Source organism: Pogoniulus pusillus, chromosome Z (assembly GCF_015220805.1).
Source record: "Pogoniulus pusillus isolate bPogPus1 chromosome Z, bPogPus1.pri, whole genome shotgun sequence".
NCBI classification, from domain to species: Eukaryota; Metazoa; Chordata; class Aves; order Piciformes; family Lybiidae; genus Pogoniulus; species Pogoniulus pusillus.
In genome coordinates, this window is record NC_087309.1 from 96,877,565 (window position 1) to 97,021,743 (window position 144,179).

The following is a 144,179-nucleotide window of genomic DNA, read 5'->3' on the forward strand; positions in this document are numbered from 1 at the left end:
TGTGACCTTCTGTGAGAAGCCTTGAGAAGCCTACTCACTTTACCAGTGACATAGCCAGGGTGGGAACAGTTTACTTGAAAGCACAGTCCACTTTTCAAAAAATAATTCCTATATTAAAGAATTTAGAGATATTAAGATATTTTTGTTCCCAATTAATCAGTGCACTGACTAACAAAGCTGTGTGTGTTTGCAGTTTGAGTGATGCTTGTGAGAATTCTTTTGGTTTTAGCATGTGAAAAATGTGATTTTAAAAGCAAAAGCAGAATAAGTAACTGTAAGCTTTTAAACGTCTATCACACTTGGACTTATCCTCTTACTTAACTCTTCCAAGATGCTTTCACAAAACATCTTCTCCTCACTTATTTCATACCCAGCTTTTCTTCCAGCATTCTACTGAATTCCCATTTGATTGCTTTTAGAAGTAAGAGAGTCCTTTTTTTTTCCCCCCTTCCTTTTTTTCCCCCCTCCCCAGTTAGCCCCATATTCTGTTACAAACTGGCTACCTGGCAACCCTGGCTACACGCTCTGCACCCACAGTTGTTGTATACCCGCATGACCTCTGTCCTGCTAGTAGTATCAAGAAAGCTGTTGGAAATGACCTGTTTTACATCAACACCTACACACCTGTCATGCTGTCGACTATTGCCCTCTGGAGTCCAAAACTGGGATGATTGTTTTCTCAACATAAAATGTCTTTTCCTGGTCTGGCAGAAAACTTGACGCTACATGCGTCTTCTCCTCCTCCTTTTGAGTGGGTTTACAGCTAAGTAGGAATTTTTCTGACTTTCACTCTGCTTGGCCTACCTGTACAGAGAGCGCTATCAGGTTTTAGAGCCAACCCAGCCCTGAAGCTCATCTTGTTTCATTACATCAATAATGCTTATCTTAACTTTAGAACTATTTCAAAGAAGTTTAGAAATCTTTGGCATTTTTGAGCATCAGTGGTTTCTTGTTCCCACACATTGCCATTAATTAAGGGAATTACTGTTCCAGCCCTAATGGCTGGTGAAAGCTAACACCGGAGGGAGGGGAAGATAAGAACCTAAACTTTTGCAGCATGCTTTATAAGAAAAAGTACAGGAAATCAAATTGGATTTTTCTTTTTTTAAGTAGAAGTCCTTTTGGTATACTGTGGGAATTTGTTCAGAGCCAAAGATTTGTGGGTTTGTTCACAAAATTTACTTATAAATGCTCTGGTCTATAAAAACAAATATGAGAAAGGATGGCCAGTGAAGGAGTGGGGGGAAAAGCATAAAGTGTAAGGAAAGGAAAATACAGGTAGCAGAGTTTATTCCAGTGCTTGTGCTCAATATTGCAGATTGCTTCTGTGGTTTGCAGGGACTACCTGGGGTCACTACAGGCTAGAGGATGAACTGCCACCCACAGTAGATGTGCTGGTGAATTCAACGGAATGCTAACTCCTGCACACATTTCTCAGTGAGGTATGGGTGTCTGTGCATTATTCAAATCAACAGTGAAGTAATGAAATGGCACATTTTCCTGCCATATTTTGCTTCTGCTGAATTTAGTGTGAAATAAGGAGAGCACAGATGTAGAAGACCGTTAAGTCAAACGTTCATCAAGGCAAATCAGGAGTCTGAAAACATTAAAACTTTGTGATGAAAAATACATACTGGTGGACTCTGATATGTCATATTTTCCTTTGGGTTATGGAATCGCACTCTGTAAGTATGTGTAATGCTTAATAACTGTGTATTCCCTTAAAACAACATTTGAATGCTTGATTGCATAGACTGACAGGAGATGCAGAGAAAATGATCTGAAGGAGAGTTAACTTTGTAAGATTTCATGAAAACAAGTGCTAACACAGGATGCAAAGGCCTATAAACAGTCTGACAGAAGAAACAGTTGTGCCTTTTTGAATGACTAAGTAAATAAACCAGGAGAAGCAAATTCATAAGAAATCAGACTCACAAAGTTCTATTCATCCCCAGATTACCTATTTTTTAAGTAACAGTTCTGTAACAAAGTGCCACTCCTAGGACGTTTAGAAATATGCTCAGAGTATTCACACTATGCTTACCAGATTTTCCTACAGGCTGCTCTCCCAAAACCAGAGACACATTTTGGTTTTGGTAGGGTTGCCTGGTGGTACAACTAGGTAACATAGATGATGGTAGAGCAGTGGATGTGGTTTGTCTTGATTTCAGTAAGGCATTTGACACTGTCTCCCACAGCATCCTTCTGGCTAAACTGAGGCAGTGTGGTCTGGATGATCAGGTAGTGAGGTGGGTTGGAAACTGGTTGAAGGAAAGAAGTCAGAGTGTAGAGTCTTGTGCCTGGGTAAGAGCAACCCCAGGTATCAGTGTATGTTGGGGACTGACCTGCTTGAAGGCAGTGAATGGGAAAAGGATCTGGGGGTCCTAGTAGATGGGAAGTTGACCATAAGCCATCAGTATGGTCTCGCTGCCAGGAGGGCCAGTGCCATTCTGGGGTGTGTTAGAAGGGCGGTGGTTAGCAGATCGAGAGAAGTGCTCCTCCTCCTCTATTCTGCCCTTGTGAGGATGCATCTGGAGTACTGTGCCCAGTTCTGGGACCCTCAGTTCAAGAGGGACATAGAACTGCTTGAGAAAGTCCAGTGCAGAGCCACCAAGATGATTAAGGGAATAGAATGTCTCTTTTAAGGGAGTCTGAGGGAGCTGGGGCTCTTTATCTTGGGAAAGAGTAGACAGAGAGGTGACCTCATTAATGTTTACAAATATGTAAGAGGTGAGTGCCAAGAGCACGGAGTCAGGCTCTCCTTGGTGATGCCCAATGATGGGACAAGGGAAAATGGGTGGAAGTTGAGGCATAGGAAGTTCCATGTAAACATGGGGAGCATTTTTTTTTCACTATGAGGGTGACAGAACAGTGGAACAGGCAGCCCAGGGGGTTATGGAGTCTCCCTCTATGGAAATATTCCAAACCCATCTGAACACATTCCTGTGTGATCTGCTATAGGTGATCCTGCTCTGCAGGGAGGCTGGACTGGATGATCTTCTGAGGTCCCTTCCAGTCTCTTAAATTCTGTGATTCTGTGAACATAAATCCTGTGTTATGCTGAGTCTGTGGGAGTGCAGGCACAAGTGAGGTAAAATCTCTCATGGCATTCCTTCGAGGTAGCAACTTAGGCAGCATTCCTGCTGCCACTGGCACATTGAGGATGCTCCACTGAACCAAATGAGGCCATTCGCAAACAGGAAAACCAGGAGGATGTAGATGTCTGAATAGCATTGGAAAATCCATCCCTTAATGTCATGGACAAGGAATATTTCACTTGACAAGAGCAACATAAAATAATCTTTGCTTTACCATGGCATTTGAATAAAATTGCAGGCAGCCAGTGGATGTTAGTACAGTTCCTAATGAAGATATACAGAGCTCTATTTTTGGACTCTATAACAGGCCTTGTGACAGCTCATGGAGATTTATACTGTAAGATGTTCTCAGATATCTACTGGTTTCCCTCCCACAAAGGTATTCCACAGTCCTACAGACTTCATTCTGATGCATCTGAGGAGAGAAGGCTGCTTATTAACTGGTCTAGTGTGGAGCATTAACTGATGGCTTTGCATTATGTTTTGTCATGCATTAAGCTTTATAGGGTCACTTTAAAGTGAAAAAAAAAAATCCAATCCATGCCCTTTTATTCTGAATTCTAAATAGTTATTCTAACAATAATAACAGGAACATTTCTTGCCTTAACACACACAAGCACACACACACACATAGAAAAAAAGAGAGAGACACACATAAAAAAAAAAAAGAGAGAGATTTTAAAGAAGCTGAAATACTAATCAATGATTCTTGTAGGTTGGCCTGGTTTTTTACTATATTTAAAAAGTTCTGCAAATGCTTGAATCCCCCAAAGTCTGTTGAAAAAAAAATGAAATCTTCTTCTCCCAGACCACAGTCTGGTGAAATAAATTAGTATAATGATTTATGTTTACGGTTTTAGTCAATTCTGATAGAGATTATAGAGACAAAATGACAAACTGCCTTAGAGGTAAACTTAAATCATGTCAGCCAATCTTTAGTTTTTCCTTACTCTAATTGCTCCTCTTGTTCATTTATCTTCCCAGGCAATCTTTAGAAGAAATACTAGTTCAATCAGTGCATGTGCAAACCACTAGAGATAAAAAGTTTAGCCTAATTTGTCTCACTAAATTGTAATGCCTCTAGTAAACAAATCTTAGTTTGAAAGGACAACAAGAAAATCTAAATAAAAACCCTTCACAAAATGTTTCCTCTTTGCTACACAGTATGGCTGATGTTTCATAAACTTATCTTTTGATGCAAGTGAAACAAAAGTATATGCACAACATTTTTTTGCAGTTACCCGGGGTATTTACTTTTAACTATTCATGATAGCTTTTAGGCATAAGTAATTTGATATTATTACAGAAAAGTAATGAAAAAAGATAAACAGTAGATTAAAAACATAGGATCATAGAATCATAGAATATCAGAGGCTGGAAGGGACCTCGAAAGATCATCTGGTCCAGCCCCCCTGCCAGAGCAGTATCAGAAGAGTTACGCAGTGTGCAACAAAAAGAGATTAATTTTTATTTAGCTTTCCATGGTTTTGAAGCCAATACAGTTTTGCTGTTCAAAATGTGCAAACGTCTCAACTTGGTATAGCTTTGTTGCTGTTAATTCTACCTTACTCTCACTCAGGTGGAAATTTTATCACTCACTTTGAGAGAACTGGTTTCAATCCAGTCAGACCTGCTTCCACACAAGTATATATTTTTTTCAGCAGAACTACTTGGCATGAACAAATGCGTAAGTGTGTGAATCTTTTCAGAGTAAGACAATGAGCAATCACTGTAATGAAACCACGCCTGATATCACTTAATTCAAAACATTAATTTGCTTTCTAGAAAGTTTAGGTCCCTGAATACAAACTGCATTTTCTTAAAAAATCCACATCCCTAATTCTCCAGCATCATGCAGTGGCTCATTTCTACAACTATTCCAAAGGCTATCCTTACATTGTCATTCTAAAGCAAAAGTCCTATCAATTGCAGAAATCTTATTAATGGGAATTTTGCCCTTATAAGGCTTTCAGAATCGTAACTTTCGGGGTAGTTCAGGTTAGAAGCTGATCTCAATAGCTAGGTTTTCAAAATACATATGTATGTCATTACTCATATAACCAATCCCAGCAACTTGAATCAGACCGTATATATGAGAAAATAAGCATATTTTCTTCAAAAGCTTGATGGATTAGGCCCTAATTCTTCTTTATTTGCAAGTCATTGGGGTTGAATCAAATTTTATCTACAGCATTTTTTTTTAAATATGTCCTGAGTTTGGACCTATGGCTCTTGCTCTACAGGGAGGAAAGACATTTGTAAACAAAAAATTACAGCTGCATCTGTAATAAAGTCATTGTCTGAGACATCTTGTTATTAGACAGCATGCTTGCCAAATACATATACACTGTGTGGAAAATATTCTTTCTTTCTAATTAAGAAATTAGAGAGTAAAGATAAAAGTAGAACATCTCCATTTCTGGACAACAGAGACATAACTCATGTCAGATGCTGCAATTCTTATCACTTTCTCATTATGCACATTTATCATGATCATTCCTCTACTTATCAGGCTTGCATGATGGTACAAACATCAAAAAAGCACAAACAGCCATAAGACCTCTAAAGGAGCATGACTTTGGGCCTGACCCTTGAAAATATACTAAAATACATCATGTTCTGTCTTGTAGACAGTGAAAGATTAAAACTTTAAAGATTAAAGACAAGCCTGCTGTATATATGTGTATATAAATAATCACTATTATCAACACATTTTTAATGATCTGTGTCTCTTTTTGCCTTTCCTATGTTTCTCATTGCTCTGACAGAGGATCCAGCCTCTCAAATGTTTTAAATTCTCTACTAAAGCAAGTTGTAGGTGTGCCAGAGTTGGTCTGCACCTGGTTGTTCCAAGGCTTAATTTTAAAGCATCTGACTATATCCTTATGGATGGGTTCTGCACCTCTGGGAACACAACAACTACACCACTGAGAAATCAAGAGGTTCTCTTCACACTGGTTCAACACTAGTGGAAGCACAACAGACCATTTTGTGTGCATGTCTTACTGAGTCTTTATACAGAGGCATATAGCCAGGCTACATGGATGACCTAGCAAAAATAAAGGTTTCTGTTTGATAACTTTGCCAAGTGACCAGCAAGTTCAATAAATCAAAATAACATCCTCTAAGAAAACTTAGCTTCACTCCCAGAGCACATGGACAGGCTGAATTTTGTAGATGTTCTTTGTAAGGATGGCTGTCAGAAGAACTACACTTGGAGTATATTTATAAGACATGCTGATCGTTGCTACTGCAGCCTGGTAGAAAGTGGAGCACGTGGTTGAGCTCCAGCAAGCTGGTGTCCTTGCATCCCTCTCTTAGAGCCTTTGACCAGTCCTTTGGGGATATTAAAGCAGCCTGCCTCCTTGCCCTGTAAGACACAGAGAAACTACGCTGCCCAATAGAAATGACTGTAGCAGCTAACTGCCCACACTCTCTAGAGATGCTACTCAGATCTACCCAGCATCTAGTCTTGGGAACTGTCAGCCAAATGATCCATTAGAGGTGGTTCACATGGCCAATCAGGAACTTCTTGGTGTATTGCTTTTAAGTACCTTTGTACAAAGTTACCTGAATAAGAAAGAATAGTCAGAATACTGCCCCAAGATTCCTCTTCCCATGAAATCAAACTAGTATGCTCAACACACTTGACATGTAGCCCAGTCTCTGTTTTCAGTACAAACAAGGACACACAGTGGTTGTGAGAAGTTTTTGTAAGATGCCTAAGAACAGGTCACTATTTTACAAAATCATGAACAGAGTGAATGATGAATAGGTGGGTCAATACATTAAAACAAACAAAAAAAAAAAGAGTCTGCCTACTTAAAGCTTTTGTTGTAAATGTCTTATCACTTGACATGCTGTGTCACACCTTCACTGATTGGCTTCAGCATTGTACTTGTAATATGCATTCAAAAAACCATATGAATCTGGGAGATAATCAGACAAGGGAGACAAAATCCCGACCTTAAGCACTGCTTTAAGTCACTGGGAACTCCACCTTAGATTTGTGTCACTTTAATGGGGTCACCTGAAGACGCACTGTGACACCAGGCATTTCTCAGCAGCTCTTCAACACCCTCAGTGAGAGCCACTATGTATTATGGGATGTCTAACCCAAAATGGAGAGATGAAGATGAAATAATAAACACAGGGCACCATTGATAGTCTTAGCATAAGACTATCAATGGTGAGAGAAGGCACACCATGAAAAAAAAAAGCTACAAAAGAAAATCTGTTTCTCTTACTGATCCCTTAAGCCCACACAATCCATTGTTCCTGTTCTCAGTCAACTGTTGCTGAAGCTCTGCAAGGATTTAAAACTTTAGCACAAGATAACTAATTTGAATGCTGAAGCACAGCTCTGAAATTCTAAACAAAACCAAGAGTCACAAAGAGATAGAGTGAGTGTTTGAAAGCTGTACATTGAAAAGTCACCAGAACTAGAGAGAGCGGTGGCATTGCATCACCAAGACAGAGTTAAAGTGCATGGTCAGAAATCGTGTTACTGATCCACACAGCAGGAGCAAATTAAAACTGAAAGATGACAAGGCTAACCATCACTGTTTTATGAACTGAAGGCTGGGCAGATGATTAAAGATGTTGATTCCTTTATGCTACTTCACGTATTTGTATGACAAGCCTGAAGCCTAGAGGAAAAACAGAAAACACTCCTACACTGCTGAAATTATTGCAGAAAGTTTCCATCTCTGCCCATGTTCAGTGGGGTTTTGGTTATATTGGCAGAGCATATAGTGATCTTACTGCATTTTACAGAAAACACTGAACAGGTTAACCTAAAGCTCCAATAAATTATACACAGTGTATTCTGAGGAGTTTTAATAAAGAAAAGCATGCTTTAAAGTTTAATTCACAGCATTTTTTTTAAAGCAAGGCTAACAGTCCCAATGCCTTTAAGTTATTCTTTCAAGCCTCAGAATGGGAGACGCAATGCAATATAATGGCATAATATGACTTCAGCAATTGTAAGAAGACCAGTTGGTATTAAACATAAAACCTTTTGTGAACCTCAAACCCAGTTTTTGGGATTCTTTTACCACTGTATTTGCACTACTGTAAGGTGTAGACTGAATTTCTTAGTTTCCTGCTCCTAAAAGATTTACTTTCTGGGAAAGTTATCTCTCAGAATAATCTAAGTTGTAATTAAGATGACTTTCTTATAAGAAATAAATTTTAAAAGGAAGGAACCTAAACCTGTGTTGTAACACACTTGTTCCACAGATATGCAAAACTAAACAACTTAGGTAAACTAGCAGCTCCTGCAGCTTTGCACAGCAATTAAGCTAACTGCAAGAAGATGCACGTACTGGGAGAAGATTCACAATTGTATCAGAAAGATCACTGGCAACTTTTAATATATCAGAACAAGTTCTGTTTGAGTATGAAATTTTAAACACCTAAAATTAACACCTAGAGATCACTATAGGTGTATATATAAAACAGAATTTAAAAATAAATGCTATCTTGGTCAGTGACAGAAGTCCTCAGTTGTTGTGGGATGCGAAATGGCATAAGCAGTATAGACAAAGCATGATGGGGCAATAGATCACAGTAATAACATTTGCAATAAACAATAACAGAACAAAGCAGACATCTATAAAAACCCCATGAGGAATTTGCCTTACCCATAATTTTTCTTTACATTTGAGAAACTGTGTCAGGGAAGGCCATTACAGTCAATGGCAGCAATTAATTTCTGCAACTTTTAATGACATCTTTCTGGGTAAAAACCTCAGATAATACCCCAGGCTCATGATTGATAGAAGCCTGTGTTTGATTTGTACCAGACTGTTGATTTTTTTAGTATTTTTAAAGAGTCCCAGTGCAGCCAATCAAGCAATCAACATGAAATACTCAGATCTTCTCTTGTAAAGTACAAGAAAACAGAAAGACAATGAGACTTTCTTGATAGTGTTGACAGAGTGTTGGTGATTTTATTTCAGTAGCTCTCCAGATGATGGATTACCAGAATTTTTATTCCAGAAGAAAATGATAGCAAAAAAGAACTCTTTGATACTCATGCCATTCTGGATATTACTTTACCCTTAAAATGACTGTTGAAATGCAGAGGAGATAAAAATAATTGATTCTGAGGGGTGAAACATAAGAAGAAATTGATTTCATGTTTGATTTTCTGGTCACCAGCTAACCAACAGGTTTCAAGCTCGTGACAAAATCCAGCCTGGGATTCTCTCACAGGTATATATTTGGAGAATTTAGATAGCACAACCACAATTCCCACCCACCCCCTCCTTTTTTTTTTTTTTAATTTTTGTTTTGTTTTGCTTTGTTTTCCAGAAGAATTTTGCAGCATCATTCTCTAATACTTTTGAGATCAATTGTAGAATTAAACAGAGGCTGAAAACAGAATGAAGTAGTGCTTTGCTGTCTACAATCACCTGAATAAATCCGGATATCCCCACATCTGTAGCATATAAGACATGATATGAATAAATAAAAAATATATCGATAAAAACAGGGGAAAATAATACATTTCTGGATTCATTCTGCATCGTGGCTAAGCATGGAGGAACAGAGTTCATTCACATACCTCTGTGTGTGTGTGTGTGTGTGTGTGTGTGTGAGCGCTGAGGGGTGATGCCCGGATATCACAGCTTTTAGCAAGAACAAAAACACATCAGGGAAAGTGACAGGGGCTGGTTTTCTTAGCTACCTGCTTAGCATCTGAGTGTGGTAATCGCTTTGCACTGTTCTCATGGATAGCCTGCCAGGCCTACAAGTAGCAAAAAGATACGGTAGACAGTCCTGTGAACTCTGGTTTATTACATTGGCATAATTATGTAAGCCTGGTAAAGGGACATGGAGAGAAGCAGTCACACAACTACTATCTCACACGCTTCTCAGTATCCAAGCTTTCTGATGTAGGCTTGGATGCGTGTACTGCACAACTGACTGCCCACGGACTTCCCTAGTTCTCTTCGATGGTCTGCATTCATTGGTGCCTGCTTCCAAATGCCTTTTTCATTACAGTAGATGGGATACGTGTTCTCGTGGAGACTACGCCACAGGATGATTTCCCTGAGCTTAGCTCTCAGGGCAGCCTAACTATAAACTTTTCTGTTACGAACTCAGAACAATTTCTGATACCTGTGGCTTTGACATTTTATGCAAATAAACTATGTGAGAACAGATCTCATATGAGAAACTACCTTGAAGGGTTCTAGTAACATATATAGTTGACTTATTTGCAATATTTTCTAAAGGATAGAAAGTTTTGAAATGCTACAAATAAGAAAACAGATACTATCTTAAGTTGATCTTATAAGGAGCAGCAAATAACAGATTACAGTAATGATCCTTGGTGCATTGTATTTCTTGAGATTAATACTATTGCCTTGTAAAGTAATATTTTATTCCTCCTCATTGACCATTAAGAACCCAAACTGCTGGTGGAAATGATAATAAGCTGTTTTGCTAAGGTCTATCACTTGAACTGCTAGCAAGAATCACAACAGCCAGAGAAACAAGCTCATCCTTGACAATTTAATACGGTGGTGAGGAGTTCAGAACTGTGAATCCTATGAAGCTGATACCTCATTCTCTTTAAGCTTTGTATACACAATATTAGAATGTTTTTCATACCTCTTTGTTGCCTTTTTACTTATTTTAATCAGTACTCCGAAGGTCTTGGAAACAAAAATGGATCTTCCCAAAACCTGATTTTCTTTTATTGTTTTGGTTCACAAAAAAAAAAAAAAAAAAAAAAAAAAAAAAAGTTTCCTTGGGCAAAATAATTTTCCATGACAGTTTTATAGTTAATACTTCTTTCATCACAGAAAATCCTTGTTATGTTATCTATTATAGGGGGCACATCTGATATCATAACCTACCATACAGCTATCATGGAACTATAATTACACTAGAGGTTAAATTTTTACTTCTATAATATGTATTCTGCAATAATATTCAAGTTCTTCTTTTCCCAAGCATTGCCTCTCTCAATTCCTTTGGGCCATCTCTTTGAAGAATCATTATCTACCATAGAAAAATAATGTCTGCTCTCATTTATATCAGATAGGACAAATTCAAATATTAGGACTATAAACAAATAATAATATTTACTTTTATTGGCAGGACTACTCAAAAGAATAGTTTCACAACTGCAGTGCAGATATTAAATCACTGCATAATGATCGAGGAAGAGGTTTTTGGGGAAAGTACTGCTGGACTTTGGATATAAGCATTTTATTTTTCTCTCTTGCCGCCTTTTATGAACTACTGGGAATACTCAAACTAAAAAGTGAAATATGTCACAGATGACACAAGTAAACATGCATTTGTTTTGTGAAAAGACAAGTGTTTCAGATGAGTGTTTCATCCCAAAGCCTAATTCAGTAGATTTATCTGCTACAATTACAGTGCTTTGATCACTCCAGAATAGGTGGTGTAGTGCAGGGTGTAGCTGTCCTCTTCCAATTCACTCTCCTTATCAGGATACATGTCTGCTGATTTGTGGGAAGCTGGCTGTTTTTCGTTCCTGACAAACTCCAGTGATTAAAATGTAGTGGCTTGCTCTTGTTCCCCTGATAAAGGTGACAGCTGCAGAGTTTCCAGTGTTAGTGGATATGGTCCATGCAGATTGCTTTTTAATGAAAGCAATATATTATCTTACCTAGAGACCCTGTAGCCTTACCTTGTTAATGTATTCTGGCTTGGCACCACATTCATCTATAAATTAGTTGTATTAAACATGCTTCTTACTATTTATCCGGTCTCTAAAGACTTGGTTGGGTTTTTTTTTCCAGTTTATTTTGTTTGTAACTTTGCTTCATACCTACTTCAGCAGCAGCATCACATACACAACAAAGATTTTTTAATACAAATATCTTGCATTAAATAATACAGTCACAGACACTTCTGTACTTGAGTTGATAATCCTTCACATTTAGCTATTTAAAATATGGGCTAACTAATGCAAAGTAAACAACATTGATTATACAGATATTATCTGCAAAGAATTTCCCCTTCACTACAATTTTTCTATCAAAATGATAGAAATAATTTAGAAAATAAAACAAAACAAAACAACACTCCAATATTGAGCTAAACAAAGTTGTGCTTCAGTTTCATAGCCACATCTCTTTCAAATTGTCTGAAATGAGGCAGATTAAAAACTACCATTGCATTGTGTCTTTCGTCAAAATCTTGCAGGTCTCTGTACCACTTAAATGCTAAATTTGTTATTTCCAGAAATAATTTGCTCTCAGGTTTGAGCAGTGCATGCACTCTTAATAATTTAAATTATTTCCACCAACCTTTATCTTGAACTAAATTTCAGAAAAGGACTGGAATATCACTTTGGGACCAACTTCTGTTCTACTAGAAATATATTTCTAGCAAAAGAAATATATTATAAATCTCAATTTCTCTTATAAAACACACATTGAAATATAGGAGTTTAATTACATTATTGTTATCTATTCCAAAATTATAGTGAAAATTGAGCATATTGTTATAATCCAAAGGTAATTACTACATTGTCTTGTAAAATCTCCTCTACATAATAACAAAACAAAAAAGGCAACAATGCAGAAATATGCATCTCTGAGCTATTAACTAGTGTGAAAATGTTTTATAAATCTTAAAAGTTAGCTATATTATGGATCAGTACAAAGACTTTTCAGTAGAGAGTATTCTGTGTTTTGTACTTGAAATACTGGAATTTAACTCCTTTAGAGTGCCTGGATGTCTCTGCTCCGTCTGTATCTTTGTTAACAATGCACGTACAGTAGGAGAGATAAGTGAGGGATTAGTAAAGGATTAAGGGAAAGCCTTTGGTTTATACACACTCTGAACACTGCCTCCACAGTTAATTTTTTGAATTTTTACATTTTGTCAGGAAGATAACAAAATACCATACCTGTTTATTTCCTCTAAGCCAGCAGCCTGCTTGTCTTGGTTCCTTAGAAAATACTCTTCAAGTGTCTAGGCATCTCATAAAAATAAGGATACCCTTGAATTTCTCATAGCAGCAACTTTGATGTTAATGTTAGTTTCTTTCCTGTCTTGCTTCTGTTTGCACTGTAAATTTTAAAGTTGTGATGGATTCTGCAAAATTAATAGTCTACATTAATTTTGATATCCAGGAGATGATTGCTAATAACTATGAAAACTGTTTAACATTGAAACTCACTAGAAAACTTGTTCACAAGGTTCAAAACACACAGTTTGGAATTTTATACACGCAGGGAACAGGCAAAACTAGATCACTTATTTCTTAAAGTAGCAAATGCAAACATCATACTGGAAGAGAAGTTTCTTGCAGTTGATTATACTATGGGCAGTTAATTATATTGCTTATCCCCTAGAGGACACAGGAAGATCCTTTCTGCTTGCAGCAGAAGGCAATCAATGAATTGGAAGAGGCCATAAGTATTTACTTACAAAATATTAGTAGACAGTACTCAAAGCACGTGGAGAGGTTGCTGTCAGAGTTTCCCAGGCTCTTTTGTCAGGAAGCTGGGAGTCTATAGCATAATCTCTGACTTGGTTCCTCTTGATTCCTGACTCAGCAGAAGCCTTTCAGAGGGGCAGGCAGGATACAATGAGGCACCAGCAGCACACCGTGCTACCTGCTCATCCCTTTTTATCAATATCCACTCGAGACTAATGGGGCTTTGGACATAGATTAGCCAATCAGAATGGCACTTTGCCAAGCTTGATCATGTGAAACCAGGGCATTCGTTTTTCATTCCTGTGGTTGCTCCCCCCAGCATAGAAGGAAGGGGAGCAGGGCAACATGACTGGACAAGCCAGAGTCCTTAGATTAAATGGCTCCAGGTTCTTTTGTTCTCTTTCCCATGGTTGCTTCTCCCCAGCACAGAAGGAGGGGGAACACGGAGACATGCCTGGGCAAGCCAGTGCATGGATAAGCCCATTTTTGGCCTATCAGGCCTACCACAACAAAAGTCACTTAGACCTTTGAAATTTTTTTGCTTTAAGGGAAGAAATTGTCATGTTTTGATTAAATGCTTAGTATTCACTGAGCTTGTAAACACAGAGATAATGATGGAGAAAGAATGCACATAAAACTAATTCTGAGTCAAGCCTTCTGGTTGTTTAATCCAGAAATACCAATTCACAGCTTGGGTGGGAACTGCACTGTCTCATGCTCCCTTTTCTCTGGCAAAGTTTGTTTCTAAAAATAGATTCACTTTTTCTCCCTGACAAAAGTACATGAGGTGTATTGAAGGTATAACCACACCTTATATAACATTGTACTACGTATTTTACATTCCCTCCAAAGCTCACTGAAACCAACAAGAAGTTATTTCAGACACAAATATTTGTTCCTTGTCAATAGAGTAATTTTATTTTTTGTTTTCTTTCTTTTCCTTATAACCATCTACAGTCCTGATTATGTCATGCTGATATCTAAATCAAAAGTACAGTAAATAACTGAGGTTATAATCAGAAATTTAATGGTTTAGCTGATAAATTACTATCATGGGTGAACTGGAAATTCCACAGAAACCAATTTTATTTCTGTTAATTTTGCCAGAAAAAAAGACCATGAAATCATACAGTTTGGAGTCTAGGTGACACCAACTAAACGCTGCATTTATGCCCTCTGCCATGATCTAAGAGTGCTACTTGTGTGTATTATACATCATTGTTCAAAAGCTTGGGACTCAAGCTGATTGTCTGAATGTCATAACAGAGCTGATTCTAATAAAATGGACATTTAATATGACAAAGTCTTGTATGTATTTCTTATATGTATTATCTTCACTTTCTGTAACAGTATTTGCACCACTGCCACTGCATTGTTTTGTTCCATGAAGACTCTGCATCAAGCCATGTGTTTCTCAGGTCTAAAATATATTTTATTTCATTTCAGTAAAATCTTGCTTTTTAGTGGTTTTGTTAAACAAATATCCAGTAGAGTGACCACTGAAAGAGCCAGTAAAAGTATTTACCAAGAAATGCAAAATTTGTTATTTGTGTGGAAAAGAGCTCAAACACAGTGCCTGCATTCTCATCTCATTATGAGGTGTTAAGGACCATAGTTCAATTGTTTTTGTTTTTGTTTTTCCTAGATTTTGCCTTTGACATGCGTACATAGTCTCTCTTGAACACCCAGCCTTGAACACTTAGGATGTACTCCATCCCCTTTTCTTTCATCAGTTGTGACTCAGGAGCACAAAGCTGCCAAATCAGATAAAATCCTCTAAACCTCCCTAGCCTGTAACAGTACCCTGCATAGCATGGGACGGCACTAGCTAGTTCCTCTGCCATTTCTGTTCTTGGTCCTAGATAATGGTAGAAAGGTGAGGAGGAAATGTGATGCAGCAAAGATAGAGGATATGACTCCACCATCAGGAGAGAGAAAGGAAAAGTACAAAGGCTCACAAGGAAAATAAAGAATTTTCATGTTGTCCCCATTAATCATTTAGACAACTGTGCAGATCCACAGAACATATGCAAGCAGACTCACAGAGTGCTGATTGCAGCATTTGTTCTTTACATAAAACCAACCATTATTTCACAAATTGGTTCCTCCGATGCATCTCCCTATAAATAATCTGTTTAAAGCAAACATTAGATACACTCTACGGGCTGTTCTCCACTATCTTTTTTTGTATTTTGCTGTTGCACAAAGAGATTTTGATTGACAAAATAACATGCTGGTATAAAACAAGCAGAAATGCTGTCTCATAAATCACACCAGAAAGAAAAGAGATTATCAAACAACTAAATAATGAAACCCACAGAAAAACATACCAGTAAATCATACAAACCAGGGTAAATTAGATAACACTGTCCATATACAATTACACCAGTTGGTTCCCATGACAGCCTTTAAATGTGACATGTTATTTGACATGTATGCAATTAGGGCTTAAAATCAATTTTTCCTATTCCATTTAAAATAAAAAATGTACTGTTTCCAAATCAAATGCTACCTTTTTAGTCAAAATGGACAAAAAGTAGTATCAGTTCAGCAACAGCATCTCAGCAGCACAATGCAAGCTAGCAAAGGATGGCTTTCCTGGATATAGCGAAAGATCAGGTCATTACTGCACACTATTTATGCTGAACCCAATATTTTTTTTTCCCCCACAGGCCCTATTGCAAAAACAGGAACCATGAAGAACTCTAAGGTACAATTATATTGATATGCTAAGTATCTAAGAGAGTTTAGCTCTTCTCAGGTAGGTGTAGCATCTCCAGCTCATGGTCCCATAGGAAAGTGATTGAAGGGGTGCTCTGGTGCAGCTCTGAGCACAGGTCTGGGAGAAGAAACATGGCCAATGTGATGTTTCAAAGCCATGTCACTCTCTTTCTTTAGGAAACTGAGCAGCACAGCTCACCCAAGTAAGAGAAGCATTAGGAGTGCTGACCAGTTTCAGTGAAAGTTTGAGTACTAAGGTCACTAGAAACATATCTGGTATTAAAATGTCACTTGGTGATAATTGCCAGTCCAGGACCCACACCTTGTACTTTTTGGCTGCACTGACTCATGGGCATATCAAATGACTCCAAGGCTCTAGGCTTACAAACGGGGTGACATGAAGTAGACACACAAGTGAGAACAATCTAGATTTCTGTCTTTTCCTTACTTCCACTTTTTATTTTTCTCCACTCCTTCTCTTTGCCCCCAGGTTGACAGCCTGTTTATTAAACACAAATGGAGTAAGTGTAACTTGTACATTATTTTATTTCTGTAGAAAACTTGATAGCTCAGGAAACAATACCTACTAAAACGAACTCTTCTGCAGTGATAGTTGTCACACTGATGGTACTTTACTACAGAGTCTTGCAAAAAGGTTGTCATTATTGTTGTGCTATTGAGTCATGCCCAGAGGTAAGGTGAATCCTGACGCTGAGTGCTAAATCAGCTCTTCACTACCTATCCTTTAATTCCGTGTGAATTGAAAAATCCTGCTTTGTTTGTGAAAACACGTTCTACAGTTTTTACTAGTTTCATCCAACACACTTAAAACACAAAAGTTCATATACTCAGGAAAGTTCTCATTTCGTGTTCCTGACTCATGATGATGCAACCATGCTGCTCCATGTTACTCGCCTGGACAATCAGACAGGATTGAGAGCACAACATCTTTTGTGGACGAATCTCCTAGTTATAGAGGAAGCAATTAAATCTCACTGGATTACTCTTCTCTTCTCTTCTTGTTGACACCTGCCTGTTTCAAAACCATGCAAGTCCAGACATCTGCTGTGCCTGTACCAGTCAGCGAGTGTGGTGCAAGAAAGCATTGCCTCAAACTGCATGTTGCGGGGAAGGAGGGTTGGTGCAGGGAACGAGAGGGAGTCTCAGCTGCCCACAGCAATGCCCCTTAACTTTAATTTCAGTGCCGCAAAGGGCAGCGCAGACGAGTCCGGCGGCCACCATCTCCCGTGCCACGGAAACGTTTCAGCGCATCTTTTACTTAGACAAGTTTTATTTCTTTCCTCCACTCCACAACCTGCCCACACGCAGACGCCAGAAGCAAGCCGGCTAGCGGGAAGGACGCCCGACGGAAGTTGCCAGTGCCTCCGCGCCCATGCTAGACGTGAGGGGTAGGGAAAGGTTTCCTCCGGCTCCTGGTTCTTGCTGCCGCCAGGGCTCACCGCTCTATCCCGCCCCCGCGGAGGAGCGGCTGGGGCGGCAGAACTCCAGAGAGCGTGGTCGGTGCCGCTGTACGGAGCAAGAGCCCCCTCTGCTGCCCTCTTCGAGAAAACGAGTTTCCAGAGCAAAGCGGCGCTTGTGGGCGCAGCGATGTTTTAAAGGCGCTAGAGGGACTCGGGAAGGAAGGGTTGGTGTCTCTTCTTTTCAGCAAAGCTGAAAGAAGTTATTCCAAAAAATTCCTTAAAATACTCACACATTAGCGACTTGTTCCCATCTCACCCCAACAGACAAGGTCAGATATGCAGGGATGTGCTGTTAGGGGACGTGGTTAAGCACCAGACACAGCTAAGGTTGGACTCAATGATCTTACAAAGATGTTTTCCAGTTGCAACTATTCTGTGATTCTATAGGTCACTTCACAGTTTTGTTTATTTTGTTTGTTTTTCCATTTGTACCCGTTGCTAGCTAGGCATGGCAAAATCTCAAGTTACATCACATTTATCTCCTCTCTCCTGTTGCTACCACTACCAACACCTGCATGGGAAAACATGTAGAGTATTCATCACCTGTAGACAGTTGCTTATCTTAGCTAGTGCTGTGAAAAGTAGACAGGTATACAGACCTAATTTTTATGTTAGCAGTGAGCCAATATAGCATGCAATCAATAGACAGTCAATTTTCATATCTGGTGGCAAACAAAAAGGCAAAACTCAGCAGCCATCTTCCCAGCCCTACAGTGAGAAATTACACTGTGGCAGCTCTGTTTATAAAACACTCATGATGGATCACGTAAAAGGTTTGATCGCCTGCTTCATGCCCTACGACAGTAAGGAAATTCTGGGCCAGTCTGTCTCCCACACTGTGATGGCAGCTGCGTTTACTTACAGAGTACCACAACTTCTTTCTGAACATGCTCACTTTGCTGTTGCCCTTTGACAACCTTATATGCTTCTAGTCTCTACCTGGGCATCTTGTCACTTGTTGTTACAGTCAACAAATGTGAAGGAAATTATGCAGAGCTCTCGTCAGCTCTTACCAAGTATGGGAAATGCATGCACACCTCACTATTTGTCGTGGAGGGTCCATGGGCCCAAACCTGGGCTTATTCATGCTTTGCTTTGCCTGGACATGTTTTTCTGTCCACACCAGAGGTAAACACATGAGTAAACACAATAGACCTGGTCTGGCCTGCCCAGGACCCCTGGTTGTGTAACGTAGTTGTATAAGCCCATGTGCCTAGCTTATGGCCCACGGGGTCACGGGGTGCAAGGCCTATGTGTGAGAGTCTAAATCCTCTCTCTTGGTCATCAACAAAGATAAAGATGGCATCGTCTCTCCTTAATCAACAAAGATAAAGAAGATTGCATCATCTCTCCTTAATCTTGTTACTTCTGGGACTCAGACTCGGTGCTTAGCCCAAAAGCTCAGGGATGCAAATCAACAGACAACACCTTCGAAACTTCTGGACCTCACCCTGGCTGGAATGCCCAGGAGGCCTACATCTTATCTCAGCTATGCTACCCCCAAGGGAAAAGGTTTATGTGCATTCAGGGTGTGGACAGGTGCAGCCCGGGAGGGGGCGGAGGCTCTCTCCCCGGTGGTGCCGGACCCCTGCGAATGCCTGAGAATGCACAGGAAGATGCCGTGGGGAGCTGCAGCCAGACACTGAGCAGAAAACTGTATAAACAGGCAGGAGAAATGCCTGCCAAAGTGTGGCATCTCCATCGGACCACCAGTGGCACGTCTACCGGACCACCAGAGCTGCACACCACCCGAAGAAACCCTGACAAACTCCACAGAAGATCATCCCTGAGCCACGCACCCGTCTCTCTCTCTCCCATCTGCGACTGAGGGTAATGTGATCACAGCCTTTTTCCTCCCCTGCTCCTTCTTCTCTTCTCCATCATTCTCTTTATCTTTCTCTCTCCCCCTTCTCCTCTCTCTCCCTCTGTTCTGATCTTTCTCTCTTTCCCTTCTCCCCTCTCTCCCTCTGTTTTGCCCAAGCTTATCCTTTAATAAATAGTTTCATGGTGATATATGGTCTCGTTTGCACCTTAATTTCACAACACAGAATCCATAAGAACTGGTCTTGCTCCTGTGGACAGAGATACTGTTAATCTCTGCTCCTCCGGACCTTGACACCATGTGATTCCCATATTTGGGAGGTCCAGGCTTGGTATGGTATGGTTTGGCTTGGCTAACTGCCAAGCTGATTGGTCATTCTGGTGGCTAAGGGGCCATTAATCTCGGCCCACATTTGATAAATAGAGATACACAGGTAAACAAAGCGCTTTTGTCTGCCTTCCTGCCTGCCAGCCTGCTCACTCACAGTGCATCTATTTTTCTCTATGGCGACAGAGTCTCCCATGGGCTCCCAGCCAGCTGTACACACCTGCATGCTACTGCGGTGAGTTACCAGGACTAGAACCTGTGTTGCCTGCCTTTATCTACGGAACTCAGTCTCCCGTGCAGCTGTACATCCTATTGCATGCCTACTGCCTTATCAGTGCCTGGTAAGCTCCATTGCCATGAGCTACCCAGAGCAGAATCCCTGGATTGCCTGCATGTGATCGGCCTGTATGGCCAGCGTGACACCATGCTGAGACTCCATGACATCCTGCATCTGCACCTGAGGTCCTGCCTAAGAATCCCTGGATAGAGTGTCCAGAAGAAGCCAGGTGAACAAGATCAGAGACTGTCCTTTCCCCTGAAGCTGGGAGGATTCCAGCCTCAATGTCCACAATCAGAATTCCCTGAAGATTGGACACTTGTATAGGCTGTGATGTAGCCCCAGAAGGTGATTGAATAATTAATAAGAATTTATGAGTAAATGCTTTCATGCCTCTGTAACCCTCTACTGCCTTCTGCCATAAGCAGAAAGAGCTTGGGCCCATCTAGTGGGCAAGCAGCATATTGACCCCAAGTGGGGCATTTGGCCGAGGGGAAATTCCTCTCTCTGTTTATAGTTTGAATGTTTGCTAGTTATTAACAAGTTACTGTTTGGTATTACTCCTAGAATGTCTTCCAAAACTGTGTAAGAACAAATATTAATACTAAAATTCAGTGGTTGGGGGTGGTGAGAGTTCAAAATATTAGAATTAATAAATTATATATTTTTATAGAATATCATCTCACACCAATTAATTTCTCCCCTCTACCACAATTGGTGTACGCTGCAGAATCCCCTCCATGACACTATTGCTCTTTGATTTTACCAGGTGAGCAGCTAAAGGCAGCCTCTGATGCAGAAAGGGTTGGGCTCAGAGACTGATAAGAAACAGAGGTCCATAATGCTAAATATCAAAAGAGAAAAACAGGAACAAACCCAAAGATAAAGTAAAAATCATCACTTTGCAGGTTACCCCCACCTTTCTGCCTCCTTGGATCTGATAGAGATGGTCACTGGCTTTTCCCAAGTGTTTCATTTCAGCTTGGTGCATTTATAAAACTAAATTGTTAAGTGGAACTGGATGGGCAACTTCATCTGAATAGCTAAGCCAAGCAGGCTTACGATCAGAGCACACAAAGTACCAGAGCTGAGGTGTTGATGTGAGAGAAATTGACACTGTTGCTCTGTCTCTTTTTAGTAGTAATGAAAGAGAAATAGTATTTTAAATTCAGTTAGTTGTGGTAAATGTTTGGATTATCGTATGTCAGTGTAAAAACTAGCCTTAAGAATACCATGCTTTTCCAAGTGGATTCTTCTGCAATAAGTGAATATGCACGGATTATTCTGGCTAGCAGCAGAAACCAAATCAAGAGACCACCTTTTCCTTTGCCTAACTAAAACAAGCTGCAGTACTGTCTGAAAAGGGAATGGGTTTTCTCTGACATAAAGTCAGTCTGCTCCTACTGAGATGCTTTGTGGTTGTCACTTTGTAAGAGTTTTGGGTTTATGTTTAAAAGTGCTCTGATGACAAATTTAGGTGACATTTGTCACTGAAAAAACTTCGGTCTTTCATCAGGAGAGCAATTGCATCTCCAGCAGAGACCAGCTGCTCAAAATATGTGTCACATATTATTTCAGAGATCTACATAGGCTTGTTTCTAGAAGTGCTCTCAGCATCATTGTCTGCATCATTTCGCAGTCCTCTCTGTCTGATCCTTTTCCTGCAGTTCTGCTTTGCACTTTCTTTTCTGACTCCAAGTTTTGTATTTGTCAGCACATAAATAGAACAGGGATTGTAAAAATATTCTGCTTGGCAGCCAGGCTTGACAGTTCCAATCAATTAGAACCATTAGTCATGATGGGGTGGAGAAGGCAGCCCAGGCCCAGAGCATATAGATGTTCTCAGGGCCCAAAAATTCTCTTGGCAGCCCAAGCTGCAGGTGACTCAGTCTGCTTAAATTACTTAGTTTTCCAGTGTTCCTATGCTAGTCTAATGTGTTTTGCTGTGGACTGAGTGGGATCTCAAGAATTGTTTGTGTGGTGCTGACTTGCTGACTAGGATCCTACTTACCCTGGGTCCTAAGGTGAGCAGCAAGGACACAGAAGGTGACTGACAAGTCTCTGGCAAACAATCTCTGTGTATGTGGATGGGAACTGCAGTAGTGCTGAACTTCCTTTATCCATGCTGTGGTTATGGTAAGTCTTCAAACTTGTAGCTCAACTTCATTTGCAGCCTTTACAATCCATCCCAATCAAGCCATGGAGGAAAGCCCTATAGGAAATATATTAAAACAAAGAAACAGTTCCAAGCACAGACATTAGGGACATGTAGTGTGCCAGTGCAATGTGAAACACACTATTAGATGTTCCTCAGAACTATGCCATTATTTGCCACACAAGTAAATGACAACTGAGGTAATTTTACTACATGTATACTTATATGTCTTTCACAGATTCAATCACAAGGAAAGGTGTTTTGTGACCTCATTGATGTCTACAACTACCTGAAAGGAGGTCGTAGGCAGGTGGGAGTCAGCCTCTCTCCCGGGCAACCAACGGAACAAGAGGACACAGTTTCAAGTTGCATTGGATGTTAGGAGGAAGTTCTTTACATAGAGTGATTTGCCACTAGAATGAACTGCCCAAGAAGGTGGTGGAGTCACCATCCCTGGGGGTGTTCAAGAAAAGCCTGGATGAGGCACTTAGTGCCATGGTCTAGTTGATTGGTTAGGGCTGGGTGCTAGGTTGGACTGGATGATCTTGGAGGTCTCTTCCAAGCTGGTTGATTCTATGATTCTATGATTCCAACAACTGCCTGCCTGCCCACAGCTCTGCAGCAAGTACATGCATTGCAACACTATGCTATGTTAGTTATGTCAGCTGATGCAAAGAGTGCAGGGAGAGACCAGGACCAAAAAGAGCTACATTACCTCTTTGGTTTCACTTGGAAGCAGATGCATCTTGTGAAATAGAGGTTCATTTTCTTCCATGTGGGCTGCTGCCTGGCCTGATAGCAGCTCTAGAACACAGCTTTCAGAAATAATTCTGGGTACAGGAGATGTGGTAGCAATTAAGACAGGGACAGAAGAGCCCAAATTCAACATATGGCTTAACATAGGATATAGCTTTTAACTTAACACAGACTATGGTCAATGAAAAAAAGAAAGATGCTTTTGTCCTGCCTCTGCAGTCAGTGGGTACCCATGTGCAGCACAGACCGTATACTGTACACACAGAGCTCTGTGTATGACATGCATGTAATAGTAACTGATCCTCATTATCTTAAATTGTTAGTTTTGGAAAAGCATTCTGCTGGAAACAACGCTCTGGTTCCAACAGCAGTCTTATTTTGCTGAATTGGTAATTCAGATGCTGTTCTTTGGGGCAGATGTCTCAAGCTATGAGGACAGCCAGATACGACCATATCCTGATCTTTTGTGCTCTCTTTCTCAATCTGGTCATTTTGGGCAGCTGTTATCCAGTTCTGAATGCAGTTCCTAGAGATTCCATGTTCTAACAAGATAAAATTATAATAACTGGATCCAGGCAACTCATTAAGATCACCTCTCAGGTTAACCTAGATGAGGATTCATCTACTTTGTTGCTAACTTCAGGCTACCTTACAGGCATCTTCTGTTAAAATATTTAACAAATGTATTCACTGAAGTGAAATATTTCCTTGGTTTTGCTTCTTGCTCCAATAAAACATGCTTTAAATGAACGCTTTTTTTCCTCTGTCACTCTAAGACCTATCTGACCTACTATGCTTCTTTCCTCCTCTTAAGAAATTACATTTTGTGTCCCTGCAATAGAAGTATTGGTATTCCTTTCTAGACCCTGCTTAAATTGAGCTAAACCCTGAATTGCTTACATGCCTGACTGATATTATGGGTCTCATTTACCTCTTACAGTAATCAAAACTAAAATTACTGGTAACCTGTTTCCTTCAGGACATGCTGTTAATCTGCTTCACTTCCAAAACAGAGAAACTACACACAGCAGAAAATTCCCATGAAAATGTAAAAAGGTCAGTGGTGCATTTGATGACATGAGTGCTTATGAAGCCACATAATTCATCATTTGTTGCAAAGAACTTGTTCCTATGGGAATTAACATTTGCCAATAAATATGCCATATGCTGGATTCTGTATGGAAATTTTTTAAGCTACCTTACTAAGTCATTGAGGATCTCCCATGGCAACTATGACTAAAATGGGCCAAACCCACCAGGGTTCCATAGACCAAGTGAAGCATGTGGGTTAAAGGATGAAGTCATGTCTCATTCGTGTACCAATTCTTCAGTGAGACGTTTACCATTAAATAGTTTGCTTGTGACTTGTCTTCTGGGAAGAACTATTACTCCTCTGTTAGGATGTGGGCTTAACTCTTCCTTCCCTGCAGGAGAGAAAAGGAGAAGAATTTGAGTAGCTGTTAGTGGCTGATGCAGTATAGATTCCAGCAATCAATGTGGAAATCCAAGAAGGGTTATTAACAGTTTCCAAAAACTTTTGAATTGTTTTGCTTGTTTGTTTTTAATCACAAGACCAAACAAAAGGAATAATACTTTCAGAAGCTGGCCTCTCATACAAAGGGCTTGTATGTTCCACTTTCATGCTGTCACAGTTTCTTCTTTGCAAAGTTGCCTGAAACTGCAAAGAGAGAAAATGGGCTTTCCAGCAACTGCAGCAGGAAGTTCTGTGAGACAAACACAGGCATGAGCTCACTCACAGACCAGAGCAGCCTATACCAACCAGCTGAGAAAATCTTTTTGCAGATGGTGAGAAAACATCGAATTACATCTTTGGATCTCAGATATCTTCCTGACTCCCAGGCCAAAACAGTTAATTATCTTCATAGCCTCCTGTCAGCCTCTCCCGTGTTATTCTGTGCCAGTAAATGAAACAATGGGTCTTTAAAATACACAGCCTGATTTTGTGCATCTACAGATGCAGGCGCTGACACAAAACCGTGTTTGGTTTTGCTATAAAAACATTACATGTACACACCCGAGTATTACATGTACATTACATGTACACACCCAAGACTGCATGAGCTGAACTGAATCTTAAATCCCATCATTGGAGACAAATACTTTGAAGAGCTAAGAATGACTGGAGGCAGGTCCATAGATTGTGAGAAATTCTGAGGATCTCTGGAGATGACATACACTACTTAATTGTAAATTCTGGGAAAAATTCCCAGTATAGCTGAAAATTAATGGCAAAATTCCCAAAGAACTTCATTAAAAGGAACGTTTGGCTCATGCAATGCTGTACAGATGGCAAAATTTTATCATGATGGATACAGTGTAAATGACTAAATAAAATTTAAAAAGGCAACAAAAATAGTAGTATGTATTCTCTAAAGTGATCTTAAAATGCTCAGAACAGCATTAGGCTTTTTTGTGCTGTTCCACTTTCTGTTTGCAGTAACAGAGCAATTTCTTGAAGCAAATCATGCTATGCTATCATGGAAACTTCCAGTTCAGATCATACTCAGATGCAATTGTCTACTACTTGTAAAGATATATCAAAAAAGTCTCTTTTTCATTACATACTGTGTAGAAGACATGTGAAAAATGGCAGAAATTTGACAAATCTGAGAAGAAAGAGAGTAAGAGAAGAACAGTATGTATCTGTTGATGCATTTAAGGTTATCCTTAAATGTGAAAAAAATTTAGTACAGCCAAATCCAAGAAATTAACAACCAGATAGTCCTGTTTGCCTGAAGAATCCAGAAATGGCATTAGTTCAGTGCTATGAATGAAATGGATCTTAAAACTAGCATATGGGACACTTATTCCAAACTAGATCTAAAACAAGTGCAATAGACAAAATGAAGCAAGGCCAGAGACATACATGATCAGGTTACCTGCCTGGTGAATGTGGGGAAGGTTGTGGATGTAGTCTACTTGGACTTCAGCAAAGCCTTTGACACTGTCTGCCACAAGAAGCTCCTAGCCAAGCTGGCAGCTCATGGTTTGGGCAGATTCACTCTGTGCTGGATCAAGAACTGGCTGGATGGCAGAGCTCAGAGAGTGGTGCTGAATGGTGCCACATCCAGTTGTCAGCCAGTCACTAGTGGTGTTCCCCAGGGATCAGTGCTGGGCCCAGTCCTGTTCAATATCTTTATTGATGATCTGGACGAGGGCATTGAGTCCAGCATCAGTAAGTTTGCAGATGACACCAAGCTGGTAGCAGGTGTTGATCTGTTGGAAGGTAGGAGAGCCCTGCAGAGGGACCTGGACAGGCTGGATAGGTGGACAGAGGCCAATGGGATGAGATTTAACAAGGCCAAGTGCAGGGTTCTGCACTTTGGCCACAACAACCCCAAGCAGCGCTACAGGCTGGGGACTGAGTGGCTGGAGAGCAGCCAGGAGGAAAGGGACCTGGGGGTACTGATAGATAGTAAGCTGAAGATGAGCCAGCAGTGTGCCCAGGTGGCCAAGAGAGCCAATGGCATCCTGGCCTGCATCAGGAACAGTGTGGCCAGTAGGACAAGGGAGGTTATTCTGCCCCTGTACTCAGCACTGGTCAGGCCACACCTTGAGTACTGTGTCCAGTTCTGGGCCACTCAATTCAAGAAAGATGTTGAGGTGCTGGAACATGTCCAGAGAAGGGCAACAAAGCTGGTGAGGGGCCTGGAGCACAAATCCTATGTGGAGAGGCTGAGGGAGCTGGGCCTGTTTAGCCTGGAGAAGAGGAGGCTCAGGGGTGACCTTATTACTGTCTACAACTACCTGAAGGGGCATTGTAGCCAGGTGGGGGGTGGCCTCTTCTCCCAGGTAATCAGCAATAGAACAAGGGGACACAGTCTCAAGTTGTGCCAGGGTAGGTATAGGCTGGATGTTAGGAAGAAGTTCGTCACAGAGAGAGTGATTTGCCATTGGAATGAACTGCCCAGGGAGGTGGTGGAGGCACCGTCCCTGGAGGTCTTGAAGAAAAGCCTGGATGAGGCACTTAGTGCCATGATCTAGTTGATTGGTTAGGGCTGGGTGATAGGTTGGACTGGATGATCTTGGAGATCTCTTCCAACCTGGTTGATTCTATGATTCTATGATTCTAAGGCACTGTTCTGAACAGAACAAAATGAGCTATCTGATTAACAATTTATTTTTGCTTTTCCATGCTGTGGGAGCTACTGTGTCTTTATTTTCTTTCCTCTCCTTTAGTTTAAAGAACTCTTTATGTTACTGCATTTGACTAGATGGGAAGTTGCAGTGTACTCAGTAATTTAAAATGAGTGCTGTGTAAACGATCCACTCCTCCTGTGATTATAAATGGTATACAGAGAAATGGTAGATTTTCCCTGTGTGTTTTGGAAGGCAGAGCACTTGAGAGTCTGTAGTATCCTAACCATTACAGAACAGTTCTTTCGCGAGACATTTCAAGAGAAATTATGCTGAATGGGTTTTCAATGAAAAACAGCATCTGACAGCTCAACTATTTGCAAATCATTAAGTTGCCATTTTTTCTTTGTATCAATAAGGTAAGATAGGAAGCAAAATGAGGATATTTAACTGTATAGGCAGTTAGCAAATGCAACTTCTTGAGAGCAGAGAACTTTGATTACTTGTGGTAGCTGTGAGAAGTCATCTCATCCAGGTAATTATAATGCCTCTGGGATCTGCAGGTCTGCCTGGAGATCTGCCTGAAGCAGTACCATGAATTCTGGCTGCCAAATATTTTTTCCAGCAGTCATCTCTACAGCCACTGTAGACTTCTAAATCATTATTTTGGCTGATGAAACAGGGAATGCTTGAGTTCATCACCCACAAGCTGATCTCACTCCTCTGCAGGTGTTAGACCTCAGCACTCAGACAGAGATGTTCTCTGCTGTCTTTTCAGCCATGTTGTAGCTCAGGCTAGTTACAAGCCTGGGGTTATAAATTCGAGTATTCTCAACATCAACATTTATATTACTATTAGCAAGTTTTGAAACTAGTATCAGTGTAGATGTGCCCTTTTTAATAACAACAATTTCCTCTGGTTTGAGGAAGCAGTCTCAAGCAGCCTTTTAGTTCTGTCTCAACAAGGCTACACCCTAACAAAGCACATACACATATGCTTCTGCCAGTTTGGTCAACCCACTTGTCTGCATAAATTGCTGTGGTTTAAACCCAGCTGATAGCTAATCCCCACAATGTCACTCACACACTCCCCTGCAATGGGATGGGGAAGAGAATTAGAAGAGTAAAAGTGAGGTGACTCATGGGTTGAGATAAAGACAGTTTAAAAGGTAATGAGAAAGTCACACACACATGCAAACCAAAGCAAGGAATCCATCCACTGTTTCCCATTGGCAGGCAGGTGTCCAGCCCTTTCCAGGAAGCAAGGCTCTGTCATGTGTAATGGCCATTAGGGAAGGCAACTCTGAACATCCCTCCCATCCTCACAGTTTTATTGCTGAACATGTCATCATGTGGTCTGGAATATCTCTTTTGTCAGTTGGGATGTCCCTTCTGAACTTCTTGTGCATCCGCAGCCTATTTGCTGTTGGAGTGGTATGAGGATCAGAAAGGGACTTGACTGTGGAAGCACTGCTCAGCAATAACTAAAACATTCCTATACTGTGAACAATGTTCTCAGCACAAATCCAAAACACAGCCCCATGCTAGCTGCTGTGAAGAAAATTAACTCTATCCTAGCCAAAACCAGCACAGCACTGCTTTAATTGCTTGAGAGAGTCCAGCACAAAGCCACAAAGAGCAGAACATCTCTCTTACGAGGAGAGAGCAAGTGAGCCAGGGCTCTTTAGCTTGGAGAAGAGGAGATTGAGAGGTCACCTCACTAGTGTTTAAAATGTGTGAAGGGTGAATGTCAAGAGCGTGGAGCCAGGCTCTGTTTGCTCATGCCCTATGCCAGGACAAGGGGCAATAGGTGAATGGTGAGGCATAGGAAGTTTCATGTAAACATGAGGACGAATTTTTTCACTGGGAGGGTGACAGAACAGTGGAACAGGCTGCCCAGGGGGGTTGTGAAGTCTCCCTCTACGGAGATATTTCAGACCTGCCTGGATGAGTTCCTGTGTGATCTGGTATAGGTGTGTTGTGGAGGGCCTGTAGGCCCGAAAGCAGGCTTATTTATGCCTGCTCTGCCTGGCCATGTCTCTCTGCCTGCACCAGGGGTAAAGGAGCACAAAGGAGCACAACAGACCGGGGCCATAAAGTCAGCTGCCCAGGACACCTGATTGTGTAAGTCCCCACACACCCAGCTTGTGCCTGCCTGGTGCTGGGCCCACGTGATTCCCATATTTGGAGTCCAGACCTGTGGGTTTTGCCTAGTATGGTAAGGTTTGGCTGACTGCCAACTGATTGATCACTTGAGTGGCCAATGAGACCATTAACTCTCAGCCCACATTTAATAAATAGGGGTGCACAGGCTCACGTGCAGCCTTCCCCACATTACTTGCAGCTCCGCCACATTGCTTGCCTGCCTGTGTACTTCCTGCAGCTGTATGCCTGCCTTTAGTCAGCGTTAGACCCCGTGCTCAGACTGCATGGAATCCTGCCTCTGCACCTGGAGATCCTGCCTGCGTACCCCTGGAGAGAGCAGCCAGCAGGAGCCAGCAGCAGTAAGGTCAGAGACTGCCACTTCCCCTGAAACTGGAGGATTCCAGCCTCAAAGTCCACAGGCAGAGACCCTGAAGCATTGGACACTAGGTACAGGCTGACGCAGCCCCGGAGGGTGATTAATAAGTGATAAGAATTGTGAGTAGATGCCTCTGTAATTTCATAGAATCATAGAATCAATCAGGTTGGAAGAGATCTCCAAGATCATCCAGTCCAACCTATCACCCAGCCCCAGCCAGTCAGCTAGACCATGGCACTAAGTGCCTCATCCAGTCTTTTCTTGAACACCTCCAGGGATGGTGACTCCACCACCTCCCTGGGCAGCCCATTCCAATGCCAATCACTCTCTCTGTGACGAACTTCCTCCTAACATCCAGCCTATGCTTTCCCTGGCACAATTTGAGACTGTGACCCCTTGTTCTATTGCTGGTTGCCTGGGAGAAGAGGCCACCCCCACCTGGCTACAATGTCCCTTCAGGTAGTTGTAGACAGCAATGAGGTCACCCTATTACCTCTGCCGTAAAGCAGAGAGTGGCTTTCAGCTCAGCTTTGCTGGGCAAATAGTATAAGACCCCAAACAGCGTTTAGCCCTAGATAAAACTCTCTCTCTGTATACAGTTTGAAATGTTTGCTAGTTATTAATAAGTCACTATATATATATATATATATTCCCATAATGTCTTCATAACTGTGTAAAAATCCTTTTAATATTAAAATTCAGTGGTTGGGGGTGGCGAGAGTTGGAATATTGGAAATAAATAAATAAATAATTTTTAATAAATATTCTCTCACATTAATTAATTTCTCCCCTCCACCAAATTGGCACAGGTGGCAGTATACCCCTCTGCAACAAGGTGACCCTGCTCTGCAGGGGGGTTGGACTGGATGATCTTTTGAGATCCCTTCCAGCCCCTATCATCCTGTGATTCTGTGGATTTAGGATAAAAATGACTACTAGAAACTCTGCCCTTATTTGGGCCCATTTTTTTTCTCAGCTGAGAGGAAGTTACTCTTCTATCTCATGTCATAGGCATATCTGTCATAAAGAGGAGAGAGCAAAGCAGTGGGCAGAGCAGTTTGCTTATCTATCACTGTTTTGGAAACTCGCATAAAGTGCTGCCTTCACCCTGAGCACCACTGGCCACTTTGGGTGCTGTTCTGGAATGTTACACACTCTGTCTCCCTCTGGTGATCAACAAGGCCACACAGCAGCAAGTATCTCCGTTGCTCTCCTGCCACTGTTGCTTCTCTGTCGCTCATGTTTCACAGAGATACCGTTCATCTGCCGCTCGAACTCCAAGTGATTGCATCAAGCTATGTCTGCTTCTTCCCTGCAAACCTTATTTTTTGACAGTTTGTTCCCTGCAGTAATAACTTTGTCAGCGTTCTGAAAAACGTTTCTGAAATACTTCAGTGCCAGCAGTTGGGGACTGCACTAAAGAGATACATTCTAAAGCCTGAAGCATGTCATACTTGAAGTGGTACGAAGAAGCACAGAATATAGAAGCCGATAGCATAGTTTCTCATTTGGTGGTGCTACTGTTGACTTACTATTGTGCAGGTAATGGATTTCAAATATAATTCCAATGATCAAAGGCTAATCTTGCTTTCTGTAATTACTTGAACGGAGGTTGTAGTGAGGTGAGGGTCAGTCTCTTCTCTAGTATCGAGTGACAGAATGAGAGGAAATGTCCCAGCAGAGGTTCACACTGGATAGCAGGCAAAATTTCTTTACTGAAAGAGTGATCAGGCCATTGGAATAGATTTGCCTAGGGTGGTGGTGAATTTACTGTCCCTGATGGCACTCAAGAAACATGTGGACATGCCACTTTGGGACATGCCTTAATGATCATGGTGGTGTTAGGCCAATAGTAGGACTCAATGATCTTAGAGGCTTTTTCCAACCAAAACAATTATGTGATTCTATCTTTCCAAACTTATGCTTAGTCAAATCTAAATAAATCATTAATAAATTTTGGCTCCTAAAAAAGCTTTTCTGTGAAATATTTCTTAAACAGCTCCCTGGTGCTTTACACAACATACTTTCACTGCTTTGAAGATACCATTACTCTGAACATTTGACTGGCACGTTTTACTACATAAATGTATACATGGAGCACAAAATCTGTTCAACCGGTAGCTGCCAAGCTGTATCTTATACCTCTGTGACATCTTAAATTCTTCTCATATACATATATTTACATATAGAAGAATAATAATTCTCTGTTAGAAATGGTTTTCTCTTCTTTCTAAACCTCTGTACTCTCTTTACTTTGAGAATAAATTCATTTCGATACAACACCTGACTTAGCAGGCTGAGGTGGCTACTTCCATCAGCTTTGAAAGCTGCAGAACTATGAAGTAGCCTCTTGGCAGACAAGCACTTCCCTGAGACAGGAGTGCAGATCCCCAAGTGTCTTAACCTCTCTGGTTTTAATCAACGCCAGACTCTCTTCCCCTTAGCTTCCACTGGATGTGGGCCGGTTCATGTTTTAAAGCCTATTCAGAACAGATAACAGACTTGTTAAGCACACCCAGACTTTGGTCATAAATTTTTTTGTTGAAGTACAAATATCTCCTTTCTATTGGAAAAAAAAAATGGAAAGGATATGGAAAAGATGGGAAGAATAACAACTACCTATTGTGGCAAATCTATTTGTTTGGGGAAACAAGAAATTAAAAAAGAGCAAGTGCCACTATGTTTGCAATAACAAACCTTTATAAATAAAACCTCTAAATAATTTGGAACATACAGAAACATATGATCCTGATGGATCTTTTGTCTAATGAACTACATGCACATTTTATGTTAGCTGTAAGAGTATAATAAATACTAGAGAAGAATGAATGCTTGCGTTTGATTTTTGTTTGTTTAATAATAATTATTATTACTTCAGCCTAGAAAAGATTTTCTTCTAGTGTGGATTCTGTTACAGCATTTGCTTAGCTCATTCAAATGAAGACAGAAAAAGCTTCCAGCTTGGATACTTACATTGAAATTTCTTTATGAATGTTCTTTGTAGAGTATATTGTAATACTTTCAAGTACTCTTTAAATCACTTACCTTCAGCACTGTCCTGTTTGTGAAGACACAGCCCAATTCTCATTGCTAGCTACAACTACCCGAAGGGAGGCCTTAGCCAGGTGGGACTTGGTCTCTTCTGCCAGGAAATCAGCAACAGAACAAGGGGTCACAGTCTCAAGTTGTGCCAGGGGAGGTCTAGGCTGGATATTAGGAGGAAGTCCTTGGCAGAGAGAATGATTTGCATTGGAATGGGCTGCCCAGGGAGGTGGTGGAGTCACTGTCCCTGGAGGTGTTCAAGAAAAGTCTGGATGAGGCACTTGGTGCCATGGTCTAGTTGATTGGATGGGGCTGGGTGCTAGGTTGAACTGGATGATCTTGGAGATCTCTTCCAACCTGGTTGATTCTATGATTCTACTGGAACTGGCAAAAATTATCTCCAGTGCTGACACTGGATGGCACTGGATGGCAATTTCCCATTGTAGAATTAGCTATGCCTGTGAGTATGGCTAACTATTTTCTAGCTACTTTATACTATAGAGAGAAAAGAGATTCAGAGGAGCAGCTTAGGAGAAGATGCCTGGGAACACATAAGGCGGCCACTTTCAAGCCTGTGAGACATTCAAGTGAATTTTAGGTGAGAAAAGTCAGCACTTTGCACACAGCACTGTTTGTACCTTATTTTTTAAGCAATGCATTTAAAATTATCTATTGTAAATGCATTTCCAGGGGATGCAGAAATTTTAGTCTATAGTCTTAGGAAAATGTTTCTTTCTCCTGTTAAGATTTTATGAAATCAAGGTACAACTGTGAACTGTAAAATCACCTGTAAGGGGAGTTCTAAAGGGTAATTCATTATCAAGTGTCTTATAAAGTAATTCATACAAATGCAGCTGCCTGAGCCACTGATTTGGAGTGTAAAACTTCAAAGGTAAAGCTTATCGTCTCTCCTAGGAGAACTGTCAGGCATCATAACTCCTGAAAGTGAAAGACCTTGGCTGATTAATTTACCTGGTACTGCCCAGGTAAATAAAGGATCTGGACCAACATAGTTGTTACCAACATCTCATTGAGTGTAATCATGAGACACCTTCCTGAGCAGCAGCAGTGAACCAGCCCCTGACACCAGTAGTAAACACTGAGCAGTGCAGTGCGTGCTCTGCAGAACAACATACACAAGAAAGACAGCAAGCCATACCTGGAAACAGATTAAGCCAGTGGCACCTTACAAGCATTTACCTCTGAAAAACAAGAAAAGGTTTACCAACAGCCTGGTTTATTTATCAGTTTGATTTTGTTGGTTTGTCTTTTGTTTGTGGTTTGGTGGTTTGTTTTTTTTTTTCCCAGTGTGGCTCTTATTTTCTGCACAGGCCTTGTTCCCAGTACTGGTAAAAGAGGCAGCTGTGCAGTGCACCAGCACTGCTACCACTTTGAGGTGTCAGGGCAGTGGCAGCAATAGTGGCTATTGCTAAATGAGAGATAGGAGTGCCCTTAGAACTTGATAGTAGCAAGTCTGGCATTTAAGAGCACTTTGCCAGTACACTCTTTTCATGCTGAATACTCAACACTTTATCACTGGATTATTTGTGTGGTTCATACACGTAGAATGCTTTTTAATGTGCATCTCCAGCAAGAGAGATAAACCAGAATCCATGTCTGAGCAACAAGGGAACTGAGGGCTAAGTACAGGACTAAGATCACTCTTGTAATGGCCATGCTCTTACCCTACACTTGCTCTACCAGCTTCTTTGGGTAGTGGCAGCTTCTCTTCACCAAAATGGGTAGGTTTAGTTGTTGCTGAAGGATATTTCTTTTCACTAAACCCTCACTGAGTGACCTATCTTCATTCCTCCTGTGCTACTGCCACACCAACAGTGAAATCTGAATATCCTGTTGATTTTGTTGGGGCAATTAACAAGACAGGAATTATAAAATACATAGTTAATTTTATTTCTGGAAGGCCCCATCCACAATTATATACATATTAGTTAAACTTGGGTTCTAATTTGTTCGGGAAAATCTTCACAAAGATGCTTATGGGCAATTCATTAATTTAGGAGAATCAGAAAATTGGAAAAGTTTAACCACAAAATGGCTTTGCCTCACTTACAAATAGGTAGCCTGGAGCCCTAGGGAAAGTCTGTGCTATTCACTGTAGTGGAGTAGAAATTTCAAGATAGTCTCTGGCTCCTAAGTGGCAGTGTTGGAACTGGTCAGCCATTGAGAGGCTTCTAGATCTTCCCAGGATGCTGGGAAAGAGGCAGACAATCTCTGATCTGATCCTGGTTCCTCTTGGCACAGAGATTTGCAGACGTGCAGGCAGGATCTCCTGCAGATGTGCTCAGAGCACAATGTCAGTGGCACTTCTTGCCATGTCATGAGGCACTTAATGCCTTCTCTTGGAAAACTTGAGGCACTTAAATTTCCAGGTGGTTCAAGCCCAAAACATCAGGGCTAAGCTGGTCTGAAGCATAGGGCAGAGCAGAACACATTGCCCAAGAGCAGTGAGGTAGAGGCAGCTCAACTGCCTGCAACTTAGCTCGATGTATATATTTGCCTGAGTGTAATGTCTCTTTTGGCCACAGATTCACCAATCAAAATGGCATTTACAAAACTGACCGTATTAGGTGAACCCCAGTATTGTTCACCCTTATTTGAGCAAGACACCAACAAGTACCTAAACACCTGTGGGTACTCGTTTACCACTTTGAGAGGGGACATAATGGTCCAAGCCTTTGTTTTCTTCCTGCTCTTGCTTCCCCCATCAGAAGGGTGGGGCAAGCCAGGACATCTAATAGGCCTATTGGCCTTCCAGGACACCTGTAAAAGAAGCTCTTCTTACATCTCAGAAAACTGGTCCCTAGTGAAAAGTGGCCTTGCACTAAGCGAAAGGATTTTATCTGATTCCTTAATGGATCAGACACATACTGCAGAAGTGGCCTGTAGAAGTTCAGGTAGGAGATTTCAAAGAAGACTAAAGTTATGCCACCTATTTGATTCCTAGCAGACTTCTATGTGGATATTATTTAATCAGTACTCTCAGATAACAAATGACATATCACAGATCTCTGGCAGAATTGTTGATTTTCTTGACAATGCTGTGAAAAGCCTAAGCCATAAAGACACCAAGAGTTTTCTCTCTTAATCTGATTCTGCCACAATTGAATCACAGATCCATTAAAAAAGAACAGCCTGTAAGGGATCTCAGGAGGTCATCCAAGTCAAATTGCTTACCCCATGGCATTTCTGATGGCTTGCTGGCATGTAACTTCTGACATTTTTTTCCTCCCATCTGCTCTTAAAATCCTCCAATTACAACTCTCTCACTTCTTACTCCAGGCTATTGATTCCAGTGCTATCATTACTTGTAGAAAGTTTTGCTAACACATAACCTCTTGTCTTGTCTGTGTCATGTGCCTTTTTAATTTTTTTCTGGACAGTAACAAATGTTTCCATAGAGCTTTGCACTTGTGTACTTTTGTGTTTCATCATTTAATATATTTCTAGGAGATTTGCTGTCTATATCCTCTGCTGAGAAGAAAAATGTGAAAATTATCTTCCTTGTCTGAAAGTCCATACAGTTATTTGTCTGCACACGTATGCAGATGGCTAAGTAAAATGGCTGGGCCACAGCTTTTGGAATACAGAAAGCCCTACTTTGCAGTTTTTCAAGGTTGTAAAAGTATCTGTCAACCATCTACCTGTAAATTTATGTCCATGACTAAACAGGAAGGAGGATAAAGTCATTTCAAGCCTCATCCTTTCCAGAACCACACAATTTTTTTTTTTGTTTTGTTTTTCCCCCTCTTGGAGCAGTACTGCTGACTGACAAAACAGATATATAAAAGTGAGCTCTGCATTCTAGCAGCCTCAGAATTTCTTATCAGTTTCACAGATATTTCCAGAATAATTATTTTCCTTCCTCCTGTACACTGCTTGCCAGTGAGCATACTGGCAAAACACCTAGCAGTTAAGAGTGGTAAAGGAAGTGCAGACGTCAAAGAATCGTGTTTTCTTCGGGAAATGGATGGCTTGAGTTAGTATTTACAGCTGTCCATATTCAAAGAGCAATTAGACAAAAGCAGTCCATGTAACAAAATCTGGACTATCTAGAGAGCTGGTGATTTTTGACTGAATGTGTGCAAGGAGGATGCATGGTGGGTGCTGTGTAGGTAGCACCTTTCTTTATCTGGAAGAGGTTGTGCAGCATATTAAGAAGAAGCAGAATGCCTGGTGTATGCAAGAAGGTGATACTGAGCTGAGGATGAACTGCAGGTTATCCAGTACTTAGGCTTTTTCACTTGGGCAATTTTTACTGAACATAGTTCTGTGTGACAATTTGTTTACAGGTTATGTGCAGTACTTCTCATGTATGCTTACTTGCAACCTCAAAATGCATTTTTAAACAGAGAAACAACATTATACAAAAGCTAACTGTGTAAGAGGCTATGCTTGGGTATGGTTAATATACAGTTAGAAAAACATTTCTGAACTTGCGATAGGAAACACAATAAAATCTGAGAAATGTTGTCAATAAGGAACCATTTCATATGACAAGTCTTGCAATTTGATGCTAAAAATACAGTGACTACATTTTTCACAGACTTTTTGTCAAACTTTCATCAAGTAGATTTTTAAGAGGCTAAGAAATATTTTAAGGGTACTAGGAGCTGAGTCATAGTTGACATGCAGGTAGAGGTTGTCTCACCATGACATCCATTAAGAAATCCATATGAAGTGGTAGATGTGGTGACTCTTCTCTCACGTGGACAGCGCCAGAACAAGAGGACACAGCCTCAAGCTATGCCAGGGGAAATTTAGGCTGGAGGTGAGGAGAAAGTTCTTCACTGAGAGAGTCATTGGACACTGGAATGGGCTGCCCGGGGAGGTGGTGGAGTCGCCGTCCCTGGAGCTGTTCAAGGCAAGATTGGACGTGGCACTTGGTGCCATGGTCTAGCCTTGAGCTCTGTGGTAAAGGGTTGGACTTGATGATCTGTGAGGTCTCTTCCAACCCTGATGATACTGTGATACTGTGTGATACTTTTACTTTCAGCTGTGTTGTATGGTCACATTCTGACAATGCTGTGAGTGATGGTGATGAAACATGCAACACATCAGTTCTCACGGAACATATTTCTGAGACAGTTACCATTTTGATATAACTGTCAGAGACTGAGATAAACAATATGTCCCAACATCTCAGAAAAAAAACTTGTTCTGAGCTAAATTTCTTAGAAGTGCTAAGCAAGCATCCTGTTTGCACTCGCTGTCCCCAAAATCCCCTCTTGCATGAGCTCAGACCTCCAGGAGATCCCCAATATGAAACAACTGGATGAAAAAACAGATGATAAATGCAGAGTGAGCTTGCGTATGCTAACATGGGACCACCTGCCTGACTGCTCAGCTTGCATGGACTGAAAGTCCACCACTGTGGATCACCCCACCTGAAACTGAGCTCCTGCCACCTAACACACATAGTATGTGAAGGCTTCCTGTTGTGACAGGTGATGCTGATTCTGCCCCAGCTGCAGTCTAACAGCTCCTGGTTTATCAACGGCAGCCATCATTTTGGAGAAAGCGTCCAGGCAAGGCAGGGCTCAACTCTGGAAACCACCTACCACACTGAGCATGCCCAACACAACTGGGCAATGGGTCTGGATAAGCAAATCACTCATAGAAAATGCTAAGTGATTCTCAGAAGAACATGCATATTCCATGAGGCAGTCAGGTAACAGAAGGGAAGCTCTGACCTGTGGCCAGAGCACTCCCACCCACTCTCTTCAATTGGATTTTTGGGATGCCAAGTGACTCCGGGGTGATCTTTCTTCTCTCTGTGTGTGGGTATTTCTTTCTTTTCTTTCTCTTTTCTCACGTGCCTCTCTTACTCTTTCCCTCTAGTATCCCTTCCTATCCTTGTGTGTGTATGTCGTGTGGATGCAATAGAGTTAGCCTATGTGTTTGACACCGTTTGTGCATTAATTCTGTGCCTGAGAATTTGAGCCTCCCCTACCCGGGACTCCTCCAGACTGGGACACTAAGTGTCTGCTGGAGCTTTTTTTTTTTTTTTACTGTTATGCTGTCAATCACATTTTGTTATGCTATTGATCGTACATCAGATGTCATAAAGAGGTTTCTGAGTGTGTGGTGTAGTGGCATCTAAACTGTCTAACATGCCTTCTATCATCTCTTTCATCTAACAACTCTGACAACTACAGTAAATTTATTCATCAGCAGCCTGGCAAATCAGTGTATTTGCCCTCTAATATGGACACTGGAAAGCAAATAAAATACTACTAAAATGCTGCTCTACTAATGAAGGACAAAGCATAGCCCATCTTCCTGGTGATGAAATAAAGTACTAGACTTGAAGTTTTGATATCACATGTATCTGAATGCTGCCCATCTTTAATATCGGAGGCATGCAAATGGATCAGGTGCCCATGAAAGACAAGACTCTTAGATAATTATTTTCATTCTTCAGAAGAGGAGCACCAGAGACTACATGAGACTGAAAATTCAGTGCTGCTCTCCAACTCTGTTTATCACATTTGGTACAGTACTACAGGAGAAATATGACAGAGAATATCATAGAATTGTCACGGCTGGGAGGGACCTCAAGGATCATCTACTTCCAACTTTCCTGCCACGGGCAGGGACACCTCACACTATATCGGGTTGCTCAGAGTCACATCCAGTCTGGCTTAAAGACCTCCAGGGACAGGGCTTCCACCACCTCTCTTGGCAACCTGCTCCAATGTCTCACAAGCCTCATGTTGAAGGACTTCTTCCTAACATCCAATCTGAATCTACCCCCTGCTAGTTTTACTCCATTCTTCCTAGTCCAATCACTACCTGACATCCTAAAAAGTCTCTCACCAGCTTTCCTGTAGACCCCCTTCAGATGCTGGAAGGCCACAACAAGGTCTCCTCAGAGCCTTCTCCAGACCAAACAGCCCAAACACTTTCAGTCTGTCCTCACAGAGGGCTCTAGCCCGTGATCATACTTATGATGCTTCTCTGGACATACTACATCATGTCCATACATTTCTTGTAATAGGGGCTCCAGAACTGGACACAGTACTCCAGTGGGGATCTCACCAGAGTGGAGTAGAAGGAAAGAATCACCCCCTTGACCTGCTGGCAATACTTCTTTTGTTGCAGCCCAGGACACAAATTTGCACACAGAAAAGTCTTACTGTGGCATCTTTGTAGCTGAGTGACAGAACCAAGTGGAAGATGTTTCTTTGCATCTGTGGTGTTCACAGTTTTTCTGGGACTATCCAGTTTACAATCCAGTTTAGTTCACTACCTTTTTCTGACCAGAAGTTTCTGAGTGGACAGAGGAGTACTTTTTTCTGCCAAGGGTTGCAAATAAGAGGGGTTTGGTCTCCTGCTCAAAGCTTTGGCTAACTGTTATTTTTTGTGAAGTGTTTTCCAGAAAGTACCTGATAAGCTCTTCTGCTTCTGGAAAATGCTTATGCTTTGCTAACAGAAGCCTGACTTAGACCCATGCCAGGAGGGATCTTTCTGAAGAATTATAAACCAAACAGAAGGAACTATGGCACCTGGATTCTATTGCTACTAAGGATACAAATATGCAGCACACATGCTTCAGCCAGCTGAAGATGACAGACTCAGCATTTCTTTAATAGGCATGACATCAGTGTACCACGTGTAGACTTTGGGGCCCTAGGTAGGGAAGAAACTACAAATTAGAAAGAATAAAACCAGCAGTTTTTGTTCACCTTCTCCAGAAATAAAATCCTCCAGACACTACTTTTAATGCTTACATCAAGTTGGCCTTTCTTTTGCATTAGCTAGCTGTGAAACTGCTTTCTTCCCTAACATGTTCAGCAGCCATGTAGCTCTTATTTGAAACACCCAGCCCTCTTCAGCTGTACTCAGTTACACAGTTATGTGGGATGGGGATCTGTGACACACCATCAATTAATTACCTGGTGAATATCTTTAGCCACAGACCTTCAACATCTGGCATGCCACCTCCAGTCTTACTTAGTAATCTCAGTTGCCCTACAAAACTTGCATAATTTTATTCACTGTGTACTGTATGAGATACAATGTGTAGAAATTGCTATCCTGTAGGGCACAGGTGACTTTTAAATTCTCAGTCTCCGGAATGACCAATTTCTTTCTTCTAGGATTTGGCAATAATTATACCATAGTCTGTTTCAAATTCTTTCACAGGAGTTCAATTTTATTCCTTGTTTCAGAGAGATAGTACAGACAGCTATAGCAGGCTTCACAAATCTCCAGTAAGTCAAGATCACCCAGCAGCATTGCTGCTTCTGTCATTCACATGAACACAGTGTAACACTCATCACACTCTCAAAAACGAAAATTGTCAATTTGTTTTAAGCCCATCTACCAGACAGGATCTCTCCTTCTTTATGCTCTCTTTCAGTGCTGTGGCAATTGCAGTACATGTGTCTCTTCTCACTTTGTATTCAGATTTTTCATATACACACAGATGACGGGAGGCCCAGTTAGAGGTTCCTGGCTGATATTTTTAGAGGTTTGGTTGTTTCTTTAAACAACATAGCTCAGGTCAGATAGAGTGCTAGGGTTGCTACTTGAGCTTAAAAATCAAAGTGTTGCCAAGTGACAGATAAGGACTGTGGAAAGAAACTCAGAATTTTATTTCAGTAAGTGCATGTTTTTGTTATTTATATTTGCTGGGTTGTTTTCTTTTTGATCTCTCAATTGGCTCCACTTTATCCAGTCGTAGACTGTGATTATGGAAAGACTACAAGCAGCGTGCCTGGGGCATTCTGTCATTTTGGTTCAGGCCAAATGTGACATCACTCTGAAGTGACCCAAAATTAAGATATTTATATCACTTAATTAAAGACATCCAAATACTAAGTAACTATTCCAAGAACTTTACTACCTCATCTTCCCCTCTAGTAAGTAGAATGGCACTGGTATTCCTATAAATGAGATATCTGTAATAGCTAGGATGGATCATTTTCAGGAACCCTCTCTTTTCTCACTTAGCAGAAGTGGTCAAAATGAAGGCAGCAACAAACCAGCAAGAGAAATTGCATAGAAAGAAAAATCACAGAATCACAGAAAATTAGGGGTTGTATGGGACCTCAAAAGAGCTAGCCCAATTTCCCTGCCAAGGCAGGATCACCTAGAGTAGATCACACAGTAGTGCATCCAGGCAGATTTTTGATGTCTCCAGAGAAGGGCACTCCACAACTTCTCTTTGCAGCCTGTTCATGTGTTTTGCTGCCCTCACAGTGAAAAGGGTTTTCATATTCACGAGGAACCTCCTGTGCTCCAGCTTACACCCAATGCCTCTTGTTCTATCATTGGGCATCTCTGAGAAGAGCCTGGCCCTGTTCTCCTGACACTAGCCTTTTGTGTATTTATAAACATTAATGAGGCCACTTTTCAGTCTCTTCTCCAAGCTAGAGACCCACCTTCCTCAGCTTTTCTTTGTAAGGGAAATGTTCCACTCCTTTAATCATCTTAGTGATTCTGTGCTGAACATTTTCAAGCAGTTTCATGTTCTTCTAGAACTGAAGGGCCCAGAACTGGAGACACTAAGCTGGGGGCAGATGTGATTGGGTTGGAGGGCAGAAGGGCTCTGCAGCGGGACCTTGACCGCCTGTACAGATGGGCAGAGTCCAATGGGATGGCATTCAATAGCTCCAAGTGCTGAGTGCTGCACTTTGGCCACAACAACCCCATGCAGAGATACAGGCTGGGGTCGGAGTGGCTGGAGAGCAGCCAAACAGAGAGGGATCTGGGGGTACTGATTGATACCCACCTGAACATGAGCCAGCAGTGTGCCCAGGTGGCCAAGACAGCTAGTAGCATCCTGGCCTGCATCAGGAATGGTGTGGTCAGCAGGAGCAGGGAGGTCATTCTGCCTCTGTACTCTGCACTGGTTAGACCACACCTTGAGTACTGTGTTCAGTTCTGGGGCCTCCAGTTTAGGAAGGACATTGAGATGCTTGAGCGTGTCCAGAGAAGGGCGACCAGGCTGGTGAGAGGCCTTGAGCACAGCCCTACAAGGAGAGGCTGAGGGAGCTGGGATTGTTTAGCCTGGAGAAGAGGAGGCTCAGGGGTGACCTTATTGCTGTCTACAACTACCTGAGGGGTGGTTGTGGCCAGGAGGAGGTTGCTCTCTTCTCTCAGGTGGCCAGCACCAGAACAAGAGGACACAGCCTCAGGCTGTGCCAGGGGAAATTTAGGCTGGAGGTGAGGAGAAAGTTCTTCACTGAGAGAGTCATTGGACACTGGAATGGGCTGCCCGGGGAGGTGGTGGAGTCGCCATCCCTGGAGCTGTTCAAGGCAAGGTTGGACGTGGCACTTGGTGCCATGGTCTAGTCTTGAGCTCTGTGGTAAAGGGTTGGACTTGATGATCTGTGAGGTCTCTTCCAATCCTAGTAATACTGTGATACTGTGATATTCCGAATGTGGCCTTACCAGAGCAGAGGGGGAGGAGGACTCCTCTCAGCCTACAAACCACAGCCCTTCTAATACACCCCAGAATGGCACTGGCCTTCTCAGCCACTAGAGCAAATTGCTGGCTGATGGTCAACCTCCACCCATTAGGATCCCCAAGTCCCTCTCCTCTATGTTGCTCTCCAACAGGTCCCAGACTTATACTGGTTGATGGGCTTGTTTTTTCCCAGGTGCATGACTCTACATTTGCCCTTCCTGCATTTCATTAAATTTCTCCCTCCTCAACTCTCCAGTCTAAGTCTGACTGAATGGCAGCACAGCCTTCTGCTGTGGCAGCCACTCCACCCAGGCTGGTGTCAGCAGTAAACTTGCTGACAGTGCTCTCTGTTCCCTCATCCAGGTTGTCAATGAATATATTGAATAGTACTGGTCCTAGTACTGACTCCTGAGGGACTCCACCAGTTACAGGGCTCAAACTAGACTCTGTCCCATTGACCACAACTCTGACTTCTTTCCTTCAACTAGTTAAAATCCACCTCACTACCTGGCCATCCAGACCACACTGCCTCAGTTTAGCTGCAAGTGTGCTGTGGGAGACAGTGTCAAACGTTTTACTGAAATCAAGATAAACCACATTCACTGCTCTACCATCATCAATCCACCTGGTTGTGTCCTCATCAAAGGCTATCAGGTTGGTTAAGCATGACTTCCCCTTCGTAACATGTTCACTGATCCTAATGACTCTCTTGTCCATGATATACCTTGAGATGTCACTAAGGATAAGTTGATCTGTCACCTTCCTGAGGACGGAGGTGAGGCTGACCAGTCTATAGTGACACGGATCCTCCTCTTGCCCTTTATTGGAGTGACATTTGCTTTCTTCCAGTCCTCAGGGAGCTATCATCAGCCCCACAACTTACCAGTGATGGAGAATGGCCTGGCAATGAGTTCTGCCAGCTTCCTCAGCACCTGCAGGTGCATCCTATGAGGACCCATGGATTTATGGGTATGCAGACTACTTACCTGTTCCCTAACCCAGTCCTCATTAACCAAGGGAGACTCTTCCTTTATCCTGACATCCTCAGGGGTCTCGGGGGGCTGGGGCTCCTGGGGACGGTGGCCAACAGTATAGACAGAGACAAAGAAGGTAGTATCTTCTTTGTGTCCTGTCACCAGTGCACTCATCTCATTCAGCAAGGGGACTACATTACCTCTAATGTTATTTTTTTCTGCAATGTATTTCATGAAGCCGTGTTTCTCACCTCCCTCTGAAGGTTCAACTTCAAGGCCTTAGCTTTCCTAGCTGTCTCTCTACATCCTCTGACAACAGTCTTATTCTTCTTTCAAGTGGCCAGCCCCTCCTTCTATGACCTATAGACTCTCATCTTTCACTCAAGTTTGCCCAGCAGTTCCCTATTTAACCATGCAGATCTCCTGGCTTCCCTTCTCGATTTCCCACCTGTTTGTATGCTCTGATCCCAAGATTCTAAGAAGTGGTCCTTGCATGTTAGCCAGCTATCTTGGGCCCCTTTACCTTCTAGTTCCTTCTACTTACTAAAAATCCCTGTATTTAATAAAAAATCCTCAAGCGTCCACAATATTTACTCAGTAGCTCTGCAATTGCAGGGATTTATTTTGCATGGCCTCAGTATTTTTTATGTCCCTGCCCAATGCAGGGAAGTTGAAACAACACAATCTCTAAAGAGGTAGGAGGAGGGACAATGGTTTTAAATTGGAGCAGAGTAGATTTAGGTTGGACATAAGGAGGAAGTTCTTAACAATGAGAGTAGTAAAATACTGAAAGAGGTTACCAATGGATGTGGTTGATGCCCCATCCTTGGAGACATGAAAGACCTGATCTATTTGCAGGTGTCCCTGATCAGACTTCCTGAAACTTCCCTGTGTTCTATCAGAACACACAGCAAAATAAGCCCTCGCCTATCTGGATCTTTCTCATGAGACTGTAGCAGTCTTCAAATGGAAACAGATCAATAGGATAAAAAGAATGCAAATATAAACATGCACACATGACACAAATGTGTCAAGTCAAGATTGCTTAATAGTCTGCTTTTGCACGTTGTGCTGTAAGACACATTTGCAAAAGGTACTCAGAGTTTACCTGAAGCAAACTGAATTTGGTGAGAGATTGCATTTTTTTTGAAAGGTTCACTGTCGTGGAGGGCCTGTAGGCCTGAAAAGAGGCTTGTTTGTGCCTTGCCTTGCCTGGACATGTTTTTCTGCCAGGACCCCTGGTTGTAAACAGGTTGTGTAAGCCCACGCACACCCAGCTCGTGGCTCCCTGGGTAAGTCCATGTGATCCCCATATTTGAGAAAGTCCAGGCAAGTAGCTTCTGTCTATTATGGTAAGGTTTGGCTGACTGCCAACCTGATTGGTCATTCTAGTGGCCAAAGAGGCCATTAATCTCGGCCCATGTTCAATAAACAGGGGTGCACAGGAAAACAATGTGCTCTGACCATACCCGCAGCTCAGCTCGGACCACACTGCAGTGCCCTGCTGCTCTGACTCACTTGCATGGCTCAGACACAGCTCTGACCCACACTGCAGCGCTCAGCCACTCAGACCCCCACGCTCGGACACCATTGCATAGCTCTGATGCTCAGAGGCTCAGACCTCATGCTTTATTTGCAGCTCACCTGCCTGCGTACCTTTCTTGTAGAGCTCATTTAAGCCTGCATATATACACATACACATATAAAGAGCCCATAGCTTCCTAAGCCAGTTGTGCACTTCTGCAAGCTATATTGCTAGCAGGACCGGATCCTGCTTTACCTACGGAGCTCAGACTCCTAGCAGCCACACATGTGGCCTGGAGCCATGAAGAACTGTGCCAGAGACAGCACGGATATTCTTCTCCTGCTCCTGAAATCCTGCCAAGCTGATAAGCCCTGGACACAGCATCCAGAAGAAGACAGCAGCACCAAGGCAGAGATCGTCTCTCACCAGAACAAAGGTCAGAAATATTTCCCCAGAAACTGGGAAGATTCATCTTTCCTCTCAAGACGGGAAGATTCCAGCCTCAAAGAGTCCACAGGCAGAGACCCTGGAGAATTGGACACTAGGTACAGGTTGTGACACAGCCCCGGAGGGTGATTAACAATTAATAATGCTTGTGAGTAAAAGCTTTAATACCTCTGTAAATATAAGCTGCCTCTGCCATAGAGCAGAAAGTTTCAGCTCGCTCTGCCGGGCAAATAGCATAAAGATCCCAAACGGCATTACGCTGCAGGGAAAACTTTTCTCTCTGTTTATAGTTTGAATGTTTGCCAGTTGATTAACAAATTCCCTGTACATATTTTATCCTAAATTGTTTTCATAACCGTGTATGAACTTTAATATTAATATACAGTGGTTGGGGGTGGTTAGAGTTCAGAATATTGAATTTAATAAATATATCTTTTTATATAAAATTTATATCACCCCAAATTAATTTCTCTCCTCTGCCAAATAGGCGTAGGTACTGAGAATTCCCTCCGCAACAAACACTTAATAAAAGGACCATGACAACTTTGAGAGTATATGGACTAGGTCTTAGTAGATTACTTGGTAATTTGAACAGAAATGAGCACATTACCTGTGTTTGTCAAATAACAATAAATATTAACTTAAAACTGCACTTATGCTTTCTTTTTATTTCTGCACACTTTAAAGCTGTAAAAGGAACCACTAAACATTAAAGCAGTTCTTAACTCATCTGATTATATCAAAATCCTAGTACTGTGTGTTGTCTACCAAATAAACACCAAAAAGACCACTGAAATACTTAAAAGATTAAAAAGTGAAGTATAAGAAAAATCTGCACTCAGTGTATCCTATTAACACAGTCTTTATTTCCTTTTTACAAAAAAGAAAAATGAAATAACAACAGAGAAAACATACAAAAAAAATTAAAAATCAATGCTTTTGCCTTAGTCTCACTGAGGAGCTGAGCAGGCAGAGTCCTGTCTGAAAATTTTGACAGTATATTCCACTGACAAAGGGAAATAAAGATATAGGACAATATACCCATGCAGACACAAAGTACAAAATGTGTTCTGTGGCCCAACAAACACTTTTGAGGTTGCCTGTGTCATAACAATTTTCAAATTGTTACTTTTGCTCACCCATGCCTTTACACAGCACAACTTACAAACAAGTTACATATACACATATATCATAAAAAAAGTTTTGTATATGGTCTAACTGCTACAAATTAAGGCATCCTAACAGCCATGGTTTTGCTGGTGAGGTTTATGTCTCATATTAGTGTTTCAAAAGGATGTATTTCAGGTATTTCATCAAAGTGAGACATCATTTTCCAACAGTCCTGGCTCACCGGAGAGGTCCCAGGAGACTGGAAAATGGCCAACGTGATCCCCATCCACAAGAATCTTCGGATGGAGGAACCTGGGAACTACAGACCCATCAGCCTGACCTCAGTGCCAGGGAAACTGATGGAGCAGGTTATCTTGGGGGTGATAAGAGCGCACCTGAGGGATGGCAAAGGGCTCAGGTCCAGCTAGCATGGGTTTAGGAAGGGCAGATCCTGCCTCTCCAACCTGATCTCCTTCTATGATCAGGTGACCCGCTTGGTGGATGTGGGGAGGCCTGTGGATGTGGTCTATCTGGACTTCAGCAAGGCCTTTGACACTGTCCCCCACAGCAAACTGCTGGCCAAGCTGTCAGCACATGGCTTGGATGGCAACACTTTGTGCTGGGTTAGGAACTGGCTGGAGGGCCGAGCCCAGAGAGTGGTGGTGAATGGTGCCACATCCAGCTGGCGGCTGTCACTAGTGGTGTCCCTCAGGGATCTGTGCTGGGCCCCATCCTCTTTAACATCTTCATAGACGATCTGGATGAGGGCATGGAGTCAGTCATCAGCAAGTTTGCAGATGACACTAAGCTGGGGGCAGATGTGACTGGGTCGGAGGGCAGAAGGGCTCTGCAGCGGGACCTTGACCGCCTGGACAGATGGGCAGAGTCCAATGGGATGGTGTTCAATAGCTCCAAGTGCAGGGTGCTGCACTTTGGCCACAACAACCCCATGCAGAGATACAGGCTGGGGTCGGAGTGGCTGGAGAGCAGCCAAACAGAGAGGGATCTGGGGGTGCTGATTGATACCCACCTGAACATGAGCCAGCAGTGTGCCCAGGTGGCCAAGAGAGCCAGTGGCATCCTGGCCTGCATCAGGAATGGTGTGGTCAGCAGAAGCAGGGAGGTCATTCTGCCTCTGTACTCTGCACTGGTTAGACCACACCTTGAGTACTGTGTTCAGTTCTGGGCCCCCCAGTTTAGAAGGGACGTTGAGATGCTTGAGCGTGTCCAGAGAAGGGCAACAAGGCTGGTGAGAGGCCTCGAGCACAAGCCCTATGAGGATAGGCTGAGGGAGCTGGGATTGTTTAGCCTGGAGAAGAGGAGGCTCAGGGGTGACCTTATTGCTGTCTACAACTACCTGAGGGGTGGTTGTGGCCAGGAGGAGGTTGCTCTCTTCTCTCAGGTGGCCAGCGTCAGAACAAGAGGACACAGCCTCAGGCTGCGCCAGGGGAGATTTAGGCTGGAGGTGAGGAGAAAGTTCTTCACTGAGAGAGTCATTGGACACTGGAATGGGCTGCCCGGGGAGGTGGTGGAGTCGCTGTCCCTGGGGCTGTTCAAGGCAAGGTTGGATGTGGCACTTGGTGCCATGGTCTAGCCTTGAGCTCTGTGGTAAAGGGTTGGACTTGATGATCTGTGAGGTCTCTTCCAACCCTTATGATACTATGATACTATGATCAAGAGATGTGGTTTAGAGGAAGAATTCCTGCAGCTCTGGCTCATCAGTACTCTTTTGATTGTTGGATTTCTGGCTTGTCCTATTGATGTCCTCAAGCCTGGAGAGAAAAAGAAGAAAATTACCCAGTGTAATGCAAGCAACATAGAGGGATTTGTCTTGTGTTTGTTTACCCTATTTTATTCCATTTGCAAGTACAGAATTCTGAATTATCTTTCACTCTGGGCTTATTTCTCTAAAAACACACTACATAAAATACTTTTTAATATTGTGGATTCTTATTGAACTTCTTGTAGCTCCTATTCTAAAATCAAAACTGAAAGCCAACTAGTACACTTCCATAGTGTTATGGTAATAATTGACAGAATGTCCAAAAATTCCTTTAGAGAAAACAACCAGTGATAAAAAGATCTATTACAAGAAACATTAGACAGATCTCATTTTCTTCTGACTGCACTTGTAAGGGGATCTTTACTCCAGAGAAAAAAACACTTTCAGAAGATTAATTAATTAGACTTAATTTATGTGTTTAAGTAGAATATAGTGGTGAAGGCCACAGGAAAAAAGGCAAGAAGTAATTCTTTCTGACATGGAGCCTGTATCTCTCTTAACATTGCAATTTAAGTAAAATCTCAATTCAGTAAGACTATGAGATACACTGACAGGGGTAACTTCTCAAAAGTATGTCTCCACTTCCACACTATGTAAATAGAAAATAAAAAAGAAATTTTAAAGTCTATCCCTTGTCTGTTAGACTAAAATGACAGCTTGCCAGTTAAAGCTGAAAACTTAAACTCTAGGTACTTGTAAACATTATTTCTTCACTTAGCAATGTTAGCTTATATCCACTTACTATTTTAGCAGTATGCCCAGATTACCACCTGGTGCAAACCTGATGCTAGATTCTGCTGATTGCCCCTGACGTATGATGCGATTTTTGCTGTTACAACTGCAGCTATAGCAGCTAAGCCATTGGTACTGATATGGTGAGTTAGTGCATACCTTAATGTACTGCAGGGCTCAGGTGATTTAAATTGTGGGAAAGAACCATTCACTGGCACACATGTAAGATGCACAAGCATTTGCCTGGCGTTGTAATATGCAAGAAACTACCCAATTCTTCCAAGAGGAAAAAAACATTCCAACATGTTCTGCACTTCTGAGATTCACTCCAAAGTGGAACAGGCTGTATCAAACTTGCAAAGGATGCCTTTATTTACCCTTCCAGCAGGTGGTTCTGCTGCTCTGCAGTGGCAGCTGGCTGGGCAAGCCTTGTTTGTCACTGCTTCTGTGGAAATGTCATGCTGCCAGGGGTTTCTCGCACAACAGCACTTACACAAGGCACTACCAAACTGAAACAACTGGCTACAACCAGGGTAAGGCTGTAACACAAGGGTTAAGATCAATGATTTTGTTATTACTCTACAGTCTGGACAGGCAGCTGGGTGTTTTGAATGTAGACTGCCCACTGGTGCTCACTCAAACTGCTGCTATGCAGGAGTCATTATCCTGCACTGGAATTTCCTCTTTGTTTCTAGGTTAGGGCAAAACTTCTTGGAAACTTCACAGTTCTGTTTTTGGCTTCACATACACTGTGCCAGTGACTTCAGAACAAGACTGCCATTTCTGTCATGGAAATTGACTTTTTAAGTATGGGAAGGTCCTGGCATTGGAAAACAAGTAAACTCAAATAATTTATTAGACACTTACAAAAGCCTTAACTTGGAAGAAATGCAGGCTGCCAAAATCCAAAATTACTATTTTATAATTTTACCAGAAGCGTTTTCAAATGACATAATTTTGATGTGAACAGCCATCCTTTTCAGGACTAAAGATTTTAAATCTCAGTTTAGCAGAAAAAAAAATCACAAGAATTCATGAATGTTAAAAGTTGAATTAAAATGACTGGTGATTTTTAGAAAGCATTTAATTATAAAATAAACATTTTTTGTAAAATGTGGGGGTTTTTTTCCCCCAAGGTTTTTATGAAACTTGAGGGACTTGCCTCTATCTGCCTGAGGTAGTCCTGATGTATTATGACTAAATTAAGGAGGTTGAACACAGTCAAAGTTATCACACTTTAGAAAAACAGTCGAAGGGAGAGCAAGAAAAAATCATGAAAACAGGAGAGCACTGGAAACTTGAAGTACAACATTCTACCTCATGTTCTTTGTACTCCATTTAGAGACAAACTTTTTGCTCTCCTTGAGAGAGGAAATTTAATTTCCATTCTCATCTGGTACTTGACTTTCATTCAACAGAAGCTGAATTCCCAGCCAAAGTGTGTTATACTCCCTGGTGGATTTACAAGTATTAATAGTTTCTATACTTGCTTGGAAGTGATGTACTGTAGCCAGTTCAGTTGTGACATCAGCAGAAATCCATCATAAATTTCTACTTTTCTAGGAATTTACATGTTCATCTATTTCCCTTCTGGTGGTCAATCAATTTGAGTATTTTATTTATGAATAAAGTTATCAAACACATGCAATTAGAAAAAGCAAAGGGAGAGGGATTTGGTACCATGCATAAGCACATACCAAGCATAATTACACAGAAGTTCTTCGTTCAGCGTGCTAGAGGAAAGACTGGTGTAGCTGAAGTAAGGACCCTAAGGAAGCACAACATCAAATCAGTTAAAGACATGCAATGAGCTTACCACATGCACAAGATGGAAGTCTACCAAAACATGCAGTCAAATATCCACAATAGCACTGTAGCAGATTTCATTTTGAGTTAGAAAATCTTTGAGACATGTGCTGTAGTCTTTTGGGCTGCTGTGAAAAGTATTTCTTTCACAATTCGATGCTGGAAACAATGATGTGCAAACATGGCTTTTTCACAGACAAAATGTGTTTTATACTGCGTCAATACTATCAGAATTACCTCACGCAACTCTTCAAATTTCTTAAGGTGCTATGAAAAATGCTCATGACCAACAATCTATCAGAACATCTTTGAAGACTGTCTCTTTGTTGTCATAAAATCTACAAATTGTTATGGCGTTATGAATATACTACGTTAAATCAGGTGTTTGACGACGTGGTGTAAGAACTTTATAGGCTTAAATCAGTAGTTCAGACTCTGATTCTGAGTAAACCTTAATAAATGAAGTCCCATTTCAATTTAGCTATTTTATATCTCTTAGGTTCCTTTGATGTTTTCATTTCATTTGACATTCTGCTATATAGCATTACTGTTCTAGCAGTTCCCACGAATATAGACTGCCCACTGCTTCCCAGCTCTCTCTTTCCACTGTTTCTTTTCCATATTCATTTTGTTTTCTCTGTGCCTAAGATTTTCCAGTGTTTTTCTCCCATTACTTTGTCATACTTTTTACAGTATATAATTCACTATCCTTCCTTCTCCTCCTCTTGGCCTGCCTTTTATGTCTTTTTTTCATGCTGAAATTATTCTTTCACCTCATGTCTTTCCATCCATTCCTCCCTCCCCTCCTACCTTGTCTTTATTCACAGAGGAATAAATAATCTACTATTCCCTCACATTCAACTCTTTATTGTATCTCCAGATGGTTGCATTTCTCCTCTTCGCTCCACAAGCACACTGCACTCACAGTATTTCCTACTTCTGTCTTTTCATTCAGTACCTCTTCCTTTCCCTTGCAAGACAAATTTCTTTGAAGCATTCTCTTCTTTCTCTCTCTTTGCTGCTTTTCGCAAATCCAATCTCCTAATTTTGAGACACCACTTTTTTTTTCCTGTTGGGATCCCAGAAGGGGCACTCTGTTGACCACAGAGAAACGATAATCTAGATTCAGTACATTTTGCTACAGACAAACCATACCTTCTGTGACAAGAATTCTCTGTTATGAGGAAAGGGTGGGCAAAGACTGGTATGGACAGCTTCAGCACCTCAGTGCTGGCTGTAGCTCCCACTGAAGCAGGAAGGATCATTTCAGCTCTTTTCCTTCTTTATATTCCATCACTTATTTTTTATCCTGTTGGCCTCATTAATCTTGGCTGGCTAGCCTTTCAGTTTTTTACTCCTCAGAAATCCCACAGATTCAAATGTTACATTCTTATCATATGATGTCACTCAGAGCAACATCAAACACTATCTGCAGGTGAACCATATCTCTGTGGAAAACTCTGAACACTGAACAGGTGAACCATATGCACCCATTATACATGAGCAGTATCTGCCACTTCTTGGGAAAGCCTTCCAAAGCTAAAACAGTGGGTGGTCAAATATAGTAATTTGTGTGCATTCCTTTGATATAGAAATGCAGAAGGAAGAAGCTGTCAAACTTATTCATTACTGAAATAGACAGGAGAAAAAAAGCCCTTCTTCCTTTTAGTGCACTCACTGGCTTGTTTCTTCCTTTTGTGAGAGCTGCTGGATTTCCTTTGCTGTCTGCTGTCTTCCTTCCTAATGAGGTAAAAGGCAGCGTTGATGAGGTTTTGATCAGGTTTGCTGTTTGACAGTTGTTGTTGTTGTTTTGGTTGCCACTTAGTGTCTCCATTATGGACCGAAAGGTTCCAAAAGGCCTTTTCAGATGGTCCCCCACTGGCTCTCCAGAGCTGAGTGGAGCCCGCACAAGTCCTTTGCCCCGGTCTTTTTCCTTTTCCTCATTCAGTTCTGACTCTGCTAACTCCACTTGCACTACAGGCTCCTCAAATGTTACTCGGAGTTTCAAATTTTGTGAGGTTCTGCGTTTTGAAGATGGAGACTTAAGAGCACTCTTAGGGCTGGTGGCAACTTTTTGAGCAGCAGCACTGTCCATGCTGGATGGAGAGCTGTCTCCACAAAACTGGCTCTGAGGTACTGTAGCAGACTGATATGGGACTTCATTATCTGGATCACTGCCCTCTGAAGTAGGGGAAGGACTGTGCCCATCCACAGACTTCGAGACCCTGATACCAAAGGGGAAGCGGCGTCCTGCTGCAGAGGTGTGCTTCTTAATCATCAGATGTAAGCTCTCTGTGCTCTCAACACTCTCTACTATGGGCTGAGGCCTTGGTTTGTCAGTTCTTTTCACAGGCATGTTTTTATGGTCCTCAGAATTAGCTGAGTCTGTGTCAGATTCACTGAGTGACCTCTGCATCAGCTGCCTCAGTCTGGCTAACTTCAGCTCCCGTTTCTCTGGCAAAATCTTCTTCACATTCTTGGAAGATGCATGAGCATCCTGAAATTCCAAAGTCAGCTTTTCCTGCATACAGACATTTTCAGAGATTTCCTTCCCCAACAACTGGCGCAAGATTTTATCAGAGTCCTCATCTTTTATCTTGGGTCGAGTACGACTAGAGGTTCCCAGGCTGCCAAGAATCTGAATCCCATCCTGGGTGTTCAGCTTATGTTTTGGTGGAGACAATTCATCTCCTTCAGATGGTTTCCACTGGGGTTTGGCAGAAGCTGGAGATGATGGCAAGCTTAAAGAGAAAAACAAAAGAGGAAATACCACAGCCAAATTAATGCAGATACAAAATGTGAAACTGTCTTTCCAGTGTATGTGTCTGTCTCAGCTTATTGTTACTTATCCTCTTCCTCATTACTCACACGGAGTTCATTAATATGATATCACATTTAGGATGGACAGAAAAGAGGATGTAACCCCACTTCTACTCCTAATCAGGATTTGCATCTCTTCACCTTCTCTTACAAAGATGACTTCTTAAAATCAAAACTTAGAATGGCTACTTCAACACTAAGATGGCTAAGAAAAATTATGCATAGACTACTGTTTCCTAGTTGTGGGGTTTTATACATTTTAAAAAGCAAACAACCTCCATAAGGTCAAATGCTTATTTCCAAATCACACCATAATACAAAAGTAGCTTATTCTAAATACTGCAAAGTACCAGCAACAATTTAAGAAATCACCTGGCATTAATAACAGCCATATAAGGCCTCATAAAAAGCCAGGGCAATTTGCACTCAAAATCTTGTCAGATATGAAGTACTGAAAAGCACGGGAAAAATGATGAGAATTTATTTCAATACTACTAGAATAATAAATGTAGAACTGCAAATGCTGTATAGTGAGGAAACAGCAATCGCAAGTCTGATTTGTAAAAAAGTTAAATTATAGAGACCATTTCTTTCCCTGTGACATATGCCAGAGATCATAATATTCCAAATTCTTCTTCCAAAACACTTTTCCTCTAAGCAAAGGCAAGGTGACAAAATTTAGGTTAGTGTCAGGCAGTTAATTCATGAATATACTTTCTTTTTTTGCAAGCTGCTTCTACTCTGATGAGCCCATAGTTCTCACAGCACACGAAATTCACAGGCTTTGCTGGTCAACTCATTTTCAACTTATTTTGCACTTTCTCTTGTCTGGCAAACTGAAACAGACATTGAAGTTAATAAGTATGCACCTACAACAACAATCATTCATAGTAAAAGGGATAGGTTTTCTTATATCTGCTGCTGGATGCTTGGATGATGTGATAATATCTGCAAGTGAGTTTTAGCTGGAATGAAAGGTAGTAGCTAACTATGAAACAAAATTTTAAATAGAATATAACTTTCAGACTTGCTTACTTAACTGAAAAGATGCTGAAACCTACCCTTTCACAGGAATAATGAATGATGAGAGATCTGCTCTCATTTGATCTTATCTGATACTGAAAGTAATACAGTCACAGTATTCAGATGTGAGACCACCTGGAAAGATCAGTCTGCAAAAACTACAGAAACCAAATGAGCTGGAGGACAGGATTTGGTCCGGTTGTCCCTGCTGAGCTGGCAGACAGGAAAGACAAAGATCATGATTTTCTAGACAAGGACAAAAAAGTCTTTTCAGTTTTCTACTTCACCATCAAAGTGGGACTTAACAGCCCACTTCTAGCTGAAATTCCTTTACACAAATACTTCTCCCATCTCAATGACTTTGTTACTGGCTTCTGTAACTATATGCACTTGTCTGAAATATGGAGACATTAAATTCAGGGACATAAAACATTTGCCCAGAAAAGAGCTCAAGATTTTGTGAGGATGGAAAAGAAACAGTCACTGATCCTTTGAGTTCATACTTGATGACCCAAAGCTCTGATCATCAGTGTGTGTGTAAGCTTCTATGTTGGCTCCATACTTTAATTTATATGTAATATAAGCAGCTCCCTAAAAACCCTGAAATAAGAAGAACTGTATATATCTTCCAGAGAGGAAATGGAATGATAAAATTAGTCCTATTTACATGGAGTTATTTAATTCCTTTCAAAGTAATTTTCAGGTTCCTATCTGTGAGAATTTGTATGCTGGACTGACTTCCATGCAACGCTTTGGAAATCTATGGCAGAAGTCAGAGAGATATCTTAGCAGACGCCAGATCCAGTCCTCTGCTTTTACTTCCCTCCACTTTAAAGTTTCTCAGTTCATGTCTATTTCTGAGTTTCCTGACAGAACAGTGAACAATACATAAAATTTCAGGAATTATTTATTTTTATACAAACTACTGCAGGCAAAAAAATGCAAAACATTAAAATGAACCTTATTAATCTGAAAGCAGCTTTTGTCGGTTACTGGCTTTATGAATTACTGCTGGCAGTAAAGTATGGTGGACCACCACAAGGTCAAACTTTACAATTATCTTAGGGATTTCTACAATCCTCTGCTATTCATTTAATAGAAAATATTCTATTTCACTGTCAATCTGATTTTCACTCCATTGGGAAATACAGACTGTTAATGTCATAGTGAAAATTTCCAGTATTTACACAACATTACACAGCCAAATTCTCAGGTCCAAGCCCACAAGGTAACAAAACACTTCTCCTTACAGAGTATGTCTTTGATCTAGATAGGTCACAACTTCCCTTGATGGCTGATGTATCATGAAAATGCAAATCCAGACTGCAGAACAATTCCAGTCATCTTACCTCGGGGATGTGGGCAGTGACTTGCCCTCTGACCACTGCACTTCTAAAAGTTGCTGGAGCTGGTTCTGTAACGTCACACGTTCCACTGTCTGCCTGCAGGAAAATGTAAGAATGTTTACCTTGAATTCTAAAATTGTGAGCATTAATAAGCTACAGGATAACCGATACTATCCATTCAACTCAGTGTTTAAAAAAGTTCTCTTCACCTATTCTTTACATAGTACTTGGTTCTAACTACGTATGTAAAAGAAGAGGAAAAGGACAGATTAAAAAATCACTGCCTATATTTGGTGGATGGCTTTTAGCCAGCTAAATAATATTTCAGGCAACTGCTCTTGCCTTTTCTATCTGCAAATTAATTCAGAGAAGCATCTCTGCCCTCTAGGAAAGTCTGGCCTAATCACCTTCAGTGGAAGGCTGGAGCTAAGTATGACCTCTGTGTCCTCAGGGGAGTAGTATAAAACACAACTGCTTGCTGCTCAGCCTTACCAAAGGTTCTACCTGTGCTGTGCACCCTCCTTAGACTCTCACCAGTGCCGTACTTACTGCAGTTTATCATGTTGTGGTGCTGTGATTTATACTGCTTCATAAATAACTTCAGAGACTAATGCTTAAAAACCTCTAATAGTACAAACAAATTGCTAGCAATGCGGCATCCATGCTAGAAAGTCTATTTAACATAAAACTGTAATCACAATCTCTGTTGTCCTACCACATACTTATTTCCATAGGATGGACTCTTGAGAAAGATAACCTGCAAACCTTCAAGTAGATCTACAAGAATGAAGAATCAATTTACCACAAAAAGTTCTTCTCCACCTCCCTGCCCCCATCCAATGTAGTCCTTCTAGTCTAATATCAAAACACTCCTTTAGTTTGTCAACCACCACAGGTAACATTTGATCTTGTTTAATGACCTGTAAGCTCCAGTGCCTCTGAACAAACATTTGGGCAGTGCCTCTAAGTTCCAGTGCCTCTGGACACACAGAATTATTGGGGAGCTACTAGAAAACAGCTTTTTGTTACTGAATATGTGCTGTTGTTCACATGGAATACAGTTGGTACAGTTGGTTTCTTCCCCTAGGCCTGATCAAATGACCATGTGAAAATGTCTTTTTATCTGCTTCTCCCAGGCTCTGCTTCTGTTGCTGTCGAAATAATAACATCTTTCGGGCTTTTATTCTTCTTGGATCTGCAGAACTAATACCCCCACCAGTGAGCTGGACTCTCTCCTAGCTCACATGCCATCAGCAGAAGATTCAGCTGAGTTCCAAATGCAGTCTTTATAACTGTCAATGTCAAAGCCAGAAATAATCCAGATGACTTTTAAAACAAGGGGTTGTACTTGCAACACTGGCAGAAAAAAATGTTTTAAATCTGAAGTGTTACAGAAATAAAGATGGCTCTTGACATACTGCCTTGACATCATGTTTTACTACACAACCCTTGTGTAGATTCTTTATTCCTTTATTTTTCTATCTCCCTTTCTCTTGCCTACACAGTTCCTTAGACTATTTAAAAATTATTCCTATCATCTGTCAACATTGGCTTATTCTGCAACTCTTCAGACACTCTTCTTAAAGAGTCAGAGAAATTTTCGTTTATGATTAGATTATGATGCAATTTATCTAGTTTATTTGCCCTTTATGATTCCTCCAGCTTCTATTTATAAATATCTCTGAAAAATGCAGCTAACAGCTTCTTATACTTTTAGCTCTGATGGAAATCTCTGACACTTCTTCTGCTAAGTTAATGTTCTCATTCTGTTAAAACATTTTATTATTATAAAAGAATTAAAGTTTCCTCCATTTTCACAGTTCAGCTGATTTTAATAAATTGCTCACAGTAAGCCACAACTTGATCAGTAAATGAATGGATAATGGGTTGAGGCACTGGGCTCTACTGAAGTATCTTCTGTAGTATGTTGTTATCCTTCCCTGTTTTGTGTCAAATAAATCCAGAATGACCATTCCACAAAGAAGAAAACTTAGTGAAAATAAGATTAATATTGTAAAGTTTATCCTGTTTTCCTCACTATATGCTTATATAACATTTACTGCCATCGAAATAAGGGGAAAAAAAAAGGCAAAACAACACAATAACACCAAACAAAACAAATCAGAAAACTCTCAGCTAATCAGCAACTTACACACACCCTTACAATGGCACAATATTTTATTTTTTTAAAATTCAGCTATTTTTACTGATACTGCTGTGCAATCTCAGGAAAATCATAGATGTCATTTACAAAACACAGAAAAGTGGTAGCAATGGAGGATATTAAACCTTTTTTTTTTTTTTAATCCTCCTCCTTTGAGTCACGGTTTGCTGTGATGTCTAGCCTCCCAGAGACTTTGGCTTGATGACGTACCAAAAGGAGCAACAAAAATCACATTCACGAATTGCTTTGCACACTCAGATCCACAATGACCTGTCAATGAAGCACCATTGTAAAAGAAGTCTAGGGAAGCAGTAAGTCATTAGTTCTGACTTGGTCTTTTCAGCTCAGGAAAGTCCAAGCAATATAAGTCATTACTGCTAGTGTTAGTGCTGGAAAGCACAAAGTTCAGAATTTTCTGCACTGGCAACAAAGGGTTTTTTAGAGAATAAGTACAATTGTAAGGCCTCGGAAAGTGTTTTTCATAGACTCTGAAAGAAATTAAGAATTTTGATTAGTAATTAGAATTTTGATTTAGTAATTAACAAGAGAACTAAATCAAAGCTTTTATTTTAAAGCCAGTAATAGCATTTTTTGTGGGCCACTTCCCTTTTTACCTACAAAAAGAATTGTTTAGTTCCTTCCCTCTTTTGGGGAAAATCACAGGACTATCATAGAATCACAGAATAACAGGCTGGAAGAAACTGCAAATATCTCAGTTAATTCTCCTGTGAAGATCTGATGGAACATTTGCAATTAGCACTTCTTTCTTTCAAATGAAAAAGGTTTTACTCTCTGAATGGAGACTCAGAGCTAACTTGGTAGATTACTTGTCATCTGAGCTGCTTTGGATGAAAGAGCTCAAAAGATGTGAAGACTCTGGCAAAATGTGATGGTATTGTTTTGGGTTTCTACCTTTGTGCTAGATTGAGGCAAATTGGAATAATTTAATGAGAGAAATTAGATTATATGCTGTGAAAAGGAACAATGGTCTGCTTCACTTGTAGGCTTGCTGAGATGTATAAAAACAAGAACACAAAACATAGGTAAGACAGATCAGGAGAGTCAGTGTGTGTGTGCCTCTGTTGCAGGGGGTGCCTTGGGCTGCTTCTGTGCAACTAATCCTTCTGTTTTCTAACACTCCCCTCTTTCTAACCCACTCCAGACTCACCTTGCATGTAAAGTATATGCTTGGATAAGGTAGAGGGAAGGAAAGTGGAAGGATGGTTGGGAGCCCCTCCTAGGGACTCTGATTTCTGAGAGGGGCATTGTGTTTCTGTATTACTTTTAACTTGTATATTTCTGTGTATAGCTGTATATAATGTAGATACCTGCTTGTATATTGTGCTAAGCTGTAAATATAAACCTTAACTTCCAGCCGTCTGAGTCTAGTCTGGGTGATTTCCTAAGTTGGGGTTGCTGGGGAGCAGGTAACTCCCAAACCATCACAGCCTTCTTTTCAGGACTGCCTCCAAAAAGCATGAATGATTAGGGCAGTTTCTCTCTATAACAGCTCTACGTTGACTTGATCACTCAAAGAGCTCATAAAAAGAGAATGAAAGACAGTTTATGACCTTTGAAGATAGGTCTTGCTAAGTGCTGCTCTAAGACAGTTTCTGCGCTGCTGTTCTTATGCAGTATCAACCATTTCAATCTTGTCCCTGTGGCTGGGGACATAACAGATTGTATGATCAGGTCATGTTTACAGCAGCTGAAGGAAGGCTGGAGAGCACATTAGGGCCTTCTGTCTTTACACTAACCATTCAAGTAATCCATCATTATACAACCATAATTCCTCCATGTCCATTAACAACTGCAGAAGTAGGTGGAGAAAATACTGGAAAGCCATCTCAGAAGCCCAGGTTGGAGCTATTCCTATGTAACAGCAGTTAGAAGTGACTTGGACTTCCATTTGTTTCCATTTGATTCCTTCAGGATCTTTAGAGGTGCCTTCACTAAATTGCCTGCTATGCTAGAGGCAAAACTCCTTGAAAAGCTGCCCCAGACACGTACTTCATACTGTCCTTGGATATTTGTGCAGGATGGGGCTGTTCCTTCAACAGCCCCAAGGCCATTAGGGCACAGCCTAAGTGCGTTGCTGCTAGTGAGATCTTCCACAACAAGGCAAGGATAATTGGTATTAACTGGAGTTGCTGACGCAGATTACACTGGAACAATAGGCATAATGGTTCAAGTTTTGTCCCCTCCATTAACTCTCAAACAAGGAAGCAGAATTGCCCAGATGGTTCCTTTTAAGTCATCAGTGCCAAAACCAGGAAAAGAGGAATGGGGCTCACAAAGGTTTGGTTCCTCTGGGCAGCCATTAGTTGCTTTTGAACAAGAACTTTCAGACAAGAAACCAATGCACAAATTCACTATCACTGGAAAAGATGGAAGGCAACTGAAAAATAGCAAAATGCTACTGGACTCTGGTGCAGATGTCACTATCATCCCTCGAGCTGCATGGCCCACGGAGTGGACTTTGGACAATGTGACCAATGTTGTGATAGGGATTGGCAGGGCCTCTCCAACAAAGATCAGCTGAGACTTCACCACAATGTGAGATGAGCAAGAAGGCCTTGCAGCACAGGTAAAACCCTACGTGCTGAATACCACCATGTGGATCTTAGGATGTGATGTCCTGAGTCAACAGGGCTGTGTGATACAGACGTATTTTCACTAGCGGCCATTGCAAAGAGTGACACCTGCCTGACCATAAAACTCACATGGAAGACTGAGACCCCTGTCTGGGTGGACCAATGGCTGCTAACTGCTGAGAAGCTCGCTCATTTAGAAACCCTGGTTCAAGAACAGCTGGAAGCAGGTCACTTGGTACCTTTGACTAGTCCCTGGAACTCTCCAGTGTTCACTATTCAGAAGTCTGGGAAATGGAGGCTGCCGCAGGACCTGAGAGCAATAAATGCAGTAATGCAGGACACGGGAACCTTGCAACCAGGACTGCCCTCACCAACCATACTGCCAGAAGAATGGGATGTGGTCATGACAGATCTTAAAGATTGTTTCTTTACAATCCCATTGCATTCCGCCGACAAAGAGAAATTTGCATTTACAGTGCTATCTACTAATTGTGCCGCACCAGCGAAGCGCTACCAACGGACTGTGATGCCACAAGGTATGAAGAATTTGCCAACCATCTGCCAGTGGTATGTGGACCTCGCTATCACAGAGTTTAAGAGCAATCGTTGCAGCTTGCCCTGATTGTGCTTGTGTGCCTATCCTACAATCAGAGGGGGTGAACCCTTGAGGCCTACAACCCTGACATGGCAGACAGATGTGACTGAATACGCCCCCTTTGATTGGCTGAAATATATTCACATCTCTGTGGACACCTGTTCACATATGATGTGCGCTACAGCACATCCACTTTGGCAAAAGCAGCATGACAACACATGCTACAGGCGTTCACTGTGATGGGAGTCCCCAAAGAAACAAAAACAGAAAACAGCCCAGCATACAGATCTGAGTCGATACGACACTTCTATGAAGACTGGAACATCAAACACATCTTTGGAGCGTCATACAACTCAATGGGAGAAGCAATAGTGGAATGTGCCCATCAAGACTTGAGAAGACAGCTTTCAGTCATACAAAAACAGGGGGAGACAGGGTCTCCACATGAAATCCTAGGGAAGACTTTGTTCTCAACTGGCTTAATGTTCAGGGAGAACAGGACTCACCAGCGGAATTACACAGAGACAGTAATCAGAAAGACCTGTCACAAAGTCAGATTAAAGTCAAAATCTTTCGACCAGAACATAACGCTTGGCAGGGACCATATCAATTGCTAACCTGGGAAAGGGATATGCTCGTGTCTCCACAGGTCACAAGATGCCTTGTTGGCTGCTGGCAAAGTGGATCCAACCATGGATAGACGGGAAAGACCAAGAGTGAGCGAGGAGGGAACAAGAGTCTTGTATCAGATCATGCAAACTTTATGGCCAATACTTCGGTTTCTACATCCAGGTAACACCAGCACCCTACATCACCTGCCAGATGAACAAGCTTTCTTTAATGCAGTAAGAAGCAGGAAGTTTACTGAGAGCCAGCAACAACAACTAGAGCAGTGCTGTGATTCTCACGGGTCTACTTGTCAGCCGTGGATATTGTTACATCATAGGCACTGCAGTTACAAAGGGTGGAGAAGTGTAAATAGATTTGATGAGGATTTTCACTGGCAGTGTCCAATTTGTCAAAATCGCATAGAAAGTTGGACAGTGGGATGGTATTTTGAGGCGTTCCTGGGAAGACCTTTATCAGAACTGCCAGGAGCAGCAAATAATCCTAGTGTTCCAATGGCATTTGCAGCGCAACAGCATTTCACAAATGCACTAAGTTTGATAGAAAGCCTAGAAGTAAGGTATAGTGCATATCTTTTTTTTCATATTCTAAAGTTAGTAGCTCTAAATAGACAACAGACGCAGATCATAGCATGGGAGTGTGGCAAAAACATCAAAATTCCTGAAAATTACAGGGTGAGTCCGGAACGGTGGGAGTCAGAGAAAGAATATTGGGCAACCACAAAGGCAAAATGAAAAACAGGAGTGCATTAGGGCTCTTAAAATTTATACACACTCTTCCATGATTGTGAGGATTGTCTGGATTTCTGGTCTTTTGAATAGCGATTCACTGCCACTTTCACAGCACCAGGGGTAGGAGCGGGAAAAGTTTTGGGGTTGTTAGATAAGCTTGGTTACTGGCTTGTTAAACAAACTAATACTACTAGCAAAGCTCTATCGGGTTTATTTTTAGACGCTGATAGCGTCTGACATGCAACTTTGCAAAACAGGGCTGCCATCAATCTTCTGCCTCTAGCACAAGGCCATGGGTGTGAAGACTTCAAGGGTATGTGCTGCATGAACCTGTCTGATCATCCAGAATTGACACATGCCAACATCCAGTGTTTGAAAGATGGTGTATCAAGACTCAAGAAAGAAGGTAGACAGGCTTGGCTTGACAAGATCTTTAGAGACTGGGGTTTAACAGGATGGCTTAGAAGCCTGGTTGATATGATTGTATATATACTTGTTATTTTCTTCACGATCATTGTATTTTTACCACGTGTAGCACAACGTGTACAAGATATGATCAGCAGCATAATATCTGCAATATTTAAAAGAAAGGGGGAGATGCTGGGGTTTGAGCAGAACTGAATAGTCTGAGAAGTGAAAAGAACAGGCAGGATAAGACTAGGGTCACTGATAAGAGGCATAGCTGCAGGGAAGCAGCCTTGGGTAGAAGCTGAGAAAAGTTTACCTGCTATTTTGTAGCTGAGCTGTGCAAAGGGGCCTTGAAGTGGGGCAGGCTGGTCAGCCCTGGGAACAAGCAAAAATGTTGTGGCTAGCAAAGCGTATCAGAATTACATATGTATGTACCCAATCCACTATATAAGTATCATGCTTAGCTTCAATAAATGGATTGACCTTCTATGTATCATATTGGTATAAGCTCATGTCTTTCCAGTATCCCACATGGCCTTTGAGTAACCCAGCAGGATAGCACAATAGACTCACATTTCTTTGTAGAAGTGGAAGAAAAGGTTGCTGATGCACTTAGCAGAGCTACAACTGAAGCTTGAAAAAACAGGCAGCTGAAGAGAAGCAGATTTAACTCCAGCTGAGACAAGCAAAGACACTTAGACTGATAAGAATCATTTAAATTACTTCCAATGCACACAGCCTGTGAGATGGCAGTGGAAAGACTTGGAAAAGTGTTATGGCTTGTGTCAGGAAATCAGAACTAGGTTATTTCCATGGGGGTAAACAGCCTGCTGACTGACAAAACAAGCCTTTCTTTTCCCTATGAGAGGTAATGTATCAAGTACTGAGTGCACACTGAAGAGAATCAAAACATGAAGAATCCACTGCTGACGCTTCTACTTCCTGGTGTGTGCGGGTGTTTTCCAGCTGCATTGTTATAGGGAGAATACAATTCATTATATATTAATATCAGACGCTAATGTAGACTATTCAGCAACTACTCTGTGTTCTGCTTTGTTGTTTTTTTTATTTCAGATGATTTGTATATTCCAGTATTCCTCAGTAAATTAACCAACTGCAGAAAAGCTGGTACTTTGAAAATCCAATGATGAGTGTCAAACTGCACAATTAAGAAAACTGTGAGAACTTACAATAATCCTTAGTTAATTATTTCTACCTATGAGAGCATAAATGTAAAAGAAAAGTGAAGATATCATAAAGACATGATGCCTTTATAACACAAAATGTAGAGTTACAAAATTAAAAATAAGAATACTTCTAATGCAGGAAGGAATTCTGTAATGACAGAGAGGATTGCTATGTTGTTTTTTTTCTTTGCTGTACAATTGGTACAAAACAGAATCCTGGTTATTTCTCACAGGGTGAATTAACAATAAAGTTTATTTTTATCCTTTCTAGACATGCAGTTTCAAACTAAAACCTGTATCACTGTAATGGGTTGGCCCCAGCTGTCAGCCAAGCAGCTATACTCTCACTGTCCCTATGCCTTGGGGTTGGAGGGACAAAATATAGGAATAACAGAGTCAAAAAGTGTTCACGGGTCAAGAGGAGGACAGGGGAGATCACTTGCCAATTACTGTAATGGGCAAAAGGGACTCAGCTTGGGGAACTTAATTAATTGCCAATTAGTATAAATTATTGATTCAGGTATTCAAAGAGGAAGGACAGACATTCAGAACACCTAGGCTCAACTTCACTCCTAAATTCATCTGCACTCCAAGCCCTGCTTCTCCTCCATCCTCAGGCTTTGCTCCAGGCACCTCTCTTCCCCTCTTTTCATTGCTGCAGGTTATACTTTTTTTTCCAATGAGGTGGCAAGTTCATGTCTAACAGTTTCTCTATGCTCCTTCTTTCTTGACAATATTCAACCATATTCCTGTGCTCCAATATAGGTCATTAACAGGCTGCAGTCTGTTTGGGAAAGCTCTGTATCTGGTGTAGCCTTATCCACTGGCTATAATCCTTTCAAGGGGTGTACCTGTCTGAGCATGGGTACTCCACGGACCACAGTTCCTTTAGGGGAGTGCCTGCTCCACCAAGGTACACCACTTGCTCCTCTGACCTGGCTACTCCCTCTGTCACTCTCTCCCTCTGGCATTTTCTGCCCTTTCTCAAATATGTTTACACAGAGGTGCAACTAACTTGGTTGATGGTCTTAGCTGTGTCCTGCAGTGGAAATATCATGGACCAAGTTGTGTCCATGAAAAGGCAGCCCCTCATCCATTGCCATAGAAGCAAACCCTTGCAACTTTCTTACCAACAGCATTGTTAATTTATGCCCAGTACAACTGCCCATATGTTGCTCACTTAAAATGATACAGTCTCCTCCAAACGTGGGATTATCAGAAGCTGTTTTTATGACTTATAGTAAATGACAAGTTATTGATTATGTATCTAAGTTGGAACAATTTTAACTCAGTGCTGATGGTTTCAAAGTCTATTGACATGCTAAGTCACAGTAACTGCTCCTACAATAAAAGCAAGCAATTGCATAAGTTCATGTTTCAAAATAATAGGTTCTTTACAGAATCTGGATTAAAAATCATACAAAAATTAAGATCATCTCCTATGAATTAAAAACAGACCGTAAGATACTTCCTGGGTAGCGATTGTGGCATTCAGTGATCTTCCAAGACCAAAAACCTACTCCAACTACTATTTCCACTATTCCTACCAACACCAACACTCAGCACTGTAACTAGGAAGACCTGTTTACTGTATATAAAAACATGCTGTGCAAACACAAATTCTGCTCAACAATTATATGATCCAGAGATATGCAAAGGGAAAAGGGACCCAATCACTTCGTAACATACCCTTTCCCCACTCCCACTCCCTTCCTCTCTGTTCACAGCAAACTGTCACAAGAATAGCTGAAAAACTGAGATGCTAAAGGTGAAGGGGCAAATGCTTGAACGCAGAAAAGAATGAAGAAATAAGGTAGAAATATGAATTGAAAATATCATATATAAAAGTGGGAAACGGACACTGCTAATAAAGCGAAGAGGAAATAGGGTATTAAGAATGATTCCTCTGCTAACAACGAAATACTTACTCCTTCAGCTGCTTAGTTAGCTTGACGACCTGAGAGGCCAATGACATACATGTCTCCACCACAACTAAGTAGCGGGAACACATGGTGTGCCCATGCCGCTCAGCACTTTGTGAGGGTTTCTCTCCCACATGGTTTTGCATGGTGACATTAGCTCCATATTCTACCAAAGTCTGTGGAAACAAAAGGAAACATCGACATTTTTAAACGTAACTCTGCTGTGAATTCTGGTCAATCACAAGAAGGGCTGAATGCAAAACACACATGAATAAAATGCTTGAAAATGCTGGTTTAAGTCAATTATTTTTGTAAATCAGTCACTGACAAGTCTGTGTGGAGCCCGATCTCAACATACAAGATATTAAAATCTATTAGTCAGGTGCAAGATTAACACAGAAGAATAGGCTGTTTCAGAAGAACTATAAAAATTCCTCCTTCTTCTCCTCTTCCCTTGCAGTTCTGATCAAGTAATTTGTTTTCTGTTCATTTGGTTGTATAGCACACCTGGGTGTAGCATTCACACACTAGAAACCAAAAGAGGACTAAGACATATACTGAGTCTCTCCCGAGGCAAAGTAATAAACTTTTTCAGATGTACTAGTCCATTACTGAACACTGCTTTATCTTTGCAAATGGTAGACTTGGAAGAGAAGGGCAAGTGCAATTCAACATATATCCATGCTAGAAAACATCAGAGTCCAGGGAAGTGAGCACATAGCTAGTCTGTTTGTAGAGGGTGGTGACGAGCTTTAACAGCTTACTAGGTCTTCTATTTGCTGTTCAAATGATCTCCACACTGCAAGCTATTACAACAAATCCTTGGAATCTTGTTTTAGCAATGTCTTTGCTACAATTTTCCTGGTCCTTTTGAGGTTCAGCTCTCAATTTCCTACCAGAGCAGCATTCTTGAGTTTAAAACACTCAACACAGCAGTCCAAACATTCTGATTCTTTAGCTCAGTGATGTTTGGATATGAAAAATATGGTAGACACTTTCCAACAACTCCTTTAGGTTAGACAGGTACATCTTTTTTTCCCAGAAAGGAATCTGTAAAATGATTTTTTCAATCTTATTTATTTTTTAATAATTATTATTTGTGTTTTAGTTGTGGGGCTTTTTAATGCTGAAAGAAGTCTGAGTGCTCTGCACTTGCATGGTTACCTTCTATTTTTTAAAGAAGAGATATTCAAATATGTGTTAGCTACATATTGGTCTTTAAGAAAAAATAATGGTTTATATGCTGATGCACATACCCCTGTGCTACTTCCAGTGCCAGTACCAGATTGCTGCTGATAATGTCCAAGTTATTAGTGTGACATCTGAGTTACATCCAGACCTTAGGAGTGTCTGCTAAATTTATATAGAAAGGAAAATTATGAACACTCTTCCACTGCATCTCATGTCAATGACTTTGGTCTAATTTTCCAATAAATAAAACAAAGAAGGGAGAGTTATGAACCTGTAGAAAGCAATCTTGGAACATGGTAGGAGTGTGACCTGTTCAAAAACACTGCAAATGAGAGAGCCAGGGAATCACTGACAGCCTGTGACAGCCCATCTTCAGTGCTGCTACTTATAATCTCCCTGCATCCTTTATCACCTCTTTACACTAGATCATTCACTGGACATTGTTTTAAATTAGACTCTTAAGTCACGAGGCAGAGGGCTTATTTTTTTGTCACAGCACAGCAAACCATCAACTGCAGATACAACTGTGTTAATGAAGTGACATTACTAACATTGTATATTTTTGTTGTCATTAGGTATTTCCATTACTTGATTTTCATGGCTTCACTTCAACACAGAATATTTGTTGATTTGCATATTTATCTAAAACAAAACAATCCTGAGAATTTGAATGTATTTATTAAGTTCAGGGGGAATGCAAGACTATTCTTTTATTGGTCTATTTTCACACAAAGATGCAGCCTGCAGAGGTCACCACTGTTCAAAATTATTTACTCTAATTTCTCTTTCAAATGCTTTGTACATCTTGAAGAGCTACTGGCATTCCTTTGCACACACTCTACCACAATGGGGCTCCCCAACAGTAAATCATAAACTCTCTGTCCACTTTTTTACAACTGATTAAGGCAATTGTCTACAATGCAATAATAAGACCAACTAGATTTAGCACAGGTGTGATGATTTAATTTATTCTCATAATAGTTTGTACAGGGCCCGTTTCTGACATCTTTAGAAGAAAGTTATATTCCATCAGTGAGGAAATGCAGAGATGCTCATGCCCTTCACGTCTATTTGATGTTCTTTTCAAGCCTATTTACCCAACTCAGCTGTCATCTGTTTTTCTTTTTTTTTAATTATTTTTTTAATTGCATGAGACTCTCAAACTAGCTTTTCATGGAGATATGCCTTCTCTGTGTCCAGCTATATAAATAGACTGTTATAATAATAAGCAGCTACACATCCGTACATTCAACATGACAATGTGCACAATTATATTTAGCTTTCTGAAGAGGTCAGCTAATGAGAATTAACTATGCATTATTTCTTTTATGGTTGAATTAATACACAATCTTAGAATCATAGAATCAGCCAGGTTGGAAGAGACCTCCAACATCATCCAGTCCAACCTAGCACTGAGCTCTAGCCAGTGAACTAGACCATGGCACTAAGTGCCTCAGCCAGGCTTTTCTTGAACACCTCCAGGAACAGTGCCTCCACCACCTCCCTGGGCAGCCCATTCCAATGCCAATCACTCTCTCTGTGAAGAACTTCCTCCTAACATCCAGCCTATACTTCCCCTGGCACAACTTGAGACAGTGTCCCCTTGTTCTGTTGCTGGTTGTCTGGGAGAAGAGACCAACCCTCACCTGGCTACAACCTCCCTTCAGGTAGTTGTAGACAGCAATGAGGTCACCCCTGAGCCTCCTCTTCTCCAGGCTAAACAACCCCAGCTCCCTCAACCTCTCCTCATTGGGTTTGTGTTCCCAGCCCTTCACCTTGATGCCCTTCCCTGGACACATTCCAGCACCTCAACATCTCTCTTGAATTGAGGGGCCTGGAACTGGACACAGGACTCAAGGTGTGGCCTGACCAGTGCTGAGTACAGGGGAAGAATAACCTCCCTTGTCCTACTGGCCACACTGTCTTCTGCATTTGCAGTGTTCTAAAAGGTGCTGTGGATCAATTCATGTGTAATAACAACATTCACATGTTTAGTAATATACATCTGAGACCTCAGACTGTGAGAAGTACTGCTCACATTTTCCTCCCCAACTTCCTTTCATCACTTTGATTTCTATTTCTTGTCTTTCTGCCAAGTGGTTATTTATTTATTTGTTGATTCCTCTCCAGTTACTGATTTTTTTTTCTCAAATACAGTCTCATATTGTCACCTTACTGTATTCACTTGCAATAATTATTAGTACTACTTCCTCTTCAAAGAGCTTTTACTCAAAGTGACAACACCAAATACTGAAATGTACTTCTGTGACAGTTCTAGTAACTTGTATGGACATGTTCAACGTGAATTTGAGATATTTTGCCTAGCCATTTAGTTCAACTCCACAACTTTTTTAGTATGTCTGCACTGAGTAGTGATACTGTGCAGAGGTATCCAAACTAGTTTATCCAGATCTGGCTCCCAGAAGTGCTGTACTGTATTGCTTTCGGTGGCTGATTCAGCGAGATCTATAGAAATGACCATCACTCCACATTCTTAGGAATGGACACATTCAAAGATTACAAATTTGGAAAGGATGGTTTACTTAAGGTGGAAATTCTTCTAAATAGAATAGTTATGTTATACTGCCCCTGCATCAGAGAGGCACGCCTACTCAATGGAGAAAGAAACAGAAGGAAAACATCAGAACAGCAAGAAGAGTATGCATGTCTACACTGACTGACCTTTTGTAATATAAAAATATACAAATTAGCTGCTTACATATATAAACAAATCACATACATAAACACAATAACCCTAACCCTTTCCTCTTGCAATCCAGCAGTTACTTTATGATAACAATAGCACCATTGACAATAGAATCCAAAAGCCAGGAAGTTACTGGTATTTCAATCTGAGTCCTACTGATTTAAAGTTCTTCCTTCTGGCATATTTTAATGTATCAGTAACTATTCCGATTTTTAAGATCCCCTATAATTGTTTTAATGGTTGTTGGCATTCAAGCTTGATATTGAGAGATTTCTGATATAGCTGTCACTCTACCTGTATGCATCCTAAATAGCCATGTTGAGCAGCTATGTGAACAGCAGTATTTCCATCCTGGTCAACTTCATCCAGTGAAATTCCTTGTTCTTGCATAAACTGAAGAAGCCACAGAAGGATCTTCTCCTAGTGGAAGGAGTAAAGAGATGTCACGAAAGACATTAAATAATAAAAAATGTACTAGAGAAATACTGTTTCCATTGTCTGTTTCTAAAACTGTCCAATAATTCCTTGTTTTCAGTCTTTCTTAACTGTGTAGGACTTAGTGCATCCTAAGTATGTCCTTGATATTTTGTTTGTTTTTCTTGGGCACTGTGGTAAAGGGTTGGACTTGATGATCTGTGAGGTCTCTTCCAACCTTGGTGATACTGTGATACTGTGATACTGTGATACTGTGAAATACTTTCCTTGTGTATGAAAAAGACACAACAGGAAAAGTACGACTACTGTAACACATCCTGAGAAATTCTACATTTAAAAAATGCACGTATGTCTGTATTTTTGAGAGAAGGCTTAAGCAGAACAGTCTGGATGTCAATCTGAGTATCAGCTTGTGAAATTTGGTGATTCCCATGACTGTAGGGATAGACAGGTACAATCTCTTTAGGAAGGGCAGGAAGGGTAGGAGGAGAGAAGGTGTTGCCTTCTCATCAGTGTGCAGCTGGAATCAGTGGAGCTCCATCTGGGGAAGGATGATGAGCTGGCTGAGACCATATGGGTTAAGACTACAGGGAAGCGAGGGGAAGGTGATGTTGCAGTAGGGGTCTGCTACAGGCCACCTGATCAGCAGAACCAAACAGATGAAGCCCTCCACAAGCAAATAGAGGTGGCTTCATGTTCACAAACCCTGGTCCTCATGGAGGATTTCAACCACCCCACCATCTGCTGGAGGGACAACACAGCAAGGCACCAGCAATCCAGGATGTTCCTGGAATGCATAGGTGACAACTTTCTCCTTCAAATGGTAGAGGAACCAGCAAGAAAAGGTGCAGTGCTGGACCTTGTTCTCACAATAGGGAAAGGCTGGTGACCAATGTGAGGCTCAGAGACAGCCCTGGGTGCAGTGACCACATTGTGCTAGAATTTAAGATACTCAGGGCATCTAGGAAAATTTATTCCAAACTCATGATCCTGGACTTTAGGCATGCAGACTTCAATCACTTCGCAGATCTGCTGGATAGGTATCATGGGACAAAGCCCTAGAGTGCTGGGTTGCTCAAAGGCCATGCGGGAGACCAGAAGGACATGAGCTTATACCAATATGATACACAGAAGGTCAATCCATTTATTGAAGCTAAGAGTGGTGCTTATATAATGGTTAATACAATGTGTATAATTCTGATAGGTTACATAGTAGAATATGAGATGTCCACATGCATAGAGGCAGACCTGACCAACTACCTCCCTTAATCCCCCTTTGCGCAGCCAGCTACAGACAATGACTAACTTTCACAGCTTCTCTGCCAGCCTTCCCAAGGCCACTTTTCTGAAGCTGTGCTTCTTATCAGAGCGACCTTCGCCTTACCCTGCCTATTCTCCTTATTTCTCATACTGCTCAGTTCTGCTCAATTCTGCTCAATACTGCTCAAACCCCGGCACTAGAGAGAAGGGAGGCTCAGAACAGCTAGTCCATATTCAAGGGCCACCTTCTCTGTCTCCAGGAGCAAAGTACACCAACAGAGAGGAAGGCAGGAAAGAATGTTAGGAGACCTGCTTGGATGAGCAAAGAGCTCCTAGACACAATGGCACACAAAAAGAAAATCTACAAGGAGTGAAAGACACTTGAGGCTATAGTCTAGTGATTAAGGATGCTGGGGTGAAGGTTGGACTGGATGATCCTGGAGGTCCTTTCCAACCACAGCGATTCATAGTGATGAGACGTTGCACTGAGGGATTTGGTTTAGTCATGGACTTGTCAGTGTGAAACTAATGATTTGACTCGATGATCTTGAAGGTCTTTTCCAATCTAAGAAATTCTGTGATTCTGTGACAGCTAGAATGGGGGGCATATCAGGAAGCTGCCTGAGCAGCAAGAGATCTGGTTAGAAAGGATAAAGCTCAGTTAGAATTAAATCTAAAAACTTCTATAGGTACATTAATGGCAAGTGGAAGACTAAGTGAAGTGTGGGCACCTCTCAGAAAGGAACAGGAGAGCTGGTGACAAGTGAAGTGGAGAATGTAAAAATGCTCAGCTTTTTAACCTCAGTTTTCACTGGAAAGAGCTCCAGAAGATAATGGCAAGGACTGGAAGAAGGAACATTGTAAGTGAAGGTCAGGTTTGTGACCATCTGATGAACTCAAGAGTGTACAGTTCCCTGCAACCTGATGGGATACACCCATAGATACTGAGATTGGCAGACAAAGACACTAAACCACTCTCTACTATATTCCAAAGGTCCCCCCGACTGGAAAAAGGGGACACATAACCCCCATTTTCAAAGAGAGAAAGAAGGATGATCCAGGGAACTATAGGCAAGTCAGTCTCATCTCTGTGCCTGGTAAGATCAAGGCACAGATCCTCCTGGAGGCACTGCTGAGGCAGAAGAATAACAAAGAGGTGACTGAGTAAAACAAACACAGATTTATCAAGGGCAAATTGCACCTGACAAACTTGGTGGCCTTCTATGACAAGAGGAGAGCAGCCAATGTCATCTATCTGGACCTGAGCAAAGCCTTTGGCACTGTCCTACATGACATCCTGATCTCCAAGATGGTAAAATATGGGTTTGATAGATGAACCATTCAGTGGATAAAGAACTGGCTTGATGGCCACACCCAAAGAGTGGCTGTCAATGGGTCCATGTTCAAGTGGAGGCCAGTGACAAGTGAAGTCCCTCAAAGACCAGTGCTGGGACCAGTCTTGCTCAACATCTCTTTCCGTGACATGGACAACGGACCCTCAGCAACTCTGCTAATGACACCAAGCTGTGTGGTGCGGCTGACATGCTGGATGGATGCGATCCATCCGGAGAGACCTTAACAGGCCAGAGGGGTAGGCCCATGGCAACATCATGAAGATCAACAAGAATAAGTGAAAGGCCCTACATCTGGATTGGGGTAATCACAGGTACTGACATAGACTGGGCAGTGACTGGCTAGAGAGCAGACCTGGGCAGAGGGACTTGGGGATGCTTCCAGATACTTGCAGCCCAGAAAGCCAACTGTATCCTGGGCTGCAACAAAAGAAGTGTGTCAGCAGGTCAAGGGAGGTGATTCTCCCTGTCTACAGTGCTCTGGTGAGACCACACCTGGAGTACTGGGTCCAGTTCTAGAGCTCCTGTTACAGTGCTGTGGAAGATAAATGTCTTGGCTTGCCCAGGCATGATCCCATGGTCCCCTTCCCTCTTCTGGCGGGAAGGGGGGGAAGGAAGCAGAGTGTAGGGAGAAGACAAAGGTCTTGGAGGCACCTACCTGGAAGATCCAAGACTTGCCCAGACTAGTTCTTCCCAAATAAGGGAAAGCAAGCTCTTGACTTCACCTAATATGGTCAGGTTTGGCAAAGTGCTGTTCTGGTTGGTGAATGTCTGTGGCCAAAGGGGTCGTTACATTCAGGCAAACAATAAATAAGCTTTTGCCACATGCCTGCTTTTGCTTTCACCTTGGCTTTTCCCTGCTCTGCCCTGCCACATTATGCTCTGCTTTGCCTCTAACAACTTTCAAGACGCTTACAGAACTCCCTTCAAGTGTTTGGGTACTGTTTGATACTACTGTGTGAGCAAATATTCAAAGCCTCTTTGTAAGAAATTCTTTAACTAGAGTCTATTGTGCCTTCTCCCTTAGTAGCAAAAAGGAGTCTCTCAAGTCCCCTGTTGGGCAAGAGGTATAATTGAAACGGAGAACCTCTTTCCAAATTTAAGTTTAATGTTTGTATTTGCTACTTGTTTCTTAACTGTTCTAGGTTGCCTGTTCCTTGTGTGTATAAATATCCAAACCACGTGTTTTGAACATTGTAAATAAGTTTTCTGGTGAGATTTAATGTCAGTAGACAATTTTCATAGCTATTACCAGTCTTCACCTGGACATCAAAATTAATATTATTAGTTTTGCATAACGTACAGGAAGAATATGGATATGCTGGAGCATGTCCAGAGAAGGGCCACAAGGATAACCATAAGGCAGGGAGGACAGGCTGAGAGAGTTGAGATTGTTCAATTTGGTGAAGCAAAGGCTCTGAGGAGACCTTCTTGTGGCCTTCCAGTATCTGAGGGGGGCCTACAAAAACGCTGGTGAGGGAATTTTTAGGATGTCCAGTAGTGATAGGATTAGGGGGAATAGATCCAAGCTGGAAGAAGGGTGATTTTGATTACACATCAGGAAAAATTCTTCACCGTAAGGGTGGTAAGACACTGGAACACGTTGCCCAGGAAGGTCATGGAAGCCTCTTCCAACCCTGACAATTCCGTAATTCTGTGAGATGGATCCTCAGACTTTTTTAGGTCTCCTCCAAATGATTCTGCTCATTCAAGCACCTGGTTCTCTGCTTGCTACTTCAGATGGTCAGTCTGTCTGGAACTTATCTTCTTCATATTTCCACTTTAACAGCGGTTTTGTTTTTATTACAGAGTGAAGGGATAGGTATTTTTACTTCTCATTGGCTGAATGCCCAATACAGCTAACATCCAGCATGGAGAGATTACTTCAGAACACATATCCCTTTTAAAATATTTCTGAGCAATTTCTCAAGATGCCTGTGGTGTTGGCCAGCAGTGAAGAAGGATTACACCACTCTTATGAATTGCCCTTATGTTTTAATAATTAGAAGAAAAATATTTTAGCAAAACTCCTCTGCAGAATTGGAAGACAACTACAACTTTGAAATCATACATTTCTCTGGAACCTAACAGGGACCAGAATGTTAGGCATGTTCTGTAATTTTTATGATCACAATCAGCATGGAGCACATGATGCTTTTATAGTCATCTGTCTTATCAACATGAAAATCAAGTGCCTGAATGGCTAATGTAATCATCTGTACTTAGGACTGTCAGTGCATTAAGTGATTGCAGGCACAAAGTTAGATGCTTACTCAGTTTATGTTTTTCCCAAATGATTGTGTTTCTTAAAAAATGTACCCTTGACAGGAAAAAAACACAACTATTTTCTCCACTTACATCCAGAGAAAATGAAAACACCATATATTAAAATACTGAATATATTACTTTAGTAATACTCACATATATTTAGAAGAAAAGTGCTCTTACAAACAGATTAAGACTCATAACCTCAATTTACTCAGACAAAATTAAGGATAATAAGAACATTCATTAGATTAGGATAATGGAAAATAATCACATATTTGTTTTGTAATGGGAAACGGATAAATACTGAATTATAAATACTGATAATTTTAGGAGCTTCAATAGTGTCATGTTGTAGCAGTGGTGAACTTCCCTCTAGCATATTCTAGATATACAATAATTCCAACCTCCCTGAAAAAAAACCCAAAGATTCTGGGAAAATGTCACAATATGTAATTTCTGTCTTGAGATGAACTGCAGGCTTTGGATTCATTATCTGTTTTTTGGAGCAGAGAGAGTAACTAATGAAGACCATTTATATCATTAAATGGACTAAAAATGGCAGGATTACATGGTAAAGAGTAAAATGAGCTAAAAGGAGCCACATCATTCGATATTAATTAAATAAACTGCCCTTCCCAGTATCCCTTCACAGAAGAGAACTAGGAATGAGTGCAAACACCATACTGTCCTTCTAAAAATGACATCAGACAGGAAGGCAAACATCCTGTGGTACAAAAAAATTTATGGTGTTAGGCACTTGTGTATCCAAACGTCACACACTCCTCCCCACTTCACTCTCCTGCAGTAAACCTCTGCCAAGTGGTGCACAGAACACCTTTAGAGTTCTCAGTCAAGCTGTAGCTCTGGCTCCCTGAAGTCCTCCCAGACTCTGGAGTTCAGAGGCAATAAACCTTTGGCATTCCCCACCTCCTACCTCCTACCTGTGCTACCACATCATCTCGGTAGGAAAGAAATTACAGCCCTGTGAAGCTCTTAGTCAAGATCTACTATGTACCCTGAAGACTGCACCGTCATGTCCTTCCTGCCTGTTATGGAGGGTGGCAAAGCCCCTGAAAGGTCCCCATGTCATGAAGGTTACAGTGTCTCACATTTAAGCCAGAAGCATCGTAAAACCAAAAAAATCGTCTAGTCCCATGAGAAGTTTCCTCCCTAGAGGAGATAAAAGGTAAACATTGGCCTTGTTTTCCAACTTTCGGCCTTGGTTCTCAGGCACACTGACCACCTGCTGATGGGCCGAGCTTTGGGTGGTCCTACAGGCTGTTTTGGTAAGAACTGTCCAATTATATAGGTTAATTATAACTTTGTACCAATCTGTAATAATATCGTAAAAATTGTCAGAACAGGTGAGCACACCTCTTTTGAACATTATAAAAATGGTGTGTCTGCCTGCTTCGTGGTTCGGACCACTCGGACTGTTCGGAATCGTTCGGACTGTTTGGATCGGCTGGTTCGGCTGATACCAACCTGCCTGTGGCCCGTTCCACCTTATCAGCCTGCTCTAGCGTGCTTGCCTGCTTTGGTCTGCCTGCCTGCTTCGGTCTCAGCCTGGCGTAAGACTGCTGATGCCCGACTCCCAGAGACCGAGGGCCTGCATGGACCCGATCCTGGCTGGGGGAAAAGGGACAACGCCCTAGTGGTGCTCCGAAACCCTGCTAAGCTGCTGACTGTGAGTAGACTGATGAACTCTTAAATCGAAACTGAACAACTTCAAAGACTCAAAACTCTACAAAGAACCATAGACTCTCTTTTATTTACCATTCTCTGAAATGTTACTCTTGCCTAATCGAGAATAATTCACGTGGGTAATTCAGTTTTCGGGAAGAGGATCTTCACTTTTAGCAATAAATCACTTGGTCTCTACAAGCCACCCCCACGTGTTTTCCCCATGAATTTCTCGTGAAACTGCGTTCCACGACACTGCCACAAGGTGATGGTGTTAGGCACAGATGATACACAAACTGGCACGTACCCATGATTTGTCTGACATTGGGAAGCCTGCCAACAACCATGGCTACATCTTGCATAGTGCCCTTGTTAGGACATAAGGTGGTGAAGCTACAGGTTGACTTTAAGGTGTTCTCCATCAGATGGTATTACGTGGTACCTCTCCCACTGAAAAAAACATATTGTTGAGATGTTTTTGGAGCTAGGCCATAGTAATAGTGTGCCCAAACCCCTCTGTTACCACTCTCCCTTGCAGAGCCAGGATGGGGGAAAGAGGAAAGCACAGGAAATGGGCAGGGGCAGGCACCTTACCCTCCTAGGGCTGTAGTCAGTGGACCCATAGACCCTTCCCCAAGCCATGTGACAGGACACTGTGCTGGGTCAAGCCAAGGACACTCTAGGAGAAGCTTCCCACTTTTTAGTGACATTACAACAGCAATTAGTTGGGAGATATTAAAACAGAGTGAGCCGAAATGGACACGCTCCCTTGCTACACAGCTCCCTCACTGTACAAAGCACTCTCTCACTGTAAAGTGCTCCCTTGCTGCACAGTCCCCACGCTGTGAAGCACTCCCTTACTGTAAAGCACTCCCCCACTCTAAAGTGCTCCATTGCTACAAAGCGCTCCCTCGCTCTCTCGTCTGGCTTTTTGCATGGTGTATGTGGACTATAAGCAGCAGTTCTGAAAGGCTTTCTCAAGAAAAAAAGACCATAAGAGGAATTCTCACAGCTACCAATGCTGTCTTGTGCATGAAAACTGGAATATTTCCTAAAGTCTCTGGAGAATGCCTGCCTCCTGTTAGTGGAGAATATTTACTGCTTGTGGATTCATCTCTTCCAGATACTGTTTCGCATACTGTTTTGTAATCACTTATGTACCTATACTGTGAAGATACTTCCAACCAAACACAGAATCTGTATAATTCTCATAATTTTGTATATAGTTAGGTAGGTGGTGGGGGTTGGAATAAAAAAATTATTTGTGTTTTTATAAATTCCCCACCTCACCTTCTTTTTATTTTGTAACAGACATGATTGTGGGCTTGATGACCTTTAACATAGCAGCTTTTCTGTGAATCCTGTTTTGCTATCCACTCTAAATAATATTTATTGAAGAAGAATATGATGTACACCTAATGCCTGAAGAAACAATGGATGGACTGCCTCTTTTAGAAAATTACTCAAAAGCAGGTCTTCCTTGTAAAAATATTACTTTTGTAATTCTGCCAAGACTAGTGTTTTCATGGATTATCTCTCATGTAAGTAATGGTAAAATAAATTAGTGCTTCAAGGATAGTGCCAACTACATGTTTGAATTTCTCAGATTTTTTCTTCTAAACGCAGTTGTGTAAGTCTGGCATTCCTTCAGCCCCAGCATTCCCTCATGTTTTCAAGAGGTTTATGGATTATATGAAAAAAAATCCAAAACAACAAAAAAAACCCCAAAAAGATAATGGGCATCACATTCAAACTTCTCATTATCTTTCAGCTAACTAAGACAACTGGGCAGAAATGTACATGTCACTTATTTTAATGTCATGGGTGACTGGTAGTGGCTGGTGTTTCTTAACTAGCAGAGCTTCTGTCCTGCTTTGAAAATACACTAGTAAAATGTTCCAGAACCATTCCTGGCATTAAGCAGCATAGCTCACTGAACAAAACCAAAGCTTCACTAGATTTAGTTTGTATAAGTGTCTTTCAAGATGATGACAAAATTAGGCTAATTAATTGAAGATACGAATGTAAGTTCACAGGAAACTTTCTCTTCAATACTTTTTCTTCTCAGTAGCAAAACTGCCCTTCCTGAATTTAGTTCTGATCTGGCTCCCATCCTCCTTTCATTCAGGCCAAACTTGCTATGGAAAACAGGACATAATAAATCCGTATATCCAGTACAGTCCTAATTTGCACCAGTAACACCTCCATAATACAACAGCAGAGAAAAGGTGAAGGTCTTCATATAGCATGAATAGAAGAGTGTCTGTGTGCCTTTTGAAACAGCAGGAGAAAGGGTACACTTCCAGCTTTACAGCTTTTCAAACTGGCCCATTCTTTCCTTCCTCATCCAGTAAATTCATGCTTGGACAGGATCAGCTAACAGCAGAAACAGGCCACAATAACTGTATGGTTCTGAATGTCACAACCACACTTGCACAGGAAAGAAAGAAAATTTTCTTAGTGGCTACCATTTTGTTTGCTCTCTCCTAGCAAGTAAGAAACCACAAAAATAGTGCGGTTTCCACATTTAACCTTAATGTCTGCTGAAGAAACTGTGTGATAAAGTGCCCATCTGCCAAAGAGATTAGAGAAGAATAACTGATCACTATTCCTTGTGTCCTGGAAAAGGTCTTTTGAAGAAGGGTTATTGCAAGGTCTTCTTAGGAAAAACAGACTTTGTGGTAAGAGAATGTGATGCAATTAAGTGGCCTATGTTTCCCCAGACATTAGCAAAGCACAGAAATGCTGTACTTCCGTGGTTTCTCATCATTAGATTTATACATAAGGTAACTGTGGAATAGGATTGCTTTACAATTTATTTTTATATACAATTCTCAATAAAACTGGCTAAAGCTAGACAGATGATGTTCAACTTTCACCACACTTCATTTCACTGCCAGTACACTGAATTCCTAAATTGTCACATTTTGTAACTTTTTTTTTAGATGAGTGTCTCCTGGAAAAAGAATGTGAACTATCACTAAATGTTTGATGATTTTCCGATGTGTTCTAGGAGTATCCTAGGGATCATGACAGGTAACCCACCTAGACATTCCTGCGATTGATAGGCTGGTCAAATATGCTAGGTAACCTTTTCCTAGCCATTAATTACAGCTTTGGGGGAAAAAAATGCCTAAGAGGGTAAAAAAAAATGCCGACAGAGATTAAGTATGTTTGAACTAATAAAGAACAGCTGTAAATAAACCCCACGAAATTATAAACATGCTTTAAATTGAGAATCTTATATGAGGATCTAAATAATTCATTTGAAATAAGTAAATTAAAGTCATACCTGGCCATAGCAACCCGCATAGTGAATAAGGCTTGGGTGATCTTTAGAGCAACTCAGTTCTGCAATAGCTTCTGTTTCACTGACCATCCATCGAACACACTCCAGCTGGCCATTCTAAACAAATAATTTAAAAAAAATTTAAATTCCATCTGCTTCAATTCTAAACACACCTACTAAGCAGATACAAGATTATTGGGATTATTAAGGTGTTATTAAATTACATTTTATTTGAAAATGTGCTCTTTTATCTGCTCTTAAGTAATGCCTTTTTTTATCTTGCTGCCTTTGATCAATTACAGTTTGGCTACTGATTATATTTAAAGCAGCAATATGAAAATGGCAGTCATATAGTTTTATGAACTCAATTTGCTCTCAGATTGTTTAGGGCAAAACCATAGTTTCATTTCCATCACTTGTACAGCAAGGCTCAAAGACTAAAAGAAATAATTTGCTGGAGCCAAGTGAACAGTTTCCCTACAAAGTCAGGTCTTAACTGATCAGTAATTAAATGCACGCTTCCTAAATTGTTACTGTATATGCAGTAGCTGAATATCTAATTCTCATAGATCAGGATCTATCTACAATAAATACTGTACAAACACAAACAAAGAGATGGTTCTTGCCCTGAACACCTTTTACAGTCTAATCTCAAGATTTCCAAGTTGCTGTGAGTGCTCCTAGTAGCTTGTAGGTTACTATGCCTGGGGATGCAGATGTTATGGAACAGATGAGTATTTTCTGCAGACCATGTTTGTTGCCCAATGTAAAGGCAAGAGCTTTTAACAAAATTTTTTGCTGCAGCCCCTTTTCAGCAGTGGTAGTTTGGTGAATGCACTTTAGCATGACCTAAATTCTGGCCTGCTCTTACATATTTTTTCAACTCTTACATTCATAAAGGCTATTATAGTCTTTATAGCTGCAATGAGTATTTCAATTGCTCAGTTGAAATCTCAAAGAGGCCAACATATACAGCAGAAGAAGCTGTTTGTGTGAATAAAATGGAAAAAAAATCATAAGAATGAAAGAGATATTAGAGTTTCAGTCTTATTTTTATAAAAACAAGGAGAAAGAATGCAATAAATATAAACCCATTTAAAATTATATGGGAGAAATAAAAATTGTAATAAAATTAGCTTGGTATTCGTCTTATTCCTTCCATATGTAATGTATATATACAAACACAAAAATGCACATGATCTTACAATACATACCTTCTGTTTCTCTTAATTTCAATAATGAAGTAAACCAGCAAAACTATCCATATTCTTTTTATTACACTAGAAAAATATTCCTTTTCATATCTGGTTTCAAATATTAGTAAGCATAACTAATAATTTTGTGTTTTATTGTGCTTTGTGTCATAGTCAAGCAAAAAAAAATCTGTATTTTTAAAATCAAGGTAAATAATTATTAAAATTAAGTACCGGCTAAACAAGATACTTTTGCTAATGTGGAAAGGGTTTCTTCACAATTAGTTAAAATAACTTATCAATATGATAGTGCCATAATATTTTCACTCTCACTCATAATTTTAATTCTTTCATTCCTTGCTGGGAAATCATAGAATCATAGAATCAACCAGGTTGGAAAAGACCTCCAAGATCATCCAGTCCAACCTATCCCCCAGCCCTTGCCAGTCAGCTAGACCATGGCACTAAGTGCCTCATCCAGGCTTTTCTTGAGGGTTGGACTTGATGATCTGTGAGGTCTCTTCCAACCCTGATGATACTGTGATACTGTGATACCTCCAGGAACAGTGCCTCCACCACCTCCCTGGGCAGCCCATTCCAATGGCAAGTCACTCTCTCTGTAAAGAACTTCCTCCTAACATCCAGCCTATACTTTCCCCGGCACAACTTGAGACTGTGTCCCCTTGTTCTATTGCTGGTTGTCTGGGAGAAGAGGGCACCCCCATCTGGCTACAGCCTCCCTTCATGTAGCTGTAGACAGCAATGGGGTCACCTCTGAGTCCCCTCTTCTCCAGGCTAAACAGGCCCAGCTCCCTCAGCCTCATAGGGTTTGTGCTCCAGGCCTCTCACCAGCTTTGTCACCCTTCTCTGGATACTTTCCAGTATCTCAACATCTCTCTTGAATTGAGGAGCCCAGAACTGGACACAAGGTGTGGCCTGACCAGTGTTGAGTACAGGGGAAAAATAACCTCCCCTGTCCTACTGGCCACACTGCTCCTGATACAGTGCCATCACTAAATTGTTGAAATTCACTTCCATAGGCATTTATGTTCCTGAGTACAAGTTTTACTTCATTTTGGTAGTTGCCATTCTTGTGGAAAATGGGGACATGCCCCACGTGGTATATAATACTGTGGGAGTTACAGTGGTATAAAGTAAGAGCAAGAAGAATAAAGTCCATTCTATCACTGTGCAAAATCAACACTTTAGGAGTGAGGATCAAGAGCTACAAGCATTAGTTATGTCAGATTACTTTAAGGCTCTCACTAACTTGTCAATGATTCAAGACAAGTTCAGGCATGCAGAGATTCACAGAATCGTTTAGATTGGAAGAGACCTTAAAGATCATCTAGTTCCAACCCCCCTGCAGGGAAATCTTCCACTAGACTCAATTGCTCAAGGCCTCATCCAACTTGGCACCGAACACTTCCAGAGATGGGGTATCAACAGTCTCCCTGGGCAACCTGTTCCAGCGTCTAAATGTAAAGAATTTCCTCCAAATATCTAGTCTAAATCTAACCTCCTCAAGCTTAAATCCATTCTTTTTCATCCTATCACTGTAAGTCCTTGTTTTCTTGTAGACTCCCTTCAGGTACTGGAAGGCTGGAGTCGTCTTTTCTGCATGGGTCTGAGCATCTTTTTTTTTCCACATGAACTTGAGCATCTTTGCTTACATGAAAAACTACATTACATTTACACACTTTACTGTTAATGTCAGAGCACACTTCTGTGTTACAGAAGCTAAACAAATTACTTTAAAAGTCAACCTTTCTGGAGAAAAGAGGAAAGGTGTTTTGGACTTATAAAATCATTATATACCTAGGTTAAAGGAAAAAAAAGAAGGAAAAAATACTTTTCATAAAAACAAGAAATAAACAAACCAGAAACAAAAAAAAGAAAACAGAAACAGAAACCAACCAAACAACCTTGCTCCCCCCAAAAACCCACCAACACCACAAACCCAATGACCAACACCACAAACCCAACCAACCAATGGAAAAAAAAACCCAAACACAAAAAAATTAAAGCCAAGAAAACAACAGGAAAGAAAACAATTAAGAACTAAAATTGTATGACTTTAAATTGGCAGACTGCAACTATTCGGTCTGGACACAGGCCATGGTATTGAAGCTAAATATTTTTATAACAGCATTTCATTAGCACAATCAGATATCAGTTAATCTTCACATGGCTTGTCCCAAAGAAATCAAAACCCTCAATCCTGCAACCTGCACCAGGGCCCTCGGTCATTGAAATTATGCCTCAAATATGGAGTCCTGCAGGCTGTAATGCACCAGTCCACTGCTAGTTCATAAAGTTTTCCTAAAAAGCAAATAACAACAAATCCCCAGAAGGAACAGAAGCTGTTGCATTGTATTTCATCCCTTTCCTTGTTTCTTCTTTAGGTACTTAGTGGCCAAAAGGAATAGCATTTGCTCTTCAATCTCACTTACTAAAGAACCAGAAGAATTAGTATAATTAAATTATCAGCCTTCATGTACACAACTATGCTTTCAGTGCGGCAGAATCAGTAATTTTCACATTTTCCTGCATATCAGGTTTTCATGTAAGCTCTGATACTCATTTTTGCAGTTTCTAACAGACTGTTCTCAAACATGTATATTATACGTTTGATATGTTTGGTTGTTTTAGGTAACTAAGAAGTTTCACCTCCAGACATGGGTCAGAGGTTTTTTTATGCTCTGTAAACATGTTCTCCACTTTTCTTACAAGATTATGTCTGTACATGTAGAAAACTAAGAAACTGTAAAGAAATGAGAGTTAAATGAAAGTTCCTCAAAATACAATTATTTTTTAGACGGTTAATTCATTTAAAAATTAATGTATGTGTGTCAGCAACCATGTACAAAATGTTGGTGTTACATAGCAAATACTGTATCCTGCATACTAATGCATTCTTGTTTGCTTATGTGGTAGCAGCCAACAGTTCTTTTTGTTCTTGCTTAGTAAAATGTTTGAAAAATAACATCCTGCTGGATGCATTACTTATTACCATCACGGAAAGAACCTAAATGATCTTTATGTCACATTACAGTAAAGACAGAGATCAAACTACCTTTATTGCTAATCCAGCTGGAGTTAGCTGCTCAATGTTTCTTTCATTCAAACAGTCTTCACCCATCAAAGAAGTGAGATGCTGCAGGCATTCAGCATGTCCCTTTGATGCTGCTACATGCAGCAGATTGTTGTCACATTCATCATGGATCTTATCCAGATTATCTGCTGCTAAATGTGGCTGTTAAAAAAAGCAGTATGTTAGTTACAACTAAGGATAAAAAGAATTTTAAGCCTCATTGCCCAAGACAGCAGCCAAATACAAAGATGTTTCCCTACAGGCATGTTTTTTTAAACAAACTTCAAACCATGAGCTTTTCATTTCACTATACACACTCTTGCCACTATAAGCAAAAATATAGACATGAGTTGCTCTCTGACTCGATTTACTCTATCATTTCTCTCCTTCATGTAACTGTCACACAACTGTACAGGATCCTGAATATCTTCAAGTCTTTACACAAATTTGATCAATGGAGTAGTTGTGAATGAGATGGATTTTTATTATTTTTATGTAGTCTGCATTTAGTTTCTCTCTCTTAAAAAAAAATTTTTTCTTGCTTTTTTTCTCCTTTGATTCATCAGTATAACTGAATAGTAAACAATCATGACTCCTAAAAAAGTTCCTGACTAATTTTCTCATTATGAAAGAGGCAGCTTGTGTTAAGCACAATCTAAAATGTAGTTAAAACACTGTTCCAAACATGACAGATGGCTTATTTGCTAGCATGTTTCTATGAAAATAAATTGTTGGAATATTTACTCAAAACACTAGACAGCCATGACCTAATACATTATTTCTACCCAAATATAATTCTGAGACAAAACAACTGGACTGAGAAACTCCAGAAGAAGAAGAAGGAAGACAGAGTTAAGGAATATTAATGACAATTTCCTAGAGTTGTGCAGACTTGCCAGACTGCCAGCCAATGAGTTTACTTCATTCAGAGTTTTCAACCTGTTTGGAAAAAAACATGCATTTTCTTTCCATCTATTTTCCCATGACGACCTCTTTACTTTGCTTTTATTTCTTATTGGACAATCTAACATGTTTTTTATACCTCTGTCTAGTCTTTGAATATCCATCTTTGTTCTTGCTAAACATGCCTTTGTGCTTGAGCTACACTGGTAAACAGAGAAGCTAAACAAAAAAGTAACAAAAACAGTTATACATACACTGTGCCTCCATCAGCCATTCTGAGCAGAGATCACATGTTCTGCAGCGTGTTAACTTGCGTCTAGTTACTTTGGAAACCATCACTGATAATGCCTGATCACAGTGCTGGAATTTACTAAAAAACTTCATGTGGGTCAGAGGCCAACCAGGCTTTAGAGAAAGCTCCTGCCTGAGAATGCTTCTGCGAGAAGACAGCGTAAACACTCCTGAATAATAATCAGAATACAACAGAAGCCCCTCTGTTCCCATCGTTAGCCTCTAAAAAAGAACTACAGTGAATTCACAATAACTGAATAAAGAGACCTACAAATGTTGTGAAGAGCAAAACTCAATCAAGATATAAATTCAGTATTTAAATGATCTCAATAGTTAAAATACCTGGGGTTTTTATTATTATTTTAGTGTATTGCATAAACTAGCAATCTTGGCCACTTTTACATAAACCCAGTATCTCAGGTTTGCTATGTATTTCATTTAGAGATTAAACTTTCCACTTGGAAGCCTATATGCTCAATTTCTGAGAAGCATACAAGACAAAACGGGCAGCAGTTCAAAACATGCTTCATCAGCTTTGCTGGCTTAATAAACCACGTCACAGATCACCCTTAAGCTGCATATTTTATGAAAAAGTTTATACTTACTAGTAAAGCTATTTGGCCTTCCTTTACAATGTTTAAGATGCTCTTTTTTTTCCCTTCTTCATTCTTCTCTTCCAGGCCCCCTGCACTGCTCCAGTTCATATTCAGTTCCTCTAGCTGTTTGCTTTCTGCCACTGCCGTCTGCAGGTGGAAAGTCCTCAGATGGCAGTTTGGCATAGTCTTCTCAGTCTTGTGAGGATGAGGATCAACAAATGTCCTGTTGAGGAAGCCCTTGCCTTGGGCTTCAGATTCATGGGCTGAGCTACACCTTAGTAAAGGCTGGGAAAGCTCTAATTCTTCTGTTATGTGCTTGTGCTGATCAAAGACAATGGGCTGTGTTTTTCTCAGCTGAGTGCCTTTCACAGGAGACAGCACACAGAACTGTGTTCCACTGGCAGGCGAGCTTTCTGCATTCCCCACAAAGCAGGTCTTGCCACTAAGACCATTCACTGTTGAACAGACACCCAGATTTTTTTTCTCAGGAGCTACCTTTGTAAAGGGAACGAGTTGCTGGTTTGATTTAATATAAGGCACATCCAAAATTTCATCCATATCCAGATCATAGTGCTCCAGCTCCCCAAGCAGAACAGCAGGGTCAATGTTTTTGCTTTTAAGGCTCTCTCCCTCTTCTGGACTCTGGTCATCACTTGGAGGTGCAGAGTGAGAATCACTACCTTTTTGGCATTCTCCCTTCTCGTTCTTCTGGTCATCACTCTCATTGTTCTCACAGTTTTCTGGATGGTGCTTTAATGGGGAAACCCTCTTTACTGGTCTGAATTTATTGCAGGCATCTGCAATTCCTGTTGGTTTCTGTGCATTTCCGATAAGAGCTGAGACTCCACAGTTCCAGCTGCTGCTAGAGACTATAGAAATAAAGGAATGTGTATTAGAAGTGATTACTACCAGACATGTGGTATCATAGGGTATGCTTTAAAGATATACCTGGCTGAACTGGAAACAAGAGTTTCATGATAACATGCAACATTCATATCTAAGCAGACTTAATGATATCTCTATCAAAACATTTGAAGAATTCGACACTCCAGAAAGGAAACTTTCTTCAAATGAGACATATATTGTAATCAAGAAAATAGTTTTAATAAAATAAGGGACATCAGTTAAGATCCTGGTGATGTTTACAGTGGGCCTGTCCAAATATGCTAGCTTGTACTCTGCTGCTTTCATTGCACAGAGATGCATCATAAGTGTAGGAAGATTTTCTGTGAAGTCTGCCAAAGGGTTAGTGAAAAAAAAAAATAGTGGAATTGCTTTAACAACAGTAACAACTTAATTTCTAAGGCCTGTTGTCTCTGAGGGAGGTGTTTTTCATACAGGAACTGGAAATTCATATGAACATTGACTGACAGCTGGGACTGTTGAGATCAGGAGAAGAAAAGCATCAGGAAAATCTTATTCATGTGTGTAAATACCTGATGGGACACAAGGAAGAGGGAGAAAGACTCTTCTCCACAATGACCACTGACAGGACAAGAGGAAGGAAAATGTATGAAATTCTATGTGAATCCAAGAAAACACTTTTTTTACTGTGAGGCTGGTCAAGCACTGAAACAGGTTGCCCAGAGATCTGTGGAGTCTCCATCCAACTGGACAGAATCTTGTGCTTAACCCACTCTAGCTCACTCTCCTTAAGCAATGCTATTGGACTAAGTGATCTCAAGTGGTCCCTGCCAATCTTAACAATTTTGTCATTCTCTGATTTAAAAATTAAGCCAACTTACTGAAGTATGATGTTTCCTTTCCAGTTCTCTTATGCTGGATTTCTCTGTCAAACTTTCCATCTCCCGCACATGCACAGACACTTATACATATAGCACTGGATCTAACAGACCATCAGTTCAGTGCACTGCAGGATATGGAGTTGGACCAGTGAATCTGACTTGCAGAGAAGAAAGGGAGGTCAGGTTACCTGAACTCTTAATCCTGCTGAACTTGTACTCTATTTCACACAGTCCCAGCTGGTGATATTTATGATCTCCATAATCTGTGGAACTCTGGCAAAGTGAGTTCTTTTCAGTTAAGGGAGATCACCAAAACCATTCATCTTTAGGCAATTTCTACACTCCTTACAAAGTTCACTAAGAGTTAATGCGTACTGAAAGTCATGAACACTGTTTAAACAAAGCAGATTTATTACACGTGCTAACTGCATATCAGTGGGATCTAATTTGTGATCAAAACACACAATTTGCCATGAACACTTTCCTAAGGAAACAGATACATACACTTTCAGGGCAACTTTAATCTCTCAAGTGAAAGATTAGCATGGCTTAGCAGTTATGGATGTCTGAAAATTACCTTAGTACTTTTTGAAACAAGAATACATTTCGGAAGAAGAAATAAAAATAATGAAAAGGCATGCAACTTAGTAGGCCAATACAAAGAATGCACTGTACTGACTTATTTATGTATTGTATAAGATCTTAGGTTCAAAGGCCTACACTTTTATGTTGGTTTTATTTACATGTGAAATTTTTTCCAAGTGATACAGGGAAATGGATACCATATGTTTCCCAGCTGTTTTCTTCTGACAGGAACTATTAAGCACTCAGTATGAAAATTAATTCTGTCTGAGTTTTATGAAAACACTGCTTTCAACACAGGGGTCTAGACGGAGGAAAAGGCATCAACATTTTGTTTGTTGTCACTTTATTCAAGTTTACATTTATTTTGTTGCCCAGATTTCTGCACTTTCTAACCTTAATAACACACATTTACATAAACCACTGATGACAAAACTACAAATTTGTCTCAGATCATTGTAAAGTTATTTTTTTTCCCACTGGAGTTGCAGCAGAGTAAGGTAGTTCAATCTTTTAATTGTTTGTCTTCCCAACTTCTCTCCACCAATAGTTTTTCCAGAAAACAAACTGGAACATTGAGAACAGTTAGCAAATTGTTAATGACTTGCTGTGCTAGTTTGAAGCAGGCTAGAATGTTTTGGTGAAAAAGAACTAGATAATTGGCTGTGAAAGGAAAACAATTGTGATGTCTACTCCCCTCACAGTCTCGCTGAGAGGTATGGGAACAAGAAAGTAAACATTAGATAACACTTTCGCCATTTTGATTTCACTTTCGGGATGGGCTTTGACTGAGCTGCATCTCCCTAACTTCTCCTGCCACTCACCTTTGCTTCTTAACCTCTTGGCTGCACCTCCATTCTTCCTTAGGACTGGGGTAAGGTTGAGAGGGGCAGAGAGAAGGTGCAGGGGTGGTTGAGAGCCCCTCCCGGGGGGTTTCTGAGAGGGGAGTTGTGTTTCTGTATTACCTTTTCATTTGTATATTTCTGTATATAACTGTATATATTGTAAATATCTGCTTGTACATTGTGCTAGCTGTAAATAAATAGCTTCATTTATATTCCCAGAACTGGCTGAGTCTAGCTGGGGTGACTTCCAAAGTGTGGGGGGCGAGGTGCACCCAAACCACCACACTTGTGAACTTATTGCTTTACTTAATTGGGATGATTAATTTATACTGCATTCAATAAAGGATTAAAATAAAGCATTTAACTGCACAGCAGTAGGGAAGAAAACAAGTCAGAATGGTAGATGCTTTGTGCTATTTTCCACTTGGACGCTGCAAAAGCTGTACTGGTGCTTAGGCAGTTACAGCATGGTTTCTTCCTACAGAATGCTCAAATCATAGGTCAGAGTGGACTAGAACATGGCTTGAATCTCAGCTCTTCTGTTTTCAGATGCTTGTTCCCTGCAAAAGCAAAAGCAAGTGCTGCCTATGTACACCAAGGAACCAGCACAGCAGGAGTTATTTGAACCGTCTTTAACAGTTGCTCCAAGGGAAAAGCCTTCTGCTCATCTCTTCATACTGAACTCAGGCAGGGGTCATTAAAAGTCCGAGTCAAATAAATACTGTTTGGTTCTTTTATAAACAACCATAAAGTATGGTTTGAGTTTAAGGCAGGGGACTTCTAGTCCCTGGAGCAGCTCACTTGATGCCAGATTTTGACAAATAAATCTTTCCAATGGAGTATCTTACAAAAAGGTGACAATTACTTCTCTTCCCACTATGTTGTCAATGTAAAAAAATTATTATTCAATAATATGTGAGAACAAGATGATACCATTGTTGTATTGATGAAGTAAAAAAACGAGAGGAAAGTCAAAACAAGGGAAACTTCATTCACACTAATAGTATCACGCTGCCTGATAGACCTACATTGCCAAAGCATTTCCTTGGCACAGAAGAAAGCAGTATCTGATGAAAAACAAGGATCAAATTTGGTTTCTTGATAATATTTTGTGCTCTATGCTCTTCCTGAGAAGGAAGCTACTGTAAAATGTGAATAAAGATCCCTGTAGGTTTATTTATCATTTTCTTTATATTTCTTTATCTATTTTTTTGTTTATTCATTTGAAGCTATCCAAGAACTACTGGGGAGCAATAATCAGAAAAAACAGATAATTAGGATGAAACTTCTCTTGCAATTTAATCACTTTATCAGATTTTATTTTAGGAATCAAAATTTACCTTGAACTTTCTAAAAAAGAACTTTACAGTGTGTTTTTTAATTAGAAGCATCTGACGACTTCATACCACTTTCCAACATATCTAGGGCAGGGAGAGGTGAGAGAAGTTTTATCTGGTGTACAAGCATCCCTTGAACTACAGGGTAGCTCTGTAAATTCTGTCCAACCATCAAGATTATCTCATGCACAGATGAAACTTTATTCTTGTGATCAGCAGCTTCTGGCATATAATCTAATGCTAAACAACAGAGTAGATTGTCCTGGTTATACTTCTGTTCTGCAATGAAACTACTACTGACATTAATTGCTGGTGGGCATGCAAGAGCCTATCCCCCTGGTATATGTGTACAGTCACAGAAGGTGGTAAAAGGCTGCGTATCAGTACCATGAGAAAACAAACCGACCATGCTGTAGAGAGGCGTTTGTAGATGCTGCAATGCCAGGTCTTTGAGAACCCAGGACTCAGATTAAAAGAGAACTGAATGACTGAAAGAAAGGGTCAAGCTCCTAACAGTGGGTTTCTGTCACCATTACCACGAACTCATTTGGGGGGTTTATGCTTTGACCGATGTTCCATAGTCACAAATGCAGCTGTTGAACAGCTGGGTGCAGCAGTACATCCAAAGCCCCTCCCGCCTCCTCCCCTGCCAAACCAGGACGGAGGAAGCAGAGAAGCTGGGATAGAGTCACCTCCCCCCACCCAGGGCTGTGGTCAGTAGGCTGCTATGAGCCCTTCCCCTAAGCCACGTCCCCTGCCAGGCATGGTAAGACACAGACCCCATGCTGGGGTATGTCTGGGCACAGGACAGATCTTTATCTGTTCCTGGCACCCACTTCTATTGTCTGGGCTTTGGAAATGCTCTCCTGGCGACATGTGACAAAAATTAGACTCTGTTGTATATAAATGGGTCAGTTGCAAAGTAAGTGAGCTCTTTCTGTCGGGCTTTCCCTCACCACAGATAGGGACTAAGCAGCTGTAGCACTTCAAGAGGATTCTCCAATAAAAGGGGACAAAAAGAGGAATTACCACAGTCAGCATGTAGCGTTGTGAGCATTTGATACATTCCTAAGTCCCCAGGAAGTTCCTTCCTTTCCTAAGTGGGGTATTACTGCCACTTTTGGATCTATGTTTTCCAATATTATTCTCAAACAATCTGTAACCATTCCTGTTGTGAAGATAACCCCCAGCTAAACCACCAAACTTTACAACTTTGTGTCATGTTACAAGTGAGGCAGAGTCAATTTATAAATAAATGAATAAATAAATCTCTTGCTGTATCCTACCCTATTCGTGACACTGGGACATACAACAGGCACACAGGTAAGATGGTTACAGTCCATGTTGCTCCCCTAGATCACTTGACAGCCTCTAACAACGCCTTCCATAGGTGGCAACCAGTGACCCCATTACTATGTTACATCCATCAAAGAAATCTTGAACCCTTTTAGCTTGCTATCGCTATTACTGCTTGGGATAGAGAGCATTACCTTACAGTCAACTGAATTAAATCACTGTCCAGGGCAAAATCTGGACAACTTCCTTTTTATCCCAAGAGTCACCAGCTAACAACGCCACTTCATCTTCAGCTTAATGAGCTGACATGCAACCAGACTGTGATAACTTTAAATTTTCTGTATTTCAACCTTTGTTTTCTATTAACTCCATACCTGTGCTGCCACAGCAAAATTGTGAACAATGGAGAACCACAGGCTACTTGGGCCCTGAAGCTGAGATTGGTAAAGCTGTCTGATGATCTTATCGTGCCTAATAGCTTTTTCAGTGATCCATGAACCTCTGAAGTTGAATTACAGTTACTTCTTCCTGACAATGTGCGAGCATTGCGGTCACTTCCCTAATAACACTTCCCCACAGTAACTTCGTTGTAATGTTCATTGGGAGAAAGGTCCTTAAGGAGTAACTAGATCTGCTCTGAGAGTAGAGAAGATGGCCTTGAGAAGTGTCTTCTAATTTAAGTTTGCCATGATGAAGACACAACCATCCTGGAAGAACACCACTTGTCCACAGGTAGTAGCAGGAACAGAAACTAAAGTGCAAAATCACAGACAAAATTAAACACTGAGGACTTTTATCCCAAGAACATGTCAGCGTGTACTTGCAAACTCTCAGTACACAGTAGTGCCTACCCTTGCTGACAACACAAGAAGATTCTTTTTGATTTAGACTTCAATTGTTTACCCTTTAAAACAGGTAAATAAGAGGATGTTGGGAACTACAGACCAGTCAGCCTCACCTCTGTGCCAGAAAAGATCATGAAAGATTCTCTTCGATGCTACATGAACATATGTGGATGACAGATGAGCAAGCAGAGACAACCAACAAGGCTTTCCATGTCTGACTAATCTTAGTGGCTTTCTGTGATAGAATGACTACATCAATGGCCAAGGGAAGAGCTACTGAGGTCATCTCTCTCCACCTCTGTGAGGCCTTTGACATAGTTCCCCGCAACACTGTTGCTCCAAACTTGGAGAAGTAGGCTTAATGGATGGACTATTTGATGCAAATGGAATTGGCTGGATGAGCACATCCAACAAGCTGCAGCCAACAGCTCAGTGTCCAAATGGAGATTAGCAGTAAATGGTGTTCCTCAGGGGGATTAGTGCTACTCAATATTAATGACATAGACAGTTGGACTGAATGCACACTTAGCACATCTGCAGTTGCCAACAGCCTTATGGTGCATTTAGTTCACTTGAGGGTAAGGATGCTATGCAGAGGGACCTTTAACAGGCTTGAGGACTAGGCCCATCAGATCCTCATGAAGTTCAGCAAGGGAAACTGCAAATTCTAGCATCATTTGATGAGAATAGTGAGGCACTGGGGCAGGTTGTTCAGGGAACCTGTGGATGCCTTATCCCTGGAAGTATTTAAAGGTCAAGCTGAATGGGACTTTAAGCAATCTGATCTAATGAAAGATGTCCTTGCTCATGAAAGGTGGGTTGAATTAGATGATCTTTGAAGATCTCTTCCAACCCAAACCATTCTAGGATTCTATAAATGCGAGCAAACATTTTTAGGCTGACTTCACTGCTATCAAAGGATGAACACATTTAAATTACTTCCCTTTATCAGAAACTCTTCCTCCTAATATTCATTTACTGTGGAGTTCACATCACTTTCTACCATCTCCCTTAAAGAAACCCAGGATTAACACTGACAATTGCCCACTATCTATGAATTTTAATTTCTTTTATACAGTATTTCTCTGTCCTATGACTTATAAATGCCTGAGCTTCTTACTTGTGATACAACTACAGAGTCTCTTCAGTCAGTTAAGATTTGTACTCATTGTAGATCCACTTAGAGCACTGCGATTCCAAAACTGTATACAGACACAAAGGTTTTGTCTACACAAGGCAAACTTTTGGAGAATGCCTCACTGTTGCTAACACCAATTTATCTCCCACATTGGCAGTGAGATTTTAGCATTAAGAGATGGAAGAAAGGATATCCCTAACGTATCACTGGTTAACCAAAACCAGTTTTGAATATCTATTTACTGCTTTATTAATATCAACAAAATAATATTCAACAATTTTAACTGCAGGTGGCACTGTTCTACAGTTTTAATATATTAATAACTTCCAGGAGTACATGTTAGGGATCTCTAACATAAGCTCTGTAGAATGAGAACCTGAATTAAAGAACAACCCTGCATGACTGGTAAGAACAGAAAGGATTTGCTCCCATTTCAGTGGAATTCGAAGCACCTCTAAAGAAGAATGAAAATAAAAGGTAGGCAGGGTAAATAATTAATTCTTTCAAATAACAATGCATCTTTTCCAGGCAGTTCAGCACTAATAAGACTCGGCTGGAGGAAGAACACTTACAAAAGTTGACATTTCTAAAGCAGAGAATATAGAAGAGGCAAATAAAATTAATAAACTGGTTTTATCCTTGTCTGCAGTCCCAAGCACAATGACAAGCTGGGCAATGACTGGCTGGAGAGCAGCCCTGAGAAGAGGGACCTGGGGGTGCAGGTGGACGAGAAGCTCAACATGAGTCAGCAGTGTGCACTTGCAGCCTGGAGGGCCAACCAGATCCTGGGCTGCATCAGAAGTGTGGCCAGCAGGTCAAAGGAGGTGATTCTCCCCCTCTACTCCACTCTGCTGAGACCCCACCTGGACTATTGCATCCAATTCTGCAGCCCCCATCACAAGAAGGATGTGGACATGCTGGAGCATGTCCAGAGAAGGGCCACTGGGATAATCAGAGGGCTGGAGCACCTCTGCTATGAGGACAGACTGAAAGAGTTGGGGCTGTTCAGTCTGGAGAAGAGAAGGCTCCGAGGTGACCTTATTGTGGCCTTACAGTAACTGAAGGGGGCCTACAAAAGAGCTGGAGAGTGATTTTTTAGGATATCAGGGAGTGACAGGACTAGGGGGAATGGAGCAAAGCTGGAGATGGGGAGGGTCAGGCTGGACATGAAGAGGAAGTTGTTCAGCATGAGAGTGGTGAGAGGCTGGAATGAGTTGCCCAGGGAGGTGATTGAGGCCCCATCCCTGGAGGTGTTTAAGGCCAGGCTGGATGAGGCTGTGGACAGCCTGATCTAGGGTAGGGTGTCCCTCTCCATGGCAGGAGGGTTGAAACTAGATGATCCTTGCGGTCTCTTCCAACCCTGACTGATTCTATGAACTATCAATGATTGTAAGGAGGGAGAGAGCAAGCGAAGTTCTCCTGAGAAACCAGAACAGTTCATTCTGGCACAAAATATGTAAAACAGGAAGGATGCAAAAATGAAGTAAAAAAGAGTTTATATATAGTTGTCACAAGTTTCACTGTACACTAATACTGTTTTGTTTTTGTTTTCTGAGATAATTCTTCAATATTCTACCAATGAAATATCTAACCATATTGCATTGTTTCAGATCTGTTTACATGGGATACACTTGGAGCACAACAAATTGTGAAATTAGCATCATATAGCACTGCCTCCAAACTGAATTTCACTTTAATCTCTCTCATAGCTAAAAACATACCAAAAGCTTGAGATAAATATTGTATGCATTTTTATATTCACCGATTTATCTCTTTTTCTAAAACAGGAAAGCAGTCTTCTGATTTTGGGGTTTTTGTTTATTTGTTTGTTTTTTTGTGAATACAAGCTACTTTGAGAAGGAATGAAGCAGAGCAGAAAAACAACTGCTGGAGATCAAACACTATCTTGCATTTATCAACCCGTGACTGAAGATTTAGAGTAGGACACTTTCCTGATTTGAAACATACATATAATGACAATTAAAAATCATAGTAACTGACACAATACACTTGAGTGGCAATATGGCTCAGTGAAGCTTGTTAAACACAGATGTCTTGAACAGTTTCCTCAAGTGGCCTTAGATCTCATGCCTCATAACAAAAAGGACTGATTCCTGTTCCAGTCATCATTCTACATTAGACAATGGCAGAAATCAATGGGCTAAGACTTCATTTCAGAAAAATGAATTAGCTAGATCCATTTTCAAACTACTCTTTAATTTTCCGTCTTTGAAAAGGAACAATGCCCATTTTAGTGGTTATTATGCTAGCTACAAAGACAATTCTCTCAAGCATGATGGCAGAGAACACGATTATGCTTCATCACATTCTACTGTGGACAAACTAGAATTCACTCTTCATCTTGTCTTCTATCTTGTACACCTTTTACCTTGTAGTCTGGGGCCTTTAATTGGGCTCCAAAGATCCCTTGGAATTTTTCCCATGGCAGAGTTCCCTAAACCCAAAAAAGGGAGTACTGGCAGAGGATTCAGGACTGAGACTATACTGACATGCATGACTTGCACATGCCTATTTCATAAAGAGAGAGGAGGGAACTACAGAGCGTCACCACCATTACAGATCACTGGTCAATGCTGTCCAACAAAGATGGGTGACAGTAAGGATTCAGGTAGGAAAAATTACACCCAGTGAAGCCCTTTCTCAGATTTTTAATCTTGTCCTGTCCAAAATGGCAAGCAATTTGAGTGAAAGTTGCAATCAGGCAGAAATAGTTAAAAAAATCCCAACAGGCTAAAATCTGTTGAAAGGTCTACATGAAATGTTTGAGAAAGCACACCAACTGGTAAACATGGGTATGTTTACCTAGGATTAAAAATGTTTAGAGTAATTTGAAAACAATGTATCCAAACACTTTCATATGTTACAAACATATTATTCAATATTTAGATTAAGTTGGGAAAGAAAATGGGATTTACAGGGCTATCACTAAACTCATCTGCAATGAGTTTAGTAAATGAATACTAAGACTTTGATAGTACCAGCCATAAAATTTAAAAAAGTAATTCCACAAAGAGAAAACTGTCTGTTTTAAATCGGTTCTAGGAGCCTTCTTGGAAAAAAAGTCCCTCTGCCTATTTTTATACATGTTTTAACTCTGCATCTTTATATACAGTTTTTAAGTTGAATCTTACTTTCCCTATAATTTTGCCTCAACTGTCTTTGCAGTCTGGTGAAGTCCCCCCTGACTGGAAAAGGGGACACATAACCCCCATTTTCAAAGCGGGAAAGAAGGATAATCCAGGGAACTACAGGCAAGTCAGTGTCATCTCTGTGCCTGGCAAGATCATGGCACAGATCTTCCTGGAGGCACTGTTGAGGCAGAAAAATAATAGGTGATTGAGTACAACAGCACCAAAAGCAAATTGTGCCTGACAAGCATGGTGGCCTTTTATGACAAGGAGAGAGCAGCCAATGTCATTTATCTGGATCTAAGCAAAGCCTTTGAAACTCTCCTACATGATATCCTGATCTCCGGTAAAATACGAGTTTGATGGATGCACTATTCAGTGGATAAAGAACTGGCTTGATGGCCTCACCCAAAGAATGGCTCTCAACAGGTCCTTTCCAAGCAGAGTCCCTCAAGGACCAGTATGGCACCAGTCTCGTTCAACATCTTCATCGGTGACAAAGACAGTGGCATTGAGCGCAACCTCAGCAAATTTGCTGATGACACCAAGCTGTGTGGTGCGGCTGACATACTGGAGGGAAAGGACACATCCAGAGAGACCTTGACAGGCTGGAGAGGTGGGCCCATGACAACATTATGAGGTTTGACAAGACCTAGTGCAGTGCCCTGCATCTGGGTCAGCGCAATCACAGGCACTGATATGAGCTCAGCGGTGACTGGCTTGAAAGCAGCCCTGGGAAGAGGGACTTGGGGGTGCTGCTGGATAAGAAGCTCAACATGAACCATGAGTGTACGCTTGCAGCTCTGAAAGCCAACTGTATCCTGGGTTGCATCGAGAGAAATGTGGCAGCAGGTTGAAGAAGGTGATTCTCCCCCTCTATGTTGCTCTTGTGAGCCCCTACCTAGAGTACCATGTCCAGTTCTGCAGCCTCTATTACAAGAAAGATATGGATGTGCTGAAATGTGTCCAGAGAAGGGTCACGAGGATAACCAGAGGGCTGAAGCTGCTCTCCTAAGAGGACAGACTGAGGGAGCTGGGATTGTTCAGTATGGTGAAGAAAAGGCTTCTGGAGACCTTCTTGTGGCCAACCAGGATCTGAAAGGGGCCTACAAGAAAGCTGGTGAGGGACTTTTTACGATGTCAGGTACTGATAGGACTAGAGGGAATGGATCCAAGCTGGAGGAGGGTAGATATAGATTAGACATTAGAAATAAATTCTTGACCATAAGAGTGGTGAAACACTGAAACAGGTTGCCCACAGAGGTTGTGGAAGCCCCATCCCTCAGTGTTTTTAAGGCCAGGCTGGATGTGGCTCTAGGTAAACTGATCTAGTGTGAGGTGTCCCTGCTCACGGCAGGCGGGTTGGAACTAGATGATCCTTGATGTACCTTCCAATCCCAACAATTCTGATTCTGTCTTAGTGAATTATACGTTTTTCTGAGACAAAACTGATAATGATGTTTTAGATTATTAAGATACTGACATGCCTAATCCCGTGGCTAACTTACTCTTAACTTTGGGTTCTTTACAAAAAAAACCCAACTTCTTGAACATTTCTACTTCCGCACCCTTCTCTGTTTCAAAGAAATGCAACCTCTAACTACACAAGAGTCAGTATAAGGCAGAAAGCTGGATCAGCTCTTTGTTTTCCTTCACATAACTAGTTACACTGCCAAGAGAATGCACATAGCATGAATGTCATGCATACTAAAAACTTAAGATATCATTTGTCTTAATCAAAAATAGCACATACCAACAATGATCTGGGGAAATTTTTTCTTAATGGTCTACAACGTGAGGAAGACAAGAAATTGCATCAAAAGCATCTATGAAAGATCAACAGATGGGGCCTTACACAATGGTGACGGATGCAGCTCTGTTGATATTTCAAGATACCTCAGACACTGAAGTCTGTAAAAAGATGTAAAATGACCATTTCCTGTTCAGCACTATATACTTACAGTGATTACGCAAAGTAAGGAATAGGTTTCAGTGCTATTTCAAATTTACAAAAAACTTTTAAGTGGTAAGTGGAGAAAAAAGTAGATTTTAGTAGTGTTCCTGGTTTAACAATACTATGAACAGTGCTAAAGATCTCTGCATTCATAGAAGTACAGAATCTTTTAGGTTGGAAAAAACCTTTGAGATTATTGAGTCCAACTATTAACTCTACCAAGTCCACCACCAAGTCATCACTAAGCATCACACTTGCATGCCTTTTGTATAGGGTTAACACTCCTGGGGGAGTGACCCTGAACCTGACCCTAGGGGTCTTGGCCCCTCCCCAGGGGTGGGCCACACTCCAGGTGATGGTTAGCCCACTCCCCCCACTTCCTGTGGTATAAAAGAGACAGGACCTCCCTGTCTCTTTCTCTCTTTTTTTTTTCCTGCGTTCACACACACACTGATACTGCATACCAGCACACCACGTGGCAGCCACGAGGCAGAGACACCATCACACTACTCGAGTTGTATCCATCCCTGTTTGTATTTTGCTGTTTTCCCTTCCTTATCCTTTGTAAACTCTCCTACCTCCAATACCCTTTTCTAAGTTATTGTTAAACTTTTCCTTTTTAACTTCCAAATCGAGTGAGATTGATTTATTTGGGTGTCCCTACCTTTATCTCTCTCCCTGTCTTTTGAGGAAAGGAGGGGGAAGAGGGGAGGGCGCTCTATAAATTCTATAAATTGTCATTGGGTCTATTAAATTTATAAGAGTCTCTGGGAACTTGCATTTGAACCCAAGACAGCCTTTTAAATATACTCAGGGACAAAGATTAAACCACTTATCTGGGCAGCCTGTTCCAACGCCTGACAAACCATTTTTCAGTGATTTTTTTTCCTAAAGTCCAGAATTTTTTTTCCTAATTTTGATTGTTAATTTTGATAAAAGTCTTTTAAACAAAGCTGTGAATTAACTTCCACTGGTAGACTCTCCCTGCTGGTACTCTCTTCTAGCAATGCCTGTACTTGCTTCTGTCAACTCTATTTCAATCCAGTAAATGAGTGCAGATGTAATAAAAATCACCACTGAAAAATGTGCAGCTGCAGGCAAGGCCATGAAACAACAGAGCTATACATGAAGTTGTTAATATCCCATGGTCCTATGGAAGAACTCATAACCAGTGCTTCATTCTTGCTATTGGTTTGCTGGCCAAGCCAATCTCCATCATTTATCAACAGTCCTGGCTCACTGGAGAGGTCCCCGAAGACTGGAAGCTGCCAATGTGATGCCCATCTACAAGAAGGGCCGGAAAGAGGAACCAGAAAACTACAGACCTGTCAGTCTGACCTCAGTGCCAGGCAAGGTCATGGAACAGGTCATCTTGAGTGCCATTGTAAAGCAACTACAGGATGGTCAAGGGACCAGGCCCAGACAGCATGGGTTTAGGAAGGGCAGGTCCTGCCTGACCAACCTGATCTCCTTTTATGATCAGGTTACCTGCCTGGTGAGTGTGGGGAAAGCTGTGGATGTAGTCTACCTGGACTTCAGCAAAGCCTTTGACACCGTCTGCCACAACATGTTCCTGTCAAAGCTGGCAGCTCATGGCTTGGGCAGATTCACTCTGATATCAGTCAAGAAGTGGCTGGAAGGCTGGGCCCAGAGAGTGGTGGTGAATGGTGCCACATCCAGTTGGCAGCTGTCACTAGTGGTGTTCCCCAGGGATCAGTGCTGGACCCAGACTCGTTCAATAACTTTACTGATTATCTGGATGAGGGGACTGAGTCCAGCTTCAGTAAGTCTGCAGATGACACCAAGTTAGGAGCAAGCACTGATCTGTTGGAGGGTAGGAGAGCCCTGCACGGGGACCTTGACAGGCTGGATGGGAGGGCAGAGGCAATGGGATGACATTTAACAAGGCCAAGTGCAGGGTTCTGCACTTTGGCCACAACAACCCCAAGCAGTGCTACAGACCGGGGACAGAGTGTCTGGAGAGCAGCCAGGAAGTAAGGGACCTGGGGGTACTGGAAGATACTAGGCTGAACATGAGCCAGCAGTGTGCCCAGGTGGCCAAGAGAGCCAATGGCATCCTGGCCTGTATCAGGAGTAATGTGGCCAGTAGGACGAGGGAGGTTATTCTTCCCCTGCACTCAGCACTGGTCAGGCCACATCTCGAGTCCTGTGTTCAGTTCTGGGCCCCTCAATTCAAGAGAGATGTTGAGATAACTGGAATGTGTCCAGAGAAGGGCAATGAGGCTGGTGAACCCCCTGGAACACAAACCCTATGAGGAGAGGCTGAGGGAGCTGGGGTTGTTTAGCCTGGAGAAGAGGAGGCTCAGGCGTAACCTCATTGGTGTCTACAACTACCTGAATGGAGGCTGTAGCCAGGTGGGGGTTGCTTCTCTCAGGCAACCAACAACAGAACAAGGGGACATAGTCTGAAGTTGTGCCAGGGGAGGTATAGGCTGGATGTTAGGAGTAAGTTCTACACAGAGAGAGTGATTGGCATTGGAATGGGATGGTCAGGGAGGTGGGAAGAGCGGGAAGCGGAGTGGAAGGAAGGGGGAAGAAGAGGGGACAAAAGTGGAAGAAAGGAGTGAGAAGGGCATGAGTAAGTGTGGGTGAAGAAGCAACAAACTATTAAGGGGCAAGGCAGGGCAAGAATGAAAGTGTGTAATGCCAAGGATAGGGGGAATATTGAAATAAGAATGAGAAAGGACAAGTGCAATAGAACGAGAGATCAAGTTGAAGAGAGTGAATTAGTGGTGCTCTCCCTTCCTACTTCTTTGTCTCTGCTTGAAGCAGCCCTGAACACAATCCTTGCTGTGTCCTGTGAGGGCAATTATATGTTGAGGAGAGTTTTGCTTCCTTTTATTGCCAAGGGCAGTGGCACACAGCTGTGATGACCTGCTTCTTAACAGCTCCAGAAGAATTAGCTCTCAGAAAGCTTTAACTTATTTACATACTTTGGAAATTTACTTCCCTCTGGAAGGAAACATAGAAAGAAAAGTTGCCAAAGTATATCATAGTTCTAAAAGTAATCTGTCATCCCACAAATTCTAGTCAACAAATCACAGAACGGCTGGGGCTGGAAGGGACCCTGCTGAAGCAGGGTCATCTAGAGTAGATCACACAGCAGCATGTCCAGGCACATTCTGAACATCTTCAAAGAAGGCTCTACAACCTCTCTAGGCAGCCTCAAAGTAAAAAAGCTTTTCCTCATATTCAGATGGAAGCTCCTGTGTTCCAGTTTATACCTGCTGCCCTTTGTCCTGTCACTAGGCACAACTGAAAAAAAGTCTGGATACATCCTTTTGACATTCATCCTTCAGATAATTATAAGCATTGATAAGATCCCCTCTCAGCCTTCTCTTCTCAGGGCTCTCAGCATTTCCTCATGCTTCAGTTCCCTATTTACCTCTGTAGCCCTCTCTGTTAATGCTTTCTGCTTCCTGTTTCTGTTACAAAAGTATTTGATGAAACATTTACAAAAGTTCAATTAAAACATCAGAGAGCACTATAAACTTTTCACAGCTCAACAAAAAATGCTCCTCTCACCAATTCATTTCTCTTCCATCAGGGAGAGAAAAACAAAAGCGAATTAATCTGATTTACAAAGTGAAAAACAACACTGAATGCACTTTTTGTCAAGGGGGTGGGGGGAAGGTCTCCAGCTGGTTCTCATCTATGTGCCATGATTCTTCATTTAGTTTACACCATTAAACTAAAAAATCCAGCTTTAATCTTAACTATTACAGCATGCTTTAGAGTAGATTCTATCATGTAGCATCCGTGATACAGTTTCAGACTCTGGCAAAACAACATCCCTCAAACTGGTCATGGCCATATGAGTAGTAAATGCATCCAACATTTTTTCATTGGCGCCTACATTATTACGTCTTGTCACCAATGGTTTCTCGGGTTTTCAAGTAAATTGTTGCATATACTGTGGTTTGGAGGTGCTGACATGAAGCCCTACATTTATCAGTATACAGCCAAATGCTTTTTTGGGATTTTTTTTTTTTTCCCTCCTAATGAACAAACATCTGTTTAAAGAAAAAAAAAATCATGTTTCCAGAAAACTGTACAAAAGTGAGAGAAAACAAAACAACAGAACACTGCCAAGAAGTCATTGTTGCCAAGTTGTGAATGATAAAATGCATTCTAGGAAATGATTGGTGGACAGAAGTGGGCATCATACCTGATCTGTCTTCATTTTGTGAATCACACCTTCTACATAATTCTGGGATGGTCTTGAGAGAAGTTACAGAATACTGTAAAAAAGAAAACAATAATGAAAAAAAAGTAAGACTTTCAGGAAGCCCTAAGGTCATGGGAACAGCCTAAATCTACCAGTCCAAGGGTACCTTCAGTGGTCTGATGGTCTTCTCAGGTTGTAGGAGAAAAACAGATGGCATCTGGTTTTGTGTCCCACCTTGAGGGATACCAAACAGACTTCTAAAGCTAAAGTGAAATGTCTCTGCACCTCCAACTTCTTCCTGAAGCTCATCATTACTCAAACCACAAATACATTTCATATATCCATCCTTTCCATGGGATGCAAGGCATATCAAAGGTGGGAACAGATTTAGGCTTCACAGTAAATGTCCACAGTCTCACTTTGCCCACCTGGGCATCTCTTACGGTGCTCATACTGCAAGATGATTAAAAATTAGACTTCCAGCTTTCACAAACCAGTATGATTAACATCTGCAGCACACAACATCTGATTTATGAGGGATGCATGTACACACACACATCAGGCAACATGGTCATTTCTCTCACCTAGGCTTCATTAAAGCAAACTTGCATTATTAATTTAAGACAACAGGATATGCTTAATATTAATCAGTATGCTACTCTGAATTCAGAATTAAAAGTGAAAAGAAAGCAGGAATTACTTTTGTATGCTACTAAGCAGAAATATTTTTCTTATAAGCTTATGGAATAGTCTTGGTAAGACACATGATACAGAGTTGTAAAACTACACATTCTGACAGTAATTAGGTTTGTTAATAGCAAGCCTTCTGTAATCAAATGTTTAAATGTTACAGGAATCTTTGCTTAAACATGAAAATCATTATGTCTGTGAAAGATCAATGGCTTTGTTCATAGACAAAAAAAACAACAAACCAGTATTTTGGAAACTAAATAAGAAAAAAAAGCTTTTAGGATTAGCACAACTGTAAATTTTTAAAGAATATAAAAACACCATATGTTTTCAAAGAAACAGATATTTTTAGCTGGTGTGCTATTGACCAATGAAGTGAAACAACAACATATAAACCCATGAGCTTTCCACATACAAAAAAGAAACAACTATAAGTTGTCCTGGTTTTCTCCCTGACAGTTTGTCATTCTAATGCACAGCTGGCATTCTACTTCTAAATAATCTGAAGTCAACCTCATGTGACAAATTGCAGAAGTAGTTTGCTTGTTTGCTAAAGCTTGAAGCTGTTGCTCCACTGAGTGTAGTCATTTTATTAAGCCTCAGAAACCTCTCTCCTTTATTTATTCCCTTGCTGGCCTGATTGAGGAATATATTGAGAAACTTCAACTACAATAAGAATCTCTCGTAAGTATTCCCATGATCAACACTGAGCTTACTAATCAAAGTGTATATCAGAATTACCCAGTGACTCAGATTCCCACTAAATAAGGGGCTGTCTTTAAGGCTGTGACTGCTCCAGTGTATGACAGCCTAAAGCCACAACAAACAGACAACCAGAGACAGGGAGAAAAATGCTACTAAATACAAATTAATGCAAGTTAAACACACACGTGCACAAGCGCCATGTGCTGTGCTTCACTCTAGCTATTGTTTAATAAAGATTGAGCTGTTAAGCTATACATCTTGCTATTTCAGCACAAAGACTCAGAAGGCAATTTCAAACTGGTCTAGTAAGATTCTTAAGAGAATCCAAGGAACATGTCTCCAAGGAATATGGTAGCTTCATAAGACCAGCTGGTGCAGTTTAAACTATTACACAGTTTGTAACTCAATTAGAATGAGGCCTTTTGTATTCCATTGCTATGTGTTTTGTCAGGCAACCTCAAAAACAGAAAGCCATTTTTCTTTCTGCCTTTTTTCTTGGAAGAACAGATTTTCTTTCTGTTTCAACATGGCACTAAAATGTATTCAGTTACCACCTCCCACCACCAAAAATCTATCAAATGTAATAAATTTCCTTATGCATTTAAATCATATTGATTTGATTTTATTCACAGATTTCCTCCCACTCACCTCTGTTGTCTAAAAGCCAATCACATTCTGCCATCTGTATTCTGTGTTCAACATGTGGAGAACTGGGTTTTGGTCCAGGAAGCAACTAAAATTACTTTTTAAAGTGGACCTTTCCCAACCATAAGCACAATTCACTGCCAGCAATTCTCTCATACTCTAGCTCCAGCTCTGATCATCAGTAATGTTTGTTAGCTTTTAGTCAACTGAAACACTTCAAGGTTACTAGCAGTATCAAAGAGGGACAGCACAAGACATTGTGATTGTAAAGCCTCCCCTGGAACAGAATTTTAGACTTAATGCTAATTCAGTGACATTTAAAAGTTATTTATTTCCTACTTATCAGTCAACAATTACAAATTGTTTTACATACAAAATTAAACACCATTTCTCTCAATTCACTATTAATCGGGTCAACTAGAATTGAGGGCTGTGCCCAAGGGAGTAAGTGACAAGGCAAGAGCCAAGCACATCAGACTGCTTTCTTAGCCAATGTTTACCATCATCTTTGATGTATTTCTAATCAAAGTGTGAAATTTTAATAGGAAAACTAAAGACTTATTCCCAGAATAATGCATTTTTTGATTGCTCTTTGAGGTTTGGGTTTCTATCTGAAATAGTGAACTTCAGTAAACCCTTTAAGAACTTTTTAAGATGAAAGAACAGTATCAACATCAGAGACAAGAAGTAGTTCCTAACTATTCCCCACAAATTCAACATATTCCAAATGTCCTTCAACAGACACTATTAATTCAGGGGAGAAGGGAACCTCCTTCATCATACAAAACATTTGTTCACTCTGTGAAACTGCAGTGCATAATCCGAATTAATAAAAAGTTAACCATTTCACATGGTTCTCAGATTTTAAAATTAATTTTAAACTTGACACATGTGTAAAAGCCCTTCAAGGCTTTTATGTGCCATGTCACCTCTCTGGCACCTGAAGACTCACTTGTGCCTGAGAAGTATCAGGAAGGTACACTGAATCACAAGTAGTATAGAAACATACATACAAAATAGTGAAATAATAAGAAATTAAAAAGCAAAAGTTATTTTCAAACACTCTGTTATGGAGAATATCTTCAGTGTCTTCTGAAACAGAGTCAGAGTCGGACGTATAAAGTGACTCTCAAATCCCATTATTAGAACCATGACATCCCCAAAAACTAAGGACAGTGCTCAGTTCCAACTGGAGTCAATACCAAAACTCAAAAAATTCACTTCCACTGGATCAAGGCACCAGTAGACTCTGTCCAGCTCTTCAATGCACAGCTCGTTTTCATTCAGATAAATAGACACTTTCCCTCATTACAGCTATCTGTTTCCAGATATTATCACTGTAAGTCATTGAACAGTCTTCAGTTTTTTTGCTATTGTGAAAAAAACCAAAACTGTTCCATTAATATTCACATCCCATTAAATTATTACCTTTACACTACATTTGCTTTATCATGTTTAACCATGCAACACTACCACTTTTCCTAGACACCTAAGGAGCAGCAAGCTACACTGAGAGCAAGTAAAGCAACAATATTTGGCCTGAGGTGGCAGAACTCTTTTTCTCCATAGTAGTATCAATGTAAGTAGTTTCAGGGGAGGGGAAGTGTAGGAAAGAGATCACGCTGTCACAGTGCATGTCAGAAATAACTTCTTTCCAAAATAAACCCTACTTAATTGCTTTCGTCAGCATCTTTGGAGTACTGTTCAGGTAATTTGTGCTATGTATTGCTTATAGCATCTTACAGAGACACTTGATGTGTTACTCTTCCCTTTAACTTTAAAGAAGACCTACACAGACACTACCACTGTTAAAGGTACAAGATGTCCATCTGAATCTAATACTTTCTATGAACAATTTAGTGGTCATCCACATTTTGTTTCATTCTGAAAAGGAAATAAATCAACTTGCTGCAGCTGGTGACTGCCTGCATAGCTATGGAGAACTCTCCATGCACCCTGAAGTCCTGCTTGCTGGGTAGGCAAGTATGGTTGTAAGTTGTCTGTGCACTTGAGGGACGTCTATACATCCCGAGCTTGAGGGCAGACACAGCTCCTTCCATGGCCATGGAAGGGTGACAGCAGGCTCAAAAGGTACACACATCATGGCAAGAAAATAAAGGGCCAGGAGATTAGCTGTGCTCTTGACCATACATAGTTTATATCTGCCCTGCAAGGCAAGGACTGATATGAAGAGGTTTTCCAATCTGTTTTGTAATATCTTACAATTCGTCAGCTGCTTAATTATGTTTGAATTCAGTTACTGGATTTGTATTTCACAAATTTTCAGATCAGGCCCAGTCCTACTCTAGCACCACTAAGACAGACAGACCATTTTTTTTTTTTTCATACAGAGCTATTCTAGTGATCACAGCAGTGATCTATACAGTCAGCTCAGACATACTTTAAATATCTATCACCAGGAGCTCTGGTTATGAATAGGTAATTTGCTATTACTTTTGTAAACCTGAAATAAAATAGTTCCAATTTGCAAAATTTGCCATTGTAACACAAATTATGGGTTTTATTTAAAAGATTAGGAAACCTTCAGGTAACCACAAAATTAGCATACAATTTAAAAGTAGAACTCAAGAATAAAAGTGAAACCAACAATACTAATAGGGAAAAGGGGAAATAGATACACTTCTAAGGGTGGATCTATCATTTAATGCAACTTAAAGGTTATGACGTTTTTCTTCCTTTCTGCGAGTAGTTATTTGTAAAAACATCAGTTAAAATATTTAGCCTGGTTGCTTCATGCCAGTGCAGACAGAATATTAGTTTAGTTTAATGTAAACAAGAGCTCCATAAACCTATTCTTCTCTCTAAACTACACTCAAATGTACTATAGTAGTATATATAATAGGATCTGGAATAGTACCATCTTAGTTTGCAGTATAAGCATCGTATTTGCATTCCAGGGCCCAGAGGAAACTGACAGATATAGTTACTAAGTCACATTTGAAAAAGTCATAGCAGTCAGATCAAGTCTCCAGTGACTGCAGAAAAATTAATATCATATCCATCTTCAGCAAGGGTGAAAAAGGCAACCTTGGGAACTACCAACCAGTTAGCCTCACCTCAATGCCCCATAAGGCAGTGGTACAGATCTACGGAGCAGATGACAGAAACCGTATTGAAGCATACTGATGACAGAGAAGTGATTTGAGATAGCCAACACAGCTTCTCAAAGGGCAAACCATGCCTAACTAATCCAGTGGCCTTCTGTGATTGAGTGATAAGAACTATGGATATCATCTGCTTCGACTTCTGTTAGAACTCTAGCACGATCATACATAACATCCTTGCCTCTAATTTTGAGAGATATAGGTTTGATGGGTAGGATGGATGGTTAGAGGGATAGGAAAGTGGCTGTTTTCAGTGAGTCAATGACTCAGTATCCAAATGGAAACCAGTAAAGAATGGTGTCCCTCAAGGGGGTATACTGGAACCAACATTAAATGCCTTCATCAGTGACCTACATAGTGGGATTGAGTGTATCCTTTGCAATTTTTCACATTACATCAACCTGAATGGTGGAGTTGATTCACCTGATGGAAGAGATGACATCAGGCTTGTTAAGTCTGACCCAGTCATATTCACTCTGCAGTCCTTCTGAGTGAAGGGGAGTGACAAATCGGTTTGGTGGTTACCTAGTGGCCAGCCAAGATCAACCAAAAAAGGGTGTTGAGCAACCTCATGTAGTGAAAGATGTCCCTGCCTATGGTAGGAGGGTTTGAACTCAGTAACCTTTGAAGGTGTCTTCCAAGGAAGACCTCCCTATGAGCCTTTGATGTCAGAGAAATGTACAATGCAAATTAAAGAACGAGTGAAATAAAGAAAGAAAAAAAGAAACAGTGAAAAAGAGAGAAAAAGAGGGAGGGAAGGGAGAGGGAGAGGGAGAGGGAGAGGGAGAGGGAGAGGGAGAGGGAGAGGGAGAGGGAGAGGGAGAGGGAGAGGGAGAGGGAGAGGGAGAGGGAGAGGGAGAGGGAGAGGGAGAGGGAGAGGGAGAGGGAGAGGGAGAGGGAGAGGGAGAGGGAGAGGGAGAGGGAGAGGGAGAGGGAGAGGGAGAGGGAGAGGGAGAGGGAGAGGAGAGGAGGCTGGCTTAATTCATATGGGTTTTTCTGTGTCTATTGCATTTTGGTCATGCTGTCTGAAACAGTCGACAAGGGTCTGGACTATAAACAGTGGCTTTCCTAACACCAGTACATTTATAAGTGCCTCATTTTAACAGCCTTCTAGCTGCCATTATTTTTAGTCAGTTCTTTTCTGCACTGGATTAGAATCAGAGAGCTAACAGGAACCATATAAATTGCTAACACTGATGCGGTGCAGCTGCTCTTTCCACAGCAGGCTAATGATAAAATGTGAAGGTCAGGTATCTCTAAATTGCACAGTGAGATGTGAGCAGAGCACCAGAATGAACTCTCTTGTGAATCTGGATTCTGGCAACAAATTCTTTGTACTCTTATGTGCTAAAGCAGGGAGTGCAACTGCTACCTCTATAATTTGTGCTGTTTTTTTATTCAAGGTTCAGCAACCACGGAAAGCACAGCCCATTAAAACAGGCAGCATGAGCTGTTCAGCGGAAAAGTGAGTAACCTGAAACACCAGTATGTAGCAACAGCCACAATGGGAGAGACATGGAGAGGTTACCTCTATTATGTTTTACAGTTTTACAAAACTGAGTATAGAAACAGATACCAAGACATGCTCTAGCATAAAACAGTAATAAAAATAAAGTTACCCAGAATAACGTATTTGCTCGAGACTGGCTTACTATCTTGCAATATTTTGGGCATTTGCCATATTGCTCTTTAATAAAAAATCAATGTTACAATAAGTTTAAAAAAAAAATCCTCACCAAAAGGAATCTGTCTGCAAATGGAGCATCTGGAATGTTTTAAAATGGATCAAGTCCCAAATGCTAAAGGAAAACCAAACCCTTCATAAAACAAAATAAATACAACTACAAAGTTGTAAGGTGACAGTGGCACATTTTCTTTGATCTGAAAACTGAATTAATAGATTGTCATATAGTGGATATAATTTATGGATTCAGGTTCATTGCTAATCAGACATTAGACATATTAGCAGCTGTATTATACAAAAAGTTGTGTTATGCTGAAAGGAGTATGATGCTTCCTGTAAGAACCACAATGTAGATGAACAGTACTTTAGCTGCCCATTATAGGCACAGTTGTTTTAGTTGATAAACTAAGGATCAGTGGTGTCTATGAATCCTTTCTGCCTTCTACCAGCTTAAATGCAACCTTGCTGTATTTTAAGATGGCTACTGGTGGAAAGGGCAGAGTAGCAACTTACATGGAAAAGGAGCATTCCAGAGATGAGAAATGTGGGAATTTTTTCACAATTGAAATAAACTAAATTTAATTTAAAAAGGCAACATATTATTTTGGTGTCTAAGGCTAACATTACACTACATACAACTCATGCAACACAACAGTTCATAAATAATCCAGAGATGAAACTCATTTAGTAATTTGATCTGCAAGTCATTTTTACTAGGTGAAGGAAAAGAATAAACTTTTCTTTCCAAGCTCATTTGAGATTTCCCTTACTAAACACCTTATTTTATTTTAGATTCAACCTCTTTAAATATTCATGTCTATGATACAAAAAAGGTGTGTGACTTACACCAGTAGTGTTGTTTGTCATATCCAGATTGAGGTACCTAACATTGTCTCAACTTGAACAAATAAAGTAACACTTGTACTTACCGATACATCATCACTAAAATCAATTTCATCCAAATCAAGGTATTCAGGGGCTTCCATTATTCTTCCATGGACATTTTGGGTGAGTCAGCACAGCAGTAAGGACCTAATTAATAAAAGAGAAATGGTTTGTCTGCTAAAGAGCCAAAACCACACAGAAACGGTTTAATATAGTTGCCAGATTACTGAAAAAAATTAACTTATATAGTGAAGTCTTTAATAACTTAATTCTAAAAGCTAAATATTATTTGTCATCTGTGCATCAAAAGCCATTTCAGTTTTTAGGGAGAATAGCTAAGATGCACCTGAGGGGAAGTAAAAAATACTTGATTCATTATCGCTCAGTATCATTCCAGAAGGTCAGTATAGCTGTAAAGACTTCAGTTGTTGAGCACCTCCATGACCCTCAACTACAGCTGCATCAATGTTTACCTTAAGGATGCTACTACATTACTGGCCTGTACTTAACAACTTTTGTTACTATAGATTTTTTCTGTTCAGTAAGGCAGAAAAGAATTGTACTGTGCACAGAAAGCAAAATCATATCTCCATTTAAACAAGCAGACTAACAAACAATGTAGTCAGTGCTTTACAGGTGAATGATTTATCTCTCCTCAACCTGAAAGTTCATTCCCCTAAAACAGTAATTGTGACAAAGGCAGAACTACATCAATGTGCACTGATTATCAGGAGCCCCAACTATTTCCTCACAGCAAGGGAAAAAAAGAAAAGTCTCTTGAAAAACAAGAAATATGGCTGGAAAAGCCAGTATGCAATTCTGAATAATCTCGAGCTTAAACAAGCAGAAGATCAGAGACAATAAAACTCTTAAGACATTTTTAATTGTAACTAGAATAAAGTTGTGCATTATCACTACACACAAGTACAACGGTAGCAAAAGTGGGAAAAGGCAGCTATTTTAACAGAAGCTGAAAAAGTATAATGTCTTTTAAAATAATGTGAGGCACTACATAAGTGCTAAGTATTATAATGGAAGCAAATTAAATACTTCTAGTACTTATACATTAAAAAAAGGAAATGCCTGAGGTAAAAATAATATAAACCTACTTTATTCATATGACAACTGCCAAGAAAAATGTTTATGAAGAATGAACTCAGCTGCATAGGTCTAAATAAAAGCAATGAAACATTCATATTAAGTTAAGAATGTCCTAAGATACAAGATTTGAAGAAAATGATTCTCTGCAGGTGTTCTACATATTGGCAAACAAAGCTTCAGTCATTAATCTCCTTCACAATACAGAACTCAAGCACAAAGCTGATCCTAAGACACATGTTCTTGGAAAGTTTCTGGAAGAACCAAGACAAAAATCTGCAGTTTTAAGCTGTCACAGAAAGAATTTTTTACTTCTCAATAAATTACTGAAGATAAAGCACCTTTAAACGAGGAAAAAAAATTTTTTTTAATGCATTAGAGCATTTCTGTCTCTTGCCATATGAGAAGGAACTGGGGAGAAAAAAATGGGAAGGAAGGCAGCATGTTAAGAACAACCTCAGCTATCTGTTACTGCCTCTCACTATGGCTGTTAGACTTGGGTGAAAGAGAAGAGATGGTTACAAAAAAAGGCAAAAAAAGAGTATAAAGTCCTCAGTCCTCCTTGGTAAGAGGACATGTAAGTAGCTATAATGTGAAACTAATCAGAACCTTTTCATTTTATTTACAGAGGACCAAAAAAAAAATCCTGGCATTAAAACATCCTTGCATTTATGAAAAGTGTGACACAATCAAGTCTACAGACTCTTTTTTTTCACATAAATACTGCTTTCTTAACAGAAACACAGAATTTCAGTGTATTTTTTTAAGGTTTGAGCTTCAATGTATTGCATTTGGGTGACATTATAGCTTACTTCTGGAAAAATGCAGTGTCACTGTATCAGGTTTCTGTTGCAAGGTTTTGATAGCAAATGGGCTACCAGTGTGGCTTCTGTGAAAAGCTGCTAAAAACATCCCCCGTGTCCAAGAGACACAATACCAATAGCTTCCAAAATGGAACCACTGCTGGCCAAGACTAGGTCCATCAGCAATGGTGGTAGCACTTTCCTGGTAAAACATTTAAGGGGAAGAAAACTCTCCTGCACAATAGCAGTTGGGAAAGAGGTGAAAAACTCCTTTTGGAAAAAACTGCCCCACAGACACAAACATCAATGAAGAGGGAAAGGGGGTACTCCAGGCACTGGACCAGAGATTCCCCTGCAGCCCATACAGTATCCCACACTGGACTAGTTGGATGTACCCAAAGGAGGCTGTGACTCCATGGACAGTGCATAATGGAGCAGGATCCACCACCTCCCTGGGCAGCCCATTCCAATGGTAAATCACTCTCTCTGTAAAGAACTTCCTCCTAACATCCAGCCTATACCTCCCCTGACACAACTTGAGACTGTGTCCCCTTGTTCTGTAGCTGGTTGCCTGGCAGAAGAGACCAGCCACCACCTGGCTGCAGCCTCCCTTCACGTAGCTGTAGACAGCAATGAGGTCACCCCTGAGCCCCCCCTTCTCCAGGCTAAACAACCCCAGCTCCCTCAGCCTCTCCTCATAGGTTTGTGCTCCAGGCCTCTCACCAGCCTTGTCACTCTTCTCTGGCCACACTCCAGTATCTCAACATCTCTCTTGAATTGAGGAGAGATTCACTCTGGAATCTGGACACAAGGTGTGTCCTGACCAGTGTTGAGCACAGAGGAAGAATAATCTCCCTCGTTCTACTGGCCACACTGTTTCTGATCTAGGCCAGGATGCCACTGGCAGTAAGTATCAGGTTCAGTTTCCTCCTCTGTCTGCAAAATTCAAAACTCTGGACTAAAAGCATAACTGACTGTGGTAATGAGGTTGCATGCAGCAAATCTGGTATCTTGAAAAGCAATCTAATCTGGTACCTTAGTCAGACAACAGTCTCTGCTGTATGTGAAAGACTAAATACAAGAGGGAACACAGAGTATACGTCCGTTATTGAAGCTAACCTTAACAACTGAGAACGCATAATTTTAATTATCTAGGGATACAAAATGGCAAGAACAAATAACAACTAAAAAATGCGCTGTCATTTAAATGTCTGCTTCAGTAGTAACACTAAGAAAACCTGTTAAAACACCACATGGGATTTTATTCTCCCCATCTCACAACTGCTACACCAACATATTTGGGAACTTATTTAAACTTTCAATCAAATATGAAGTAAATCAGATGTTAATATTTATACAGAGGTTGGTAAAACAGTTTCCTTAAGAACAGTTAATATTAAAGAGTTAGGCCAGAATACCATGACAGTTGCTTTTCAATTATGGGATATGGTTACATTTTACAATTATAGGTCTATGATAACAAAATAAACATACTGGTCTCTCCTAAGCAGAAACTATATTAGCTCAGGATGAACATGAATCATGGACAGAAAGACTATGTCTTTAATATCAGCATACAGTACATGTTTCAGGTAACACTTCAAATCTGGAGCCTGAATTTTATTATCCAACATTAAGAAACACTGACAGCACAATCCAAACATTCTTCACTTTCAAATAGCATAGTGTTATGTTAAATCTGTTGAAATGCAGTTGAAAGACCAGCACATGATTAAAATCTACAATTCAGGAAGGCACATCATCTATCAGCACTAGAACTTTTAATTCAGCTCCTCCATCCTTACATTCTACTGTAACAGTGAAGTTCTAACTAAAATTAGATTGACCTTGTAATCCTATTTACTACACAGCATAAAAAAGCATTGTAGTGTATTCAGGAGCACTGCCATAATTATGGGATATGAGAGATGGATTACTGAATGAAGGCAAGAAAGTCTGGATACTTGGTACTAGCAAAACTAGTCTGGGCTACTGCCACTACCTCTCCAGCTGTTATACCTCTTACTCTTTTTTAGGCTCCCTGGTTGGCACCTAGCTTGTCTCATGTAAGAGACTACATGTTGTTTGGGACAGGTATTGTGTAGTCACTCTGCATTTATCTGGCTTTTTATACAGCCTGTGTCCTTGTCTATTAATAAAGCTCCATGGTACAAGAGTAATCCAGTCAAATAATAAAATGATGCAAATACATTGTGGTGGACTCTGGAAGAGGTTAGATTTGAAGTTTTGTAAGAGATCCTCAGAAGAACTGAGAATCTTTAGTCAACACATTCAGATGGTGCCCCTGCAGGTGACAAATGTGGAATACACTAAGGTGTCAAAGACACGGACAGCTTACTTCAATCTTTTTAAAACAGAATAGGTTTCTGTCGGAAAGGACCTGCAATGGTCATCTAGCCATGAACAATACTTTGATACTACACATGCAAGAACTTTTAGAAGAGCCCAGCTTCTCATTCATATTTACATTTTCTTCATCATCTCTGCAGGGGAAAGTATGTGCATATAATCAATAAATATTCAGACATGTGACTTTGAAAATGTGAAGAGTAACACTGCAGCTCAAATGGAGCTTCATTTGGTGTTCAAGTACAGCACTTCAGCTTCAAGCATTCAAATAAAGTGACAACCTGACATGCATAGACTATTCTCACACTTCTACATCATGTAAGGATTTGTGATATTATAACATGGCTTGAAATGCATTGTGAAACCTATTTTCCATATCTTTTAGGGCTCCAAAATTGTTTTGATTTTGTTTATTTTCTTAATCACAAGAAATAACTTTGTTTTCTACTACTTGGCATGCTCAGTGCCTGGATTGCCAATTACTGACTAAGCACCTCCCCTACACTAGTTTATTTACTTTTCTTCTTTCTATGTAAGCCAAGAAAAAGATATCATGCATAGGAAATTATCTTTCCAGTAGAATTTTAAATAAACACTTAAAGAAATCAATAGCTACAGAAGGAAAGAAAGAAAGACGGAAGGAGAGCGAGGGAGGGAAGGAGAGCGAGGGAGGGAAGGAGAGCGAGGGAGGGAAGGAGAGCGAGGGAGGGAAGGAGAGCGAGGGAGGGAAGGAGAGCGAGGGAGGGAAGGGGAGCGAGGGAGGGAAGGGGAGCGAGGGAGGGAAGGAGAGCGAGGGAGGGAAGGAGAGCGAGGGAGGGAAGGAGAGCGAGGGAGGGAAGGGGAGCGAGGGAGGGAAGGAGAGCGAGGGAGGGAAGGAGAGCGAGGGAGGGAAGGAGAGCGAGGGAGGGAAGGAGAGCGAGGGAGGGAAGGAGAGCGAGGGAGAAAAATGATCTGACTTATTTCAAGTGAAGGAATGAATTCTGAAACCAGGAATACCTTATCCTTATCACATTTACTCAGCATTTTTCCTGAGTTTAAGAGTTCGCAGCAGCAATTCATAACAGAATGACACTTTCAAAGTAAGTCAAAATAAAAGCACTGCTTTTAACAAACATCAACGGAGAAACTACCCTGATATGACCAGAAGAAGGAATGCAGCAAAGCACAATTTTCCAAGGCCAAAAGATGCTATTTTTAAAATATCACTTCAGAAAACCCCTGCATTCCAGACATGTAGAAACAGTCCATCCACAGCCCTGAAGAGGGACAAGCTAGTTCTGTTTTACCGGAATCAGGGCACATTCAGCACTGGTTTTAGGTAAGAACAAATGTCTTTGCATCTGGCCAAACATAATCAAATTTTCTACACTGCTTGGATATAAAGCAATCATACAGATTTTTAAGGGACATGAATTGGACACGTGAGCTTGCAGCCCAGAAAGTCAAGCACATTCCGGGTGGCATCAAAAGAAGAGTGGCCAGCAGATCAAGGGAAGTGATTTTGCTGCTGCACTCTGGTCAGCTCTCACCTGGAGAACTGCACCCAGCTCTGGAATCCCCAGCACAGGAAAGACATGGACATATTACAGCAGGTTCAGAGGAGGGACACAAAAATCAGAGTGATGGAACACCTCTGCTATGAAGGAAATCTGAAAGAGTTGAAGTTGTTTAGCCTGGAGAAGGGAAGGCTCTGGGATGCCTCTCAGTACTTAAAGGGGGCCTATAAGAGATGGGAACAGTCTTTTTAACAGCATCTGGAGCAAAAGGACAAAGAGGTAATGGTATAAAACTAAAAGAGGGTAGATTCAGACTAGATGTAAGGAATTATTTTTAATAATGAGGGTGACAAAATACTGGAACAGGCTGCCTAAAGAGGTGGTAGATACCCCATCTATGGAAACATTCCAAAGTCAGGATAGATGGAGCACTGACCTACTCGACCTAGAGACATTCCTCATCATGGCAGAGAGGTTGGACTACATGACCTTTAAAGGTCCTTTCCTACTCAGGCTATTCCATAACTTCAAAGAAGCTATGCTGCCATAGGTAGTAGCTTATGGTTCACCTACTCACTCTTCTATCCTCATGAATTGCATGGAAAATGCATCACAACTTGAGGCATTTTAACATCAAGTATTTTTAACAATTACAGTGACTGATATCACGTGGTCTGTAATACATATGTCAGGATGCACAGAATGAAGATAAAGTATGTTTATTAAGACACAGCTCCTATACTGAGGCTTTATTTAGTACACTGAACAGTGCTCCACACAACTTACTGCAAAAAGGAGGTGTTACTTCAAGAATGACAGCTGAACTCCAGAAAAGCAATAGTGAGCTTTGACATTAAAACATGTGTGATGAAGATGCCACTCACTTGAAGGCAATGAATGTCTGTTTGGCTGGTAGGACATACTTCCTTCTTGCTTTTCTAAATACTACTCCATTTGGTGCTCTCATAAATAACCATTACACTTAACATTAAAAGACACTGATTCTACTTCTTCGTTTCTAAAAGAAAACTGCAACCTAACAAAAAGAAATCAGTACTCAGGCTGCTGAGTGATATGACTAACTGAAGAGTTGTTTTTACTGTAATGCGACTTGAAAGATATCTGCTCATTGCCAGCCACCCCAGATTTCTCATAATAAAGCCATTCTTTCTACTCCATGGTTTTATGTTTCCTTCAAGATTGAAGCATAAAGAAAACCGGACTCCAAGCATTCGACCAAAACACATGTATTTGAGCATTCTGGAATGAGGCCTAGAAAAATAAATGTGCTTGTTTCAATTAGACTTCAAGGAGAAACCTTTGGGGTTGGAAATTAATAGACGTTATTTTAAAACTGAAACAGCATATTTGATTCAAACACTGCATAAAAGCTAATGCATTGTCTGTTTAATGACAGGATCAAAACAAATAAGAGATCAACTGATCTGTTGAAAAAGAGATATTTCATTAGTTGTATTTCACAGAATCATAGCATCAACCAGGTTGGAAGAGACTTCCAAGATCATCCAGTCCATTCTATCACCCAGCCCTAACCAATCCACTAGACCATGGCACTAAATGCCTCATCCAGTTTTTTCTTGAACACCTCCAGGGATGGTGACTCCACCACCTCCCTGGGCAGCCTATTCCAATGGCAAATCACTCTCTCTGTAAAGAACTTCTTCCTAACATCCAGCCTATACCTCCCCTGGCACAACTTGAGACTGTGTCCCCTTGTTCTGTAGCTGGTCCCTGGCAGAAGAGACCAGCTGCCACCTTGCTACAGCCTCCCTTCAGGTAGTTGTAGAGAGCAATGAGGTCATGCCTGAGCCTCCTCTTCTCCAAGCTAAACAACCCCAGCTCCCTCAGCCTCTCCTCATAGGGTTTGTGTTCCAGGCCTCTCTCCAGCTTTGTCGCCCTTCTCTGGACACACTCCAGTATCTCAGCATCTCTCTTGAATTAAGTAGCCTAGAACTGGACACAGTACTTAAGATGTGGTCTGACCAGTGCTGAGAACAGGGGAAGAATAACCTACCTCGTGCTACTGGCCATGCTGTTCCTGATACAAGCCAGGATGCCACTGGCTCTCTTGGCCATCTGGGTACACTGCTGGCTCATCTTCAGCCTACTATCTATCAGTACCCCCAGGTCCCTTTCTGCCTGGCTGCTCTCCAGCCACTCAGCCCCCAGCCTGTAGTGCTGCTTGGGGTTGTTGTGGCCAAAGTGCAGAACCCTGCACTTGGCCTTGTTAAATGTCATCCCATTGCCTCTGTCCACCCATCCAGCCTGTCAAGGTCCCTCTGCAGGGCTCTCCTACCTTCCAACAGATCAACACCTGCTCCTAGCTTGGTGTCATCTGCAAACTTACTGATGCTGGACTCAATGCCCTCGTCCAGATCATCAATAAAGATATTGAACAGGACTGGGCCCAGCACTGATCCCTGGGGAACACCACTAGTGACTGGCTGCCAACTGGATGTGGCACCATTCACCACCACTCTCTGGGCCCTGCCATCCAGCCAGTTCTTGATCCAGCACAGAGTGAATCTGCCCAAGCCATGAGCTGCCAGCTTGGCTAGGAGCTTGTTGTGGCAGACAGTGTCAAAGGCTTTGCTGAAGTCCAGGCAGACTACATCCACAGCCTTCTCCACATTCACCAGGTGGGTAACCTGATCATAAAAGGAGATCAGGTTGGTCAGGCAGGACCTGCCCTTCCTAAACCCATGCTAGCTGGTCCTGATCCCTTGGCCATCCTATAGATGTATTTGATTCCCTCTGAACTACTACATGGCCATTTATTCCTAATAACAAATATCCTATAGTCATGTAAAACAAACATGCTTACTTGATTGTACTCTAGCTTATAAGGCAATCATACCAGCTAACTCCTTCTATGGGCTTTAAGATTCACCAACATGTAGATCAAAACCAGCTCAAACTGCTTGCCTCTGTAAATGACATGTGTATATATGCATTGAAATGGAAAGACCAGAAAGAAATCTTGCTAGAATAAACAGGAAGAATATAGACTGTCCCATTACCACAAATGATTTGTATAATGCCGGGGTTTGTAGTGATGTAGTCATAAGAGAGATCAGAGTAGGATGGCAGAAGCACTAGATGCTCTGCATTCCTTTGGAGTGGAAGATACAGTTTCAGTAAATCTGTATTTGCCTTGTACTGGTGGAGCCCAAAACCAGACCATGCCCAGGTGTGGCCTCATCAGGGACAAATAAAGAGGAAGGACCATCTCTCTCCACTTGCTGACAACACTAAACCTGAAGACTGTTGGTTGTTTTTTCCACAGGGGCATATTTCTGGCTCTTGGTAGTTTGGCATCCACAACGACCCCCCAGATCCCTCATTGGAGAGTTAATTTCCAGATAGGTGGCCCCCAGCATGAACTAGTGAGTACAGTTATTTCTCCATAGAAGCAGGACTTTGCATTTCCTCTCTACCCAGTCCATCAGCCTGTTCAGGTCCTGAATGGCAAACAACCCATTCCAGTTTTGCATCATCTGCAAACTTAGTAAAATTGCACTCTGTCCCATTTTCCAGGTCTGTCAAACTGTTATCATTATGATTTTAAGCAGTACTGGCACCACTGGAGTAGATGACTAGTGACTTGTGCCTGAACAGACTTCGTGTTGCTGACCACAATCCTCCAAGCCCAGCCACTTATTTCATTCAATCTTTGTCGACTTGTCTACATAAGAATTATTATAGGAGACAGTATCAAAAGCAAACAACATCCCCTGTCTGCAACTTAACTAGATGTCTACCTAACTGCAGAACACTGTTGAGTTGCTTATCCATTGTTTCCACTCACAAATCAATGCTGAGTACTCTATTTTCTTTCTCTTCATGTGTTTGGAAGTCCTTTGCAGGAATATTCTCTCCATCATCATAGAAGAGATTGAGGTGAAGCTGATCAATGTATCACACAGTATCACAGTATCACCAAGGTTGGAAGAGACCTCACAGATCATCAAGTCCAACCCTTTACCACAGTGCCCAAGGCTAGACCATGGCACCAAGTGCCTTCCTTCTTGCTCTTCTTGAAGACTGGACAGGTATTTGGTCTCCTCCAGACTTTAGTCACCATGGCCTTTCAAAGACAAAAGTGGTTACACAGTGGCATCAGCCATCTCACTCAGCACTCGCATTCAGGCCCCATAGACTTACATATGTTGAGTACTCCCTAACCTTGTCCTTCACCTTAACCAACTCTTCCTTCCTTGCTCCAGACCTTCCTTCCAGTCTCATGTGCCTGGGATTCCTACAGCCTTTCATAGCAGTAAGGACTGGTACAAGACATTGTGTATCTTGGCCTTTTCTGTGTTTTCTTGCCACCAGCTCCCCATCTCTATTCAGCAGCTGGTTCATGTTTTCCCTAGTCTTGCTTTTGTTGTTTATGTAGTCATGGAAGCCTTTGTATCCCCTTTCAGACTCAACTGCAGATCAGTTTTGGCTTTCTCTGCCCTATCCTTGGCCTACCCTGCTCTAGTCATGAGTTCAGTCAGAAGCTCCTGGCTCATCCATGCACAAAGTAGGACTGACTTTGCTTATTTTCTGCTTATTGGGATGCACTTTTCATCCATGGGGGTTTTCAGATCCCTCTTCTCTGCAGGGCTGTAATTCATGAGATTCTTCTAAGATGATGTCTGAAGAGGTCTATGGGGTAGTATTGGTGGCCATTACGTTAACAATGACCTCCTCCTCCAAACATTTGTTTTCTATTATTTTGCTAGCTTTTAAATTTGTGTGAAACTAAATAAAAGGAAGTTTACATTTCAAACACCAGGTATGACAAAGCTACTAATATAGGACACTGAGAACTAAACACAAGGCACAGATAAGAGACTAATTTTGCATTTTATATGCATTTTTATGGGTTGGAAAGGTTTCCGTGCTTTTTCATTTCAGTGTCTTTCTTATATATTTAAGTATTTAACAGAGAAGAGAACAAAGAGATGATACCGTTTGAAGACTTTTTAGGGTGCACAGAAATACTTATCAAAGTAATTGTTTGCACAATCGTGATATAAACAAGCTGCAATTGGGATGCACTTTTCATTATGCTGCTCATTATGAGCATGATATCCTGTTTGTTCTGCTGTTCAAACAAGGGGAAAAAAAAAAAACAAACCAAAAACCAACAACCAACCCAGACTATTCATGAAAGCAATTCTTTACAGTGTTTCAAAAGGAAGCTGGAGCTGGTAAACACATGTTCTTATGGGAAATTGCCATAATCCTGACTATATCCCAGCAGGCTCTAAAAATGTTTCTCACAAAGTCTTTTCTATAAAACCTAGAACATATGTACAACAGACTAGGCTTCATGTTCTTTTAAGGACTAGTTCAGAGGACATTTACTTTTGCATTTCCTTTCAAATGTTTTGCTACAGGTATTTCACATTGTATTTTTACTCTCTTGTTTCCATGGTTTCTGCACTTTCATCAATCCATGAAAGCGCCCATGAAAGTTTACATACAGACCACCCACTGACAGTGTCTTACCATAGGCATCCAATGCAGTATATCCAATATATCATCTATTGATAATTGCATTTCATTACATTCATAACATTAAGTTCCTACCGTTCTTCCAGGACAATTATTAGAGGAATCAATACAGTTGTTATTTTTTTATGTGGTTGATAAGAGGTTTTGAAATTGATCTCACATTTTTTTTATTACTATTGACTGGTATGTTGAGAAGAACACAAACAGATCAACACAGTTCCCTTACTAATTGTAATTCAGCTAAATATCTATAAGCCATCAGGGACATATAAAAGTCACAAATTCCTGGATGTGGAAACACAAACATGGATGAAAATTTTAGGAAATTTCACCACTTGAAAAACGTAGGTGGCTCATCACAGCTCAAAAAGGACAGCATTATTTTCTCAACTGTTTTTTCTTTATTACTTCTGAGTTTTCATCCCCTCACATCAAGCAAAGCAATCCAGTTAAGAGATCACACTAAACATGGAAACACCATGAAAGCAACCAGAGAGAACTGCTAGAAATACCTTCAACTTTTTTATTCTAACTATAGTTCTTTCATATTCCCAATCAGATGTGTAGCAGTCTTCCTGAAGAGCTCTGTGACCTAGCGTTACTTATTGTAATTATATATTTTTTACCAAACCCAGAAATAGTAGCAATCAGAACTCTGCCAGAAGTGCTGTTCTGAAAGCATGCATCATCTCCTCACTCAACTGCTATTTTTTCCAGAACTATTTACCAAAGAGGAAAAGTCATACCTCATTGTCTTCTACTCACTCTATCAACATTGATCTTTATGAATTATGCAAGTTTAAATTACGTGTTTAAAAGACAGCAAAAGATAAGGAAAGGAAGTGCTGCACTTCTGTTCTGTATAATTTATATTTACTAGAATCAGATTTAGAACTCCATTCTTACTTAATAGCATTTTACTCTCACTTACACTTTGTATTGGTTAAAAGTTGCAGAAAATACAGGAGAGAGAAAAGAAAAAAAACCAGACCTTTAATGAATATACAGAAATTTACAAGCCAAGTCTACCACACCGAAGTATCATGGATGGGAACATTAAGGTTTAAACCAGTGTGCTTTCCTTTACCACATGCAAAAATATTGCTATAGTATTTTTAACTTTTTGGATATCCATTGGCCATAATGACTTGGTACTAGAGTTGGAAACCAGACCACAGATGTCCCACCACTAAAGTTTAAATGCATCTCTTGGGTTTGACTTCACACTATATATAAATTACTCAGGTTAAAAAAAAAAAAAAAAAAAAAAAAAGCACACACAAAGCACACACACACACAAAAAAAAAAAACCCACACAAAAACACACAGACAAAAAAAACCCACCCCCAAAAGGAGAAACAACAACAGAAAAAAACCAAACCCACAGAAAAACTTCTCATTTGCACTTCCATTAGTTTCTATCGAGGACTCTACTATCCAGACAACTATTCAGACTACCCTGCTCCATGACATGTGACTCTCTTAAACCCTAAGATTTTAAATGCTTTGCTTAAAGGACTGCAGCTATTTCTGCGGGTGTCACTGTTAATTAAGGACACATGGAAAGGAAATGAAGGAGCCAAAAAGCAGCCTTGTTGTCTGGAAACATACCAGAATACATGGACATGGGTGACAACAGTAGGAAAATTTTGAGCTAAGTAACAGGAAGCGTTACAGCTGAAGCAGTCTAGTGCCTCTTGTTCAACCACATGAAGAAGCTAAACAACTCAAAAACCAGGCTCGAATGAATGAAAAACGGGGCAACCACCTCAAAGTTTCAAAGGTAATAGGAAAACAAAAATATTAAGGACAGGCCCATTGAAACTAATTCTTTTTAGGCATTTTATTTTTAAATATTCTACTCACATTTCCTGAGACAAGTAGTCATTCATAAAGCTATTAGACCTTGTAATGAGCTAGACAGTGAGAACTGGGAGGTTTAATTGCTAAACATGATCAGATAAGGGCTGGTAATAAACCAGAATGGGACAACAGAGATACATTTATGTACTGACTGATTTGTAACCAAGCAATAGCTTCGGTTTTGCTCCATATTTAGTACATCACTGTTCAAGGCAACAAGAAAGCATCCAAAACCAGGTGGTTCTGATCTCCGGTAACTATTAACTAATACCCAACTCTGATGCTGAGCCCCTAGCCTTCATAAGTGAAATTACGCAACCACTTAGGATGATCCCTGAAATGGACTGTAACTTCAGATAGAGAAACTGTAAGTCTAAGTTGCTTAACACACAAAGAGAAGGCTTGAGCTCTCACTACTGAGATACCATCTTCACTACTTACCCCAACTCCTCCACCTCCACTGAGATAACCAGTACTGCACTCTTGACCTCTTCTCTCGTAATGACTACTGGGCCCAGAACAAACAGCTGTTTCATTTAGCACAATCTGTTGACAAGGATTACTGAAAGAATGTATGGCTGAATACCACCAACCTCTATTTTTTTCACTAAAAATTCTAACAACCAGCATTTCTACTCCTAGTTCTATAAAAGTGTAAAAGAATAAAATTAGAATCTGAGAATGCATCTATCTGCTGAATTAAATATAAAAACAACCTGAGAACTTTTGACAAACATCAGCTTACCTTCAGAAGCAAATATGTTGTTATCTGCAACTGACAAGGAGAAACACTGACTGGCTAAATTTGGTTTAAAATCCACACAAGTAATTCAGCATCAATGTTATAATGTTTGGTTTTTAAGTAAACAATATTGTCATAGGAAAGCTTGTGCTTGTGGATAGCAGTACTATAATTTAGAGTTGCATTAACATCATTTTATGCATTTATAAAGCACATCATCTGCGTTGGCATGTGACCAAGGTACAGGTGTAGTCACTTTACTGAGAATAAATGCAGTTGGCTAGGTAGTGTTGTTAGGCCCTTATTCCTTTTTTTTTTTTAACAATGGAATATTTTTTAATGCCTGTTTTTCCTACACACACACACACTGAAATAAGCAAAAATAAGGGTATGATCTATCCCACCTCTAGGAAGAGAAAACCACTTTAATACTGTTCAGAACAAACTGGCACTAGATGCAACTGTTTAAGAGAGTCCTCCTTCTAAACCAGCTCAAATCTTTTCCATTCACTTGTTGCAAGGTAAAAGGGCATTACATCTGGTGAATAGGGAGGAACAAGGATTTCCTGGTTCATATATCCTACTGTATAGAAGAAAGTGCTGCCAATCTCAGAATTTGCATTGTGGAATATTGTCAAAGTTAAAAACCTTATGTGCTCCAGGATATTCATATGGTGTTTCAATTATATGATTCACTGATCTTTATCATATTTTCAGACATACAGTTTGAAAAGGAACTCTGCATTGCAATGTCAGTTCAGCACTTAGCTGCTACTGACAAGTATGATCTTGGGGCGCTTATTATCTACCAAAGTTATCTTCCAGCAAGTATATTCTTGCTACTCAAAAGTCAGTTGTAACTCTCACAAATGCTCTTAAATGAAAGATAATGCCTGACAATTTCAGAATAATGCTAGCTGAGCAAAGGAAAGACTGCGCTATCTGTATCTGTCAGTCCTCTGCTCACAGATTCCTTCAGGCTCACATAATACATGAATGTCCCTTATGTCATCACCATCAGGGTTTTTTTTGTGAATAGTTACAATACCATAGTAAAACAAATACTGCACCAAACAGACAGTTCTTCACCTACACATATTTTACAACTACTTCCTTAAAAACAACACGGAGTTAGAGAGGGCAGAGTAGTAGAGGTAACTGAATTATGAATCTGCCTGAAACTGTGGGTCTAACAGTTTCCAACTTTACTAGCTGCATTCTCAAATTCTGACCATTTATGAAGAATTTCACCCACTTTGGCTGTTCAAACACTCCAGCATCCAACATATCAGCATCAGCAACTCAGCTTTGCTCTATTTCTTTGCAGAAACATGCAGAGATCTAAGAAGCACTGGAGACACACAAAGAAAATATATGTTTTATGGGAGAGCTCCAACAGGAGGTAACACACATCTGTAGAACCCCCAGACAATCTCTCCTCTACTTGACAGATTCAAAGAAATCATCACCAAAACACTTGCTAAGCTCCATTCTTCCCTGCAAAACGACTCAACTTTCTTTTTGCTTGCAAATTAGTTACACTTGTATACATTTTCTTAAAATGTAGCATGGCCTTATAAGCAGCTACTTGTATGATGACGAAAGTGGATCTCAATCACATCTTAGCAAGACCTTTTAGAATCAGCTGGAAATCTCACTAGGATAAAGAATACACTCTTGTGTACTTGAGTATACACAGAAGCCAAGTAACTTGACAGAACAGCATGCTTTGTCTAACATACTTAAATTTCAGATTAACACTGAAGAATCAGACAGGATTTGCTGCTAATACAACTAACTTTCATCTACACACCTGAAAACTGGAGCTGATGACTTGGCCAGTCTCCACAACTGAACTTAAGGGAAAGTACCTTAGCCACTAGAAGCCATGACATATGTATATTTTTCAGTTCAGAAATCTGAGAAACTCCCTGTAAGTCTAGTCTCAGTTTCATCAATGAATGATGTACCAATTCTGACATCAACTGTGCCAGCTTCAAGTCTCCAGCTTTCTCAGCCAGGACAGGGCAGGACTCCACAGCGTGTGAGTGAGGGATGTTAAAATAAAAATATCATTACCTCTTTTTTTTTTCTTTTTTTTCTTTTTTTAATGAACAGAAATGTGAGTTTTCAATGCAAGAAAAAGATTTCCTCCACTCTCTAGAATTATGGTAAGTACAATATTGGTAATTTTTTCACTTTCTCAGTTTTATGGAAGCAATTCCCCTCAAAGCAGGTTATTACATTGCCATCCTGAAGAATCATGTTTAGAAAAAATGTCATCTGCAAATGGTTTTACATTTTGTAATTGCTGTATATTTTTCAAACTTTTTTTGGTTTAAACCACTCAATTTACAGGAGAAGAATTTTTGAATCTGTTGGTTCTGCTGAAACCCAAACTTTTCACTTTGCAATTGGACATATAAATTATACCTAGGGAACATTATATTACGCTCTATCTGTAGTTAAACTGTGCTCTCATCCATCAGAACAACGAATCTTACCACGTTTTTTAAATTAAAAGTAAAATTTAAAAATTAAATTTTTAAATTAAAATTTAAATTTTAAAAAAAACCTTCCTTAATGTGTATTCCAAACTGGTTCAGGGTCCAAAATGACAGCAACGGATTGATGCCACAACACAGTCTTATGAAGGTTCTAGTATGACTGAGTTTATGAAAAATCATGATGCATTACATCCATAATCAAAACTACCACTAAAACTGCAAGACTTGAGAAATGGGTAAAAAGCAGCTATGTTAAGAATCTCTACTTTATTTGCTCATTAAGATGGTGAAAGAACATAAAAGGATTTAATACCAGTGAATGGACTAACACAAAACAAAAATTACTACACCAAAGGGAAAAAATAAAACAAATGTTACATACTCTATCAGGTTATGACAAACACTAAATTAGACCAGAAGCACTATCTGGAACAATCAGTAACAGAACATGCATGATAGTGGTAAATCTGCTTTTGATATATTTTGAAGCGTTGAAGGTACAAAGGCTCAAGTTTAGATTGCACAGCTAAGTAACCAGTTCATTGTAACTCCTCTGTGCTTTAAAAATATTTTCTTAAGCAGTGCTACCCAAACAAATCTTCAAATACATTTGTTTCAAGTACTGGTAACTTAGTGCTAACATCAAACCAGGTTAAAATAATACATTCACATACAGATGAGGAGATTGTGTATGACATAACTTTCCATGGAAAACTGTGATTGATCAGAAATGCAAGGAATTAACAATTCCATTCTTTGGTCATTTTAGAAATGTGAAATCTGACCAGAAAACCTTGTTTAGCAAAGTAAGCATAAAAGATACTAATCTTCTTTCTCTAATTCCTGTAAAATTTTAGGATAACAAGCCTCTTCTACTCTAAAGTGAGTTTCCTTAGAGAAAACACACATACCATACTTGCAATCACTAGGAAAAGCCCAGTGCAAATCAAATTTATGACTTCACAAGTGAAAATACAGCAGCTGAACTAACAAAATCAGGTTGAGTGTTGATTTTTTTTCTATAATACCTCTTGTATCAGTAAATTCTATGACAGAAATAAATTTTATTTCATGTTACCTCTCCATTCTACTTTAAATACCATTAGCAATGCAGGAAGTTCATAAATGTGAATCCTCAGGAGGCTTACATACATCAGTGAGAACAGTAAAATGAACGGCTACACATCTGCAGTCTGAACTTTGAGATGAACACAAGAAAATTGCAAATGTGCATTTTAAAATGATTGCACCCATTATTTCCCAATGGCTCTTGACTGTTGGCAGAAATGAACAATACATTTTAATATAATCTAGAGAATCAACAATCACAAATACAGAGAGTATGTATGGCTATATATCCATCTTCTATGCATGTATAATCCTAAAGCTATAGGTTGTCATCTGGTTTTAATACTAAAACACCAAATAATTTACAATGCAGAACCATAAAACATATAGAACACTGCATCAATCATGTACAAGTACTAGAGCTGTTCAACATTTCTGTAAATCCTCCATTTAAACTTTAGATCTGAGACTGAACCAAAGACTTACATGGATCAAGTCATGGTTGCTTGGAACACTGAAAGAGACATAAAACATTGTGCTATTTCATGTCAAGATTATTTGCAGTTCACTCCATTTTTTCAAGGAATACTGGCAACTGAAATACAGTGCATTCTACTTTAAAGACAGTGCTTACTCCTTTTACTTAATTCAAGAGGCACCTACCAAATGACAATTGGGAGATCAGCCGACAGGAGTCCTAAATTATTTGACACAATCAGAACACTGCTAATGTAAGCAAAGAAAGAGCACAGCCTTGCAGCCTTGTGCAGCTACTCAGTAAAATGGTCAAATAAGGAGGAAACAACTATTTCAATACTAGCCATGTCTTGTTTTCCATTTCCACACACCCTGCCAAGTCTCACTATGTACCATAAGTCATTAGTTAGAAACATTCTATATGGAAAACATAAAGAAAAATGAAAATTCGACCATTACATCCTGAATGGTGGCTGAAAGTGTAACACATGTGTCACCTAAAACCGCTCCATAGTAACGTGAAACCAGACTGAAGAAAGACTGCATGAGGAAGAGTGTGTAAGCACACATGCTGCCCTTGTGTTTACTTCAGCAAGACTTCAGAGACACGCATTTTTATGAGAACTAGACATAACATTCAGGAAATTAATGTTTATATGTGATTCCCAATCAGCTTGATTGGGATATTGCATATTTTGCTTTGAAAACAGTTTATTCCAGGTACAAGTTGAAAAGTGCCATAAAAGTGTTCACAACCTCTACAGTCTTTTGGCAAAGGCAAAAAAATATTCAACATCTGCAGGTCTGTCACAAGTTCATGAACTGCAGAAATGAAAGAGACGCCTTCTTTTGGTAGCCTCATTCTTGTGTAAAAATCCAAAAATAATACACCCTAGTAACAGCATCCATGAAGAACCAGATACTTGGCCACAAAGACAGAACAGCAAAGAGCTTATGGCAACTACCACTGCTAACACAGGCTCCAGCACTTAATGTTAGGATGAAATCAAGCATAGCAGAGCTCAGCCTTTCCAAACCATGTGTTGGTTTGGGGGGAGGTGGGGGAATTCAGTGTCAATGTCTTTAATAAAGCAGATGTGACTCATTGCACTCTCATTCAAAATCAGAAACTGAGGTCTCTCCTTTTTCCATTGAATCAACAGCAGCAGCACCAGGGGGAGTAGCACTGAAGCAGTGATCATTAAGTTTCTGCTTTCACTACAACCAATTCAGTTAGATCATAGTATGTGACACCACAGCTTTGTGACACAGTGCTCAAATTCTGGCTCTGGTTGCCTCTTTAATGCCATACAACAGCCTTATTCACCTTACCTTCTACAGTGGCACTCATCATAGAAAAATGTGGAATTAATTTAATCAGTATACTACCCCTATAAATCTTCCTAAGCTGTTTTCTTCATTGAAGAATGTCATTTATAACTGTTGCTTCAATAAGCTAAATAATCTGAGATAGTTTTTCCTCAATATAGTTTGAACACTTGAAAGTATCTCTTTGGTCATGTTAGGGCTTGGGGTTTTTTACTGTTATTTTTAGGATAAGAAAAAGGCTCTGTTCAAACACCTCCCTGTATCTTCCATTTTTCTCAAACTCCTCAGCCCAAATTCAATAACTATCTATTACAACTTCTGCACCTTCTTGTCCTATAGTGTCCTGTTCAATTGCTTTTTAAAACACTCTGGAAAAGAACTAATGCCAAACAGTGCTCTCTTAAGTCTGTAACATCCAAATTCTGTATTTGAAGTAAGAAAAGTAGGACTTGTCTCATTTACACTTGCCTGCCAAAATATATATCCTGCATTTAGTCCTATGATGACCTTTTGCTTCATGTGAGCTTTAATTACAAATTCAGGGGGAAACTCCTATGGAAGTTACATTCCATGCAAGGGTCACAACATGTCAAGTATATTCACCATTTGTGTGAACTCTACACACTTCTCTGCTCACATGTAGAAGGCTTGTTTTCTCTGCAAAATGGGCCAAACCCTTTTCCTAGTTTGTCCTCCATGTGCTCCCTTTATTCCTCTCTTCTTTAACTTTTCTATAACAGTATCGCAGAACTGTGGAAATTGGAAGAGACCTTTGAAACCAAGTCCAACTGCTCACCTGGAGCTCACAATCTCATGATCACGTCTGAGCTACTACCACTAAACCACATCCCTCAAAACCACATTCATGCGTCTTTTAAATACCTCCAAGAATGGTGACATCATCACCTTCCTGGGCAGTCCATTCCAATGCTTGAAATCAATCCACTAAATCACCCAGCTGCTGAAGTAACACCTTTAGTTCTTCAAGATGAAAACCTTCTTATGTAAAATGTGACAGCACAGCCTTTCCTTTGTAGTAGATGACAGAAAAGCATTCTCTAGATTTATCAAGCAGAGTAGCTGTTAACAGAAGTAGTACAGTATTTCCTCTGGAAATGCCAGGAAGGTTCTGCAAGCAGCTACCACATTCCAAAACTTTCCAACAAAGCTCTCCTTACCCACTATTACTAGATTTTACAGGGGCTCTTTCAGTGCACATCCATCTTCAGACACCACCCTTTACCATTCTCCATAAAAGCCATGCAGAAGATGGTAATCTCTCTCATGAGGAAAGACTGAGAGTGATTGGGTCCTTCCGGTCAGGAAAAGACAAGACTGAGGGGAGATACACACTGAAATTCACTAGGACATTCAGTGGCTAAATTCTAAGAATCTGTAATACTCCAAAGCTCAAAGTAAATATTCCCATCCATGCAAAGTGAGTTTTACTAACAGTCATGATCTGGAGCACCAGCAGATAACCAGCATTGTACTTGCATTTGTTACATGAGTCAGTCTTAGGCAGGAGCACACCACACAGAACATATTGTCAAAGAATCATAGAACCATAGACTACATCAGGTTGGAAGTGACCTTTGGGGGTCATCTTGTCCAACCCTCCTGTAGTCAACAAGGACATCTTAAACTAGATAAGACTGCTCAGGGCTTCATCAAGTTTGAACTTGAGTGTCTCCAGGGATGGGACCTCCACCACCTCTCTTGGCACACCTGTTCAAGTATTTCACCAACCTCACCGTAAAGAACTTCCTCCTAATGCCCAACCTAACTCTGTCCTGGTTTAGTTTCAAACCATTGCCCCTTGTCCTATTGCTATAAGCCCTTCTCTGTCTAAACAGTTCCTCCACAGTCTTCCTTTAGGTCCCCTTCAGATATTGAAATGCTATTGTACATTCTCCCTGGAACTTTCTTATCTCCAGCTCTCCCAGCCTGTCTTCAGGGGAGAGCTGTTCCAGCCCTTTGATCACCTTCCTGGCCCTCCTTCAGGTCATGTGATTCTAGGCATTTACTTTTAAAGAAAAATAACTCCCAATAACTATTAAAAGGCACTTCATTTTACTGTAAATATTAACTCTTCTCATAATTAGCAATGACACTTGATCATTAACATTTATGCTAGTATCTTTATTTTTATAAAAAGAATGAAAACCTGAAGTTTTTCATATCAAATTCCCTAGACATACCCCATGATGTTGCTAGCAAAAATTCTTAGACATCAACCAGAGTAAAACTACTGTAAATTTAATCACTGTCAAACAAAAACTTTTTTATTGAGGAGAGGCTGAGGGAGCTAGGGTTGATTAGCTTGGAGAAGAGGAGGCTCAGGGGTGACCTCATTGCTGTCTACAACTACCTGAAGGGACATTGTAGCCAGGTGGGGGGTGGCCTCTTCTCCCAGGCAACCAGCAATAGAACAAGGGGACACAGTCTCAAGTTGTGCCAGGGGAGGTCTAGGCTGGATGTTAGGAGGAAGTTCTTCACAGAGAGAGTGATTTGCCATTGGAATAGGCTGCCCAGAGAGGTGGTGGAGTCACCGTCCCTGGAGGTGTTCAAGAAAAGACTGGATGAGGCACTTAGTGCCATGGTCTAGCTGACTGGCTGGGGCTGGGTGCTAGGTTGGACTGGATGATCTTGGAGGTCTCTTCCAACCTGGTTGATTCTATGATTCTATTTCAGTTAAAGTTTGGTAGAAACTCTAAAATTCAGTAAAGAACAGCTCACTTGTTGAGAAGAGATCTATGTTCATGAATTCTGAATGTTATCTTGGGAAAGCACCATTACTTTTCCATTTAAGAAGTCAGAGGGAGGCTGTAGCCAGGTGGTGGTCGGTCTCTTCTCCCAGGCAACCAGCAACAGAACAAGAGGGCACAGTCTCAAGTTGTGCCAGGGGAGATAGAGGCTGGATGTTAGGAAGAAGTTCTTTACAGAGAGAGTGATTTGCCATTGGAATGGGCTGCCCAGGGAGGTGGTGGAGTTGCTGTCTCCGGAGGTGTTCAAGAAAAGACTGGATGAGGCACTTGGTGACATGGTCTAATTGATTGGATAGGGCAGGGCAATAGTTTGGACTGGATGATCTCGGAGGTCTCTATCAGCATGGTTGACTCTATGATTCTGCTGCTACACACTGTGTTCTGCTAGCTAGAGTTCTGTTACCCAGTACTACTTGTTTGAAATAATATGGGCAGCAAATATGACCCAATACTAGCTCTCAATTTTACAGATACTAGAGCTCTAACAAAGGTGCAGGATGAGATGGTGGCAGAAGGGTTAGCTATAGAAGTAGTTATAATATTTTAAGCAGTAATTTGTTAGTGTCTTCTGCAGAGATTCCTAAAACACTTTATAAAAATTGAATTACAATTATGACACTATATTAAAGAAATCTACCTGGACCTCTGCAGAGCATCTGACACTATCCTGCATGGAATACTTTTCTCTACAGCAGGAAGACGTGGATTTGAAGGATGGATCACCAACTGGATAAGAAATTAGCACTCACAGAGTTGCAGTCAACAGCTCAACATGCAAGTGGAAATCAGTGATGAATGGCATTTCTCAGGGGCCAGTATTCAGGCTGGTGCTGCTCAACAGCTCTGTCAGAAACATTAGCAGTGGGATTGAGTGCACCCTCAGCAAGTTTGCCAACGCCACCATACTGAATAGAAAGAATGCCATCCAGAGGAACCTTGACAGGCCTGAGAGTGTGCCTACGCAAACCTCATGAAGATCAACAAGGCCAAATGCAAGGTCTGAATGTGTGCCAGGATGATTCCAAGCACAAATAAAGGGTAAACAATGAGTGGATTGAGAATAAGTATGAGAAGGACTTGGGGGTTCTGGTGGATGAAAAACTGAGTATGACTCAGCAATGTGCATGTGCAACCCTCTAGTCTGCTCTTGTGAGACTTCACCTGGAGTACTGCATTCAGCTCTGCTCCCCCTCCCCCTGCATAACACAGACATGGACCTTCTCAGATGGGTCCAGAGGAGGGCCATGAAGATGATTAGGGGTCACCTTCCATACAAGGACAAGCTGAGAGAGGGTGGATCATCCTGGAGAAGACAAAGTCTGGGAGAAACATTATAGAAGCCTTCTAATGCTTAGAAAGATAAAGGAGCAGTGTGATGATAGGACAAGGGGTAATGACTTTAAAGAAGGAATATTTAAATTAGATATAAAGAAGAAATCATTTCCTGTGAGTGGTGAGGCTCTAGAAGACGATGACCAGAAAGGTTGTGGATGCCCCTGAGGGTTGCAGGAGGTTTGGAACTACATGATCTTTAAGGTCCCTTACGGAATAAACTTCATGGCATCAGAAAAAAATACAATGTTACAAACTTTACAAATGGGAACATTCATTTGCTAGTACTGATTTTGATATAAAGTCTAACTGGTGGTTTATAATCTGATGTTTTACACAACATGCAGGGCATGTAAATTGTAAATTGTAAATTGTAAATTATGCCTCATGCAGGGCATAATTAAAACTTCGAAGAAATAACTGGTGGTTATTTTCATTTCTTGTTTTCTCCCTACTAGTATTTAGCTCATCTAAATCTTACTTATCTTAGCCTAGGTCCTATAGTAAATGGAAGATCATCTATATCTTTACTGCTTTTCCAAGGATGCTCACCAGTATTGTTGGAGTGTTTTAGAAACATTAAATTATCCACTCACAATAGCCATTACAAGATGTGAAAGGATCATTATCCCCACCCAGAAATTGGAAACAGAGATGAAGAGTCTAATGGGAAGCCACAGAATAACAGCAAAAAGGCCACAATCAGAAACAGCACATAGAAGTACCCATGTATCTGCCCCTATCTCCATACTGACAAGCGCTAGAAGTGGGAGACAGCTCTCACTGCAGATCACTTCTACATATCAAACGCTTCAGGCCTCACTGTAGGCAATCTAAACGTGAAATCATACAGCTTTTGTGGTTAGCTACTGTATAATGATGCGGGTTTCATGTTCAGCGTTATACAAGGCCACCATCACAGAGGCAAAGACACAGGGTAGTCAATGCTGCATGGTCTATATTAACTATAATGATACTTCTTCTATCTCTGCAGTGTTCCACAGAATCACAGAACAGTTGAGGACCTCTGCAGGTCACATGGTCCATTACCCACACTAGAACCAGTTGCCTAGGACTGCATCCAGGTGGCTTTTTAGTATCTCCAGTATCTATTTGAAACAAACCAACCAACAAAACAAGACAAAAAAAACCCAAAACAAATAAAAACAACTGGAAAACAAACAAACAAGCCAACAGCAACCACCACAAACAAAACAAAAAATCCAAACAGCAACAACAAAACCAAAACCATGAAACAAGAAACTCCTATCAGTGTAGGACACTGGCTTGAAATACTCAAAACCCATACACATTATTTCTCTTAAAAATATATTCAAGTCCTTCCTGTTGTACTTCATTGCAATTTCTGGTATTTTTCATATAATTTCACAATAGTTTTTCACATAACAGTGCTTTAAATTCAATGCTTTCATAAATAGTATTTTCAAATGGTAACTTTTTAACATTGCTCCATGAACCTGGTCTCTCTTCTGGATCTTAACACTTGCAAAAACGTGTGGCCTGAATCTCTAGGTTCTTTAAGGCTGAGTTTAACAATCAAGCTTGGAATACATACTAATGAATTTTTTTGAGTGGAAAATTGCCAAAGTCCTCTCCTACACTCCGTTACACATTTATTACCACATAGACACAGTGGGTAAGAAAACTAGGCTGAGTACAATGAACATGATTCACACACCCAGATGCAGAGATTCACTGACAACACTGTAGGGAAGAAGTGGGAATGCAGTCATGAATTTATGTCAGCATGTGTAGGAGGATTCACAACAGAGCTAAACTAGATTGCACAGTTAAAAATAGCAATAAAGACAGATGAAAAAATAATTCAGTGTGGCTTAACAATCTGTCCAGAAGGCCTGGACAGCCCTCTCTTTAGTCTAGGCTCCCACATCTTCACGTCTCATATAGATCAAAGCTGGTACAGATCTGTCTGCATGTCCTGGAGTCACACTACTTAACTGCAGTGGAGACACGTCCAGAAATAGTGCTACTGTAGATACATTAATCTAAAAACTGCATTTGTATAAAGCAAAGCCTGGGAACACACTGTAAAGCATATGGGGTCTGATGTGGAACACATGCCGGAGAGAGAATCCATCTTGTTAAACTGCATTATCTGGGCTAATTCCTCCTCTTACGCAAGGTGCTTCCCTTGTATTCCTGGAGGACACTGTAAATTGTGCTGGTTGGCATTTCCTGCGGGGATTCAGAGTCAGGCCAGATTAATCTCATCCTTCAGGTACATCGACTCACTTAGCTTTACTATCTAACAAAGAGACACCTGTTACACTCTACAGGCAGCTGGAAGCAAACATGTTCTAGTAAATGTCACTCATTCCTTTTCATAAAGTACTAACACTGATGGTGAAGCCCTAACCTTATCAGGCACATTAGCATCCACAGATTCAAGGTCTATTATTTAGAAGAACATCAAACTTTAACAGTGCCACCATCCAGCACTGCTGCCGCCAAGAGAAGTACTTTCGTGATGCAGAAACCCAGGAGGTGATGAAGTCATTCAAATGCTATAGTGCTGCAATGCTATAGCCTCTACAAGCTGAGAAATGCTACAGATACTACCTCCTCTCAAGGATGGCTTAGTACCATTTGTACAACAAGTGACCAAAGAGATTCATGCATGCTTTTGAACTGACTGTATAATGAGTGACTCATTCCAGGGAGATTTTGTGTGCATTTTGCTAAATCACAACCAGAAGACAACTAGGAATGCAGTTCTTCAGCATGTTTAGCTGCCTTATGAGGAGAGTATAAAGAGAAACAAGCTAGTGTTGACTCAGACAATTAAAGTTCTGGTAGAAAATGGATCAGAGAAGCAGGGATTGCACACAGGCTAATTTACCACAGGAAGAAGTGAGCTAGAGAAATACAGGAATTTCTGAGCACAGGGACAAAAATTTTATGCTGCTTCCTGTCTCTCCATGGAAAGTGCACTTAGCTGTCTGGACCTGCCCATCTCAGCACTCAAATCACAGCTAAACCTCATCAGGTCATTAAGAAGTGTTTTCCAGCTATTTAATCTCAGATTCATATCATGAAGTACATTATTAGGAAGTGCAGAGGCAGTAGCTTAGCTCCTCGCATAGGAAGCAGCACAGTAACAAGCTGAAACAAAATTTTCATTGTTTCCTAAAGTGCTTCATCTATGACCTTCAAGGACAGTTCTAAGGATGAGAGTATAATTGCTCTGAGAAAGACAACTAAAGTCACCAAGCATGGTGTGGAAAACCTACACATTAGACTGACATCAACGCTTTTGAAACCACTACCAAGTAGCTGAGGTAATTGCTAAATTCACATAATACATACCAGTAGCAGATTCATGAAGCAGAACAGCAAGTAATGACTTTGTATCAACCTCTCAGGTACTGGTGCTTGCAAACCTCACCTCTGTTCAAAGAAATGCTGTATTGCAAATAAAGGATTCCTGAATCCAGAATCAACTTATCACCCAAAGCAGCAGCATCACCAGTTATCAAAGGTAGATGGTACATTATCACAATCATTAACAGAAACATAGTGAACTAAATGCAAAATCTCTTGTCATTAATGTTTGCAACTGTGCCACGTGCTCTGTAACAGTCTATCACAAATTTGTCTTGTTAAACTTACAACTAATTGTTTTGACAACCTATTTTCAAGGATCTGGCCTGTTCAATCATAACAGCAACTGCTGTTATCATGGTCAGACTTTAAAAAGAAACAGAAAACTTAAAATGGCACACACAAGTAAATAACACAAACACGTATATAGAGAAATATAAACAAACTCTACTTCCTGAAAATTAAGCTATCAAATTGTTTTATGTAAATATCACATCAAATGATGTAGAATTTCTCATATTCAAAAGGACAGTGAAAAGGTGAATCTTCCTTCTAAACCATTATCAACAGATAATGGTTCTGTGGGCACACCACCTCACTGCATTCACATCTACCACATGGATGCCCATTAACTTAAACATGACCAGTGTGAATCAAGGGGTCCACGAAAGAATTCTGCACATATGAAGTGAAAAGCACTGGCAGAGTTCAAGATTAGAGTAGGTATTCAAAGCTGCTTACAGTTAGCCAGCATAAAATCCTTTACCTCTAATTTAAAATCTGGTTTACATTAATGAAAAGCAAATAATTAATGATCTAAGCATAATTCAATTTCCTGGTGATTCCATTCTGTAACTCAAGATTAAGTTTCTGCCCATGTCCTAGCAACAAGTACAAATATTGTGCATTATCCAATTATCAACATATGAATTTGCAAAATTATAACATCCCAACATAACTGGGAAACATACCTTAAACCTCTTGAATGTAAAATAGGGGAAATTAATATACTTAGACTGAGCACAATAGAAGCGTGGGGCAGGGAATGAGACATGATGTATTTAGCTTGCTAGCATATTTCTGCTTCTGTGTGCACTATGTTTCCCAGTTTTATTTTATTTCATTTGTTTTGTTTGTTTTTTATTAAAAAACATCTTGAACACAGCATTACAAATATCAAATAAATCTCTCACTATGCTGACAACTTCAATATTTAAAACCTTGAGCCAATTCATAAGCAATTCTTGGGCTCTTCACAAATTCACTACTGTGACTCAACTGGAACTGACAGCACAGCATACAAAAGGCAGAATAATTACAGTTGTGTTTTAGTAAAAAGGAACACAAGATGTGTACATGCACATATAAACATGCCAGAAGTTGTATGTTGTCATTCTGGACAGTCAAAGGTTATTTCCTGTCACTCAAGGAAAAATGCCAGTCAGCACAGCCAGATTCTTAAAAAAAATACATAGCAGAGCTATATACCTTTAAATCATAAACATGTACATACCCTCAGCATGCACATGTGTGAAAGCTATGCAGCACAGCCTGCTCTTTCCTCACAGATGTAAATAAGTTTGCTAAAACAGGGAGCTTGAAGGGAAGTGTTAAGTTCCTGATTAGAATTTAATTTTCAATTGTTAAGTTCCAGATTGATATAGTAACAATAAAACAGATGGGGGAAGAGGACAGAAGATTTATGCACAAGCGAGAGGTCATGTAATGCACTATGCTGAGTTTACAAGATAAGTGAGACAATACCTTTTTCTCAATGTATAAACAAAGAAAAATAATGCCAGCAGTTTGACAGTAAACAAGAACCGGGCAGGAAGCAGAACTGAAAAGGAAATGTTTACAGCAAACCTTACAAACCTAATGCCAGCTTTAACCAGAAAAATACATTTTCAAAAATTACTCAATCATCCCTTAATAGAGTGCAAACCAACCACATATTGAAAATAAGCTTTAGTAAATCCTCTTAAACATACAAGAAAACATACCTAATGAAGGACAGTCCTAACTGCCAAACTATGACAGCTGAATTGTATTTCTCTTTGATACCACTAAGATCTGCAGACTTCTGATCACTTGTAGCTTTTAAGATAAACATGAAATTACTATTCCGCCTCAGAAGACTAAGCAGCCAGTGATATTTCGACCACGATAATTATTTTTTTCCCTGTTACAAACTCTGTTGGGACCTTCAATCAATAAGGTATCTGACATGTATGTTCTGTATTCTTGTTTCCAATGGCTCCACTGCGCACATAAATCAAGCACATTTGCATTTAAAGAGATCACCTCTTATGTTTAGTATGCACCATGCAGGCCTATCTTCTCTGCCTCCTTTGAGAAACAGACACCTGCCAGAAAAAGAGAGAGCACAGACACAATGCTCCTCCAAGTCAACTTGCCAATTCAATTACCTAAGCACTACTCCCTTCAGTTATGGTCCTTTTCTGACAACAATTGAGAAGAACAGCTACATGACCTTCCAAAATCCAGTACTTATCAATTTTTTTTCAATGTATTTTTCATCTTGACAATGAATATATTCATTTTGACTGTAAAAAAATCATTGTATTTTCCAAGCAATATGCAGTAAAGCACTGGCAAATGGGTTCCTTATGAAGACTTTCACCTGAAAAACACGAACTTTATTTTACTTAGCATTAACATGAATGCATAAGGGAGAATGAGAATACTCTCCTTCGGGCACTTCACCTTCATCCGTAACCTGAATGAGATGCAAGTTTATTCTAATAACACCAAAATTAAAATAGCAATTGTTCTCATTCCCTCCTTGCTCCCATAAACATGCCTGCAATTCAGCTTCATGCAAGTAATCAGAGACAGACTACTGCACATCCCATCTAGCCAGCTGAAATGTTTACAAAACCAAGTGAGTGAGGATTACACACTACATGCAGTAAAGGCTCCTGGAACCTACTGGTCTTTGTGCTTGTGAGGTACAGCAGCACTACTCTATGCATACAAGCCATCATTCAATGCTACAAGTGCCAGCGTCTATCCCTGCAATACCAGCAGCTATGAATTTTGCACCGCCACCTATGACAGGTGGGTTCTCTGCACCAGGCTGCCTCTGGCTGCATGCTCCCTTTTCTTGCCGGCATCTCATCACTGTATAGAGGCAGTGCTACCCAAGTTTCCATTTCACAGGACACAAGCTAAAGCAGCCACAACAGGGCTCTTAGACTTTGCCCTTCCTGGTTCTAATGAGGCAGATGACCAAGCTGGACAGAGCTGCTGTGGGTGTAAAGACAACCACAGACTGGGACATTCTGGAAGAGGACTGTGACAGGGGAATTGTATCAGTGCAGGTAGTGTCCCATTTTTCCCATGTATAGGAAAAAGGCTTCTTGAGCCTTTGGAATATGCAAGAGGATTGGTTTCAGCTCCTGGCAAGACAGGGAAGCAAAGGTACAGACATATTCCTGTATTCTTGAGGCTCTGCAGGTGACTTGCCAAACAAACAAACAAACAACATCTACAAACTACGCAGGTAACAGGGATTATGGTTTTCCAATCATTAATTAAAAAAAAAAAAAAGGCAAAGTGACCTATCACTTATTCACAGTACTCAGGGGAGAGACTACATGTCCAAAGGTACCACTCAATCACCTTGTCCAACCAGACTGCCTTTCACATGTTGCTTCTGTAAACAGAGAAGTTGGCCCCAAAGAAATCATGTCATAGTTACCACATTCCTGTCATTAGAGGGGAAAAAAAATCAACCCACCAACCATTAAGGGGCAGTTTCTAATATAATCTGCTATCTTCTATTGGACTTTCTTATTTGAAAGACTGTCCATCTCTTTATGCCAAAATGGCCCTTTAAAGTATTTTGCGCAGCCCAGACTGAACCGGTTGCCCAAAGAAGGAGTTTTTTAACAGGCTGGCTTCTTGCTAGCTCCTCAGATTTGAAACTTTTTATTGGCCCCTTCCCCTGATATAATCTATTTTACCCACTTTTTCAACAAGCTGCAAGGCACACTTGCTTTGTGCAGCACGCTGAGTCAATGATACAGACCAGAAATCACTGAGATCAGAAAAACCACTGAACTGCTAGTTTAAGATACCATTAGTGACTAAGTGAAGTGGAACAGTCAGTTTGTCTAAGTCAGTCTTTGACACATGAAAACATGCAGAAAGTGAAACACACCACACCTTACAAAGGAAGCATTTCACACCAGGCATAGGACCTATGCCTCTGTGTTAAATGAAGAAATACCTAACGGAAAAATTACTATACAGTTTTGGAATTATAATGACAAAGCAAGTTTCTTCTTGACCAACAAAGAGGTCAAATTCTGGTTTATTCAGATGAAAACTACTTCCCACTGTGTTTGAACTCCTTCTAGAATAACCTCTCAAGCCTGCTCAAAACCAGGTTTCCAGCTTGGGTGCAACATCATCAAAATGCAGCTCTCCCATGACACCAGGCATATTCACAGGCTTAGCAGTAGGAAGAAGCTTACCCATGTTCACCAGTCAGCACATGAGCTAGTTGCAGAAGGTGAGGAAATCCGTGTTTATAGGTGGTAGTAAAGCAATGGGTCATATTATTTATGGCTTGTTGGGAGTACGTTCAGTATGGGTAGGACACTGAAAGTCTGCTACAGCATGCTGCACAAGGCTTAACTACATGCATGTCATTCCACATAATTCTCGGCTGCAGGATCAGTAACTTTGATTTTCCCACACTACGACTGTATTCCTTCAGCCATTTAAATACCACAAAACCGTCCAACAATCAAGTGATTTGCTTCAGAATAGCTTAAAAGTTTTTCAGTTACCTTTGTGGCTGGGTCGCTGAGGTGCACCACGAGGCCATGCTTCCAAGATTTTCTATGGAACCACGGCCACTGGCAGTTTGATGGTGGGTATGGGGGATGGGCAAGTTTTTTGAGAAGCAGTTGCTCCTGATTACTATCTACGAACTGTGGCTTTAAGCCAACCATTCAAAGTACCAACCATTCAAAGTGGTAACACTGACAAGGAAGGCTGAGGCTGCTTAGAACTTGGTTTGTATCCAGCACTAATAGGACATGATCCCCGAGTTCTTAATAAAAATTCCATTTGCTCGCGTGAAAAGACCCACTGATACGGGCATGGACTGACCCAAGTTGAAGCCAAGACGCAGTTTTTCTACAAGACAACTTTGCATTTGCTTCTTCACAGTTACAAACATGCAACTCCTACTTGATTTTCTTCCAGTTCTCGGGATGCCCGGTGAGACAGGCGTGTGCTGAGGGCTGCGTTCCCGCCGGGGACGCACAGCTCCGAGCGGAGCAGCAGATCTGCGTCGCCTTCGGATAACAGCAGGTTTCACCGCGCTGCAAGGGGTCCGGTGGCAGCACTTCGCAGAGCTG

At 40.7% G+C, this 144,179-nt stretch overlaps 1 protein-coding gene across 2 annotated transcripts; it reads right to left on the reverse strand.

The window, feature by feature from the left end:
- Positions 1-48,822: 48,822 nt before the first annotated feature.
- On the reverse strand, positions 48,823-112,148 carry SNCAIP (synuclein alpha interacting protein). Of its 2 annotated transcripts, XM_064176461.1 has the most exons (11): positions 112,083-112,148; positions 104,305-104,377; positions 87,234-88,093; positions 85,417-85,596; positions 81,151-81,264; positions 71,155-71,280; positions 66,969-67,138; positions 56,738-56,830; positions 53,224-54,286; positions 51,437-51,507; positions 48,823-48,996 (listed from the first exon to the last, which is right to left on the reverse strand). In XM_064176461.1, exons 1-11 carry the CDS (start codon positions 112,137-112,139, stop codon positions 48,912-48,914), a joined length of 2,892 nt encoding a protein of 963 aa, XP_064032531.1. In that variant the 5' UTR covers positions 112,140-112,148; the 3' UTR covers positions 48,823-48,911. The 2 variants fall into 2 exon arrangements, with proteins under 2 accessions (XP_064032531.1, XP_064032532.1); XM_064176462.1 differs by lacking the exon at positions 51,437-51,507 and having other exon boundaries at positions 48,910-48,996.
- Positions 112,149-144,179: the final 32,031 nt, after the last annotated feature.

Coding starts and splice junctions, on each gene's coding strand:
- SNCAIP (XM_064176461.1), bottom strand. CDS start 112,139: ATGGAAGCCCCTGAATACCTTGATTTGGATGAAATTGATTTTAGTGAT. Junction 104,378..112,082: donor ATTTTAGTGATGATGTATCG/GTAAGTACAAGT, acceptor TCTTTTTTACAG/TATTCTGTAACTTCTCTCAA. Junction 48,997..51,436: donor CTTCTGTGTAATTATGCTTG/GTATGTGCTTAT, acceptor TTTTCTCTCCAG/GCTTGAGGACATCAATAGGA.